General features: G+C 33.3%; 12 protein-coding genes and 1 long non-coding RNA gene across 36 annotated transcripts; 4 read left to right on the top strand and 9 right to left on the bottom strand.

Moving 5' to 3' along the window:
* Positions 1 to 382: 382 nt before the first annotated feature.
* Positions 383 to 3977, bottom strand: LOC111709740 (solute carrier family 22 member 1; the record flags this gene model as incomplete). Its single annotated transcript, XM_023483636.1, has 6 exons — positions 3800 to 3977; positions 3132 to 3225; positions 2320 to 2427; positions 2123 to 2168; positions 1097 to 1227; positions 383 to 475 (listed from the first exon to the last, which is right to left on the bottom strand). Coding segments are annotated over exons 1-6 (596 nt in total), but the record flags the coding sequence as incomplete, so codon positions are not given.
* Positions 3978 to 11351: 7374 nt separating this feature from the next.
* On the bottom strand, positions 11352 to 20334 carry LOC111709739 (structural maintenance of chromosomes protein 5-like). Its single transcript, XM_023483635.1, has 9 exons — positions 20235 to 20334; positions 19219 to 19616; positions 18334 to 18729; positions 17698 to 17818; positions 16145 to 17249; positions 15371 to 15467; positions 13913 to 14480; positions 12872 to 12993; positions 11352 to 11862 (listed from the first exon to the last, which is right to left on the bottom strand). Exons 1-9 carry the CDS (start codon positions 20323 to 20325, stop codon positions 11767 to 11769), a joined length of 2994 nt encoding a protein of 997 aa, XP_023339403.1. The 5' UTR covers positions 20326 to 20334; the 3' UTR covers positions 11352 to 11766.
* Positions 20330 to 26348, bottom strand: LOC111709757 (nuclear RNA export factor 1-like). 4 transcript variants are annotated; one of them, XR_002766933.1, is made up of 9 exons: positions 25560 to 26348; positions 24729 to 25134; positions 24506 to 24606; positions 23912 to 24007; positions 23473 to 23557; positions 22970 to 23273; positions 21983 to 22121; positions 20697 to 21284; positions 20330 to 20393 (listed from the first exon to the last, which is right to left on the bottom strand). XR_002766933.1 is itself a non-coding variant. In XM_023483655.1 (9 exons), the coding sequence occupies exons 1-8, from the start codon at positions 25803 to 25805 to the stop codon at positions 21090 to 21092; spliced, it is 1572 nt and encodes a 523-aa protein (XP_023339423.1). In that variant the 5' UTR covers positions 25806 to 26348; the 3' UTR covers positions 20330 to 20784; positions 21043 to 21089. The 4 variants fall into 4 exon arrangements, 2 of the variants coding, with proteins under 2 accessions (XP_023339423.1, XP_023339422.1); XM_023483655.1 differs by having other exon boundaries at positions 20330 to 20784; positions 21043 to 21284; XR_002766934.1 differs by having other exon boundaries at positions 20367 to 20377.
* A 339-nt stretch (positions 26349 to 26687) lies between these two features.
* LOC111709758 (uncharacterized) lies at positions 26688 to 26984 on the bottom strand. Its single transcript, XR_002766935.1, has 2 exons — positions 26873 to 26984; positions 26688 to 26791 (listed from the first exon to the last, which is right to left on the bottom strand). It is a non-coding gene; the product is annotated as an uncharacterized LOC111709758 (long non-coding RNA).
* Positions 26985 to 29609: 2625 nt separating this feature from the next.
* On the top strand, positions 29610 to 39474 carry LOC111709756 (transmembrane protein 268). Its single transcript, XM_023483653.1, has 9 exons — positions 29610 to 29741; positions 31398 to 31511; positions 32004 to 32159; positions 32227 to 32463; positions 34228 to 34332; positions 35626 to 35778; positions 37291 to 37373; positions 38527 to 38647; positions 39038 to 39474. Exons 1-9 carry the CDS (start codon positions 29625 to 29627, stop codon positions 39125 to 39127), a joined length of 1176 nt encoding a protein of 391 aa, XP_023339421.1. The 5' UTR covers positions 29610 to 29624; the 3' UTR covers positions 39128 to 39474.
* A 3413-nt stretch (positions 39475 to 42887) lies between these two features.
* On the bottom strand, positions 42888 to 44835 carry LOC111709759 (uncharacterized). The gene has a single exon (XM_023483656.1). The coding sequence runs from the start codon at positions 44559 to 44561 to the stop codon at positions 43074 to 43076; it is 1488 nt and encodes a 495-aa protein (XP_023339424.1). The 5' UTR covers positions 44562 to 44835; the 3' UTR covers positions 42888 to 43073.
* Positions 44836 to 49710: 4875 nt separating this feature from the next.
* On the bottom strand, positions 49711 to 60824 carry LOC111709730 (ceramide synthase 6). Of its 6 annotated transcripts, none has more exons than XR_002766927.1 (12): positions 60803 to 60824; positions 58852 to 58949; positions 57664 to 57767; positions 57364 to 57499; positions 56314 to 56380; positions 55948 to 56074; positions 55010 to 55198; positions 53204 to 53326; positions 52960 to 53007; positions 52553 to 52697; positions 50317 to 52208; positions 49711 to 50060 (listed from the first exon to the last, which is right to left on the bottom strand). XR_002766927.1 is itself a non-coding variant. In XM_023483620.1 (11 exons), exons 2-11 carry the CDS (start codon positions 58933 to 58935, stop codon positions 52002 to 52004), a joined length of 1230 nt encoding a protein of 409 aa, XP_023339388.1. In that variant the 5' UTR covers positions 58936 to 58949; positions 60803 to 60824; the 3' UTR covers positions 49711 to 52001. The 6 variants fall into 6 exon arrangements, 3 of the variants coding, with proteins under 3 accessions (XP_023339388.1, XP_023339391.1, XP_023339389.1); XR_002766928.1 differs by having other exon boundaries at positions 49711 to 50056; XR_002766926.1 differs by having other exon boundaries at positions 49711 to 50657; positions 50985 to 52208.
* LOC111709738 (glutamyl-tRNA(Gln) amidotransferase subunit C, mitochondrial) lies at positions 59047 to 59391 on the bottom strand. The gene has a single exon (XM_023483634.1). It carries the CDS (start codon positions 59389 to 59391, stop codon positions 59047 to 59049), a length of 345 nt encoding a protein of 114 aa, XP_023339402.1.
* A 3267-nt stretch (positions 60825 to 64091) lies between the features above and the next one.
* LOC111709729 (protein alan shepard) lies at positions 64092 to 78553 on the top strand. Of its 12 annotated transcripts, none has more exons than XR_002766924.1 (10): positions 64093 to 64188; positions 65956 to 66008; positions 67260 to 67480; positions 68132 to 68267; positions 71885 to 72057; positions 73909 to 74083; positions 74848 to 75112; positions 76164 to 77882; positions 78017 to 78035; positions 78408 to 78553. XR_002766924.1 is itself a non-coding variant. In XM_023483619.1 (8 exons), the coding sequence occupies exons 2-8, from the start codon at positions 66000 to 66002 to the stop codon at positions 76457 to 76459; spliced, it is 1269 nt and encodes a 422-aa protein (XP_023339387.1). In that variant the 5' UTR covers positions 64092 to 64188; positions 65956 to 65999; the 3' UTR covers positions 76460 to 78553. The 12 variants fall into 12 exon arrangements, 2 of the variants coding, with proteins under 2 accessions (XP_023339387.1, XP_023339386.1); XR_002766922.1 differs by having other exon boundaries at positions 77994 to 78035; XR_002766925.1 differs by having other exon boundaries at positions 76164 to 77887; positions 77994 to 78035; positions 78414 to 78553.
* Positions 78554 to 89407: 10854 nt separating this feature from the next.
* LOC111709741 (serine proteinase stubble) lies at positions 89408 to 101620 on the top strand. The gene is made up of 9 exons (XM_023483637.1): positions 89408 to 89643; positions 93317 to 93396; positions 94619 to 94855; positions 94986 to 95075; positions 96477 to 96576; positions 96790 to 96883; positions 97487 to 97597; positions 98479 to 98723; positions 99427 to 101620. The coding sequence occupies exons 1-9, from the start codon at positions 89546 to 89548 to the stop codon at positions 99479 to 99481; spliced, it is 1110 nt and encodes a 369-aa protein (XP_023339405.1). The 5' UTR covers positions 89408 to 89545; the 3' UTR covers positions 99482 to 101620.
* A 2036-nt stretch (positions 101621 to 103656) lies between these two features.
* Positions 103657 to 107966, bottom strand: LOC111709732 (lysM and putative peptidoglycan-binding domain-containing protein 3). Its single transcript, XM_023483625.1, has 4 exons — positions 107864 to 107966; positions 106436 to 106549; positions 105259 to 105834; positions 103657 to 104126 (listed from the first exon to the last, which is right to left on the bottom strand). The coding sequence occupies exons 2-4, from the start codon at positions 106524 to 106526 to the stop codon at positions 103966 to 103968; spliced, it is 828 nt and encodes a 275-aa protein (XP_023339393.1). The 5' UTR covers positions 106527 to 106549; positions 107864 to 107966; the 3' UTR covers positions 103657 to 103965.
* Positions 107967 to 112066: 4100 nt separating this feature from the next.
* Positions 112067 to 119260, top strand: LOC111709731 (glycoprotein-N-acetylgalactosamine 3-beta-galactosyltransferase 1). The gene is made up of 10 exons (XM_023483624.1): positions 112067 to 112224; positions 113627 to 113784; positions 114268 to 114331; positions 115007 to 115091; positions 115513 to 115580; positions 115746 to 115824; positions 116406 to 116629; positions 116708 to 116816; positions 118067 to 118299; positions 118732 to 119260. Exons 1-10 carry the CDS (start codon positions 112194 to 112196, stop codon positions 118779 to 118781), a joined length of 1101 nt encoding a protein of 366 aa, XP_023339392.1. The 5' UTR covers positions 112067 to 112193; the 3' UTR covers positions 118782 to 119260.
* Positions 119261 to 123123: 3863 nt separating this feature from the next.
* LOC111709743 (uncharacterized) lies at positions 123124 to 127714 on the bottom strand. 5 transcript variants are annotated; one of them, XR_002766929.1, is made up of 9 exons: positions 127616 to 127714; positions 126899 to 126947; positions 125985 to 126096; positions 125263 to 125374; positions 124467 to 125056; positions 124214 to 124391; positions 123867 to 123942; positions 123593 to 123807; positions 123124 to 123412 (listed from the first exon to the last, which is right to left on the bottom strand). XR_002766929.1 is itself a non-coding variant. In XM_023483638.1 (8 exons), exons 2-8 carry the CDS (start codon positions 126926 to 126928, stop codon positions 123724 to 123726), a joined length of 1182 nt encoding a protein of 393 aa, XP_023339406.1. In that variant the 5' UTR covers positions 126929 to 126947; positions 127616 to 127714; the 3' UTR covers positions 123124 to 123723. The 5 variants fall into 5 exon arrangements, 1 of the variants encoding a protein (XP_023339406.1); XR_002766930.1 differs by having other exon boundaries at positions 123124 to 123375; XR_002766931.1 differs by having other exon boundaries at positions 123124 to 123375; positions 123618 to 123807.
* Positions 127715 to 132471: the final 4757 nt, after the last annotated feature.

Below are 132471 nucleotides of genomic sequence, written 5' to 3'. Positions count from 1 at the left end.
TATTGTATACCTGGAGAAATATACCCTACTGTATTGTATACCTGGAGAAGTATACCCTACTCTAACGTATACCTGGAGAAGTATACCCTACTCTATTGTATACCTGGAGAAGTATACCCTACTGTATTGTATACCTGGAGAAGTATACCCTACTCTATTGTATACCTGGAGAAATATACCCTACTGTATTGTATACTTGGAGAAGTATATTATACTGTATTGTATACCTGGAGAAGTATAGCCTACTCTATTGTATACCTGGAGAAGTATACCCTACTCTATTGTATACCTGTAGAAGTATACCCTACTCTATTGTATACCTGGAGAAATATACCCTACTCTATTGTATACCTGGAGAAGTATACCCTAATTTATTGTATACCTGGAGAATAGATAAGAATAGTATTCCGGCATAAAAGCTCCGACCAGGGATCCGGAAGAAGAAATGATGATTGCAATCAGGAGAGCAATTTTCCTAAATCATTTATTCATTATTTATAATTTATACTATATACTATACACTTACAGATCGGAACTTTTTGTGTTTATAATATTGTTAATCTTGAACGCTCGACCTCGATATCCATTATAGACACTTTTAAATTTTAGGATCAATGCTGAATCTCTCAATCAAAGTTATCCCTGCAGGATATGACCATTACGGGATATTGAAGAGGAATTGGATTTATCCATAGATCTGTACATAGGATGGAGATCAATAAATGATCCCAAGATTCACAACATCAAGGAAACATTAATTCCTTGAAAATTGGTAAAAATATATGAAAAATATATGAAAAATATATGAAAAATCTATGAGAAATATATGAAAAATCTATGAAAAATATATGAAAAATATATGAAAAATATATGAAAAATATATGAAAAATATATGAAAAATATATGAAAAATATATGAAAAATATATGAAAATATATGAAAAATATATGAAAAATATATGAAAAATATATGAAAAATATATGAAAAATATATGAAAAATATATGTAAAATATATGAAAAATATATGAAAAATATATAAAAATATTATGAAAAATATATGCATTATTTAAAACTTGTTTTGCTTAGAACCAACCAACCTGCCAAATTTATCTGCTAAGAATCCACAAAGAAAGCTTCCAACCATTAAACCGAACATGTATGCACTACCAACCCAAGCAACCTTCCACCCCTCCCCACAGACAAGATTCAGCTCTGTCACCAGGGTATCCTAGGTATACAACTACATGGAGAATTAAGAAACCTTCCACCCCTCCCCATAGACAAGATTCAGCTCTGTCACCAGGGTATCCTAGGTATACAGAAATAAGAAACCTTCCACCCCTCCCCACAGACAAGATTCAGCTCTGTCACCAGGGTATCCTAGGTATACACAACTACATGGAGAAATAAGAAACCCTCCACCCCTCCCCAGACAAGATTCAGCTCTGTCACCAGGGTATCCTAGGTATACAACTACATGGAGAAATGAGAAACCCTCCACCCCTCCCCAGACAAGATTCAGCTCTGTCACCAGGGTATCCTAGGTATACAACTACATGGAGAAATAAGAAATGAAGAGTTAATGTACAGGGTTACTTTAGAGAAGATTGTGCGAAATTTTAGTTACTCTTTGCTGGCCTAAATGGTTCCATACATATGTCAACTTGTTTTTTTTATAAAATAGATAGAAAGATAGATAGATAGACATATCTCGGCTTAAATCATAAAAATATATTTGGGATTTTGACTGCCCCTCCAAAGTTTATACATACTTTAAATTAAAAATAACTAATAGATACATAATACACAGCACAAAATAATTTTAAAAGAAAAGAAAAAAGTTGGAAGTAAACAAAAAGAGATGAATTTTTAGGACAGGCAAAGTATGGTTGTATTTTCAGAGGGGATTAATTTATTTAACTTTTTTTTAGAAAGTGTCCTTTCCGGCAACACCATGATTGTTCTACTTTTCACAAAATTTTTAAAAATATTTTTACAATGAATTTACAAGAGAACGAGTAGAGGGGTTTCAAAGATAATGAATTTGTATGCCAAATAAGAATAAAAAAGATAAAAATATGTTCTAAACTCTGAAGAAAAAAAATTTTTGAAATTAAAAATACTTTAAACTCAAATTCTCCATAAGCAAACTTGGCTCCATCGGGACAACTGAAAATAAATAAATATAAATATTTGTTTTGGTTTCAATTAAAAAACCTTTTGGTTTTAGGGAATGTTTAACACCAGAGGTAACACAAAATCTTTATTTCAACACTTTTCTTTTAACAATTATTTAAAATATTCTTGGAGATTTCTTAACCTTATGAAAGGTATGAAAGGATCTTCATTATTGAAGGAGCAGGACCCATCAACAGGATTAATAGTTGGGGTTTTGTAAAAACAGTAATCATAATCTCCATCCTCATCTCTTCATACCAAACCTTATTTTAACCAATCTAGGACGAAAACGTAAATATTGACGTCAAAAAAAAGAAATTTTTGGACGATATTTTGTGACTTTGTGATTGATTGGTCCCTTTTATGGGATTACAGCAATAATATCACGGAGAGAACATTTTATTGTTAGCGAAGGCATCTTCATGAACTAATTTGTTACTTAAAATTTATTTACCCAATTGCGCGAAATTTGACAAGTTCTACATTTATAAAAAGCCCTTGACGCCGCGATTTCAAATATGCAAAAATATTTGCAAAATTTGCGAAACCTAAATGTCTATTCAAGAAAAGCTAAAATTGTGCAATTTCCCTTTAAAGGTCTAAATTTAGATTTAGTCTGGTAAAAGTAAAATTAGGCATTCAGGCAGTATGCTTGAGGACTCAGGCAGCGGGTATGAAAGCCCATCTTTTAACCTAAAGTATGGGACATGTAATAGTTAGAAAAACCCAAAAATTTGAACAGCCTCAGACCAATGATTTTTGAGTTATCGCAAAAAATCTATCCATCGCCAAAATCCAGATCTTTAATGTTTATGTTGAATAATATGTTTAATGTTTATGTTGAATATTATGTTTAATGTTTATGTTGAATAATATGTTTAATGTTTATGTTGAATAATATGTTTAATGTTTATGTTGAATAATATGTTTAATGTTTATGTTTAATATGGATTCCTAGGAAATATATCTGAAGGACTGTAATCTGTAAATGTAAAGTTGTCTAGGTCGCATTCTGGTATCTGGCAACGGAACTTCTCAGGGATAAAACCTTGAAAGAAAATATAAAATATTAAATTATCAAAATAATTGAAAAGCAGAAAAAAGAAGAGTGAAGAAAGATGAAAGAAGAAAAAAAAGAGAAAAATCGAAAGAAAAAAATTCCGGAGAAAAAAGAATAAAAAACAAAAAACAAGGAATTGAAGGAACTTGAGATATAAGACAGAGTAGAATTAATAGAAAGAAGTCGGCGAAAATGAAAAAATGCTGATATTGGTAAAAAAAACAATCTATGAAAAATTTGAAAAAAAAATTTGAAAATAACAATGACAAAGGTAGGAAGGGTGGATATTAGACCATTAGGTATTAATAAATCTGAACTGTTAGCACCAAGGTTTATATTATATATACACCCTTGGATAGCATACACTTGTTAAATCAACAATAGATTTAGGTAATATGGTTTTTGATAATTTGCCGATTTTGTGCGATTAATGTTCAGTGCTAAATAGAAAACATTGGAAAAACTGTTGTCTTTGTTCTTCATTTTAATTCAAGAAATTAAAGTGTTTAAATTGATATTCCACAGTTCTCTGGTTACCGGCCCTGGTATAAAAATTGTGAACCTGTAAACGAATACATGAGTACATGTATCCCCCCTACTATAGGAGGTACCCAGAGAATACCACACACTAAAACCTGCCATACACCAAACTCTCCAATTTCATCAAGAATTAAATCAAAACTCATATTCTCTTAATTACACATATATATTCAGAGGGGATTTGCCCGACGCACAGCTGTCCTGAAGCCTCAAGTAACAATAGGGTTTACCTAAAATACCAAAAAAAGCCAATTACCCCTAATTTATAGCAGTACTTATCCCTTGCAAATTGCAACTCAAACTACTTTTTGAGAATAAGATTTTTTTTAGTTTTTGAGTTAAAAATGGCGGGAATCTTGATGTTTTACAAAACTTATTATGAAAATTCATCATAAAACATTCCTCCTTGCTAGATATTAAAAATTCACAACTTTTTAAGCTAAGGAAGCACAAAGTTTGAAATTTTCTGTATCTTCATAAATTGTGTCTTTAGTCTTTTCCCAAAAATGTTTATTTTCTAATCCCCATATATCTTTGCAACCCAATGTATATAGATAAAGGAGATTGTATTTGGATGGAAGGAGAATGTTCAATGCACGTGGATGATGAAAGTATGTATATGTAAATGGGTCAGGGGGCTATGTATATTGTAAATACAATATACGTACAGAGTCTCCCAAAAAACCCATGGTTAAAATATTAAAATTTTAAAAATTTTTTTAATCTATGGAACATATCCGATCGATTTGAGGTATGCAGAACAAATTAGTAAGAAAAGTTTAAAATATGACATTTTGGCTTGGTTGAGTTTATGAAATTAAATTTGACCGTATTAGGGAATTTCATTAGGGCCTGAAAAAATGCAAATCTTCTAAACAAATATAAAAAATGCACAGTTATTCTTGAAGAATTGCAAGACCTAATGTTTACAATACAGAAAAGAAATTTACATATGGAAATTTATAATTAACATTATATCTAAATCATTTTGTGTACTGGTAAACCCTTACTATCAACTTTTGAAAGAAAATGTTAAGCAAGGATAGTTTTTTTCTTTACTGATCACAATGATAATTTTCAACCAAGCCAAAATGTTAAATTTCCAACTTGTTTTCTTCAATATTTTTTAAGAGAAACATACCTCTAATAGATATCAATTGATCGGAAATGTTCCATAGTTTTTAAAAATGTCAAAAATTTTGAAAGTTGAAACCTGGTGAACGCTTCAATATCTATAAGAGATTTTTTTCTGACACCTGTAGGTTAGAAGAGGGTGTATATGTATGAACAGGGTAATGACTAAGGAGATGATGAATGTAGGATATAAAATGTATATCGTTTATAGATGAGATAAGAATGGATAAGGAGTCAATGAAATAAGAATAGGGTACTTATGGATCTACTTTTTTTCTTAAATGAAAAATTTTGAAAACTTTTTCTTCATTTTTCGCTGATTTTTATGTTTATAATTAGTGAACCATTCAGAGACTTGGTTTTTTTTTAATTTCTTCTTAGTTTTTGTTGATAATTTGCCCATTGGATCCGGATCCGTGGAATCCCTATATTTTTGCGGATGATCTAAGAAGCCAAAAAGTTTCTGATCCAACGGATCCTGATCGGGATCCTAAGCACTGTCTAGGCCTTTTAAAAATATTGTTTTGATCCAAAACACTTCTTGTTTAACAAAACAAAATTGATGATTGGATATAAATTATTTGGGGTTAATTTTTAAAGATGTTAGAAACAAAAACCCCTGGTAAGGTACTGATATGTAGAAATAGTCTGAAGGTTTCAGTACCTGTAGGTACAGCATATTTACATGGTCACTTTCTTTCTCCTTCGTGTTAAATTGTTGACTAGAAAATGACTAAAACATTTGGAGTTAAAGAAAATTTAAGACTAAGTCCTTCTTCAAATAAAAAAGTCAATGTATTTTCAAAATCTAGCTCGGAGGAATGATTAATGACAAATTTTAATAATGGTGATTTTTAAAACTAAAATGGACCATTTTCCCAATTTTAGCTTTAAATGTTTGAGTTGCAATAAACTTGTAACCTTCATGTACTTAGATATTGGTAAAAGCCATTTTTGGAAATTGAGGTAAACCCTATATGGAAGCTTCAGAGGACAGCTGTAGACTAGAGAGTCAAATATCTAAAACACAAATTTAATTGAAATCTCGTTTTCGCGATTTTTCTTTTAAGAAAAAAGTTATTTTGTTCTCTGATTTTTAATTTAATCTTAATTATAATTATAAAGAAAGAAAATTCGCATAAATTCCAGAAAAAAAGTTTTTATACCATCAGAAGAAATTTCAAGAATCGTTAAATATAGATTTTTTGTTTTCTAGTAAACATTGAAAAAAATTAGTTTTCATAATTATTTGATAATTTGTTGGCTCGCATTCATTCATTTTTATCGTAATATTAAATATTAACAAATCAAACTAAGCTAAGGTATTTTTATCAAAAGAAGATCCGAATATAAAAGTTTAATTGTATAGTTAAGAGTGGTATACTCTATCGACCCGGACTGATAAAAGTTTTATTATTGACTTATCTATAAAGACAGATTCTCACTTTAATATCTTATCATAAAAACCTCATTAAATAAAAAATTATTGACATAAGCTTTAAAAGATAAGAATAAGTATTTTTTTTTGTACGCTCTATTACGGTTTAAGTACTTTTAACATTAGGACACCTACTCATGTTAACATTAGGACCCCTTCTCATGTTAACATTAGGACACCTTCTCATGTTAACATTAGGACACCTCCTCATGTTAACAGAAGGACCCCTCCTCATGTTAACATTAGGACACCTTTTCATGTTAACATTAGGACACCTTCTCATGTTAACAGTAGGACCCCTCCTCATGTTAACAATAGGACATCTCCTCATGTTAACATTAGAACACCTTCTCATGTTAACATTAGGACACCTCCTCATGTTAACATTAGGACACCTCCTCATGTTAACATTAGGACACCTCCTCATGTTAACATTAGGACCCCTCCTCATGTTAACATTAGGACACCTCCTCATGTTAACATTCGGACACCTTCTCATGTTAACATTAGGACACCTCCTCATGTTAACATTAGGACACCTCCTCATGTTAACAATGGGACCCCTCCTCATGTTGACATTAGAACAGCTCCTCATATTAACAGGAAGACCCCTCCTAATGTTCATATTAGGACACCTTCTCATGTTAAAATTAGGACACCTCCTAAAGTTAACAGTAGGACCCCTCCTCATGTTAACATTAGGACACCTCCTCATGTTAACATTAGGACACCTCCTCATGTTAACATTAGGACACCTCCTCATGTTAACATTAGGACACCTCCCCAAGTTATCAGGACTCCTCCTTATGTTAACATTAGGACACCTCCTCATGTTAACATTAGGACACCTCCTCAAGTGAACAGTAGGACCCCTCCTCATGTTAACATTAGGACCCCTCCTAATGTTCATATTAGGACACCTTCTCATGTTAACATTAAGACACCTCCTAAAGTTAACAGTAGGACCCCTCCTCATGTTAACATTAGGACACCTCCTCATGTTAACAATGGGACCCCTCCTCATGTTAACATAGGACACCTCCTCCTGTTAACATTAGGACACTTCCCCAAGTTAACAGGACCCCTCCTCATGTTAACATTATGGCACCTACTAATGGTTACAGTAGGACCCCTCCTCATGTTAACAGTAGGACACCTCATCATGTTAACATTAGGACACCTCCTCATGTTAACACTAGGACACTGCAAGGTAGTGAGATGATTCAACTTCTCTTCTTTTGAAATCTTTAATTTGATGTAAAGAATATAAATACTAGTTTTTTCTGAATCGTCAATCAAAAGATTTAAATCGTGATTTTAGAAACATTTTTTTGAAAAAAAAATTATTTGATGTTGAAAAATTATTTTGCATTTTTCCTAGAACATGGATTTGTATCTGCGCAAACCCGTACTAAGATCCTCAGTTTAAGTTTTGGAGTCGATGTCAGTTTTCGAGTGAGGTTGTCAAAATATGAATTTTTAATTGTAAATTTAAATATTATATGTGTTCGCTATTTATTTTAGTTGGGAATATAAAATTTCAATTGCTGATTTAAGTTTTCTTTTTCATATTAAACTAATACAAATGTTCCGAAGAGAAGGTTAATAATTCAAAAACCCCTGTTGTTTGCCATTGCATAGAAATAACAGGTTAAAGGTTTTTGGTTTAATAATTCTTTAAAAATGTCAGATTTTAAAATTCTGGAAAATTTTCCTTTTTTCAAGGTTTTTTCTTCGTTTTTGTGAAAAAATATCAAGAATATTCAAAATATAAATTAAATAAAGGAGGCCGACCTTGGGATCGTTTGCTCGAACAAAAGATTTAATTTATAAACATTTTCGGAGAGTTAATAGAAATTATGAAAGAAGGTGTTTAACGGTTTTCCGGAGAAAAAGGAGATTTTAAACTGGATATTATACAGGGTGTTCCAAAAAACATGGGAATTCAGTAACGAATTCTATATCGTCTTTATAAATAATTCTTTGATTTAGTATAGTGATACCTACTGAGAAAGCTGTAATTTGTAAGAGTTTCGTCTGCTATGTTTACATTTTGTTTGTTTATGTTTTAACTGCATACGGTTGTAATTATTAAAACAAGAAAATTACAGTACACAAACAGTAAACTTGTCCGTCTTCATTGTTCATCTTGCGGAGACATTATAAACGCACCTTTACAGCCATTTACCGTTTTCGTAAAATAAACTCTAGCAGACATAATAATATTATGGGTTTTGAAATTTGGTATTACACTGCTAATTCATGCAAAGACGATATCGAATTCGTCACTGAATTCCCATGTTTTTTGGGACACCCTGTAGATGAGCCAGCTGTAAGCCATGATGAGCCAGGAGTGTTGATTGGGATGTTTTGTTTATCCAGTCCTGTCCATTTTAGGATTTAGTCCTAGTTGGGTTAAAATATTAGTTATTTAAAAATTGTTCAGATCGCACAAAAATAATTACAAAAAAAAGCTTTCAATGAAAAATTCAGATTCAGAATTAGAATGCAAAAATGTTTAATGTAGCAAATTGACTGCTATTGCAAGGAATACAATCGCAACGAATATATAGGTTTCCAGAGATAAAGGGTGTCCCAATAAACATGGAAATTTAGTGACGACTTTTATATCATATTTGATCCATGCGGCATTTTTCATGAACACAACTATAAATTGCAGTATTTCAGCTTAAGCATATCTAACATCGAAAAGCCCTGGTCTTGAGATTTTTAAAATGTGGTATACCATTTTTGTATCTACAAAATTTACGAAATTTTTTTAATTTCAATTTATTTGATATACCAAAATTGTCCTAATATCTAATATCTTCGTCAATTTTTCAAATATTACCCTTTATGAAAAGCTCGTCAGACGCACAGTCTCGTTTTTTTATAATTTCTTTGCCATGTATTAAATATCAGGAATTCAAAACGACTTTCAAGTTGTCTCTCAATTCCCATGTTTATTGAGACGCCCTGTAGAAAAACTGTATTATTTGCATGATTTTCACAATTTTTGTTTAAATCCACAACGAACGTCGTCCTGTCTTTTTTATTTACTTTTTAATGCAAAGTTAACCTGTATACTGGACCAGAAAACCTTATAATAGGAAGACGACATTTAAGCAATACTGAAGTGCATTCGATGTTTTTACAAAACAAATAGTTTTAAGTTATTAAATCAATTATTATGTGAAATGGGTCTGTTTACACTGCACAACTGCTGTGCTTTATTTTCTTTGAACTATTTGAAGGGTAATGTTGCATCGACCTACTGCAATATCGGACCTACGCCAGCTGTTTAATTTAGTATTATTTGAGGGTTAGGTTAAGACAATTTCTGGGCCGAGCGCTGCGGCTAGGACAGGCTAGGGGGCCGGGCGCTGCGGCCACAAGTCCATATAGCAGCTGTAATACCACGTGCTAGTAGGTCGGATGTGTAGTATAGCGGATTTGGCGTAGGTCAGAAGTAGAGTATGGCGGATATGTGTAGGTCGAAAAATACACCACCATTTGAAGTCATAACTTGACTCTAAAAGACGACTTTCTATTCCAGAGTTTTCTGGTTGACTGTAACTTAAAATATGCCCTGAGATTGTTGATCTTGAACGTTTGAGTTCGATATGAAATGTGGGCATTTTTATTTTAGGATCAATGCTGGATCCCTTAATTGAAGTTATCCCTGGCGGATATGACCAATGACCATCCCGGGATACTGAAGAGGAACTAAATGAATCAGTAGATCTGCATAACATGGAGATCATTGAACATGAGTTAGGACTTCTGCACATTCTTCTAATCGGATTTAACAGATACAGCTTTAGCAACGTTTGTCTAATTAGAAATAGAATGCAATTTTCCCGGTTCTTATCTTTTGACATTGTAAACAATAACGAACTCGATAGAGTTTGTGAATATAGACAATATCTTCTCTTCAGTGTTTACTTCGCTTATTCAAGTATTTATTTAGTAATTAGGCAGAACCTCTAGTTATATCCAATATTCTTTTAGTTTAATTATAAACTAATTTAAACTTATCCCTTGTAAACACAATAATCCCTCATAGCTCTGCTATCAGAATACACATCTATATTTTCCGAGATGTAGATAAATATGAATAACCAGCTGAAATGCCCGGCGTTGCCCGTGGAATTAGAAAAAATTAAATTTAAAAAACATCAAATTTAAAGAAAAGAAGTTTCGAATTTTTTAGTCTATGTTACCTCAAGGGTACCCATGGGATCCCTCAATAAATTTCAGCCAATTTGGTTCAGCCGTTAAGCCAGCTATAGCTGACATAAAAATATATTTATGAGAAAAGATCTATATTATATAGATAAGTAAGCTAATTGACTATAGTTTCGCACTTTTTAGTTCATTTTTATAATCTACTAGCTGAAGTGCCCTGTAGAATTTCTTAAAATCGAATTTTGAAAAAAACCGATTTTTTAAAGAAAAAAATTTCCAAGTGAGAGAAAAGCTATTTTTCGTAGTCGACCCTAGAAATAACTTTCATCGTCGGCCTGTAGACGGGTGAATACTATACATATACAATACATATACGTCCTAGGAGTCCTAGCTCTAATTTGAGTTAAGAAACTATAAGTAAGTTTAGGATCAAAACAATTAGGCAGAAAAAATGTTCTTATACTCAGACTCCAGAGTGTAAAAATACCTAAAATGATAATCCTAGGCTTCAGGTACAGTATCATAATAGATATAGGATCATAAACCAAACTTGATTCATCTTGAGTATTAAAGGATCGTTGAGTTTTTCTAATCAATAGATGAGCTAAATGTATGTAATATGTATCCTGTACGACCGTCGCATTGCCTATGTCACCCCCGGGCAACCAATGGGTCCCCTCAAAAAATGTCAGCCCATTCGGTCCAGCCGTTTGGCCGGCTATAGGAAACATATATAAGAATGTCTTGCTTTATTTTATAGAATAGTTTAAACCGAACAGGACGACTTAAATTATTATTATCAAATAATCAAAAATCCGAATTTTTTATCTTTTTATTAATTTACAAATATTTATCAGGTTTATCACATTTCAAGAACAATAAACAAACAGGACACTTTGGATTTAGCGAAACAATTTAGCTCTGAGATAGTTCTTGATGTAGTTCCAGGTCTATACACGGCGAGATTTGGATCTAGTTTCGTCCAGCTCTAGGATACAAAGAGATAAGGATGAAATTAAATAAACAACCGCTGTAAAGAATTAAACAATATACGTAGGTTTGGTTCCAGCAGGTACAAGACGGATATGAATTCTAAATGTGGTTTGGCAGGTAGGGTTTCAACATCCTATCTCCGGAATAGGCAGTATATTGATGAGATCTGTAGGTTCAGAAAGATTATATTAAACACGTATAAATGCAATGTGGTTTAAATATTAACTTCTCTTGATTTATTCAGTTCTACTCCGCTTTAAAAAAGTCTCCGTGCAGAAATCTGTAGAAGATTTCTTTCTTGAACTTCCACTGTTGCAAAGTAGGATTGTCACCTGAAAAATCATAATGTCACGAGAGGNTCTAGTCAAAACACCCTAACTTTTTCTATGTATCATGTTTATATGCAGGCAACTGAAATATAATTTCAATTTTTAGAAAATTTGAGCAAATCAATTTTTAAGAAATTGTAGAAATCAAGAAATTCACAGGTCTTAAATTTAACAAAAATTTCGTTTCAAAACTTTTAATCTGCTTATTCTTGGTTTTTTGACGATATTTTTTTTACAGTATATGACATGGTCTCCAATTTTTTTTTTTTTTTTAACAGTCATGAAACTTTTTGTAGCAAAAAATCAAACACCTAACTCAACTGACCGACTGTCAAATTGCAGCCAGAAAAAGTTTTTTTTTGACGTAATTTTTACTGATTTTACTTCAAAAAGTCTTTTTCAGGCAGTAATTGGGCAATTATACAGTTCACTTAAGACTTTGATTTTTTTTGCTAAAACATATCTTATTGTTAAGGAAAATTCACAAAATTTGGAGACCCTGCCATCAATGGTTCTGAAAATATCACAAAATCACACAGAATAATCTTGATTAATCTTTGAGCCTACAGTTACGGTTTAATTTAGACCTAAAAATGCACTTGACTTACTATTTCTTTAAAATGGATTTAATTAAAATTCCCTAGGTGGCATTTTCTGAAAATTTAGATTTTAACTCAGAAGCCTGCAATCTGCATATTAATATATTCCGAAGAAAAAAATTAGGTGTTTCACTTGAAACCTGATGGTTCATTTTCATCAGAGTGGGGTAATCATGTTGTGTCAAAAATTTAAGAAACTTCAGTTGGATGGGGTTTAATTAATGAATTGCTAATATATCCCAGACAATACTGAAACTTTTTCTGTGCAAGATTTATCAATGAAACGTCGTTATTAGTTATCGTTATCTGAAGTGCCCGGCGTTGCTCGTGGAATTTTAAAAATTCTAAAGAAAAAATTTTTATCTTGAAAGAAAACGAATAATGAAAAAAGAAAATAATTTGTTTTAAATGACCTGATTATCAAATGGCAGGTTGTATGGAAACTTTGGAGCCATGTAGAAGTATTGAGCTTGATGCTCTCTACACACTTCAAGGAGCATATCCCAAACCTTCCTCTCATTCTTCTCATCCATACCTGTTGCACAAAATAGGATCATAACACAAATTTTATGTTTTTAGGGTCTCTTGTATGCCCCATACTAAACTAGTGACAAGTAATATGTATACAGGATTACCCCTAAAGGATGCGACTTCTATAACGGGTAGTTACTCTAAAATTCGGTGATGGTGATGGTGTTCATAACGGGGCCTCTTTTTCAGATTTCATTTCAAATTAGTACAAATTAGAGTAAAAAAAGTAGATGTTAGTTCCAAATTTATTGAAAATATATTTCGGTCTGGGTTGACCCTCGTCAGTACTTGAGATTGTTTCTGCCAGGATGATTAAAAACTCTTTAACTAAGAGTCTATCGTTTTTACGTATTTGAGCTTGGCAAAAGGCCTCTTTGTGAAATCTTCAAACACTTTGGGTTCAATGAACTTAAGAAAAATAGCACAATAAACTGATTTAAAAATGTACTGTTGACCTTTATCACTATTTTAAAACAAAATAAAGTTGGTTTTGGTATTTCCAACAACTTTACTTTTCAACATTACTTTGTCATAAGTACTGTTTTTACACAGGGGAAAAATATTTAGATTGCGAATACTTTTGAGTGGAACAGTCTAACTACATATGGGGAAGTTTAGTACTTCACCCAGTTTAAAAAAGATACATTAATGATTCACTAAAAAAAGAAACAAGTGTACAACTTAAGAGTTTCATTAACGAAAGAAAATAAGACTAAATAAATTCTGTACAGTCGTATCTGAAGTCTCATCCTTTCTGGGTAGCCATGTATTTTCAATAATTACACCTGTGAATTAAAAACTGTTTTCCTTTCTGTGATACTTTTCTCCGATCAAAATTAAATATTTTCCAACACAAGTAATATTTCAGAGAGATTTAAAGGTACGGAAAAGAGCAGAGTTCAGAATATACGCTAAATAATTACCTTGATTTATCTCGTCTACGCATCTAAACGGAACATGCGTAAGGCCCTGCAGTGCCATCATATAGACTGCAGTAGTGACTGATTTCTCCCCACCGGATTGTGTTCCCTTGGTTAGCTCCTGAAACTCCTCCTGGTCACGGAACTTAACCATAATCCTTACTCCGTAGTTCTTCAGATCAAGTTCATTATCCTTCCCTTCACATAGCTCGATCTGTCCGGAGTATCCCAACGTGGCCATCATCTCACTAAACTTATCTCCGACCTGAGAAACCATTTTCCGAACCCCTTGAATCCATCCTCTACGGAGCTGACCAAGTTCCTTCGTCTTGCTCTCCTTCTCCTTCTCCATGTTCTCCACCTCGGCTTTAGATTTCTGGACGCTTTCCCTGATCTCCTTAATCCTCTTCTCTGTATCCGGGGATACCTTGAGCTTCTTCAGCTCCCCTTCACAATCTTCTATATTGACTTGAAGATAGTTCTCGTCCAGGCTTCCAAGCGAAGCAAACTTTTCCTGCCATTCTAAAGGAGGTTTGTACTTGGTCTTTTCATCCTGACATCCACCTGTAGCCTAACAAACAGATAAACAAAAACCATATGTACAAGGTTACCCACACATGATTCGACTGTTCAGACGACATAAAATCCTTCAAATATGACGATCCTAAGGTCAAAATAAGTATTCTGCTCTCAGCTTAGCCTTTTAATGACTTATTAAATGAATTGGCATGGAAAGAAATAAGTTTGCAATTGCAGAGAATCACAAATATAAGAAACGAGAGTATAAATTCCGCACAATCGTCTTTTAAGTCTCATCCTTTGTGGGTAACCTGGTACATGCTCTGACCGCGTAAAATAACTTGAATTCTTACATGGGCTCATGCCCAATTTCTTATTCAATGTTACCATAGGTACAAGTATAAGTCGTATCTATCTATCTACACTGCTCTGGTAAAGCGTAACCATAGTGTGACTATAGTTCTACCTATGGTAGAACATCTAAGAAATAGGCCATCGCACTGAAAAATTAGCCAAAAAAAAAATACTAAACGTAAGGAAGCAAATTATACTGAAAATTCTTCCCCGATATCAAGTGTAACACAACTTTATCATGAGATTTACTATGTACCTAAATCAGCAATAATTCTTGATATTGTACAGCTAATCTATCTATCTTTCAATCTCGAGTATAATAATAATAACTAAGGAAGAAAGTGTAATAATTATCAAAATTATTGTTTTGAAATTGAAAGAAACATCGTGGAACAATTATGATTTTTTTCACCGAAAGGCTTCCCAACCTTGCTATCAATAGCTAACAATCTAGCTGTCAATAGCTTAAACATATACATATCGCATATTATACATATCTGCTCGGTTCCAAAAAACTCTCTAATTGAAGGGTAACGTTATCACCTGGACAGTCCCTGTAATGCAGATATTAAAAACAAGTTGACCTACCTCCAAGGCTTCGTTGTGATATGTTCTCAAATTAACTTTTTCTTCATTCATCGCGATTTGACAAGCAATAGACTCATCATTTAACCTCTTAAAATCCCTGAAGTAAAACTATTTTTAACAGTGACTGAATATTGTCTCCGGAGGTTTGCTGCTGTCAGCAAATGTACTTAATAACAGCTTTATATAGAATAACAGGCCCAAGGGTGAGAAAATTGATATTCCTAGATTTAACCAAGAAAACATTTCTAATTCATCCAGGAAATCTTATAAAATCCCCGTTCTTTTATGAGCTCTGTGTGATCAACATGAAAAGGAACATGGGTTTATACATGCTTGTGCGGTTCAACAAAATTTGTTACATGTGTTATTTTCTTAATTGGGGTTAGTGAAAAATAAATTAATTTTCGGGCAAAAAAATAAAAAAATACTGACACCGTGAAATTCTTTAATGCCCCCCCCCCCCCCCTCCGGGGGTGCAGGAGGATTTCTTCAAAATCTCCAGTTTTTTACCCAAGCTACAATTTTTTTCATATCAGTGAAATTTTCTCCTGCTAAGTGGATTAAACTGGATAGTAATGGCTAAACCGTATTCACCAGGTATTTTCCTTCATTAGAAAGACGGAAATACGAGATTTTTCCAAGAGACGGTTATATTTGTTTGAAGTTTTCTAGTAAACAACATAATGCAGTCGCCATTTTATTTTAAATTTTGTAAGATCAATTTCAACATTCAAACAATTTACTGTTAAATAAATATGTTAGTCAAATACTTACTTTTCTAGTTCCTTTAACTGGTCAGTCTGATCCTGGTTCTCAGTTTCGATATTTTGAAGTTGAAGTTGTTTACATCTTTTCTCCAGGTCCAGTCTAGCACATGCTCCTGCTTTCTCCTTCCCAGACTTCATTCTCTCACAGAGCTTTCGAACCAGGTCAATTTTTTTACGTTTTATCTTGGCTTTCTCCTCTTCGATATTACACTTAGGCTGGGCCAGACTCTTGAGGAAGACAACTTTCATATCTAGTTCTGCTTTAGCTTTGTTAAACTCCTTTTTCTTGGACTCCAGTCCCTGGATCTCTTTTGAAACCTCATTCAATTTCAATCTCATGTTGAGAATGGATTGATTCTTTTGATTCAACCTGTTGATGTTGTTCTCCAGCGCTTTCTTCTTATTCTCTATTTCAGTCTTAACATTTTTTAATGCATCCGTATCTATACAATCAGCCAACCTGATAACCCTCCAAGAACTAATATCGTCAATACCTGTACTAAGCTCTTTAGAGTATCTAGAGCGCTTAGCGGTAAACTTGAGACCCCCGATGTAGAATGTCTGGAACTTGTTTTTGAGTTCGTCCGTATACTCATTCTCTTCCTTGAAGAAAGGAACTTGGTGGAGACTCTTCTGCTGACAGAGGTACGCGTTCACGGCCAGAGGTGCTTCGTACATTTCACAAAGATACGCCACGAATCCATACTTTCTCAGCTCATGCTCTTTAAAGGGTGAAGAGAAGCGCTCCTTCGGAGTAGGATTACTGTGAACCGCGTTCACTTTACGTAACTGTTTTACTTCTCGCAGCTCTTTCAGTAGCAGGTTCATATCATCAGGGTCTTCACAGACAAACCCATCAAGGTCAGCTCTACCAACAATAGATTCAAGATATTTACTATAATCTGCATTTTTCACATCCATACAGAGCATTATAGGTTCGTGAACCTTGCTCTTAAACTTGTCAAGGTTCTCTCTGAGCCAGAGAACTCCGTTGTAAGTATCTGGGTTCTGTTGTTCCAACACCATCAGCTTTCTATTCTTCTTGCTGAGGAGATCTTCCTCATGTTTTCTCAACTTTTTTAAATCTCGATTTCCAATATTTATTGAATTCTCTAAACAATATATTTTTCAACTAACACAGTCAAGTTTAGCAGGGTCTTTATTTTAATAAAAAAAATCCCCCCCCCGCCCGAAGTTACGAATAATTTTGTTTAAAGGTTTTATAAATGGTTTTTAGGTGAAAATGAACAAATAATTTGGTAAAAAGTATGAAAAGGATTTTAAAAACCTACCTTTTTATATAAAATTTTTCATTCCCCCCCCCAAAAAAATTACTTCCCCAGGAAAGGATGGGTAAATTCTTAAAATACCTGAGGATAAAGAAAATACTTTAAAACCCACTGGTTGTCCGACGAGGTACTTACTAAGTAAAACTTGTGACATTCTATTGCATATTATGTCAACTCAATTTGATTTTTTCTCATGTTTCTGGCAAATAGAATATCTCTGTCATTTCTAAATATTACAAAATGTAAACTAAGCTTAGTTTGGAAAATATTCCTGTGTCTTGAACCGAAGGTTGCTGATTTGCAATAAATCCTTCAAATCTATCTCGTTTTTCTTTCAGGTCTTTTAATGTCCCCTCCAGGGTTGGGTCTAGCTGATGTGTGTTCAGATATTCCTAGGTAATTTATTAAGATATAAGAGAACAATTCTAGACATAGAATATTGAAAACCAATAAAGAGAAAAAAGATGTTTATAACATTTTTCTTCCTTATGTTATGAGCAAACATATCAGCAGCACTGGGTTCTGAAATATATTCTTGAAATCTACGATACAAGGTTTCATGGGATGAAATCATCCCAGTTCTATTCTTACTTTTCTTCCTCTCCCCAGCAAGGAGAAGGGGAGGAGGGGGTACAAGGTTTCATGAGATGATAAATATACTTATGTGTATATTTTGCTTGTCTGTTTGTATTTAATAAACGTCCAAACGACTAAACCAATCGGGTCTGAAAAAAATAACATTTTTTTTGAAAATGCACAAATTTCGACAGAAAAATCAACGAAATACGAAATATAAAGAAATTGGCAGCTTAAAGAGCAGCGGTAACAACTAAAATATTTACTAGAAATGAGCCTAGTGAGAAAAAAAACAAAAACAATGATAACCGTAAGAAAAATATTCAATTACCGTTTGCAGTTCCTTTTCTTTTTTATCTACGTCAGCTTTGATATCTGCAACCTTCTTGTCATAATCTTTGAGAAACTCCCGGGTAGGAATCAACTTCGCTTCAACATCTTTTGCTGCTTCATCTAGGCCTCGTTTCTTATTTCGGGCCTCCTTCACCTGGGCCCGCAGGGTTTTAAACTTCTGCCATTTCAGAGCTTTAACATATAGTTCTTGCGTTTCCTTAATTTTCTCTCTCTTGTCGATAATCCTCATATCTCCCTCCAGCTTCTTTTCTTTCTGCTCGTTCGAGGACAACGTGTTTTTCTTTGTTTTCAGATCGTTATCTATCTTCTCAATCTCATTTTGTATCTCTCCCCCTCGGTGTAGTTTAGAAAGCATCTCAATATCTCCAACAGCCTTTTAAAACAATCTGGTTACTCTTAAAACAGTATCTGATACACTAAGAAAAGATCCTCTTTTAAGAGTTTAAAAATAAAATCTAAATTCAGCGGTATAAAAGATATGATGATTTAACCAAGTTTCCATTTGTGATTGACAAGTTTTCAAAAGTTCAGAAAATTCCATCATATTTAGCGGTTCAAAAGAAAATAATATCTGCCAGCGGCTTAAAATAAAAAATTAAATGCTTATAGTAAAGAAAATTTAAAAAAGAATGTAAAGGTAAAAAATAGAAAGAGTAGTACAGGGCTCCATAGTTCTGGTTAATGTAAATATCTTACAGTATACATAACAATTTCACTCTCTTTACTTTACTTTTTAACCATAAATCATAAAAATTCTTATGAAAATTTTTTGTTTGATAATGGGGCGGGAGAGGTAAGGATTTTTCAAGAAAATATACCCCTAGATAAATTATTTAAAAATAAAATATTTAGGGTGTCTTACTTTAATGGTGTTTTCAAATATTTGTGGAGGTTTCATCTGAGGGAAATCTCTAACCACGTCCTGCGGGAGAAACTGGCAAAGATTTCCCGGTTGAATCTGTAATCTCTTGGTCAAGTCGGTCAATTTGTTGAGATTACTAGGTTTACCGTTGATCACCCACTTGAGTTCACTACTAGATTTAGAGATTATCACTTTTACTATTGTATTTTCTCCGTTCTTACTGAATAGTTCAATCTCAACCTCAGCAGGGTTCTTCCCTGCCTCATTATTTATCAGAGAATTAAGATCTTGCTGACGGTTTAAACTTTTCAGGTCTCCGCCCAGGCAGATACTCAGGGCAGTTACTATAGAGGATTTACCAGATCCGTTTGGTCCAACTGTAACGTTGAAATTAGGACCTGGAAAATAATTTTCATATTTAATTTTGTGACAATACATAATATTTTTATTTTACATTTACTTCTCACGCTCAGTTGTTTATTATTTACAACTACTTTACAGGGAAGTAAAATGTTTAATTTCACGAAAAAGTAATTGTACACAATTTAATCGTCTTAATATTTAGATGAAAATGCGAGAATTCAACTGAACCAAATTATAATCAGTATTCAGTTTTGAGCTCTTTGGCATAGACAATAACTGCTCAGAAATCTATCTACGAAAAATACAACTAAAGTCTTGTAGCTTTAGAATCAGATTGGTCTTTCTGGGCCTTAAAAACCTAGATCTGGACCTCAGAAACCCCTAGTTCTGGGCCACAAAAACCTCTAGTTTTGGACCTGAAAAATTTCTAATTCTTGACCTTAAAAACCTCTAGATCTGGACCTCAAAACCTCTAGATATGGACCTCAGAAACCTCTAGAATTAGATCTGGACCTAAGACACTTTTGAGTGATATGATAGACTCAGTATATTCTGAATCCCTTTAAGCATTAGGTTAGTTTCCCTTAAATAGGATTGAGAAGATATCCATAAAGTATAATTATCTTCCGCAAAAGATGATTTCCTTCTCTCACCTGGATAAATAGTTTCATGTTTGTAAGTCATAAAATTCTTCATAGAAATCCTGACTACAGATCCTTCCTGTGAAAACTCCAACCTCTCCATTTTATCTGAAATTTTTTATTTAAAGAAAAACCATCGTTTTAATCAAGACTCTCTCAGTTTCACAGAGGCTAGGTGACATATTTTAGAAATAAAATCGGAATTTCATGTTTGGATAAAACATTTATCCTGCAGGGTTTAGTCTTAGTTTTATATATGGATAGGTCCGCTCCTGCTTGGTGATTAATTGAACAAGGTTCAGGTTTAAAATTATCTCCGGAGGGAGATATTTCACCGGAGGATCAGGACTCTGAGAACTCTATAAGATCTACGCAGATACTGCGTACTCGGCACTCTTGCCTTGTGTTTCCACTAAACCCTTGAATATATTTCTATATTGTTAAACTCCGATATAAAGTTGATTTAAAGTTCACCTAGGCTTGTGAATCTGAGTGTGTTTTTGTATTTTAGATATATATAAATATATATGCACACACATAACAAATAAGTTTATTTACAAGGCTTGGACAACCCTATCATGCTTTATCTTATTAATCTTTGCTTCTAATATAAAGGTTCCCACCGGAAGCTTTATTTCAATTTTGTGATCAATTCATTTATTACTTATATTCTGTTATTATGGAAATGTTAAAAATGTTCAGTTAATAAATTCAATGTAAAGTTAATTAATTTAGCTCGTAAACTAATTTCTGCTGTTTGATTTATCTGAATGAAATTAAAATATTTTGGCTTTAATTAAGCAGTAAGCATGTATTGTACAAGTGTCCAAGAATTACGATAACATCTCTAAATGTCTTCTTTGCTTCTTAAATCTTGATAAACGCTTCAGGCGGAACCTTCCCGGCATTTTTGAGCTCGTTGAACACACTGCTGGCCTTGTCATAGTTCCAGAGGTTCTCCTCTAGTGCCCGGGCAGACCACTCCAGGTTCATCCCGGTCATCTCGGAGAAAGCGGTGGCCAAGGTCTGTTTTGATGCAGGATCCAGGGCTACCTCGGTGACCTAACCAACAAACAGTTATTTACAATCATTACTAGGAGTGTATACTTTCTTGAAAAATAATTCCTTCCCCTTTTGAAAAATTCCCCCCCCCCCAGACTTGGGGGAAATAAATGATTTTTGGAGAAAAATAAATAAATTTCGGATGAAAAGAGTTGCCTTTCGATGACCAATTTTTCAATTTTCAACCCCCCCCCCCCTCTCCTAGGAGGGGGACATAAATTATACATTATACATTATACACTCCTGAATATTTGAAGTGTAAACATATTGTTAGTTTTAACACAGGGTTATCGATCTACTACATTTCGATGAATTCAAGTGGCAAATATCTACAAAATTATCGGAAAACCAACTTTGCTTGTTAAAACAAATTTTTTAAGTTTCCACTACTGAGACATATTTAAAGTCTCCCCAATAATTGATTGATAAATCAAGTTTCTAGGTAAAAACAAAAAAAATGAAATGGATTAAGAAAATATTATCAAAAAAATATCCATGAGCTTGATACGGATCCGTTTATTGAAGAATTTGAGATATTTGGGGCAACTTGCCGACCGCTATTTTTTTTTTTAAACTTTAAAATGAAAAGTCAAAAAATATACCCGAATGCGTTGCAGAGTTATTTGTTACTTGATTCCCCCCCCCCTTCCTCCCTGGGCCAACCACCGTCCCCCCTCCATTCCTGGGCTAACTAGTACCTGTGGTTTATTTAAAGTCTGCATTGAACTCTCTGGTGATGTAAATGCTCGCTTTGCGTTTGCTGCAGTGGGGAAGGTAACGTGTAATATTTCATTGATGATACAGAATCCAGCCCCACGAGGTACAACGATAAAACACCTAAACAACAGATATTTAGTTCTTACATTGTCTTCAATTGATAAAAGAAAAGCAAAACAACTTTCATTATAGAGTTATATAACATCGATACTCTCACCGTTTACCTCCACTTGGTTGATTTTACCAGGAAACTAAATAAAAGTCGAACCCCTCAATTTAGAATATCTAAAACCATTCCCGTGCCTCTCCCGAGTTCCCCAATCAAAATTTGAGGCAATACAGTCAAGAGGTTCCTGAGTTATGATCGGGATAAACAAACAAACAAACAGAGATTACAACTTTATATTTATAGATATATGAAGCAGTAATTTCTGTTTGGATGTTTTGATGTCCAATCGTAACTCTGGAAGCCTTGGACCTATCTGCATCAAAGTTTGATTGTGGGATTGAAAATTCTAACTTGAGTGCGTTGACTTTAACATGAAAAACTCCAGACAAAGCTGGGTTCCCAAGCTAGTTTTTTAATAAGGACAAAATATCACTTCTGATTTTCTTTACCCAACATATTCCTTGAGGAAATTTATTATTATTTGCAATGAAGGAAAAAGTAATTTTAAGTCATCCATAATTGAGTTAGTTGTTCAACTCACATAGGTACCATTCAATCTTTTAATTTGTCTTGGCAAAAATGATGAAGATATTAATGGTTTTATATCTAAGTTAATAAGTCTTCGTTGGATTTTTTGCATTTATACAGCAAAGGATTGAAAGAAATTTAACAGCATTGATCTCTTTTTAAGGCAGAAAAACGACGATATCTTTATTTTTGTATCTCAGATTAAGCTTTAACTGTACCGTAGTAAGTCATGAATGTAACTCGTCGACTGTTTCCTTGAACTAAATTATACCTGTTAAAGTGTCGGATCGCTTTAAGTTTAGTTTCTCGTTCTCTGAACATTCCGGTGACGGTGAAGATCATCAAGGTCTCGCTGGTAAAGGGTAGGTCCAGGGTGAAGGTGGTCGGATCATGCTGGGTCTTGGGTAGTCCAGCCAGGAAGGAAACTATCGGAAGACGACCTTTCCTGAGGAGTTTATGTCTCCTTGATTCCTGGGATACACGCTTCAGGTTCCGGGAATCTTCAAGATAATTTTTAAACTGTTCGAAGGAACCAACACAAGACAGCGACATCATTGCGTTCTCGTCATACGCATCTAGATAAACAAAAAAAAATCAAAATTAAGACAAATTTTTCATTGTAAGAGATCTTCTTCGAAATCACGCCTGGTTTTTCATTTTCAAACAATCTTTTTAATTGCTTTGAACTTTCAGAAAAAAATATTATTAAAGTTTTTTATAAATCTGATTTTCTTTATATCCTTATGTTAATGTAAAACATAAAACATTATTTACCTAATAATGGTTGTCTGTTGTCTGTATCATAGAGTTTAAAATACTGCTCTAGAAACTGTAGAACCAATCCTCCAGCAGTCTCATTCTAGGTTAACATGATATTATAAAACCTAACCTCAGGCTTACATCATACTATCTCTGGGGTTGCTGACGGGCTAAACGAAAACTTATTAAGTTTAAGGTTTCTATAAAATTTACTCACTTGTCTTTTATTCGCAATAAAACCAATTCTCAATATAATTATGGACTACCCTCTCTGTTAAAATATTTTGTAGATTTGGTTGGTAGATAGATCAATTTAAATTGAATTCCACAATTTTGGAAACTTTTCGGATGTAGAGCTTTCTAGATTTTTGTTTAAACCCAGTTTTAGTTTATATGATTTTGTTCTACTCGGTTCAACTAGAGACTATAAAATTTAAAAAAGAACTGTCTTTACCTTCACAAGTTTGGGAAGAGATGCAGGGATTTCTGTTTTTTCCGCTACATCGTCATCAAACCCGATCTCCTTCGGGAGAACCTTCTCGTCCAAAACCTACATTTTTTTAGATAAATAGATAGCTGAAATAATAACTAGAGACAAGATACTAAACTAACCTAGAGACAAGATATTAAACTAACCTAGAGACAAGATATTAAACTAACCTCGAGTAGAGACAAGATATTAAACTAACCTCGAGATAAAATACTAAACAAACCTAGAGACAAGATATTAAACTAACCTAGAGACAAGATACTAAACTAACCTGGAGACAAGATACTAACCTAACCTGGAGACAAGATACTAACCTAACCCGGAGACAAGATACTAAACTAACCTGGAGACAAGATACTAAACTAACCTAGAGACGAGATAAAAACTAACCTGAAGACAAGATACTAACCTAACCCAGAGACAAGATACTAAACTAACCTGGAGACAGGATACTAACCTAACCCGGAGACGAGATACTAAACTAACCTAGAGACAAGATACTAAACTAACCTTGAGACAAGATATTAACCTAACCCGGAGACAAGATACTAAACTAACCTGGAGAGAAGGGAAAATCTTCCTGACGGAGTCTGTATAAGCTGACCCCAATCTATCCTTACAAGGATTTCCATCCAACTTCAACTCCGTTAAGTTTATTCCTGGAAAAAATATGTTTAATTAACTAATGAGGGTGGAGGCATTTAATTCAATTAATGAAAAAACGATGTTTTTTTGAAAATGTAAATATTAATGTTTAATATTTGAAATTGAAGTAAGTTACCTTTTAATTTCTCTAGTCCTCGGAGATCAGTTAATTTATTATCCTTGAGATACAGTATATTGAGCTCCTTGAGTTTGTTCTTAAACCCAACCAGGGCATCCAGGGTCATTATTCTATTGTTGGAGAGGTCTATAGCTTTCACCTCAGGGATATGATCTGCTATGATTTCCACAACCTTTGTTAATATATTGGTTCGGTTCAACGGAACGTAGAAATCTGTCCCGGAGAAGGAATTGTGGAACGCGTTGAGGTTTAGTGCTGAGGTTGAAACATTGTATCGCTCAGACATCACAACTTTTATCTTTTCAATCATCTCTTTGGAGACCGGCATGTTGGGGGGTATTGTTCTCTCCATAGAAATTACCAAATCAAATCCGTCCGGGAGCTCTATTTTCTTGTCCAGGTCCTACAAATTTGGAAGATATAAATGTAGTGTCCGTATGAGCTGGTTATTAGAGAAAGTTATTGAGCGGGAGTGTACAATTCTCAACACCCTCAAACACCATTATTAATTCGGGGAAAGTATTGGACTGAAAACAAACATAACACTTTTGGATGTCAATATTCAACACTTATTTATAAATGTGGAATGCGTTGTTTATTAATAAGTAATAGAAACCTTTATGGAAGACGACGTTTAGGCTCAAGTTTGACTTTAAATAGTCCAATAAGCATGGGAATGGGAAACTGCAATTGTACAGTTAAAACAGACCCATTTTACTTAATTAGTGATTTAATAAGTGTCCAGTGTAACTTTTTGCTATGTGACAACATTAAGTATACTTAAGTATTGCTATAAAGTCGTCTTTATATCACCGTATTTTAACTTACCTTGATAGCTCTTGCAGCTGCTGAATCTTCTATATAAAATGTTGAATTGTTGTTGTTGGCCTGATAGCAGATAGGAAGAAACTTAACAGCAGATTTCTGTAAAAGCTCTTTCAGTAAAAACATCTTGTCATATTTAGCTCCGTTCCTCAGTGTTATCTTGTGCCAGGTTAGCCCGCCTACTAGAGCAGGTTTCCCAGTTGTATTTCTACTGAACGATCCTCTTCTCATTCCTCTCCAGCTTCTCATCCCGTATACAGGTCGTCCTCTCCCGGCCTGGTCAGATCTAGTTTCTACATCTAGATCTAGATCATCGTCAGGAAGGAGTCCAAGGTGAGCAAAGTTAGCTCTAGGTGGACCTCCTCTACTCCGCTTTTGAATGGATCCACCACGAACTCCGTCAGCGAACCCAACTTGTTTTTGTCCGAGGCGATCACGTATTCTCGGCTGGTCAAACCCTCGGTCATCATGTCCATGGAACCCTCTTCTAAATCAAGATGAATGAAATAAGCAGTGCTTAGGTTCCATTTAATTTTGATGCTGATCCGGATCCTGAATCCGCACTGGGAAAAAAATGGATCCGGATCCAGCTAGTGAGCATTTCTTTTCCAGTTCAGATTTTGGTTCCGGATCCGGATCCAGGAAGCCAAAATCTTGCGGATCCAACAGATCCGGGACATGAGCACTGGAATCAGGAATGATCTTATGTCTTAATTGAGGGAAAACTTCATGAATATATTTTGGGGTAAATATTTAATTTATTATCTTCAGTTTTGTCCACTTTACATCCATTTAGTCGAGTCCTCCCCCCCTCCTCCCGGGAAAACTAGCGCCAAATCATCTATCGCCGATTTATTTTTAAGAAGCATACAGAATTTAATCAAAATAACATGTCTGGTCATAATTTAAACCCTTCAGAGCAGGAAAGTTTCAGCAAAGCATTATTCAAGATAGTCAATTTCATAAAGTATTTGCTTTAATCGCTTAGAAGAGAATAATTAACGTGAATATTGTCAACAAGATATAATGAGAGTACTTCTATAATCCACCAATGACTAAATACCAAATTATACGTCATAATCGTTTAAAATACACAACATGAATAAGAAAAAACTGAACAATAAATTCCTGGTTTAAAATGGATTAAATTGAATTTGACTCTAAAGGGCACTTTGTACTAATTTCTCGTCCTCTCCGTATTCTCCGTCAACTGCTTTCTGTTGATGAAGCAGATACTGAAAAGATTTCAGATTAGATCTTTCTAATTTCAAAACCAGAATATTTTCTGAATATCAGATAACTATCACTTTACGTACCGATTACTGTGTGCGTGAGCTAGGCGCTTAACTAATCCTTTTTTACTATGCTGCTTTGTTTCGCAACGCGTCGCAGCGTAATAAATAGTTTAAGTTTGTAAGCTGTTGCGGCATTATCCTTGAGAAGGGGCAACTTTAATATTTTACAAGGACAGGGGTAGATGCATTTTTCTAACAACATACAGAATTTTTATCATATCAAATATGATGTGGGAAAAGAAGGAAAAACAAAAAAATGAAAGAAAGAAGGACGGAAAAAAGGTAAATTATGGACATAAAATCTCATTTTTGTTACCAATATTATGTGCCAAGGATTATTTTTTCTTCAAATTAATAAATTAATATTGAGTAATTTCTGAAATAAACTATTTAGGAATTTTTATTTCATCCTGTCTTTGTGAAATGTGAAATGATAGAGTTTAAATGATTTTTTTGTGTTATATCCTTTTTCCTTTTTTATTAGATTAATGATTCTAATGAACCAGCGTACAGCAAAAAGTAACATGCAGGATTATAGACAAATTAAAAATTATAATAAAATATAACTAGGTTTAGGGGAGCTGTTTTTACTCATCCTCATGCTTGCAGGGGAGTTTTGTTTTCAAGTTTTATTCTTGGGAAAATTGTATACAATTATCCCTATAAAATAAGCCAACCATCGAATCGAATTTATCAATAGTAGTCTTGTCAATTTTTCAATGGGTTTTATACTATTTTTCGTAATCTCATTATTTGCGAAAATAAATAAACTATAGCCATGATTGAATATGCGGGAACAGTTTTAAAGAGCTTCATATAATCATTTAATTAAAAGACTAAATGTCTGCCACATTCCATTATTAGAAATTGTAAAGAATATGACATTCAATGAATTCTTTCGATTTATATTGGCTTATTTAGGTTTTAACTGTACCTTAATTCAGTTATTGTTTTTATTTTAATGCTTCTCAATAGCACTTAGGGAAAAAAACAAAACAGGCAAAGGTTGTCTAACTAAATAAGTTAAAAATTTAGTTTTGGGTCTTATAGTCATTAATTTGAACCCTTATTAAGTTTTTCAGAGCTGAAAACTTTAGAATGGTGGATATCAGGATTAAGGCTTAATCCACTCTTTTTCTTAATCTCGGAATTAAATATTGCTTGTTTACCTCATGACTTTAATCTTCAGATTAATTATCCGACGGGATATCTGGATATTTCATTCTAAAGTTTTCAGCTCAGGATTAAGGATATCCCATTCTAAAGTTTTCAGCTCAGGTCAAACAAAAATGTTCACTTGCGGGCACGCCCCTTTCATTACCTATATGACCTAAATCTGCGATTTTTAACATTTGTACCCCTACGTATTTTTAGGTTTGGAATACGTAAAAATACGTATTTTCCATACATATGAGTATGACATACGTAAATTTTCGTAACCATGTTCTTGGTAAAAATACGTATTTTATACCCGTAAAAATACGTATAGGAATAAATTAAAAATGCTTATGTAAAAAATCCTAAAAAATCCAATGAATCAAGAATTTTTAGTTTTATCCTATACGCAGTTTTAGGTTTGAAAAAACCCTAATATTTCTTAATTTTTGGAATTTATAGGTTTTACCTATACGTAAAAATACGTATTTTTACGGTCTAAAACCAAGATGACTATAATTTTGCATGTACATTGTTTCTTCATGTATATAGAACTAATTCCACAAATTTCTTTAATCAGAAAGATATCAATTATTTTCAATCTAATCCAATATTCTTCTATAATACAAATTCACACCATCATCCTTCCTTCATCTGTATCCATATAAATCTACATTCATATATGCAATTTGTCTTTATCTTTAACAATTACGTATTTATTATCTATTACACTTCATACAATTACCATACCTATAACAAGATTGTTAAAATAGAACTTCTATTTATCAAAAAACGAGAATTTGCTTATATTGATTGTAATGAAAACATCAATTTACTCCAAAATGATAGGAATTTTTAAACATCGTATTTACCAAAATGTTTGCATTAAATATCTTAGATAACAATTCTCTTGAAAAATCATAAATATTTTTAAATTTTAACTTAAAAATGCATTTTTGTGTAGTTGAGGTTTCGTGAATATATTGACACTTAAAAATTTAGTTGGCATCAAACTTTTCAACTTTTCAAGAAAAATACGAAAAATGCGTAAAATTTGTAAAATAAAAACTTAAAACTTACTTGGTATGAAATTTACGAAAATATACGTATTTTTAGGTTTGCCTCAAACTTTTAAACTCTAAAAAGTCACAATTATATACTAGGTTTTGAGGGCGCTTCGCGCACTTCTTCTATTTCAACTTTTAATTGTGGCTTTATTTGTGAGCATCTTCTCTTTGTACAGTATAAAACAAAAACAAAAAAGTTTGCGGATTTTATAATATTTTTTCGCGCATTTTCAAAATTTTACAAAAATAAAAAAACTTTTAACCACAAATACTTAAAATTTTGATCATTCATAGACCTTCCCTGGGGTCACGTGAGGTCCCACACAAAATTTTGGCCCGATCGGTTCAGCCGTTTTGACAAGCTAAATTTGTATATAGAAAAATATAATATGTATGCTTAATTTAATAACCCGTCTTTCTACAATTGTCCCTGTTTCTATCTACTTAGATAACTATCTTGATCTGTTACTCACTCTACCACTGCCTGAGAAAGTAGGCAGGTATACAAGTATATCTATTAACCAGTCCTGCAGGTTCAGTTTACTCCAGGTATGGAGGAAGTACAGAGTGTCCGAGGGAAGGGTTGGGTTAAGTTTGATGAGGAAGATGGAGCTCAAACTTCACAATCAGATTCTACGGATAATAATCAAACCCCTGGATCCCTCGAGGTAGGTTTATATATTCTCCACCTAGGTTACAGAGTACAGAGATACCTGTGAAAGATCATAAACCAGGTCTGACTGCTTGTGTTTAGTATATATATTCATGATTCATTTCACATATTTCATCCCCACCCAGTTTGTAAATTCAGGTTGATTCATTATTTAACATATATAATATATTCAAACTTTAGTTTAATACTCAATTGCTTAAGTGGCAAGATATTCAAATCTGTAGCGACATATCTCCTAGGCAAAATGATCTGCTAGAGATTATATATATATATATTCAGTGATAATAATAATCTTTAAATCTAAGAAATAGGTTTTCTTTTTCTTATTTCTTAATTCTTGGATTTAACATAAATGTTGATTATATTAAAAATTTATTCTTAGTTCTAAGCCAGTATTCAAGGAACACTTTATAATCGTGAGTACAAACCTGTATCCATGAAACAAGGAACCTATATAGTCTTGTTTATAAACCTGTATCCATGATACAAGGAACCTATATAATCTTGGTTATAAACCTGTATCCATGATACAAGGAACCTATATAATCTTGGTTATAAACCTGTATTCATGATACAAGGAACCTATATAATCTTAGTTATAAACCTGTATCCAAAATAACAAGAACACATATAATCTTGGTTCTAAACCTGTATCCATAATAACAAGAACCAATATAATCTTGGTTCTAAACCTGTATCCATAATAACAAGAACCCACTTAATCTTGGTTCTAAACCTGTTTCCATCATATTGAGAACCAATATAACGATTTTGGTTGGTTAAATTCCTAATCTCCTGATATTAACATAGTTGATTGTTTTAAGGTTTTTTTGCAAACCTTGGGCTTTGTTTCTTAATATATATCCAATACGTTTAAGCCAACATTCTTTAAAATGATTGTATCAATTTCCTCTCTTTAATAAAACCTGAACTAGTAAACATATCTATTTCTAACCCTATTTCTTGAGCTTAGCTAATAAAACTAAACCTGAAAAAAATCTATTTATAAATATATATACATATACAATATATATCTTTGTTAAAAATTCATCAACCGTTGAAGCTATAGGGAGAAATTAATTTTCAAGTTTAGTAACAAAAACTTCATGTTTCCGAATAATACGAAACTTTTTATCCGGAGAATTTACCCAAAAAATCTATTTTCTGATTGGATGTTGTAATGTTAACTGAAAGCAAGCAGGAAAAATCTAAATAAATTGTTTTTAAATTATTAGGAAATAAGTTTTAAAATCATAGATATCCTGATTGACAAGAACTTTCTAAACCCGAGGCAAAGAGTATCAATTGTTTAGTTCCGTGTTAGATTTGCGTATTCAAGGTTCGGTTGAGAAGGGTAGTAACAGAAACTTTTAAATCACGACATAATTAAAAATTAAAATCATCCTTCAGAAGTTCAGCTCTATAATGTTTTGCAATTTATATTATTGCGATAGAAGTATGGAGTTAAACTCACCTTAAAGGGAATGTTCTTTAAATTGTAAAATTAAGAAGGTACTAATTATTGAACAGCGAATTCTAAATTATGCATATATTCAAGGTGTTAGCAGGTATACTTCTTGGAAATAACAATATTTGTGGTTTTTACAGAAGTAAGCATTTAAAAACTGTTTTGAAAATTTACCTTTCTTAGGTTACAGACTCCCACAGTGTAGATGTCGAATCATTGCGGAAAAAGTCAATTGAAAGTCCGACCAAACCTACTCTCTCCTCCCAACCTGCTCCCATATCAGCTCCATTAACCCAGGTTTGAGATCATGCTCCCTGAAAAACTTGAACTCAAAAGTAATTTGATCTTCAATATTTTTTCTCAGATATTGCAATTTAAAATTATTAACACCTATATATAATCATTGTTATCTCAATTCCTTTAATCTACAATTTTTCATAAAGTCGAATATATTAAGAACATTTTTATCCTACATATTTTATGTCACACTTTTCATAAAGGAACTGATTTCTTATCACAAACTCAGATAATCTAATCCTATATCTTTGCTGCCCAATATCGTAGTCCTTTGATATTTCAAACTATGAATTCTATTTTACATAATCTATGTTTGAAATATGAAAGGTAGACACCATCAGGTTGAAAATATATAATGATTAGAAAATTTGAGTTCGGAGCAAAACTCAGTTTCTTTGGGTCGTTTGCATGAACTTTTTATGTATATCAGCAATAGTTTTTTTAAATTAATCTTAATGTTAGATTTTGAATAAGAAACCCGCTTTATTTTAGGTAAACCTTGGAACTCATCCTGAGCAACAGAGACAGTTTGATTCTGGTGAAGTTCTGGTGACTCTGCTGCCGGTCAATGATAGATTACCCTGGATAACACCTGCCAGGTTCAGACCAGAGCTAGTTCCAGAGGAGTTAATGGCTCCCTCATTAACAGTAAGTAATAAGTTTTAAAAAATCTTTTGATTATAAATTAGATATGAAAAGAACATTATTTTTCTAGTTGACGGTAGAGGACTATGTAAACAACCTGGAGAAGTTAACAACAGACATTAGGTTCACATTGTACAACATCTTCTACAAGAGGATCCTCGTTATCTGGATAGTCTCAGCCTTCCTCATCCTACTCGGAATCCTATTCGGGAATAAACAGCCCGGCCTCGTTCTTTTCGGTCTTGGAATTGCTTGGCTCGTACTCAATGCCGCGGCAATATTTCTATGTATGTGGGTTAAACTCAAGGTATGGTTAAGAGCTTGGTGTTAACTCGCCGTAAGATTTTAATTCTTAGATATGCCTCACAATTATAATTCTGTTTAAGAACTGCAAACACAGGGTGTCCCACGAAACATGACAGTTGCTGAATAGTTTTGAATGTCTTCTTCCGTATGCTATATTAGAAGTTAAAGACTTTTTGCAGTTTATTTAGTTTAAAAAATCTTTTACTCAAATATATTTTACTTTGGAATCAATTTTACTATGATTTTTTAATATGACTGCAATAAAATATTTTTTATCATTCTCCTAGATATCAAACAACTTAACAAACTATGGAAGAAGACATTTTAAACTGTTCACAAACTGTCATGTTTCGTGAAACACACACCCTGTACATGACGTAACTGAACATAACCCGTTTAAAGATCTAACAAATTCTGAAACCCCTTTTAGCTCAGAAACCTTAAGGTGTGTTTCATCTTTTATAGGTTGGTTTCGTTTGTTAGTAGAATTTCATAAGTGTGGAGGGGGAGAAGTATTTTAAGTAAGATTGATTTTAAATGAAATTTGAATATTAATTTATTTAATATCTAAATCATTTGTGAATTGCGGTAAAATCTGTTATCTCTATGATTTAAAGTAAATGTAACAAATTAAAAGCATACTGTGCCAAATATATCAGTCTAATGGATCTAAAATTGTGCAAGTATATAAATTATATCTGAAAAACTATATTAACCTAAATTGTTGTCCTCCAATGTCAAAGACATAATTCTGACTTACATTGGATGAACAAATTGAGCCAGTTTCAAAAAGACCAAAAAAATAGTCTTGTCCGAAAATGACTGCGATGATTTTGGATGAAAGTTGTCACTGAACTTTTTTCTTACTTTTTCACATCTGCATCCCTTCTTTTTTCAAAACTATTTATTACTTAGCGCCAGTGGTTTTCTTAGGTTTTGATAACACCCTTCCAGACCAGTTTCATTCATAATTTTATAATAATGAACTTATCCAATTTTCGCGGATTTCTGATGATTTCTTTGCGGATTTTTTGACTTTACTTTGGTACATTTCCTAAAAACCATTTTGTAATGAAGATGGTGAGAACGGATGTTTTGAGGACAGGGATATTTCAAGGAAAGAATGGGTAATTTGAGGGGTGGAATGAAGGAGTGATTAGGTGTTTTCAGGAAAGGGAATAAAAGAGAAAATGGTTGTATTTAGGAAGGATATGTAGGAGGGAATGAGCGTTTTGAGGGGGGGGGGGTGGAAATGAGAGAGAGAATGGTTTTTACCTCAGTCAGATCAAGTTTGGAACATAATTGACATTTATCTGGGAAGGAATTGAGTCTTTCACACAAACTGAAATTTTCTAATCTCTATATCTTTGCAACCCAATGTCTTAGACCTTAGATATTTCAAGCTATGGAATATGAATTATGTTGGAATAAATAATCTAAGTTTAAAATATAAAGTTCTTAATTATCAGGTTGCAAAAAGATATATTTATAAGAAAATTTTATTGTTTGTCTGATTGTTTTTTGTATGTCCGATCATAACTCATGAACCCCTTAACCGATTTGCCTCAAATTTTGATTGGAGATCTCGGTAGAACCACGGGATTGTTCTTAGCTTGATTTTGAGGTTCTTAGTTGAGTGAGTCCACTAATGGAGGGGAAAAAAGCTAAAATCGTAATTTACGACCAAGCACGGTGGGATAAACGATGAGTACTCTGTGTACAATGCTTTGTTCTGAAGGTAGTACTAAATAATGTTGTTGTATAGTTGAATAAGTCCCTGGAGAAGTGTATGGCGAGGGTGAACGGAGGACTAATCAAGCATAAACTACTCCTGGGTCTAGATGATCGGGGTAAACTCTCCTGTCACAAGGTTATCATCTTTTCCATTCATTTTACAGTGGGAATCATAAAATTGTGGAATATGGAAGACGATTGTGATTTTAAATAGTTAAATGTTGAGACTCAATTCACTTTTAAGATAATAAAACTTGTGGTAGCATTAAAACATCAAAAACATATAAGATTGCTTAAATATCGTCTTCATATTTCCAAAGTTTTCTGGGTCCCACTGTATCCAACAATTATTCAGGTTCACGTTCGGTAAACTCCGTCATTTAGATTCAGGTCATGTCACGTCATACATATATATTGTATATATGATTAAGTAATTAAGTATTAAGCCCTAATCTTAATAACATCTAATTTATTGATTTATGATTGGGGTAGGGGTGTAAAAAAAAATTTTCAGCGTAAGTTTTTATTTTTGATTTTCCAGACCTTATTTTCCTTAGGGTTAATTAAAGACCTGGACTAAGGATTTTAATTCTATATTAAGTATGAGAAATTTTAGAATGAATTCATGTAAAAAAGTTGTCAAATAGAAAATTGTGACAGAAATAAAATAGTTTTCAAGAGGGAAAAATCTTTATCTTTTTAATGTATACAAAATTTAATATTAAACTAAATATTGCGATTTTTAGATAATTTTTTACTTATGCAACAAAGAGCGTATGTCAAATTAACTAAAATGATTACCCAACTCATACTCCAATTTCCTAATCCTCGTATCTTTGCAACTTGATGTCTGCTAGAAAAAATAGTTTAAGATATCAATGGTTTAAACAATGAAATTTCAAAGATTGACATAATAAAATTAGAGTTTAAAGTAATCCCAGAATCTTTTCAATCCCGAAAAATAATAAGATTAACAAAGGAATTAAGTCTTTGCNAAAGGAAGTATAGTACAAAGTAGGAAAGTAGGAAAGGAAGTAAAGTACAAAGAAGAAAAGTAGGAAAGGAAGTATAGTACAAAGTAGGAAAGTAGGAAAGGAAGTAAAGTACAAAGAAGAAAAGTAGGAAAGGAAGTATAGTACAAAGTAGGAAAGTAGGAAAGGAAGTAAAGTACAAAGAAGAAAAGTAGGAAAGGAAGTATAGTACAAAGTAGGAAAGTAGGAAAGGAAGTAAAGTACAAAGAAGGAATGTAAGAATGGAAGTGAAGTATTAAGAAGGAATAACAGAATAAATTTATAGTTTTAAATATCCAAGGTCTACGACTTTGTATTGCAAAGAAATAGGGATTAGAAAATCATAGTTGAATATAAGAAGAATAATGACCCATTTCGACAAAAAACTTTAGTCTGACATTTTTATTAACTTTTTCCAGGTAAACCTGTGTTTCATGTACTTGGATGCATCCCCTTGTATCACATACCTGGAGAAGTTATTGGATAACAAACCCGACGACAGGGCAGAGAACGGAGTCGTTTTTGATAGAGAAGCTTATCTTCGAGATGTAGAGGGGTTCGATGATACAGAGGTTAGTATCATTAATATCCTTTCTTCATTTAAGTACAAAATTGGATACAGTTTTTAATTCCTAAAATCAAGCATTTTTTATACACGGATTGATTTTAATCTGGAATTAATTCTATATATACATCTACTCCAAAAGCCATCCTAGAGACTTCAAATCTAAATTGTGTCAGTGAACTCAAATTGATCTCAAATTCTAGACCGTATTCGATGTTTATATTCGGCCCTATTCTTGAATTTATCTTTATACTGAAATCCTAAAATCTAACTATCCTAGAATTCAGCCGTATCCTCCCATTTTAGACCATCTCTATCCTTATGTTCTTATTCTAGAACCCATCTTTTTACTTTAATCCTAAAATCTTTTACTGAACTTCTATCCCATTCATCTTTGACCTTCAATTCTAGACCATATCTATACTTAGATTCTTATCCTAGAATCCATAAAATCTATTACTCAACTTTAATCCTAGAATTTAGCCGTATCCTCCCATTCTAGACCATATCCATCCTTACATTCTTATCCTAGAATCCATAAAATCTATTACTCAACTTCTATCCTAGAATTTAGCCGTATCCTCCCATTCTAGACCGTATCCATACTTACATTCTTATCTTAGAAACCTTTCTTACATTCCTGGTACTTCTATCCTAGAATCCATCATTTATTTATCGCTGCAAAAGGGCCTCTCATTAAAAAACAACCAGTAATAGTTAGAGAGGTCCTGGCTAAATCAAAATGTAAATATTGAGTTCCTGTAGTTGTTATTTATTAAAATATTTAGTCAAATATATATATCTAACTATCTATCTATTTACTTCTATCCTAGAATCAAATTATCCTAATCCTGGTACTTCCACACTTAAAACCATATCCTGGAGTTTATCCTTTTAATTCTATGCTGGAGTTTATCCTTATAATCCTATCCTGGTATTTATTCTTAAAATCCTATCCTGGAGTTTATTCTTATAATCCTATCCTGGAGTTTATCCTTAAAATCCTATCCTGGAGTTTATCCTTATAATCCTATCCTGGAGTTTATTCTTATAATCATATCCTGGAGTTTATCCTTTTAATCCTTTGCTGGAGTTTATCCCTATAATCTATCATGGCGTTTATCTTTATAATCCTATACTGGAGTTTATCCCTATAATCTATCATGGCGTTTATCTTTATAATCCTATACTGGAGTTTATCCTTATAATCTATCATGGAGTTTATCTTTATAATCCTATACTGGAGTTTATCTTTATAATCCTATACTGGAGTTTATCTTTATAATCCTATCCTGGAGTTTATCTTTTAAATCTTATTCTTGAGTTTATCCTTATAATTCTATCTTAGAGTTTATCCTTATAATTCTTTTCTGTAGTTTTTTTTTATCCTATCCTAGACTTAATCTTCTCAGTCTTATCCTATAGATTTGTTTTATCATATACCTATAAGATTATATATGTTAGTGAATTTATACATACATCTTAGATACTAGAGTCCTAAAATCCTAGATTTTTGCAGATTGTTGTATCTGGACGGAACTCTGTTAGGGTCGGAGGAAAGACGGAGAGAGCGGAGAAACTCTTCCTTCATTACAGCCAAAGGTTTGATCCCTTTTTTAAATTTAGTTTTTTTCTAGATTTTTAAAAGCTTTTTTATTTGATTTATTGATTTATTGATTTACATTTGCCATAAATACATCTGCCATAATTACTCTTGCCATAATACTTTTGCCATATGTAACACTTGCCATAAGTTACAATTGCCATAAGTTACACTTGCCATAAATTACACTTGCCATAAGTTACACTTGCCATAAGTTACACTTGCCATAAGTTACACTTGCCATAAGTTACAAATGCCATAAGTTACAAATGCCATAATTACAATTAATCATAGCCATAATTACCATCCATACATTTTATTGTTGAACAACTACAATTAAAACTTTTGTGACTAAAATTAACAAATCTAAATGAGGGACAGCTCATGAGCAGTAAGGTTAAGTTACTGCTCTATTGGAAAAGTATTGAATTGGCATTGATTCATCAACAAGGTCTTTCTACCAGTAGCATAGTGTTCAAATATCCCCCTTTGAAGCATAGTTACAAAACTAAAGTTGGGGACTTTCATGAGAAAATTTAGCGCATTTATAGAAAAAAATAGATAGATTTATAGCCTTGTAAAAGCTCGGAAATTATGGCAAAAGTAATTCTGACAAGTGTTCTTATAGCAAGTGTTACTAATGGTAAAAGTATTATGGCAAACGAAACTGAGCTATCTCTGTATCTTTGCAAACCAATTTATAAACTTTGGTTATTTCAAACTATGAGTTCCGTTGGATCAAATAATTTAAATTTAAATAAAAGGTTTACATCTTCAGGTTTCGAAGATATGGGGATTCACAAATTTGAGTTTGTGGCATAGACGCAATGCCTTTTTGTGAATTTTTTACGATTCTATTCTATTACACTATTTTTAAAAATCCTTTACCTCTAATCTAAACTACTAGGCCTACAGGATGCTTCATCTTCTATTTTTTATTTATTTTTAATGTTGCTTTATCTGGATACATTTTCTCTTTGTATACCAAAAAATTCGTGGATTTAACAATATTTTTTGTGGATTTTTTAAATTTTATGAAAGTCGAAATTTTTTTATGGCAAATTTTCAAATTTTCATCTTCCATAAACCTTCTCTAAGGTCCCAAAAAAATATTTAAATATATGATTCACTCACTATATTCCAACCTACTAGGTGGGCAAAAGAGTATCTGCGGAGAAGGTTGGATTGGATGGTTGAAGATCTGTATGGTAGACAAGATTACTCAAGTAATAATAACCCTAGGCATATCAGAACTGCACTCTGTCCGTGTCAGGTTAGATTTACATTTTGGTGTCAGACATAACTTGGTTTGGTTTATTAAAACGTTTCAGAACTGTAAAAGTTTGCTTTTATTAAAATCATCTAAACTTTTTGTCCCAAGAGAAAAAAACGCAAACTTTTACTAATCCAGTTCTGAAATGTTGGAAAACATTACTTTTTAGTATGATTGGTGCCCTTTACAAATCCAAAAAACCCTAAAACCCTAAACGAACCAAAAATATAGTTTTTTGGTTTTTTTGGCAAATATTTTCTCATTAAAAAATAAAATTTAGCATCGAAAAAGAAAAGTTTGTGTTTTTATGTAATACAATAATATATGTCTATCATATTCAAGAATAATACATTTTTATGGGTATTAATAATATATTTGATATATTTTCAGTTTATTGAAGAACATCTGAAGAACAAGAGACATAGAGATTCCATGAATCCCTGCCATTGGAAGGGGAATCCGTGCCAGTGGTGTGATTAAATATAAAAAAGTGTCAAAAATATTTCAATTTGTTAAAAAATTGAAAAGACAGACTGTGAGTGAAGTGACCTGAGATTGAATAAAAATCATCTGCTCGTCAAAATTCGATGAATATTTTTTTTAAATAATACAAAAATTAAAAAATTGAAGCAAAAACTTATCAAAATCACAATTTTACCATAAATACGTTAGAGTTTATTTTTACATTATTAAATAAACGTTTTGCTTTATACTGTGCAAGAGAAATACTTACATCGATGCCAACTTATTGACTATTGTCTTTTTTTAAAATTTAATATTAAATTTTTTAAAAAAATTTTAAATTCCAGTTTTCTATAAATTAAAGCGTTACAAAAAAAATGTTACAGTATTCTTGTATCTGGTATCTGGTATGCTAAAATCAGTTTGTGGTATTTTAGTATTTTTGGCTAATTTCTGACATTTTGGGAGGTCCCGATACAGTGAAACTGTTTCTGGAGTTTTAAATTCCGCTAATATTTCACTTCTTAGAGTTCCAATTTTTTTCTATTTTTAATTTGTCCATAGTTTCTAGTTTTGGCCAATAATTCAGGCGTTCTTGAATTTCCTAGTTTTGCCAATTTATCAAGTGTTGTTGAATGCTGAAGACAGAATTGAATGAAATTAAGCAAGGTAGCTGAACTTCATACTGCCATGGAGTTTACATCTATAGGATATGGACAAATTCTGAATCACCAATTCAAAATGCGTGCTTTATTTTTCTCTACACCTAACTCAAATTCAATTATTACTTTTATCTGAAATATTATTTATCAGAAACAATGTAACAATTCCTTTTTTTTAAATTTTTTAATTAATTCTTTATCAAATCCTGTTTAATTATAATAGTTGCGAATCAAAACTCTTTATTATCTACTTAAATGAATTATTAATTATCAAATCGTTTAATTAATCCAGTTCTACTGGTTTGTTGACATCTACAATAAACCTTTGATATTGTGATAAAACAATATTAATATGTCCCCTTGTCATAAATATTGTTAAATAAACTACTAAATTTGATTTCCACATTTTTGGGAGTGTGATGTGGTCGTTGCTTAATCATATACAGTGTGTCCCAGGAAACATGACAGTAGCAAGACGACTTAATGTCGTATTTTTTATATAATTTGCTGCATTTATTTGTCAACCTTCTTTTAGAAGTAAACTTCCAGAGAATCTCAAAATTCCCCTAGTCCTGGCATTTCCAAAATGTGGTCTGCCTTTTTTGTGCTTTCAATATTTCAGGAGAATGCCGAGATGTGAAGAATTTCGTTCAGATTTCGACAATAATAGTCTTAATTAACAAAATTGAAATCTGAACAAAATTCTTAATATCTCCGGTAATATTGAAAGCACAAAAAAGGCATAACACTTTTTGGAAATGCCAGGGCTATGATTTACGACTAAATGTCACAAATAAATTCAAATATCAAAGACGACTTTCAAGTCGTCTTGCTACTGTCATGTTTTAAGGCTATTTTTGATAATCGTTCTTGTCATATTATTTTTAATAAGAGATTAGAAAATTTGAGTTTGCATGTGGCAAACACACGATTCCTTTGTAACTGATTTATGACGAATCATGAATCCTTAAATATTTTCGGATATCTATCATTCTTAGTGAGATCTTATTATTAGATAAAAAATAAAGAATATGGCAATCATTTCACAATTTTCTGGTTACTACTATCTATACAAAAAAGCATCGGCATATTATCTTATGTTTGGATGAACCAGCTGTCCTTATTTCTGGAAAACCATGAAGCCAGGATAACCATAGATTCATTGTCATGCTCACGAAGACGACATTTACTGCACAATACAAAGAACCAAGTATCCGAGAGACCCATGCATTCAGTAGAATAATGGATTCAGGAAAACCACGGATCCAGGAGAACCATGGATCAAAGATAACTATGGATCCAAGATAGCCATGGATCCAGGAGAACCGTGGATCCAAGATAGCCATAGATCCAGAGAACCATGGATCCAAGATAACCATGGATTCAAAAGAACCATGAACAAAGATAGCCCTGGATTCAGGAGAACCATAGATCCAGAATACCATGAATCTGGGAGAACCATAGATCCAGGAGAACGCTGTGTCCCTGACAACCATGCATCAAGTAGAACTAAAAGTCTATTTAAAATTCAGTGATGGTGATGGACCTAACCTTTGTAGAGTAAAAAAGTAGATGTTAGTTCCACTTCATGCTCAAGAAGACAACATTTCTAGCTGTACCAATATAAAGGAAAACTATGTTTCCAGGAGAACCATGCATTTAGTATAACCGTGCATTCACTAGAACCATGCATCCAGTAAAACCATGCTCCAATGAGAATCATAAATTACAAGAGAACCATGTATCCAATGAGAATCATAAATTACAAGAGAACCATGTATCCAGTAGAACCGTAAATCCTGGAGAACCATGTATCCAGTAGAACCGTAAATCCTGGAGAACCATGTATCCAGTAGAACCGTAAATCCTGGAGAACCATGTATCCAGTAGAACCGTAAATTCTGGAGAACTATGCATCCTGGAGAACCATGCATCCAGTAGAACCGTAAATCCTGGAGAACTATGCATCCTGGAGAACAATGCATCCAGTAGAACCGTAAATCCTGGAGAACCATGTATACAGAAAATCCAGGCATAAAGTAGAACCAACAAGGATGATTTAATCTTTGAGAACCATTCTCAAAGCCAAGAAGAACCAAAAATCCACTGGAACCAAGTATCCAGAAGAACCATGCCTCCTGTAGAACCATGCATCCAGTAGAACCATGCTCAAGAAAGAACCATATATCCAAGAGAGGAAACAAATAATTGATGGGAAAAACTGCTAAAAATATCTTATCATCTAATTATCTATTGTGTTTGACACGTGTTCAAAGTAAATAGAAGATGACTTGAACAATATCTAAATTCTGTAAATGATTCGTTCAGTAAACTCCTAAACCTTGAGAATGGATTATGATGAGATTGGAAAAATGTTGTAAAATCAAACCATCATCCTGTTAAATGCATCCTTCCGGATAGGACTGAACCTAAGTTTAAGAATCACAGACTCTCTTAAAGTACATCACACATCTCTATTTGTTGGTTTAGACAGTGGGACCTATACAACTATGGAATAAAGAAAAACTCAATTTATGACTTTGAAGAGTCTAAAGAACATTAAACACATGAATTATGCAGTATACAAAAACATATATCCCTTAATAAGATGATCATAAATACACTCTTTGATCATAAATACATCAAATTCGTAAAAGACGCTTATATGTCGTCATCCTTTAGCTGTCTTACTGTATGTATTTGTTTGTTATTACACAAAACAGAGATTAGTTAAACGAAAATAGATGATCAAGTACAATAGATGGCAACGGAGAATTTGCACACTCTGTACAGCTGTCATCTAACGTCACAAGTGTCAACAGTTGTATGTTTCCGACAAAATCATAAATAATAGTGATACTAAAGTGCGTTTCTTACATAGAAATAAGTGCAATTTTGTGTTCTTTATTGTCTGTTTTTTACACAATTTTGACGGCCTGCTTAGAAACAAATCATCAAATCATCATTTAATTTAGAATTAAGAATCTTGCTTGATATAATGTTTAGCTTAAATTGAAATTGACAATTCTAAAAATATAATTTTCTTTAACTATCCCCTTTCTGGTAGAATTCATTAACCAGCCCCCCCCCCTATTAAAACTGAAGAAAATAAAAAATACACGGTATGAAATTTATTTAATTACAATTGTATAGAGAATATCTAATTCAATTATTTTATATGTACATATGTAAGTAAAACTATCTAAAAAATGCCCGATTGACTAGAAAAATGTTAACTATAAGCAATAAGCATATTTCTGTTTAATTTCTCCTAAAACTTATTTTTTCCTTCTTTTTTAACATCAAGATACTCGTCTCCGCGTTTCTCTAATTCTTAACTTTGATTTAGTTTCTGAACTCCGTCTTCTTGGAACCAAGTTCTCCATCTTCCTCTTCTCCATGTACTCAGCAACATTACTCCAGAGGTTCTCAAACCTGTGTCCTGAAACCTGGATGAGTTGGGTAGATTTACACTTGTAATCCTCGGGAGAGAATTGAAACCCATCCTTACACTCACAGTAAACCTCCTCCGACTCTCCTCCAGGAACTAACCAGGAGTTATCAGGGCAGGGACCCTGGGTGAAGGTTCGGTAACACCCTTGGGTTTCATTCCAGAACACGAATCCGGAACTAGTATCACAGAAACACTCAGTACTTCGGGACTCACGATTATATTTAAAAAAGAATGAATCAAGACATGGGCCCTGACTGTACCACTCATAACACTTTCCGTCCTGGTTCCAGTAGTTCTGATTATACCCTGAGCTGCAACCACAGCTTCCGCGATAGCTCTTACCAGAGTAATCTTCAAACACAACCAGTTCTCCGCTTGGACATGGACCTCGGTTCCCAACCTTATGACACTCTCCCTGAGTGTTCTTGTCCTCGTCAGGGAAGAACAAGTCCGTAGCAGGACAAGGATTCTTAGAACAAACCCCGGTCCCGTCCTCGTCCCTGATTATAAACTGTGAACCCCTGCAGGGGCCTGTAGTATACTCACGGAAACATGAGTCACTTTTCTCCCAGTAAACATAGTTATCCTTGCACTCACAACGGGGTTTCTTCAGTTTAGAGTCGTACACGAATATCTGGCCCTTCCCACACGGACCTTTGCTCTCTAGCTCATAGCATTGTCCTAATTCTGGAGAATAGTTGGGTATATCTGAGGAGCAAGAACACTGTGTTGTATCTGAGGTGTGGTTGTAAGTGAACAATAATCCTTCCTCACAGGGCCCACGGCTTAACTGCTCGTAGCACAGTTTCAGGGGAGAATAATAATATTGGTTTAGAAGAACCGAATCACAGCCACAGTAGGGTTCAGTAGTTAATGGGTTGATGATGAGAAGATCTCCTTTATGACAGGGACCCTGGGTATACAGTTGAAAACATCTTTGCTCCGGAGGCCAGAACACTCGTCCTGGCTCACATCTCTCCGTGGTCCGACAAATCGGGTTGCCAGTATCCTGGTTCAGGTCCACATACTGATCTACCTGACAGGGACCTCGAGAGTACCTGGAGTAACATTTTCCCGTTGGTTCCCAAAGAAGAGGAAGGTTTTGAGGACATCTACAAACCGGAACCTTATCCTGTGAGCTGAAACCTAGCTCCTGGGTTTCAGGACATGGACCCTGACTAAATATCTTGTAACACTGTAGGTTTGGAGGCCAGAATACAAGCTGCCAGCTTGATGAACTACATGGATTTCTCACTGGATTTGCCCAGGGTGGAGCAATAACAAACCCAGAGCCGGGTTCAAGGAGAAGGATTAGAACATATTGGAGAAAAACCATGATTTATTAAATTGCATTTTTATCTACCGCGACCCCAAGATTACTAAACAATATCTAAGCTCAGAAACTCTTTGGAGCCTGCCAAACCCATCCTAGGGTTGGTTCAGCTTATCTCTAGCTCCGGGGTTTAGAATTGACTGAAAGATTGGTATGTGCAACACTGCGTTGCGAGCGCACTCTTTCTACCACGCTCCAGCTCCTCCAGCACACAGACAAGAAACCAATTAAAGAAACTGAAGTGTTGAGATTTATTATGAAAAAAGGAGATCTAGTTTATTGAAAGTATGCAAATACAAGGAAAGTTTTGTCTATAAAATAGAATTACAATTATACTATGATTACCTTAGACAAACATTAATTAATAGTTTTAAAAGGAATTTGATATTGTTCAACATAGCTTTCTTGTTAAAAGAAGAACAAGAATGGTTAAGATTTCTTCAAAAGTAATACCCATAAATAATGTTGTTATGATCATATTTTGATGAGATTAAATCCTAGAACTATACTGCAAGTGAACCTGAACCTGAACCCTGAGAATGAGAAATGAGGGTGTTGACCTTATATATATGCAGACTATAGGATGCAGGAAGTAAACTAATAGTTCGGAAGTGTTTGGTGTAATTGGTTCCAATATTATAATATCCACCTTACCCCCGCTCATGGCAACTAAACCGATTATTCAGCTCTAGCTCTTTATTTCAACCAATTCAATGCAATCCAGTAACCACCCTTTTCAGATTATTTACATATATGTATATACAGAGTTTTTACATATATTTACTCTATTTACTCCTTCTTCTCTCATTATATTTTTATCCAGTTGTCTTTCCTCAATACCTCACATCCTGCTACTCTTCCTCCCCCCTTCTCTACCTCCTTCCTCCTTCTTCTCCTACTCTTCCTGATCTTTCTCCTCTTCCTCCTCCTTCTTCACTTCTTCACCACCTGCTTTTTCTCTACCCCTTACTTCTATTCCGCCTCCTCCTCGACCTCCTCTACCTTCTTCACCTCCTCCAATTTAGTTGGCATTGAGAAATTAAAGTTTTAATTTTGACATTGAATTTTCGTGGTTTACAACACGGAAATAGACAACAGTGTGCGTCAAGCTAGTCAATTATTTAGCAGTAAAATCATCAACCATATTCTGTTAATTTAATTTTTATAAAATACAGAATTTTCTTTTCTTAAAGGGACAGTCAGCGTAATGTCAAGTGACCCTTCATGCAAAGATGGTAATGCCCGATTCACAACGGTACCCTTGAACTGATCTAAAATGTTGAAGATTGTTTTTCTAGGTTTAGAAGTATTTGTTTCTGATAATTCCTATGTGTTTTACTGCAGTAGAAATGCGCGAGTCACTTTTATAGAGAACCCACAGCTAAAAATTATCAGTTTTCAAAATTTAATACGTTGATATCTAATTCATACTCGGGCATTGCCATCCTTGAATGGAGGGAGACTTAAAATGACGCTTACAGTCCCTTTAAAATATCTTTTAGATAAAGTATTTACACTATACAGTTTACACTGCGATCAAAATTATTAAGCAAACACTTTTTTGACTAAATACCCGCTTAAAACCTTCCTAAGTTTTCATCATAAAAAGTCAACTTTAAAAATTTTCTTTCAGAGACGATTGCACCAACCCTTAAAAATCATGGTCACCACTTCTCTGAGAGGTACCATATTTCCATAGCCTCCTCCGATACGGCCAATTCTGTATTTAAACATTGTTTAACAACTGTATGTATGAGTAAAGGACCTGAAACTATAGCTGAACCAGGCCTTCTGCTGTTCTTCTTTGCAGTTATTCCTCGTTTGCTGCTGTTTATACGGTACCATCTTTTAGTGCCTTTTAAAGAAAAGCGAGTTTTATCAAAATCACTATCTCTGCGCCAAGATAAATCATTTTATTATTAGAACCAATTTCCCGGAGTTTGCGGCACAGACGGATAAACACGGAAACTAGGGATAAAGTCAAGGTTTGACAGTATTACAACTATTTAATCTCACATATGGAAGATGCTGAGGGATAGGATTTTAACAACCTTTAAAGGGATTGTGAACGTAATTTTAAGCGATCCTCAGTTCAAATAGGACATGCCTTATTCACAACAGTGCTCATTAACCCTTCTTTTGAAGATCCCCTTATTATCTGTCTTAAAGTTGAAGTATGTTCAAGCGTGGTTTCTCTGTTGAGATGACATGCAGAAATATGCAGTATACTCTTTAAGATAGAAATACGTTGATACGTTCAAATAAAGGTATTTAGAGACCCTTCGTGCGTACCACTAATTAAATAGTCACTTTAATATACGTCTATCCTCCCTTTAACCAATATTTAGAATTAGATAAAACACTCTCACGCTTCAATCAGCGGTTTAAACATCAATATTAATTGATTCCTGATTTTTTTGTAGTCAATATTCTTCTAAACCTCTAATCATTGTCAGTTTTTATCTCTAATTTTTGTCTCTAATCATTGTCAGTTTTTATCTCTTATTCTTGTCATTTAATATCTCTAATTTTTGTCAGTTAATACCTCTAATCATTGTCAGTTTTTATCTCTAATTCTTGTCAGTTAATATCTCTAATTTTTGTCGGTTTCAACCTCTTCTATTGTCAAATCTTATCTCTAATAATTAACAATTTTTTGTCTGTAACACATGATAGTTTTTATCTCTTAATTATTGTCTGTTTTTGTTTCTAATTATTGTCAGTCTTTTTTATGATTATTTAGTCCGTATTTGCTGTACACATCTATATTTATCTGTATCATCTGTATCTGTCTATCAGGATGCTGACCGTGAAACATCTAACCTTGTATTAAACCAACATGTGTGCAACAGATATAGATAACTAGTGAGGTGTGTACATGCAGGGTGTCCCACCAAACATGACAGTTGAGAGACGACCCATCTTTGAAATAATTTGCGGCATTGATTTTATAGACAATAATAACAAAAAAACCCCAGTCATGGTATTTCCAAAATGTGGTCTGCCTTAGGTAATTTAGACAACACAAAAACAATAATCCTATTCTCTCAATCACTATGTTTTGTGAGACACCTTGTACAATAAATTGATAGATAGATAGTTAGAAGGATTAAATATAAGATTTACTCAGCGGAACTTAATCATCTTATATGGCACACAAAATACACTGCACAGTGTTCATGGTGAGGGGTTGAAAATAAGTAGATTTTCTAAGACATAGATCTTTAAATGTCTCCTACGATGACAAGCTGTCAAAATAGATCAAACTCGAACTGCAGAACGCGTCAAAAAGCATAAAAATGTAGGTCTTTATGACGCGTCAACTTTGGAGAAATTCTCCTGACTCTTAAACGTCTTTATCATATACGTCTCAATAAATAAAAGTCTGAGCTATTGAGCTCTCCTCAAGTACAATAATTACCATATTAGATGTTATAGATATGTTATCGTTAAAATTGTTTTACTAATAATGTTTCTCCAGAAATATACAATTTGAATTTGAATTGAATCAAATTTTAAAATTGTCTTTGCAAATGATTTTTTAAGTGGGCTGATGCCTATACTAGGAATACTAGTAAAGCTGAAATCCGTAGAATGTTCGTATGCTAGGATTTAAAATTTGTTTATGCTTTGAGTGCATACTGGGAATGCTGTGTACTTATAGTAAAATGAGAAATTCCTGTTTACAAACATAAGCACAGAGCTGTCATCCTTCACTGTTCATCATTTAGAAATCAAACAACGGTTTAAAGAGTAAAAAACAGACTTTTATTCGTTTACACAAAATTTACTTTGAAAGATGTAATTTTATTGTGATCATTGAAAATTATTAACAAAGACGACTTCTAATTCTTCACTCAATGGTAATGTTAGTTCTGTCCTACAATACTTCGGGCCTACGACAGCTGTAGGCCGGATGTACATTCTATTTTGTTAATCCGACCTACGCAGGAACTTCATATTGACAGTATGTAGTTGACAGCGCTACAGAAGGATAGATGTTCCGGTTGCACACAAATTGAAGTAGAGGTCAGATGCACACTTTTTGTAGATCGAATGCACAGATTTTGAAGATCGGATGCACAGATTTTGTAGATCGGATGCACAGATTTTGTAGGTCGGATACAGAACTTTAGTAGGTCGGATGCACAACTTTTGTAGGTTGGATGCACAGATTTTTGTTAAGTTGTACATCCAACCTACGAAGAGTGTAACCAACTTAAGAAAGCTGTGCAACCGACCTACAGTAGGTCGGATACACTAATTGTTTTCAATGAAGTGTGTATCCGACCTACAGACATCCAACCAACAGCGTAAGTCAGTAGTATCGTAGGACGGATGTAACGTTGGGCGGATGTAATACAATTCTCTCAAAACCCATGGTGTTGTACCAAATACCCAATACCCATGTAAATTAATTTATGGTTAAAATAAAATTTAGATTATGAGATCTGAAGGTCCCTAAAATCCGAATAAAATTTTTATATCATGCATACGAGTTTAGGGTTCTATTCGTTCTTTACAATCTCTAATAGTAAAATAATAAACGTGATCCTTGTTACAAACACCGTCAACATACGGCGGTAACCAGAAAACAGTGGACAACTTCCCTATTTGTTTTTTCTTAACATTACGAAACGGATTTTTCTATTTGAAGCTTATTTATTTCACGTTGAACAAATTTCAAAATCGTTCGCATTTCTTAAATATAAGAAAATCGAGGACGTCATTCTACATCTTTCAGCCGTGGTTGTTTATTTTGTCATCTTAGATTTTAAATAAAAATTATGCTTTTAGCGCGCTTCGCCCCGCTTTATCTTTTCACAATTTTAACTTTTAACTGTTGCTCTATATTCTATACGTGGCTATTTTTATCTTTCTCATTTTTTGGTCGCATAAATAATAAATGTAGCCATTTTTATTCGGCGCAAAATTTTCATAAACCTTTCATGTGATTTGTCATAAAAAATGTGGATCAAATCGTTCTAGCAGTTTAAAAGTTTATCGGATACAAACAACTAACTAACAAACAGACAGACCTAGACAGCCTGACAGACAATGTATATAAGAATATGTTGTTTCTAGTTTACAGGTTTTTTTTTTAATGATACACCATGATCAAGGATTTACATATTAATACGTGAACCTGATAATCAGGGGTATATTCCAACATTGAGTGGACATTTATTGAAAAAACATTTAACATACGAACAATAAAATGCTGATTTTCGTAATTTAATCACATAACAAACTGGTTGGGTCAATGCTCTTCAGTTTTCCCATGGATCAACAAAAATAAAATCCTCCAAAATCTTTCGTTTAAAAAAGAACCAGCCCCACCTTTTTTATTCAAAAATTGAAGTTTAATAATTTTTTTAAAATTTAAAAATAACGGTTAAACAAAATATTTCGGAGGATGTTTATCTCCAATGCTTGGCCTCTACGATTACAATATTGGATAAAATGCGTAAATTGTAAATCCATATTCTAGTGTGTTCCTACCTCCAGAGATTAAAGAACTGTCTTATATATTACTAGATGATGTGCCCGGCGCTGACAGTGAAATACAAAAAAATAGATTTTAATTTTTGTTTTAATTTATCTAGCTTTGGTTACCTCCAGGGTGCCCATCGGCTTCCTAAAAAATTCAGCCAATTTGGGCTACCCGTTTGGCCGGCAATAGCTAACATACATATATATGAACGCAGAGCTTTATTTTCTATACTAAGATCTCTATAATCTCTGTTTGCAGTGCTACTGTTCTGTGCGCCTGAGCAATGTGCAAGTACATAAAAATATACATCTAGATATGATTACATTTGTGCATTTTAGTATACAGTTTGATTGGTTTTTGTTGGACATTATACACTGATTATTCATATCACTAAAGTCGAAGTGTCAAAAATATGTAAAATTGCGCAACTGTACAAAAATTCAAATACATGTCTCATATCTTTTGCAAAATAAAATAATCTTAAAGTAAGAAATGCATATTTCCAATAGTTATAAAAGATTGTCGAGAATAATTTAGGGTTAAAAAGTAGTAAAAATCCCCCGGTAGGGGATAACCAGAATTTCCCCAGTAGGTTTCCAACTTTTCTAGATCAATTTGGTTTCGTGAAGGCATTACGGAACCTTTATTAACCAAATTCAAATAAATCTACCCCCCTAGTTGCTACACAGAACAAGATGTAATAAACTGAGAAAAAAATTATGGAACAATGCTTCCCTATGGAATTGATCAAAAAAACCGTCAAACTTTTTTGTGTCTGTTGCAACAACTTTTGTGTAGTTTTTTTTTTTAGATTAGAATGGTTCATTGTTTAATTTAGGAAGTTTCTGTACTCAATTGCTTCAAGTTTCTAATGGTTTTGTGTTCAGAAAAGGTTCCGTAAGACATTTCCGTAATGGAACTGATCCGGAAACATTGGAAATCCTAGCTGATATAAAAAGCAGGAAATTAGTGTTTAAATCTAGATCATATTTTTATTTAAGTAAGGCCGTGATTAACGTGTAAAAGGAAGAAGTAGTTTTTATCTGACGTGTTGGAGACAGTTAAATAGAAAATACAAAGGAATGTATATATAAGGTACAAATTAACATAATACACAGTAACAAGAAGTTAAGTAGATAATATTGGTCAACAAATTGCAAGATAATTGTAAAACGTATTTGTAAAAATAAGTAAAACAAAGTATATAAAATTAAATTTCTTAAAAAGCAAAACATGTTTTTTTAAAAATGAATTTAATGTTTCTTTATAGAGATCCTTAAAAGGTTTGTGCGATATTTCATTAACTGGACGGAATAGTTGCAAATATCAAAATTGTTAAATAGAAATTAGATAACCTTTGCTTGATGCATTTCATAAAATAAAACCTTTTCAGCAAGCAATTTTTTTCAACATTTGGAAGACGAGTGCAAAAATATGGACTTGGCGTGTTTCGTTGAAGCAGTGAGATTTAACAAAATGGAGGTCTAAAACTTACAAAACTAATTTTTTAGTGCAGTTTTATTAAATACCCGTTGTGACTTTAAAATGAATTTTCTAAGACATCTTAAAAATAGATAGAAAAGTTTTTTAGAATATAAGAATTAAAAAAAATTTAAGTTGTTGTCAGGAAAATTGTGAAGATCAAAACATCTTATGTTAAGATCAGTATGAGGATTGATAAATCAGAACTGTTTTGCTTGAAGAAGGGCACATGTAGAAAAAAAGTTTTGTTGCAAAGTTAATAGAAAATATCTTTTGTTTCAGATTGATTGGAATGTATGCATTTAATCGTGGAATGGTTGTATCAAAATAAAGGTTGTAAACTGGTATCAATCATATTACTAATACTGTTGTAAAATTCAACAAAATTCCTCTTAATTTTCAAAAAATCTGGGTTAAGAAAGATGTTCTTTTCGAGTATCATATAATTTTCCTCCATCGAAATGGACTTATTTAACCTCAACACTAGAGGCTTTGTAGTTGCCATTTTGTTTTATGGCTCCATTTGGTTGAGGATTTACGCCGCCATTGTTATCGGCATAAGCGCCGCCATTTTGAATTCTTTTCTTATTGTCGTCTTTCTTTCTAGCCTCGTCATCAGTGGTGGAGCAGGTTTCTCCGCTAGAATCAGATCTAGAGTCTGCAACGCCCTTCTCCTAATAATATCGCAACATTAGGAAACACCGCCAAATAATTTTGAATATAAAATGTCAGATCAAAAAACACTTCAGCTAAAAAACCTTTTTTTGAGTTTGAAGGAGTGCAACCAAAAATAGTTCGCCATTTAGCGTCATATTTACAGTTAAAGATTTGTTTTATATTTTAGAAGCACATTAATTGCTTCTATATGGAAAAAAGGGAGAAAGAGGAGTAGTTTTCTCTGGTTTCAAAATCCTGATCTTGCGGATTTTTTATTACCGTTTCGGAGATTTTCATCCGCTAAAATATCTGATTAATTCAAAACCACGAAAGCATCAGCATTCATTTTTAGTATTATTACCTTTTTGGCATAGAGAGCATTATATGCAATCTTGAGAATAAAATACGTCCAGATAACATGAAGGACGAGGAGAATGGTGAGAAGGACGTTAAAGATGTAGTACGCAGGGAACATCTCGAGCATCTGGGGCGCCTCCACGGTTGTGCTAAATAATTTATTAATTGCGTGAAATTAAAAAAATATTCGATTGATAAATATGGTTAAAATTCCAATTCATATCGAGAAACATTTAAAATGAATTAAACAAAGGAACAATAAAACAATGGGAACAATTCTTATGAAACTTATCTTTTTGTAAAAAGATTTTTCATGTATCATCGTTTATCATGATAACAGAGTAATATGTTTAAGATTTTAATTCTAAAAAAATACATTTCAGGTGAATAATAAAAAGTTTAACATCTAACCTGTAAAGAATCCATATAGGAAATATGCCGAGTCTTGTAATAATCCAACTTAAATAAGAAAAATTAACAAAAAGTCAGTTAAGACTGAAATATCCCCCCCCCCACACTTTTCACCAACCAGGGATGTTTTAGAGATAAATTCAGGATCAATTACTATTTCGTAATAACTACGTTAATTGGATTTCTACACAACCTAGACGGACCCCAGTTCCCATACAAAACGATAATTTTAAACTTGGCTTACCAGACGGCAAATACAGCAAAGATGATATCACAGACCGTATTAAGCTTAGCGTAGTGACAGAGTTTGGCAGATTCCAGGAATATATCCGCGAAATCAAGAATAATCAGGACTAGTGTTCCACACCTAGATATATATATATATAAATATATATGATTCCAGGAATATATCCGCGAAATCAAGAATAATCAGGACTAGTGTTCCACACCTAGATAAGCTTTTTTTCTTCAATAGTTCTGATTTGGGGTTTGAGAGTAAATCAGTATTTTTGCAGTTTTTGGTTGATATTTTTGCCCCTTGGATCCGATTAGGTGGATCAGCATATTTTTGCGGATCCGGATCCAGGAAGCCAGAATCTTGTGGATCCAACAGATCCGGATTTGGATCATAAGCACTGATATATACATTAGTTTAAAGGAATATATTTGCAAAATTATGGATAATCAGGACACACCTAGATATATATTATATATCAACAATCCTTTAGTATTGCAATTATTATATGACATGTAATTATACATAAATAAAGNGAGATAATTATTACTTGAAATTTTCAGCTTACCATGTTTGATCATAATTAGCGTTTTAGACGTAAAATCCAGATTCTAAATTTTAAACAATGGCCCAAAAGGGTGTAAGTCATTAACTCCCCTCAACGCATAAATTCCAAACACATAAAAAATATTTTTAAAGAGGTGCAGGAAGGGGGGGGTCGATTTTTAACAAAATATATACCCTTGCAACGGCCAAAAAAACTCTTCTCTGTATTTTCATTTACATATTTAATTCAACAACCTTTTATACAAGTTTTCAACAATGGAATATTTTTTATATCTTACATCATTAATATCGAATATCAATATATCAGGATATCTAGGTTGCATGTTTAATAAAGCTGACACAAATGGTGCTGAGTGTGGGAATGATTATACAACTTATTAAACCTAGTCCTAAACAATATAAGTCTTATTCATTAAAGGAGATATTCTTCAAATTGCTCAAAACCGTCGAAGAAATCATAATGTTTTAGAAACTTTTCTAATTATTTTCCTAAATTTTTATAAAGAACAAAATATTAAATCGTTTTGAAAAAGTGAATTCAAGATTCAACACCTTAAACTGTTCAAGTAAACCCTCCATGCAAAGATGGCAATACCCTATGCACAACGGTACCCTTAAAAGCGTTGTCTGATCAAATATGAATTATTTGTCAATGTTTATACTTTTGAAACCTGATTATTTCATTTGTGGGTTCTCTGGAAAAGTGACTTCCGTATTCCTACTATAGGAAAACTATAGGAAAACTATAGGAAAACTATAGGAAAACTATAGGAAAACTATAGGAAAACTAAAGGAAAACTAAAGGAAAACTAAAGGAAAACTATAGGCAAACTATAGGAAAATTATAGGCAAACTATAGGAAAACTATAGGAAAACTATAGGAAAACTATAGGAAAACTATAGGAAAACTATAGGAAAACTATAGGAAAACTATAGAAAAACTATAGGAAAACTATAGGAAAACTATAGGAAAACACTTATAAACCTAGAAAAACAACATCTTCCACTCTGTTGATTCGAAAAAGGTTTTAAGGGTACCGTTGTGAATCAGACGATGGCCTCTCTGCATGGATCACTTAAAATTACGCTTCAGACCCTTTAAGTACAAGAAAACCAGTTTTCTGACAAAGCCCCTCGGATTATTCTAAGAACGTGTTTGTGTGGTAATCCTAATCTAAAAATTAGGGTTTTATGTCTATTTTAAAATAGGTGAACAATCCCTTTAAGGTTGCCAAGGTTGAGATATACCTGAAAAGATTGCATGTCCAAGAGAAGCAGAGAAGCGCTATTGTGGTCACGTGATGGATAAACATCTCGACAAAATCCTTCCTCTTCACGTCGAAGAACTGTGAGAAGGAGAGAGACCAGTAGAAGGAGAGCTCCACCATGTAATACCACCAGACTTCCTGGGGAACATCATGGTGTGGATAGTTGTACCTAGACAATATACAATATACAATATACAATATACAGTATACAGTATACAGTATACAGTATACAATATAGAATATATAGAATATAGAATATAGAATATAGAATATAGAATATAGAATTATACAATATACAATATACAATATACAATATACAATATACAATATAAAATATACAATATACAATATACAATATACAATATACAATATAGAATCTACCAGCAGTATCTGATCCTAGAACCTACCAGCAGTATCTGATCCTAGAACCAATCAGCAGTATCATAGAACTTACGAGGAGTATCAGATCCTAGAACCTACCAGTAGTATCTGATCCTAGAACCTACCAGCAGTATCCTAGAACCTACCAGTAGCATCGGATCCTAGAACCTACCAGCAGTATCTGATCCTAGAACCTACCAGCAGTATCTGATCCTAGAACCTACCAGTAGTATCCTAAAACCTACCAGTAGTATCCTAGAACCTACCAGTAGTATCCTAGAACCTACCAGTAGTATCCTAGAACATACCAGTAGTATCTGATCCTAGAACCTACCAGTAGTATCCTAGAACCTACCAGCAGTATCAGATCCTAGAACCTACCAGCAGTATCTGATCCTAAAACCTACCAGTAGTATCTGATCCTAGAACCTACCAGTAGTATCTGATCCTAGAACCTACCAGTAGTATCTGATCCTAGAACCTATCAGCAGTATCTGATCCTAGAACCTACCAGCAGTATCTGATCCTAGAACCTACCAGCAGTATCTGATATTCCAAAGCCAGGGTTTGTCCCAGAGACAGATAACTCCGTATGTAAAAACACAAGAGTAGTAGAACCATCTCCAACCAGTCTCACAGAATTTCTGCATGGTAGTCGGCTTCCCTGGAGAAAGAAAAATGTGTGCGTACTAGTCTACTGGGAAGAAAACATGTTTGTGTAATGTAAAGGGTTATCAAAGATACAGAGAGGTATATTTCTATTTCCAAAATCATTTCAGGATAAAGTCAGCATTTTACAAAAGCAATGAAGCCAAGAAAATAACCAGGGGGTCGTGTAGTTTTCATTGGAATGTTTTATAATTTACAATTTTTGCGTAAGATAATATAAGGATATTTTTTTACCGTACAATCTTCTTCTTTTTAACCAGTATTCTATCTGTCTCTCTCTCATGTTTAAATCAGCAGCCAGCTAAACATTATTAAATGTTTTTATTTGGTTTTCTTTCAAGTTCATGTTTAAACTAACAGCCAACTAAACATTATTTAATGTTTATATTTGGTTTTCTTTCAAGTTTATTTTTAAACTAAAACCCAACTAAACAATATTTAATGTTTATATTTGGTTTTCTTTCAAGTTTATTTTTAAACTGACAGCCAACTAAACATTATTTAATGTTTATATTTGGTTTTCTTTCAAGTTTATTTTTAAACTAAAACCCAACTAAACATTATTTAATGTTTATATTTGGTTTTCTTTCAAGTTTATTTTTAAACTAAAACCCAACTAAACATTATTTAATGTTTATATTTGGTTTTCTTTCAAGTTTATTTTTAAACTAAAACCCAACTAAACATTATTTAATGTTTATATTTGGTTTTCTTTCAAGTTCTTGTCAAATCGACCGACAACAAATAATAATAGATTGCGTATTGAACCAGGAGTAGACAGCAAAATACATGGTGCGGGACCATATTTTCCAAAATGAGGAAAACTTCTCAACTAAAGAAGGCAAAATTCTCAATTTTAGAAGGTACAAAACAGGCCGACAACATTAAGAAATTCCGGAATATTGTGTTCATAGTGTTGAGAATGTGTCTAAGATGAAAAGATTTACGAATTAACGTCAGCGTGGATAGAAGATGATTTTAAAGTATTCACTTAATTCCAATGTTTATTGAGACGTAAATGATAACGTTCTAACTAAAATACGGTCTAATCTAACCTCTGATGCTGACATATCCTTACTACTGAAAGGAGCTCAATAAAGGTTAAGATACCACTATATTCGTAAATGTCAAGAATTCTTTGTATCAAATATAAGTTTGGATTACTACTAACCGTCTCAAAATTCTTGATATTTAATTGTTCAAATTTTAGAGAACCTCCCAAAAAATAAAAAGTCATTGTAGCTCGATTAGGAAAGTTTCTTTTTTAAATATTAGAACTATTACCTTGGGTATGTTTATTTGGTATGATTTGTTTTTCTTGGTTAAGCTGAATTCTTTCTCCAGAACTGAGTTTGTAGATGGTTTTATATGCTTGGAATCTTTTATACCAAACGAGAGTCCCAGAGGTTTGAATATGTATCTGAATATGAACAAAAATTATTTTCCTCTTTTTTATTTTAATTTTTTTTGTATCTCTATCTTTAAAACTGGAAACACGACTGTCGGTGTTTTAAAATGAGGTCCTCGACAGAATTATTTCTTCGTAAAAATTATAAAAAAAAATAAAAAAGACTAATTTCTGACCTTTCAAAAATAGTCCTTAGGAGAAGGATAAAAAACGCAACCGGGATCGGATACCAAAGATCCGTGAACTCCGTGTATACTCCGTCCTGAGTTGGTTGCACATCCTAGAGAAATCAGATTTTAAACCATGATAGTTTTTACACGTTTTATTCAGTTAGAGATAATTGTATCCCCCCCCCCAAAAAAAAAAAAAAAAATTAATNGGGGGGGGGGGTGGTCTATTGTTTCGACTTTCGATAAAGACTCCAGATTAAAGCAATTAAAATCACTCAGACAAGAAAGATATCCAATTTTTAATTTTTACACAATTTGAGAATTAATGCTTCTATTTTATTCTTTTTTATTGGTGCAGTTTCCTCACCACTTTCCGCTGAAGGATGTAATATTTTTGAGCTGTGAACATTGAACATGTAAAAATATCAGCTATTTATTTTTAAAGTTCATATATAAGCCGAAAATCTATAAAAAAAAAAATAAGTTTCCTTTAAGTCGCAGTTTTCCAAGATAATATTATAGGAGATATCGAATATTGATATTATTGAAAAAAAAAACAATTAACTAATATTTGGAAATAGTTTCTGAGATTAAGAAATGCACAAAATGCACAGAATGGCATAAAATATAAGAAACAAATGGACAAAAAGCCATAGTAAATAATGCGTTGGTTTTACAGAATCATAAAAGTATTCGTGATCGCAGTTCTTGCATAATACAGAAGTTTTATCCAAAATGATGAAAACCGAGAAATATATACCCAACCCCTTTTCATCAATAAAGTTTTAAACCTGCCATTATAATCCCACTGGATTAAATCTATCAAACAACACCAAGTTACTTGTTTATAACTACTTTATAGAGTGTGTGTGTGTGTGGGGGGGGGGGGATAAAACAGAGTTTTAAACTAATGAGGCTTATGGGGGGAGGGGGGACTTAAAAAACCAACACACATCCACCCCCCAAAGCTGCTTAAGGTTGACATAAAATTGACCAAATTCGCTGTAAAAAATTCTAGGGGGGAATTTGTTTCGGCGCAATAATTCAATTACTTCCCCCCCCCCCCTGGCAAATATCATTAGCCGCCCCTAGTTATAGTCTCGTTAAAATAGTAATATTACAGATTATACCTATCCAATATTTTTAAAACACTGACCCTTTTAATGTATTTATCCATCTCCATCTATACTTCACCTTCCAAGTTGTATTTGGTGGAAGCCAGATACTATCCTCCCAGAATACGTGAAATATATATTCTGTCCCCAACTCCATTCTCATAGCATCTCAGTCTGAAATATTGAAACTATTTCAAAACCAATTTAATGTCAAGAAAAGAGTTCAAACCAAAAGAATAAAAGGAAAGAAATCAAACAAACTTTATATATTTTGTCAAGAACTTGGATCAGATTCTCTGGAATATCCAGGTGTAGGCTCTAGTGATATATTTCCTTGGGGGGCTGAATAATAATCTTCCTCCGTCCGAACTGCAAGAGACATTAATGTTTCTCTGTTTGCAGGTTTCACAGCCACATCTTCTCTCAGATACAAGGATTCGTCCTCAAGAATGGAGTAAAGAGGTTCAACCCCATCTGTATTCACATTTCGAATCCTATCCGCGAGATTAATTGCGGATTCGAGCCTGTCGATACCTGTTACATTAGCAAAATCCACCAAAGATAATCTTTCGAGTTGTCGAATTGTTTCCAAATCAATCTTCGTCTCCGGTATTTTCATTTCGATGGTTTCTTTAACTAACATCGACTGTACTGCATGGTGGAGTTTAGCGCAGGTAAATCTTGAAGAAGATAAATTGCGTCTCAGGACAAAGATTAACATGGTCTCTCACCAACGACACACCCTGGGGCTACTAGCAGACGGCCTGTTTATCAACCAAGAAAGGTATGCTGATACTGACTGCAGTGTGACTGGATACAGGCCGGCCTGCAGCTGCAACCCGTACTCATCTTTATCAGGGTTATTAGTCACATGACATTCATTAATTTTTTATCAGACTCATGTAGAACCTTTTTTAGAATAAAAATGTTTTGTCTAAAACCAATTTTAAGCATGACATCTTGTATTATCTGTAAAAATTTCATAATTGGTCTGTTATATTCTAGTTTGACAGATAGAGTAGGCCAAGTTTCTGTATTTGTTGCTATGCTAGACTGATAGAGATTAGTGAAACGTACTTGTCATCCTCCGACCTTGTAAGAATGTAGCTATAAACTGCCTATAGTTCTTCTCATCCCATTGAATGATTGAAAAGAACCAGAATTCCCAAAATAGAATTCTATGTCATAATTCGGGTTTAGCAGTAATTCCAATGAAATTCACCATTCAGAATGCATATCTAATCCTTGACGCGTTAAAATGACTGAATTTTAATTTCATCACGTAAATTATATACGTGAATCATTCGATTCAATTCACAGATTGGGTTTCACAATGTCTCTCTGTAATTATACGTTAACAGGAAGTTACTGTTGAAACTAAAAAGTTTCATGTTTCTTGAAACCGATTCCGGAGAATTTCTTGTGACAAGCGGAGGAAGGCAGGCGGCCATGAACCACCACTATTTCCCCTTCCGTGCCACATGTTAGCTTTTTCCTTTTCCGGCAGCCATGAGCCACCACTATTTCTTAAGTGCATAAAAGCAAAAATGTGTATATAAATTATTTCTAGCAAAATCTAAAATTTTTAAGAATTGAATCAAAGAATCACTGTTTTTTTTTATTTTTCTCTACTTTATCCCAGAAAGAAGGTTTTAGAAGAGAATCAAAAGTTGGATACTCAGCTTAAGAAATCGAGTTTAAGGATATTTAAGTTTATTTCTCTTCCGGCAGCCATGAGCCACCACTATTTCTTAAGTGCATAAAAGCAAAAATGTGTATATAAATTATTTCTAGGAAAATCTAAAATTTTTAAAAATTGAATCAAAGAATCACAGAATTTTCAAAATTGTAATAAGAAAATTCACAATTTTTAGTTCTCACCTGAAAGCTTTTGAATGGCGGATATTGAGATCAATGCTTGATAAATTTAAAATTTTGCGTGCCATTTAAGATTATATACAGAAACATGAGGGACTCTTTAAATTAAAAACTGTTTTTTTATTTTTCTCTACTTTATCCAAGAAAGAAGGTTTTAGAAGAGAATCAAAAGTTGGATACTCAGATTAAGAAATCGAGTTTAAGGATATTTAAGTTTATTTCACAAGATGAACATGGGATTTTTACATGAGAAAATTATTTTTCTCCCATCTACTTAATTTAAATTTTTAAAAAAACCCCAGGAATGATTGATTTATATTTGATATATTATAAAAACACTGTGTAAAAGTATATAATCACTACAAAATGTTTAGAAACTAAATATTTTAGTTTATATCTTTTACATTAACCATCTTGAACATTAAGCTTTAAACTATTATTATCTCAAAGTGATATTTCAAGTCTTAATAATGTTCAGCTATGTTAATATGTTCATAATCATATGAATGTTCCTTCCTTTATATATCTAAAAGAACGATATTCCAAAAAGGGTTTGTTGAAAAATACAATGCTTGTTATCTGAAAAATTTATGTCGGTTTAAATATTTCACTTTACTACAATAAACTTTTAGTTTCTAAAAGATGAGGAGAGACACCAAGTGTATTGATTTTGCAACTCTATTAAAAATGAAACATGATATCTCATATATTTTACATGTGATATTTACAAGAATTATTATCTAGATATTCTGGCGTACATTACTCATGATTAACACAATAGTAATATGCAAGATCTTGCACAGGTTTCTTTTGCTATGTGTACAACTTAACATGTGAAAAAACAATACAAATTTTCAAAGAATATTTCCACGCTTTTTACCTGGAGGAATCTTCAAGATTGTGAAAAGTAGATATACCACGAGTATAGCATTAGGAGCAACTGTTAATTAATCATGTGAATTATCCTGATTGGCTCTTCACGAGACACTGTCAAGTCAGGGTAGGGTTTACACAGGTTTCTCTATAAAAATATCTTTTTTATTGGGGGTAAACACTGTTTACGCCCGGACTTGACAGTGTCTTGTGAAGAACCAGTCAGGACGTCTCAAGACGTCCTAAATAAGCTTTTTGAGATGCCCTCAGGACATCCTGTAAAGAGAATTTTTTTTGGAGCTCAGGAATGTGTTGTCCTCCACTCTAGAGGACACAAGCACCCAAGAGCCCCTTGTAGATCCCAACGTCAATGCATGGGACACAAGGAAGGCCTGGGAGCGGGAGTTTAGCCTTTATGCCGAAGCAAGCAGGGAGGAGGTTTGCTCCAGGATTTAGGTCCAGGTTGGAAAGCTGCTCCACAGATTACAGGAGCAGGTTAACCAGCATACCTGGAATAGAGATGATAAATATATGATGGATGGATTGGGGAATATAGTAGTTCTGCACTTCAGATTGGATAAACTAACTGAGAGAGCTACTAAGGGACCTAAGTTGTAAAGGAACCATGGCTGATCATTAAACCATCTAGTTATCTCCATATTATAGTATGTATGTATTTATGAATATGTAAATAAATGTAACAGCATTAATGAAAGTATGTTTATTACTTTGGGTGTTAATTATTGCACGAGCAAGTAATTATATAAAGGTTTACTCCGTGTGATGGAGATAACCCGATGTGCAATGTTATCAGGCTGCAAAGATAAGTAATTGTATAAGGGTTAGCTCCAAGTGATTGAGATAACCCAATGTGCAATGTTATCAGGTTGCAAAGATAGTAATTGTATAAGGGTTAGCTCCGAGTGACGGAGATAACCCGATGTGCAATGTTATCAGGCTGCAAAGATAAGTAATTGTATAAGGGTTAGCTCCAAGTGATTGAGATAACCCAATGTGCAATGTTATCAGGTTGCAAAGATATTGATCCCATACAAGTTATATAACTTGAAGTGTGATCTTATCAGAGTTTGCTAATTTAAGTTGCCAATTTATTGCACATTTTTAGTAGTAAGAGAATACTACAGTTGGAAAGTTAGTAGGTCAGAAGTTCAGAAGGGGGGATGTTGCATATAGACAATGTAACATTACCCCCTTGAAGACATCCTATTTCCTGACTTAAGCTCAAATCCAAGACGTCTAAAACCGATTCAGATTCTGGTAGGGTTAACTCCTTGAGATATTTGAAATTTTGTACAGCTTTCAATCCCTTGAACTTGTAATTTTTTTTCTAGAAACTATTAATAATAAGGCACCAGCCATTCCAAGATTGTTGAGAAAATAAATCTACAAAGTTTTAGTTTTTCCAGTCCGATCTTTGATTGTTTAAAAAAAGAAAATATTTTGCAAATGTTAAGGATACTATCTAGATTGACTACTGTGCTGAAATGATTGAATTAGTCCTGTTTTAAGTCGAAATTGACAATTATAAATGGAATATCATTCCCGGAAGACTGTTTGGGGAGGTTTGGATGGTCTACTGTGACGCACATTGCCGCAAATAGGTAAACTGAGGTTTAGAAGCTGTGGGGTGGGGAAGGTTGCCTTCCCACCCTCATGCCATAGGATATGCTATAAGAAATTGATGTAAAATAAGCACAGAGCTTAAACAGCGCTTTTTTCAACAAATTTTTTTTCGCCCCCTCACAAAAGTGTTATTTGCGCCCCTGTATAAATACAGAAATTTTTCTAGGGGAGGAGGCTCACAAAATTTCTTCCCAGAGAGGGGGCTCAGCACCCGNGGTTTACTCCGCGTGATGGAGATAGCCTGAAGTATAATGTTGCCAGGTTGCAAAGATAAGTAATTGTATAAGGGTTAGCTCCAAGTGATGGAGATAACCCGATGTGCAATGTTATCAGGCTGCAAAGATAAGTAATTGTATAAGGGTTAGCTCCGAGTGATGGAGCCCCACTTGTTTATGTTTTTGGTTTGCCATAGGCGGTCCCAGGTATGGGGTGGCAGTCCATTACACATACCCCCCCCTTAGTGAAATTAGGGCGTTCAATTGCACTAATATTTACAGAAAAAAAATTGTGCGGTTGAACAAATATTTTTTGTATTCCAGATTACTTGCAGCTATAAATGATCATGGTTCTAAAATATTCCTGGCGCGAAAATAACATATTCCTGGCAGGAAAATAAAAATTTAAATTAGTCCAATTGAACAAGTAAAGCTCGAATTTGTCCATTTGCACTACAAACTTGTTACTGATCAGCCGACCTCAGTGTGCAAATGTACGTTAGTAGTTTAATCGGACATTAGTGCAAACTATATAGCATCAATTACAAGGGGGGTAAATCTTGAATCCTGAATCCGCCCTTATAATAATTATGGCTGCGTTTCTAGCATCTGATGCTACTTCATATGAATTTAAAACTCTTTCTTTAATACATATTCATTACATCCTTTTTTCATTAAAAAAAGACGACATTAAAGTGACTCGAACCTAGCTAAAGTTATCGAAACCAATTCTTGTATCGACACCTTAAGCGCAGATTCTGGGCTGCTTGCAATATGGCTGACATCTGGAATCTGGGGAGTCTAAGGTTCTTATTTTGTTTTGACGTTTACTACTTATCAGTTAATTTATGTTGTAATTTGGAACGTCGGAAGGGATCAGCAAGATATTTTAAAATGTGAGATTAAAAGATCCTGGATTGTCGGATGACATGACAATTCTTGAGTTCTTTTTCGTGGCCATTTTATGTAAACAATTACCATGAACTTTCAAAATTAGAATTATTGACCTGGTATCTTGTGTCTTGTTAACGATAGATAAGTAAAGCTCTATTCGAAAATGTATTTTCAAAGAAAATTTGTTTGGTTGGGTAAAGGTGTAAGATCTATTTTCCAGATTTTGCGAACAGTTAGTAAAAGTGACATTCAATATTAAATTTTTAAACGACCTTATAAATATCAACAAAAGGAAGGATCTTGATGAACTGACACGGTTATGGCCTAGATCGTCATGTTGAGTTAGTGATGAAAGTGTCGACATGCATAAGTTTCTAGAATTTTTAGCACATTAAAGAATTTTCATAGATTTTCTTCTTATTTACGGCCATATATCTCAAATTTTTCTGCTAGGCTTTCTGAATTTTTTTTAATTGATAACGCGAGAATTTTAAATACTGACGATACAAATCATTTCTGATTTCAAACAATTTTTCACGGATTGTATTGAAAAATCTGCTAACAATTTTTTCTGTTGCATTTCATGTGAAATTATCTTTGTCTACTTACTACACTTTCTCTGAAATGTCCAAATATATGCAATGTCTTCAACCATGAAATGTCCTATCTGTGACAGTATAACATATGAAATTTCTAACTTAAAACATTTCGTTATCCTTAAAATGTCTTGTCTGTTAAATGTTCTGTCTATGAAAGTATTTTTCATAGAATTAAATGTTGCTATGAAACGTCCAATCTATGCAATGTCAAATCTATGCAATGTCATATCTTTGAAATGTTCTGTCTATTATGATTTATGAAATTTAAATGTCTCCATGAAATGTATAATTTACGAAATATCATATTCTAAGAGGTGTTCTGTCTTAAATAATAATATTAAGAAAAATTTAAATGCCTCAATGAAATATCCAGTCTTTGCAATGTCATATCTGTGGAATGTCCTGTCTCTGAAAGTATTATTAATAGAACTTTATGTCTCTTTGAAATGTCCAATCTATGCAATCTAATATCTGTGACATGTACTTTCTATGAAGTGTCTGATATATGAAAGTATTATTTATGAAATGGAAATGTCACTTTATAAAATGGCCCAGCACCAGCTGCGTGCTCAAAGAAAGAAAGAAAAAAGTTTCTGTTCCTTAGCTCTGCTGTATCACCTTATAACTGTATCTTTAATGTCAAGTTAGGGATCAATTATTTCTTGAAAAATCGTTCTCTTCCCTTGCACATTTTTTAAAATAAGATCATGTTGTTCAAAACTTTTTAAATTATTGAAGCCTTTGAATTTCTGCAAGGAATGACATTTATATTTGTGGGGTTGGGAGTATTTACTAAAGATGTACAAATTCTAATTTAAACCCCAAGGGGGTCGGGTCCTGTGGCAAACTTCTCAAATCTTTCATTTTTGAAAGAATTTTACGATTAATTCTTTTCTTTTCTGTTGAGATTCATGATTAGAGGGCAAAAGAGTTTTTTAGCATGTTTTGGTTGGTTTTTTAATCCTTGGATCTGCATCGTTTTGCGGATCCGGATCCAGGAAGCCAAAATGTTGCTGATTCATTGTATCCGGATCCGGATTGTGAACACTTATTAGAACCTAATCGAATTTCCTTTTTCAGGTTCTAACTACAGTTCCCTATTCGCTACAGACATTCAGAACATAATGGCAATGGTAAGATTTTTCCTTTATTTCAAACACCAAATTTGCAGTTCTAGTTGTTAGAAATAACTACACAAATTGGGGGGGGGGGGGTCATAAGGAAAAAGTGTAATTATCAGGACCAGATCTAAATCTGTATATTTAACTAAGTTCTAAATCATAACACTTGAAATAGTTGTTTTCATAGGCTGGCTTAGAAAAAGGATTTTAAAGTTCTTTTCAGTATATTGACTTCCTATTAATTTCTCAAGTAATTAGCAACCAACACCTAACTTATCCATTCTTCAATAATCAATTATGAGATTTCAATCCGGAAACTACATTTGCCATAATTCAACTTTTTAACAGTCATTACTTGTCAAATAGCTCGATCCCTAAACTTTCCTATCCACAGAGATCGGCCCCCTCACCTGCCCTATCTAAAGAGCTCGGCCCAATAACCTGCCCCATTCACAGAGTTCGGCCCCATAATCTGCCCTATCTTAAGAGCTCGGCCCACTAACCTGCCCTATCCACAGAGCTCGACCCCATAATCTGCCCTATCTAAAGAGCTCGGCCCACCAACCTGCCCTATCCATAGAGTTCGGCCCACTAATCTTCCCTATCCACAGAGTTCGGCCCACTAATCTTCCCTATCCACAGAGTTCGGCCCACTAATCTTCCCTATCCACAGTTCAGGTTTGTATATCTTGAGTCGCGGAATTTTTTTCTTCACTCGGTGTAACATTTATAGGACATTAAAAAACAAATATGCAAAATAATGGATTTTTGAAATTTAGAGCTAAGAAATTCAATTCAAGAGCTAAGCTTTGTAGGGTTGATTGATTGTTTTTTAAACAGAGTTTGGCCCACTAATCTTCCCTATCCACAGAGTTCGGCCCGCTAACCTGCCCTATCTACAGAGTTCGGCCCACTAACCTGCCCTATCCACAGAGTTCGGCCCACTAACCTGCCCCATCCACAGAGGGCCCCTGACCTGCCCTATTCAAAGAGCTCGGCTTCCTGACCTGTCCTTTCCACAGAGCTCGGCCCATTATCTGTTGCTCGGTCCCCATTGTAATATGGCAAGGTGATTGTAGCAAATGAAACTGAGCCCAAAAATACGATCAATATATCAGAAGTGCAGTTTACCGATGTCGTTAGTGTCAAACTGCTTTCAAAATTTCATATTAGACAGCCTAGTCTTTGTTCCTTCTAACTCCACAAATATTGTTTAGCCCCCTAGGCCTAGGCAAATATGTATATTAACCCTATCTTGTTTAGCCCCCTGGGCAGGGGGGTGGGGGCCCAGCTATGGGGATGATGAGTAAACCAATGGTTCCTGGAGGCTCCTGGTGGAGGTATCCTGTTCCTCCAATGATGCATCAGGTTACATCTCCTCCTCCTCACTCTAGACCTGGAGACACGTTGTCCAGAACCAACCTGTATATCCGGGGACTAGCTCCGCATACTACAGACAAGGATCTTGTTATGCTCTGCCAAAAGTAAGAATTTTCATTTGTTTTTTATTTGTATACACATTTGGCTTATTTTTTTGTAGCCAATAAACGTCAAATTTGTGGTATCTAACATGATCAAAGGGAAGATTTCTCGATTTGAATTTTTTTTTGAGAATCTATATTTGCTTTTAGAAAAATCCGCAAAATTTTGAGTTAAGAATTTCGAAGTTAAATCAAATATGGCGGATTGAAAAGAAACATTTATAAACTAAAATTGTTACAAGAAATGGGCCTAGTTTCATACCTTTTCCCCCAATGTGAGAAAATGGTTTTCGATAGTTCGACTTATTCATTGTCATCAGGAAACCAAACTTTACAGAAAGAAGACTTGTTAGAAGTATTTTTGTAAAGAAGTGAAAAATATCCTTGGAATCAAATGACTATTGACTGCGTACAAGGGCGGACATTTAATTGCCATTACAACATCTTGAAAAATTAATTTTATATATAGAGAAAATTGCGTCGAAATATTTACATATGTATGTGTGTTATAGCCGACCTAACCGTAACATTGAAACTAAAACAATAAGTTTTACAATTGCCCCGTAGGTACCATAGGCTGGGTAGAGCAGAGGGCACATTACTAAATATAAACAAAATTTGACAATGTTAATAATTGTTTTTTTCTTATTTTAGATTTGGACCGATAAGTTCGACCAAGGCTATCCTTGACAAAGCGACTAACCGATGCAAAGGATATGGATTTGTCGACTTTGAGTCTCCCAACAGCGCCAATGCAGCCGTGAATGAACTTCAGCACCAGGGTTATCAGGTATAATACTACAGTGGGACCCATAATACTGTGGAATAGGACGACAACTTGTCAGACTCAAATTATGGATATAAATATTAAAATGAACATTTTTATGGACACCACTATTATCTTACTTAAACTTTAAAGTTATATTGAACATTTCGACATCATGTAAGATAATTTATTTTGCAACTAAAAATAAATACATGAAAGTAGTTGGTTTTATGTAGTTTATCGGTCTGCATGAACTCATCAAGATGAATATTCAGACAGCTTAAGGGTAAATCATATAGAATAGTGTAAAGTGCGTTATCTGGTTATATTTAAGAAATTCTTTAATTTGGTTATACCTATCTCTCAACCCTAATATCATTGCAAGCAGGGATGTTAACCTAACCAAAATTACTTCTTGCTAAAAAATTGTTATCAGGTTTGTATATCTTGAGTCGCGGAATTTTTTTCTTCACTCGGTGTAACATTTATAGGACATTAAAAAACAAATATGCAAAATAATGGATTTTCGAAATTTAGAACTAAGAAATGCAATTCAAGAGCTAAGCTTTGTAGGGTTGATTGATTGTTTTTTAAATCTTTTTTTCCTCCAGTAGTTGCTCCATAGAGATCTTTAGTAGCTTCTAAAGTGGCAATGTTGTAATTATTTCATATTAAAAGTTATGCATTCCCTAAAACTATTAAAATATTTTCGTAAGTTGAGGTAGTTGGTTATACAAAATTCCGTTATTTGGTTACAATTTTACATTAATATGAAACAGCACAATGGTTGAATTAAAACTTTTGCTCGAGCCGTAATTCCTTCAACCCGACTTTAAGAGCCGATCTTCGACCCAACTCTGACGACAGCTTGTGTCACGTGATTAACAGCTGCAATATCTTCTGCTCGAGTAAAGGAGTTAGGCCCAATTAAAATAAATGGTTTTGGTGGAGAATAAGGCTTAATGTTAAGTCTTGCTCTCATAAAAACCCGGAATGCACCAATTCCTACCGTGAAAATCCACCAAATAGAATATTAAACCGGGTTTTTGAACTCCACTCTGTAGAAAATGCTGCTTGAATTAGAAAGCTCAAGTCGTAAATAAGTATCAACGATAGCTTAGACCCGAGCCGTATTTTCCCGAGTTTTTTTTTTTAAATCGCGGGCTCAAATTATGGGTTTTTTTAACTAAAAATGCCTGGTCCAGTATGCCCAAATATTATGTTGTGAGCAAGGTATAGGTAGTCACTAAAAAGTTCTCAGGGATGACAATATATGTGCAAAGTGCTTTGCAAGAACTGGATTGTTTCCTTGAAAACAAGCTCCCAACAAACTCAAGCTAATGTCAGGAACTGTTCTCAAGAGGACTGAACATCCTGAGCAGCTTGATGATCCTCTTCTCGCTGAGCAGTTTGATGATCCTTTCCTCGCTGAACACCTTGATGATCTTTTCCTTGCTGAACATCTTGAGGATCGTCTCTTCGCTGAACAGCTTGATGATCCTTCCCTCGCTGATCAGCTTGATGATCTTTTCCTTGCTGAACATCTTGAGGATCGTCTCTTCGCTGAAAGCTAGATGATCCTCAATAATAAGAGCATGAAAGATTTATGTTGGAGGAAAGGTTTTTTACTTTTATTGGTGCTGAGGGTGAAAAATATTAAAATCAAATATTTTAAATTTTTCATTCTTGTCGGATTTGGGTGTTTATTTTTGTTCGTGTTTTTTTTAAGTATAAAATAATTTTAACATTTTTTGTTAGGAATAGACTCATGAAAAATAGTGTTTTATAAACATTTTGACTGTACCAGCTTAAACGATATTTGAACACTATAACCAAATAACGCAAATTACAACCAACCTAAGTGAAATATATGATCGACCAAATACAGAAATTTTGATATGCTTTAAAGCAACCTGTGTATCTGAAGCAATGATGAATCATTTCCATTTTTTCTTCGGTTTATTACTCAAATATCTTCAAACTTTAGATATTTTTTTTCAACCAATTTGTGTTTAACTATTCTGAGTTATTGGTGTTTATCCTTAACATTAGAAAAATTAAGCTGAACTGTAATCAAATAACGCACTTTACTCTACCTATTTAAGACTGTATTGAAGACCTAAGATAGATTTTCAAATTTAAAGAGTATCAGTGTTTTCGGAACTTACATTTATAAAATAGACTTTGTACATGCAAGGAAGGGGACAGGAGACTATATATCTTGCAGAAACAAACCTTAGATTGTTAACACCAAACTCAGATGATCGGTTCAAAGGTTTAAAAGCGGGTTATGAATAAAAAGTTCATGAATTTTATTAGAGAATAATTATTTTATTGACTATTTGTAATTTACAACAATTTCCTCTTATCAAGTACAATAAAATACAAATTTATTCATTACTTTAAATTGCATTAGTTTGCTAAATCAAAAATTAAGGATTTATTAAATTTGTTATTTTTTTAAAATAAATAACGTACGAGTTTTGCAACAACCCCGGTGGTAGGGAGGAGTGGGCTTTTTACCCATGTTGTTGTACATTAATATTACCAATGATTATTCGAGGAGTTTTTATAAAAAAAAATGATAAAGGACGATTTTACTAATTTACAATGATCGGAGAGTAATTAAAGTGCACAGTCGCTTCAAGAAAATAAGATAATAAAGAATGTCGATGTAACAAGAGGATATATATATATATATTATATATTTGTTTTGTCTGTCAATCCATTACACATCAAATGTGGGGCCGAGGGTTTGGTGCCGGTCAAAACAAAACATTTGCCTCAGTAGAATTCGGTTAAAAACAAATTTTGAAAATCCATTCCAACAATAAAGAAAGCAGAAAAAATTTACGACTTTTTTAATTTAATGTGCACTTAAAGCACCCTTAAACCTAGAACTGAAAGAAAAAGATTCATTCTGAACATTTTTGAAATAACAGAGAAATGTTGAAATGGGGTGGAAGGAGTGATCTGAAAAACATTAAACCTAGCTGGTATTTGAAACAGACTTTTGGTGAAAAAGCTTTAAAAACATAGCAAAGTGTGGAAAAAAAAAAACATTTTTTTCCCCAATTTTTATTATTTTATTTAAAAGAAACACAAATGATAGAAAAAATGTTCATCCTGATTCCTAAAAAAATTAAGACAGGACTCCCAGATGTATTCAAATTGGTCAAACTCACACTCCCCTTTGGTTTAGTCTATGTGTATTGTATGATATTAATTATGTATAAAGTAGACATGAGCAGAAACGTACTTAATCAACTCAACCTTATTTAACCTTTGTAGCTTCTCCAGTATGAGACAAAATAAGTGAATCATCGAGTATTAATCTGGATAGAATGATTTGATAATAAATGATGAAACTGAAATAAAACTAGTACAGGGTTACCCAGAGAAAGTGAGACTATAATGACGACCTAAAACTCTTAAAATACGATGCGCTAAAGGTTGCAGTTATCTCAATGTGAGGAACATGTTGTAAAATGGTACTGTTTATGATTTGTCAAAGAAAAAAATAAGTTTACAGTTGCACAGAATCATTAATATAAGAAAACAGACGTGCAAATTCCGTACAGTCGTCTCTGATGTACCCTTCTTAGTGAGTAGTCCTGTATATTTAATATTTATATATTCAGGCCCAGATGGCCAGACAAGCCGAGCAGGATCCTACGAACCTGTACATAGCCAACCTACCCCAGAATATCAAGGAGAATGACCTCGAGTCCTTGTTCAATCCTTATGGACAGGTTATATCTACTCGGATACTCAGGGACGCAAGCCAACAGAGCAGAGGAGTAGGTTTTGCCAGGTTAGGTTTTAGATTTAAAAAATCCATAAATTGGAATGTAAATTACATGTTTTACAAACAAATAGTAAAAGTACATGAAGCTAAATAACTTAAATAATTTTTATTTTATAAATGAACATGTATATATATTCTTCTAGTGAAAAATTTTTGCATTCTCATTTGTAAACTAAATGTTTGTTACAATGTGAACTAAACATCTCAGTGAATTGTTAAAACTCGCAAATATTCTTCTAACAAATTTAATACGTTACGTCACAACCCACCCAACTTCTGCTATCATTAGATATTAAGGTTTAAATAACATTGTACTGTGTACATTGTGTAACAAGTGTATTCAAGGTGCAATTACATCTTTGGACTAGACTTACATTTTATATTTAATTATTTAAATCTCGTAAAGGAAACAGGGGTTTATAAAATACAATTAAATTTTCTTCGAATCTTGGAAGATCTACATCTAATTTTGGAATGCGTTATGTCTTAATTTAAGATTCTGTCTGTCTGTATCTATTAAACGTCAAAACGGCTGAACCGATTATGCCCAATTTTTTTGTGGAAATTCATGACCCCTGGAAATGTTTGTGGGTAGTTAAAGATGAAAAGTTTTGACCTGAAAATATAATTACGACATTCATTGTTTTCGAAAATGGTCTAATTTAAACAGAATTATCCGCGAAATAAAATTTTCAAAGAAAAATGGCGGCTTGAAGCGCAAGTCTAATGAAAGAATATTATTCGACACTTTCCTGATATATGGTTTTAGCACAACAACTCACATCAATTATTAATTAGTTTTTGAACCAATTTTATTATCTCCTAGAGGAAAGTAAAAGAAGCTAAGATTGATTGCCTCATAGGGTTTTCAGCATTTTTCGCATTTTTCGCGAAAATAAATGTTTTCGCGACCATTTCGCTTCATTTTCGCATTTCGTTTGCTCGCGAAATATTGATTTTCTAAAAATAAAAGCAAAATTTTAGCAAAAAAGTTGCAAAAAATCATATAAAAAAGACTAAAATTGAGAATACAAGACTCATTTTCAAAGAGGGATTTATCCGCGAGCCCAATTGATGGATTAACACAATATATAAATATAGATTTAAGAACGACATCAGACAATTCATAGATTTGCTTGAAAATGCTTTCTCGACCGCTAAGATCTTTCTTCTTAAAGCACAAAATAAAATCTACTATGGGAAGAACCAAAATAATAAAAAGTTCTTTAAAGCAATTAATTTTTGCAGCTATAAAACTCATGGTTTTCACAACATTTTCGCATTTTCGCGAAATTTTGCTTAGTTTTGGCTTCATTCATTTTCGCAAAAAATTTGCAAATGCAACCTAAAATTTTCGCATTTTTTCACGAAACGTTTCGTTTCGCTGGAAACCCTAATCAGAAGCAATGCACCAGCAAGTGAACAATTGAAATTGAATTCAGAAAATAAAAAGAATAGCTTACATAATAGTAAAAACATAAAAAGCAAGCAGATTTTAAAATTGTATTATTTTATTTTATCGTGATTTTTTTTCATCCGGCTTTATTATCTTAATCATCTGTTCACTGCACAGAGCAGTCATTTTTGTTTCAAATAAATTTTAAATCAATGTAAGGTCAGCCTTTGCTCACATACCAACACAAAGGAAGATGAATGATTATAGAAATGAGAAATGTTTTTTATTTTTTTATTTTTTTGTATGGATTTACGGAATTTTTTTCTGAAATGTACGGATTGTTCGGATTTTTGTTTACGGATTTTACGGATTTTATTTTTCAAATGTACGGGTTTTTGTACGGATTTTTCTCAACGTTTTGGCTACCCTGAAAGTTTTATATAATTTGAGACAATATTTAGGATGGAGAGTAGAGAGAAGTGTGAACAGATAATATCTCTGTTCAACGGTCGACCCCTGGCCAACTCTAATCAGGCCCTCGTGGTAAAGTTTGCTGATGGAGGAGGGAGCAGGAGGAAGACCAATGTATCAAGTCCTGATCCAACCTGGAGCGGACACGGGAGCACGGACGGAAGCGTGAGTAATTCTTATTCAAGACGGAGATATTTCTCATCAATCATTCAGTTTATTAATTGATTTAGTTTTTAATAATTTGACATACGGACTAGTTTAATTACTAACCTTGATGCATTCCAATTTAATTCTTTTAATTCTTAATATAGCAGTTTGTTCTTCATTTTGACGTTCTTTATTTATTAATATTATTGGTTACAATATAAAGGATACATTTTTTAACGGGGGGGGGTTACTTGTAAAAAAAATATTAAACAAATCGCCTAATACGGTTTTAATTAAAATGGTTTCTAGGCGAGGTTGAATAGTTTTGATTGTATTCCTACGTGGTTTCTTAATATCAATACACAAACGCTTTTCTTTCCGACAGTGAAATTTTTGTCCATTTTAAGAAATGATACACCCATCACCTAAAATAAACATTTCCCCCATTGTGTTGGAAAGTGTTGCCTTTTTTCATTCTTGAAGAAAAGAAAAACCAAATTTACAGGGGTGAATTTTATTGTAAAGAAAGTATCAAAGGATTTTTTACATTCAATTTATTTCCAATTTTCATATTTTTCGTAATTCTTTCTTCTCTAGCCGCTCGAATCTCAAGTCTAAAGTTTGGAAAGTAGGGATTAATTTTGAATTTGTTCACAATAAATCCCGGCGTAGAAAATGTATTGCATGTGTAGACTGTGTTAAATATTACATGAAAATATTTCAATATTTCACATATTTTATTATTTGAAAGATATTTAATTTAATTTATTTTATTCAATTAGGATAACGCGTTGAGTCCTGAATCCCGGCACAGCAATGGCTCCGCTGTAGGATTAGGTGGAAACCAGGGAATGCAAACCATCACTTATGCTCATCCTCGTCCTTATCCTTTCCTCGTCCAGGGCGGAGCTGCAGCAGCTACTGGAGCTCCTTTAGTGGCTGGAGGTCAACCTACTGCCTGGGTTCCAACCAGTGGAGGTGGATTTATTATACAATCTCCTACTGCCAATCCTATGGAGATGTATCCAATATCTTCTCCAGGTGGAGGTAATAGCTTAAGGCGGTTCAGAATTTTGAGTATCGGAAAGTAAAAAATATTCATCTATTTTTCTGATTTATCAAATAATATGAGAAGTTCTGAATATTGCTAAACATTGAAAATTTTGGATTTTATCCGGATCATAATTAAAGGGACTGTGCTCGTTATCTCAAGTGACTCTCAATTAAAAGAGTGGCGGCACCGATTCACAACGTTACCCTTAAAAGCTTTCTCTGATACAGAATGTAGGAGATATTCCTGCTTTTTAATCGTTTCCCCTTAGTGACCTGCGCATTTCTTCTGCAGAAAAAAATGAAAAGATTATCAGATTTGATCACTTTTCAAGTTAGAAAAACGAAAATATATTTCAAACTGTTGATCAAACCGTTTTGAATTGGGGCATGCCCCTCATTAAATGGAAGGTCCCTTGAAATTAGACTGACAGTCTCCTTACTTGAGTCTGGATTATGTTCAGGATTTCTAGGAGTGAAAGTGCTACTGATGAATTATAATGATTATTCTGAATACCAGTATTTACATTTTAAAAGGGTAATGTCAGATTCTTGGAAGTTTCATGCTGATGCATAAAATATTTAACAACGCCGGCCAACCGACAATTTAAACATTTTTAGCTCTTTAATTCAAGATTCGTAACAAACTATTTACTTCGTTTTATTTGTTTTGAAAAGAAAGTTTTTTTTTGCGAAACATGAATTAAAGTAGATTTTTTTACCTTTAATATGATTAATATAAAAAAGAAGATTTGGATGCTTACGACGTCAATATAGAAGTGGTCATAGGAACTTGTATAATGTATTTACCAATTTTAAAGTAAAAGCATGTACATTTTATGTGTAATTCCGCAAATCCATTCTCTAGACTAATTTACAGGACTGAATACCGACCTTTTACAAAATATTAAATTATAATATGTCTCAAAACTTCTCAATTAATTTTTTATCGATATAAGATTTTACAAAATCATAATTTTTCAAGATTTAAGTTAACAATTAGTACTAATTAAAATTATCTAGGGTTTAAAACGCCTTTTTATTCTAGTTGATCCGTATACATGCTTGGTGTCTGGGATGCAAGGATTAGTTCTAGGAAACCATGGAGCATATCCCGGAGCTCCTCCAAATCTCGCTCAGGGAACACAGATGTTTCAGAACCCGTTCGGCTACCAGATATTCGGGATTCCATCCTTCCAGGGAGGAACGGGTTCCGCTTCTCTTACACCCCTGGAACAGAACGGAGGGGGACCACCCTCCCTTCTCCCTCCTGAGGACCCAACCTGTTCCCAGCCCCCGCCCCAACCTCTTCAGGTTCAGGAAAAAGTACAGGGTGGAGAGTAGGAGGAGTGTAGATCCAACCTGAACCAGATGACTAGGAAGGAGACACCCAACTCTATCTGTGAATACATCCAGAGCCAAAACTGTGGATTGTGGAACCATTGTCCAGGGTTTGGTTTATCTAAGCCCTGTCTTAACAACAGTTTATCCCTGAAATCATCCAGGATTAAAGGATCAACTCATGTACTCCTCCCAACAGGATGGAGTGGAGTAGAAAACCGTCAACTATTTAGGGAAAATTAAAGTTTCTGATTTTGATCAATATGCTTGAGATGTAGAAAAATTCTAGTTCACCACTGCACCCCATTCCTCCATTATCATCCATTCAATTTTAATACCAGATTCTATCCTCTATAATATCTATACACAAGTGTCCACTACAGTGTGCACCATGAACTCTTAGACTAGATTAACGGTACAGTGAAGAACTTGAACATTCACCTGAACAGATTCCTGAGTTGAATCTGATCAAGATTTGGTTCTAGGAACCTTGTTAACTCAGACAACTCTCATCATGCATCCTACTCTTTCATATTGTTCTATCCTCCATCTTGCACCATCTTGTCCTTTTCCAACCTCATTCCGTTCATCTCCATCTCCTTCTTGCTTGAAAATTTTATTGATTTGTTGTTGTAAAGTAATGCCTTAGATTTTCCGTGCATGGCGGACAGTGTTTATGTATCTGTGCTTCTGTCAGAAGCTGAAGCATCTCATCCTACGATGTTAAAAATTTACAGTGAAATGTTTATATGACGGAACCTACAAAATTATCTCGGGAAATCCGTTCTCCGGAGAATCCCAGGATAAATATTTCCACCCGTCCTCACTTTCCAGAACTAGAAAAATGTAAAATTTAAAGTATATTTTATTATTAATAGTTTTATTGAAATTCTAATATATAAAATGGCCGGGGGGAGGTTCAGTTATAAATTTCCTAGAAGTCTTGAAAAAGAAAGTCTGCACAAGCGCGGGAATAGAAACCGAACCCGGCGTAATTTGTTAAAATGAAATTTAATGTTTATTGATTTAGTTTTTCGTAGAAGGGTTTCTGTCAAGTTTTAGTAGCAGGGTTGCTGCAAAAAATGTTTTTTCTCTCCGACCTTAAGATATGTTCTTAGCTTGGGGAATACGGTTGTGGTTTTGGTTCTTGGCTTTCAAGAGATGGTTCGGTAGATCATATTTCATGGTTTTCCTCTTCTCTTGCTCTTCTCCGTTATTCCCTCTAGGAACAGGTTTTCTGTCGATTTAAAAATATTTGTGTGGATGGTTTTTAGATTGAACGCGCTCAAATCCTCCAAACCAGCGTCATTGTTTAGCACTCCCACACTTTGTTCTATGTTGATTTAAATAGTTATATTTGTGATGAAGAGATTTCATGTATAATTAATTAGTGCTGATATGTCATGATTTTACGGAGATTCAATCTGTTGAGTAGAGAAGGAAAATATAAATTTTATCTGATCCTGAGGGAAATAGTTTTTTTTTCTAGAGATTCAAAACCGGGTGCTTTCTAACTTCGATCCTTCTCACTCAACAGATTCAACCTTCTTCTCTTTTTAGTGTGATAAAACCGTCCTAGGTCTAGTCCAATATGTCCTCTGAAGATTAATCAGGTCCAAGTACTCCATCCTATCTAAAACCAAAGGGTTGAAACCTGGATTTTTCAAGTGTTGTCACGTGATATATTCGACCGTTTTCTCCCTTGTTTATCCTGCAGTAGTTGGTATAAGACCTTTTTTCCTTGTTCTTTTGTATATGTAAATAAGGAGGACTTAAAATGTCGGGTTGGACAATGGCGAACGAAAAGATAATTTCTAAGAGACAGGGTTCCATGGTCCAAACCTACTCCGGGTTAATCTCTGAATTGTAAATACATGGTGATGGGAATCCCAGACCAGGGATGGAGTACACGGACCCACTGTGATATAAATATATATAGGTATTGGACTAGCTCTAGGTGGTGGAATGAGTACAGTCAGAAAGATGTTTATTTTTACTACAGAGGATTCTATCAATATTATTTGTTATGAAAGAAATGAAAGTATACACCAGTGAATATATAGTTTATTAGAATAAAGCAATGTTATTTTCATAAAATCTGTTTATAATTATTTATTCTTTCACAGGTTTATGTACGCATTGTTGGCCCATCCCTTATTATTTTTTTTTATCATTTTGATATGTATTGAACTTTGGCTATCTATTTGAAGTTTGATTTTATTATCCTTTATTTGTAAAGCTTTGTTTATTTCTTTTTTCTTTACTTAATTTATAGAAACTGCGACTTAATATTAGGTTAACATACTTTAAAAGAGGGCATGCCTAATACACAACGGTACCATTAAAACCTTTTGTCTGTTCTTCTTTCTACAAAATAATTACTTTTAGTCGCGGTTTCACTTAAAAATTTATTTGCGAAATTTTTGCTTTACAAACAATAACGAGGAATTTGTGAGAAATGAACACTTGAAGCTAGAAGAATGATAACTTCTGCATAACCTAGAAGTCTCTTTAGAAAAAAAGAAAATTGGGTAATTTCCTAGAGAACGATTTCTTGACCTTCTCGGACAAAATAGTATTTTGTTATCATGAACTTTCCTTCTTTATTAATTACATTCTTGCACCAAATTTTTACGCAATTCGCTATTTTGCGCGTAATTCTCCGATGCTAAACTGTAAAACTTGTGGTCTAGGTCTTGCGACACTTTAATCAACCCTGTCTTAATAATGTGCATTGTAGAAATGCTTCCCTTTATTATGATGAAACCTCATAATTTTCTTTTAATATTTGAATTAATTAGTAATTACTTATGAAAAGTACAGTACAGTATTAAATGGATAGATCGACCTTAGAATTATTCTTCGTCATCAGTGATACTACTTTACATACACTCCCAGTTTCTTAATTTGAATAAAGAAGCTGGCAAATTACGTTTCAAAGAATTGATAAGAAATTGCCTCGTTTTAAACTAACTATTAAAAATTACCTAGAAATGATCATCCTTAAGTCTGAATGCTGTGTCTAATGACTAAAAAGAAAAAACAGACTTTTTCCCCTATTTTGCCCGATTAAAATCCCTCGTTATATTGCTAGAGATGAACAACTGTTTCCTCATTAATATATAAATATTTAAATTTTGTAATCTGAAAGAATCGAGATTTAGTGTTCTGCAAAGCTAGATTTTTTATATTTTTTTTATAGATTTCACTGCAGTACAGGGGGTTCTTTTTACTTTGGGAAGGATGGAGATGACTATAATGAAATGAAGGAATTATTACTAACAGGGTGAAGAAAAAACGAAGGTCTTCTGAGCTTTCCAAATTGCGGCCAACCTTCTTTCTAAACCTTATACTGATTCCGATTCAGGAAATTTTGTTTTATTAAATATATTGAATTTGGAAATTGTATTTTTTTTTTAAATAGAAATTGGAAATTGAGCTTAATACCTTGGGCAATTTAGAAATTGCAAGAAAATTATGACAAGAAGTTCACAATCGATAAACACAGTCCTCCCAAATCATAATTTACTTCATAGAAATGATCAGGGGTCAAGACATAGCAGTTTGGAATTAAGACTAGTGCTTTAATAGAGACTAGGTGTTGCAAATCCAAAAAACCGTCCCTGCTAAACATTTTCAAAATGACTACATGAAAAGACTATTTTTATTCTTTCCTGACCAAACCTCTATTCTAAAGCCATCGTTAGTATAAAAATTTGAATTTTAAGAGGGGTCGCCGAATTTAGATTTTTCAATTTGAGGCTTCCTTTTTGTTTAAGATTGTTGATCTCTTTTTAAAGAACCATGTCGTAATTCCGATTGATCTACGTTCAACAAAGAAACAAAACAAAATAAAAATTCTTTATTTTCTAATGAACTAAATAAAAATATACATTTTCTTTCTCCGTTTTTCTAACTAACTCATGTTATGTTTTTTTCTGAAGTATATATATATAATATGAAATGAAACTATGCCAGAGGCAGGGTGGAATTTTGATACTGAGAAGAAAACCAAGAATTTTTTTTCTTCTAAGTTTTGACCCAAAGATTGTTATGTTTCTAAAAGAAAAAAAAATATTTTTTTTGTCCTAAGAAAGCATTTTTGTATAATTTATAGCCATACCATGCTTAAAATAATAGAAGTCAAAGTATATATCATGTTTGAACAGCCATTAAGGTCAAAATAAAAGCACCTAAAAAGCGTCGCGAAATATGAGACAATTTTTTAAAGACATTTAGAAGATCATAGAAAAACAGCCTTTTTGTCGTTTTTACCTAGTTCTGAGCCACTGAGCACGCATCGCTTCTCAGTTTCTCCTATCATTCATCCTTGCTTACTGATAAGTTCAACCCCCTGAGGCCGTTCCTTCCATAAACTACATTGGTCGACAACTTGACGTCTCCTATATTGGTCGTCAAATGTACGGAGAAATATCTATCTATCAGATAAGAATTTAGCACGAGACATCTAGCGGCCAACATATCGTCCCCCAAAGTACGTAAAATACATCACTTTCTATGGAGAGAATGGGCTCTGGGGAACGCAGGACACTCCAGCTAGTGTTAAATATTTTAAAGACATCTAAATACATAATCTGCGCCTGCTTGTCTGTTAGTTAGTCGAGCCTATAATTTATGAGGCAACTCACATGACCTCGGGGAAGTTTTATGGCTGGTAGAAGTTGACAGATTTAGCCCGGAAAAATGTCGTAATTTATTATTTTTGGAAATGCACTAATATGAATAAACAGAAAAATCCTAGTACTAGTAATTTCCACACAAAAAATATTCGTATGTCAAATAGGATTTAAAAGTCGTCCCAAATAATTCCCATGTTTATTGGGATACTCTTTATACTGTAATAGTATAAATATATAAAGTTAAATTTACTCAACCATAATTATTCATGCATTGACGAATATTCACATTTACTAAAAGTAGATTTACATTTTATAATGTCAAAATATTTTACTTAATACAAACATATTTTAATCAAACTTTTGCTCAGTTCCTTGCATTCCTTGCATTTATTACTAATACTTAGAGGTACATGTACTTGAGTACATGTCAGATACGGTGTTTATTTAATTGGATTCATACATGGTACACCTTTGAAATGATATAAAATTTGTCTATCTTTATATAAAGCTGCAATAGTTCTGCACAAGTTTAATTTTTGAAATTTAGACAAACAAAAAAAAGAAGTTTTAATCTCAATTCAAGTTAACTTTTTAAGACAAATTGTTTATGTATTATTAAAAACATTTTTGTCATGTTGAGATTTTTCGAACCAGAGATAAGAGAGTTACAGAGATCGATTATCAGCTAAAATATACGATATTTTCCACAGCATGTTCTATTGTGTACAATTGTGTACAGACACGTCCAATCAGCAAACATCTGTATTCAGGGATATTTGAGGATACTTTGGATACAAAACACAAAATCTTCAAAAAAAGACTGAATTTATAAATTTTATGTTTTATGTTTAAAATTGGCGTATTTCTTTAAAAGTTGTAGAACTTAACCCCTGAATGCAACAAGTGGCCGTGAGATGACGTCAGTCAAAAAACATTACAAGGAACCGTAGCATGGCGTGCTGGGACACTGTAGGCCTGCTCGGCCTATCCAGGTAGAGTGTATGAGCAGTCTGAGTAGTCTGTGTTTTGAACAAACGTCTTTTGGTGTATGTAAAAGCCAATTATTTGTTATTTGAGGTAAGAATGCTTGGAAGTGGATTAATAGTAGCGGAGGCAGACGTAGTGTGAGTCACAAAGATAATTTTGATTTTGCGGGTCATTCTGTGAATCAGGAGGCTCCGGAGGTCAGTTCGCGGGGCTCATGGTTGCGCTGCACTCCATCCCTAATCTCTCTCCACTGCTTTAGCTGTGTAAAGTACACATGTGGGGAGGGTAAAAGAGGGGGTTACAGCAAATGGGGGGGGGAGTGTTGGGGATGTATAATCTAGTATTAACTCTTTTTTTGTTGGATACATCTTTTAGAAGATTACTTGATTGCTTGTATTTAATATGACATTAATTTTCAAGGTACTAATGAAAGGAAAGTTATTTCAGAGTTGTACGCATTTTTGTACTGTAGTGTACTGTCTTTGGGCGGAAAGGTAAACACAAGACGGATGTCACAGCCTGACATCGAATCCATTTTCACAAAAATAATCTATGAAATATTCTAGTCATTATGTGAATTTTCAAAATTATCCAAATTAAATGCTATTAAATCTTCCTGGATACAAGACGAACACTGTTGCATCTATTCTTGTTTACAAATTCCACCCAGAGAGAACTGCTTTCAATATGTACGCAGAGTATACGCGACTGCAATTAATTTTCCTTGCATTAGTACCTTGTTAATTCTTAGGTTTTTACACCCATCGTTTTATCCTGGTCAATGATCATAGTCATATCAAATAACAAATCTAAGAATTTGCTATTCAAGTTTTACGAACATGTTTAAATTCAAAAAATTTTCCCTTTGATTAAGATATTTGTTTTGGTTGATAACAAATTTCTTTAAAGTTCTATTTCAATGGGTCAAGTTGTCAAAAGAATATTTTGCTAAGATATGCGGGAACGTATTTTTGATAACTATAAAAAATGGAGTTGTTAATGTTTTAAGTAATTTTAAATGCAAAATGTATCTTTTCCTTTTTTAATGTTGATATTTACATATAAAAAATGCGTATCTTATTACACATATTACACGTATTTCCTTTAACTTCTTGCTATATAATATGAAGATATGTTGAAGAAGGAGGGAATCAGGATATGATATGATTCGTCACGGTTGGGTGTACATGGGGAGGGGAGGGGGGATTGTTGCTTCTGAATAGATGCATATTGCATATTCTTATTTATGCCAACGGAACTTCATTTCAAAAGTTTTATTGTATAAACTATATTTCAAGAATTATTTGCAGAATTTAAAAATAAAAATATTTTTATATACACATAAAGTATATATTGGGGGAAATATTGAACATTTCCTTATCCTAAGAAATGTGGAGTGTAGAGAGTGTGGAACAGTATTTTAATTGTAAATCCATCTTATGTTTTAAAATTATAATGAAAAAGTAGACTGTTTGAAAATTATAATGTTTCTTAGAGGTCGGAATTAAGAAATAGCTAGAAGTAGTTCAACTTTCCGTACCTAGTTCAACAACTTATTGCTATTCAATAAATTATTATTAATCACATTTGGGTCTTTATATCCTCACAAAATGGAATATTCCTCACTAGTTGTTATTTATATTTTGTTACTTATCATATTTATATATCTATCAATGATATATAACTTTGAACTAGCAAGGGCTAGGTGCGTTCCGTTTCTTCAATTTGAATTCAATCGCATTTTGTTCTATAATTTAACCAACTTCAAATCTATAGTTGTCTTTTCTTACTTTTTTATATAAAACGCATTCGCCGACGAAAAAAAGTAAAAACTTATGTTTAATTGGTAAAATTGTGACCAAATTGGGATAAGGCCCGAACTTTTAATTTTTCTTTAAAATCTTTTACTTAACGTAAAAGTACTCAGAATTCAATCCCGTAAAAAGGACAGAGTTTGGTCGATATGTTCCTATCTGTATCAATATCTATAAATTAATATATTAACACTAGAGAGTTGAACGCCCGGGACTAGCGGCTTGTCTTAGACTGCTGGGTTGACCTTGAAGAATTTATCAAGGACAGTTTACAGCAACCTAGGGGTATCTAGGTTTATCTAGATATGCGGGGAAAACACCCTGGAAGTAAACACGTCAGCCCTCTCCTACAAAAAGATGGTGTGCACTGCAGTTTGCTTTATTTTTTTTAATCATTTAATTTTTCATAGATTTAGAGTATTATTTAATTTGAATTTTCTCTTCAAACTTTCAAACCTATTTTTAAACTGTTTTCTAATAAGTTTTCAATACCAATTCTGTTTTTATTGTGTATTAGGTTTTATTAAACATAGTCATCTAAATAGTCAGTGCAATTTTTGTAACAAAAAAAAGTCTCTACTCTTGTCATTGCAAAATTACTTCTCATTATATTACGATGGATGACTGACTCACATATTATATATATTAGTTGGAGATACATCTTCCCTTGTATATATATAGTTGGAGATCTTCCCTTGTATAGATTTAGTTGGAGATACATCTTCCCTTGTATGTATATAGTTGGAGATACATCTTCCCTTGTATATATATAGTTGGAGATACATCTTCCCTTGTATAGATACTAGTTGGAGATACATCTTCCCTTGTTTACATATAATTGGAGATATATCTCCTGATATAGATGCTTGTCGGAGTATACATGCTTCCTTGTAAAGGGCTACCAGGGGGGTCCTGAGTGCAAGGGCCCCCCTTTACGATTGCCCCCCCTGGGAGGGGGGGGCTCATTTAATATTACATCTGGAGATTTGTTGAAAAACAAACCTGGAAATTCTGGATTTTGGAGTCAGTTATACTTTTAAGCTTTTCATCATCTTTTTTCAAAAATCATTTTGTAAATTTCTTTTTTAATTTCTTCTAAGTTCACAAACCTACAAAGCAGTTTAATCAACATAGAATCAATTGAGAGGTTTAAAGTGACTGAGACATTCATAACAATACCCTTCAAAGCTTTGTCTGATTAAGTATTGCATTATCTATCCATGTATCCCATTTTGAAAACGATGGAGAAATGAAGGTTTTAAAGGTACATCGGACATGCTCGTCTATGAATGAAGGGTCACTTAAAATTACGCATGTATTCCATCTAAGTATAATTACATCGTATTAAAAAAATACTTTAAAATCTCACTTTTGCCCTCAACTAAAAAAGTTTCATTAAAAAGGCTTTAATCAATACTGCCTTCAGTGTAAATATTGATTTGATTTCATTATTGGTAAGAGCTTTCCAATGATGTATCGTTTGTCATATTTGGACATCAAGCATGAAATTTAGAGGGAGGGAGGGGGGGTAACATTGCCCCCCCCCAGCGTATCCTGGTTTTTAAGTACCCCGGCAGTGATAGGGTTAAGATAGCCCATACACTTTTGTTATTTAAGCTACAGATCTAAAAATTTCATTTTTGAAAAGCCCTTGAAAAATGATTTAAAAATAAGGGTTAATAAAGTGTTTAAAACTGAACTTTGAACATTGACGGCTAGGGGGGTGAACCCCAAAAAAATCGCGCCAAAAGTTCACCCCCTAGGCTTAACCTCCACTACGCCCCTGAACACAAGCTCCGACGCGAAATATAGACATTTTGAAGCAAAATATTCACACACCGACGAGAAATAGTCACATTCCGATGCGAAAAACCATCTTTTTGTCAATTTCTCCTTAAAGACTGATTCTAGAAGTAAGTGCTTTAGAGCTTTGAAAACATCCTATGTAGGGCTATACAAAAGTATAAGTTTGGTGGCATAGGAAAAACCAAGGCCAAAGATCCAGCAAAACTTAAATAGTTTATGCACAATTTTGATGATTTTTTCGATGACTGCAGCACTTCCTTTAAAGTGTAAAACTAATTTACCAAGTTGGAAAACGAAGGAAATGTTAATTTGCTTTAATACTGAATACAATTATACTTGAAGGTACAAACCATTTTTCAGTGGTAGAAAATAATTTATGAGAGAATTATGAATTACTTATAGTTTTCAATGGTAACTAATTTTAAAATCTTTTTCATTTATATTTTTGAAACCCCATAGACCTAAGAAAAAACCTACATATGCTAGAAGTTAAACATGCGCCTCTCCCTCTATAATAGGAGGAGTTATGATTTTAAACATACATATCTGCATCTTACTTTATTTTGATGTGAGGAACATGATTTTTCCTTCAAACCTCATTCTTTTTGGGTTATATTAGGTCAAAATTTAAAAAATCTACTTCATATATTTTTATTGGGTTTTTGGAATTTCTAACATTTCAAAAGGTTAAAATAGTTTTTATTTTATTTTGAAAGATTTATAAATTGTTGACTATTATCCGGATCTACGGGAAAAGACTGCATGATGAAATAAACTTCTAAACATGTGAATCCCAAATTCCCTACAAACCCCCACCACCACCAAGTTGAAAATAGAATTGTTATTGTAAATAATATTTGTGATGATAAAATTGTTATTGTAAATAATATTTGTAATAGTAGAATTGATATCGTAAACATGATTTGTAATAATAATAGACATGATTTTTCGATTAAAATAATTGTTATTATGAACATGATTTTTGGTAATAGAATTGTTTATTTTTACAAGATTTATATGTCCTTATCTTTGCTCAATCTTTGCAAAGTATTTAGTGCACATACCGTTTAAGTTCTGAAATCAAGCTTTTACCCGGCTATATCATTTTTTCCTAATCAATTTCAAGCATTCGTCAATTCTATTTTTTATTTATGTTATATTTTAAACACTTAATTTTTTAACTTTAATAATTTATTTTTATTAAATTTTTAAATATTTATATGATATCAGATGAAAATATTTTGAGATTTCTATAATTCTAGTTTTTCATTTTCTTCTTGTTCATACATCTTTCAATCATATTTAAGCTAATTTTGAAAAAAAAAAAATTTTTTTTTGGATATCCTTGTTGTTCACCACTTTACAAGAAAGAACAATTTTTAGAGGTGCTTTTCTTCTGAACTCTGTATTTAATTGAACTAGCTAAGAGGGTCTTGCTTTCTTTTTTCGGAACTCTATATGGAATTGTTTACTCATGAGTTGCCAGTTGCCTGACTTTCTCCAAAGAGATCTTTTTTGGTCCCAAAATTCCAGTCTGGGGAAGCTCTGTATTTAGATGCATTTATCCTACAGGGAAGCATTGAATGTACATATATTAAAACAAGACTTCATCTTCAACCTGGTTAACTGAAAGAAGGAGTTTAACCCCTGATGAGTATACAAGCCATGCACAACGATACCGTTTTTTTTACTCGACCAGCAGTGAGGACTGGACTGCTATGGAAGATTCCTCTCAAGGGGGCTTCAGGGCTTACAACTCCCCATTTTGCATAAGGGGTGCTGTTATGGGTTTTCCTTAAAATTCCTCTTAACTCAGAAAGAGTATAATAGAAGGAACACAGCTCAGGGAGCAATCCCTTATACCCTTGCTCCTACAAACCTCCTTATCTCTCTCCTACCTAATCCTCAACACAAGAACAAGAAAAAAGAAAATCAGAAATATGTGTCAAAACGCATTTTTCTCTTGTCTACAAGAGATTATTATGAGTAGATCTAAAAGAGAAGAATAGAAAACATATGTATGATCAGATAAAAAAAGATTCAATCCAGAGTTAAGAAAAAATTCAGAAGCAAGAGTATATAAAGTTCAGAAAAAAGAAATCAAGATACTCAGCAATTTCAATTAAATGTAGGGCTCAAAAAAAAGCAAGATCTGTTAAAAATAGTTCTTACTTGTAACATGGCGAACTACAAGGACATCCAACAAAATTCTTTTCTTATTATTTTAAAAATTAGCTGAAGTATGATTGAAGGATGGACCAAAAGAAAAAAATGAAGAACAAGAAATATAGAAATCTCAAAATATTTCCATCTGATATCATGCAAATATTTAAAAATATTATAAAATTAAAATAAAATAAACTATTAAAGTTAAAAACTTGCATCTGACTAAGAAAAACACACAAATCCTGATACTTTCTTGGAGGCAGGGGGGGGGACATCTTCCAATATCTAATATCAAGATATTTCCCTTCCAATTTTCCCTGTTCAATTTTCTTTTTTCTTCTTGCTTCTTGTTTCTAGGCTTTGAGGCCTCTCCAAATAGTTCTTGTGACATTGAGTTGTGGAGCAGGTAGGAGAGAGATAAGGAGGGAACTAGGGATTGCTTCCTGTTATCCTTCATGTTATAGTCTTTCCAACTAAGGGGAATTTTAAGGAAAACCCATAGCTGCACCCCTTAGGCAAAATGGGGAGTTTTAAGCCTTAAAGCCCCATTGAAAGGAATCTTCCACAGCAGTCCAGTCCTCACTACTGGTCAAGTAAAAAACCAGTATTGTTGTGCATGGCTTGTATACCCATCAGGGGTTAACCTCTGTTCTTTCAGCTTGTCAGGAATCAGCAGCTCCAGGCTGAAGATGGAGTCTTATTGTATTCTATATTACATTCCTTACTCCCTGTAGGATAAGACATGTGTGCAACTAAACACAGCGCTCCCCAAAACTGGAAGGCTGGGACTTCTATGAGAGAGGTCTATTCTCATCTGAGGGCGGTAAGCAACTGATTTTTAACACTAAATATATATAGCTAAACCGAGTTTTTGCCGCAAATTCAAATTATCTATTCCCTTTCTTTGAAACCTGTTAGTGTAAACCTTTGACATTTCAACCTTAGACTATTTGAAATTTTAAAGATCTACAACTTCGGGTTGTAAAGATAGAGGGATTAAAACATTAGAGTTTGTGGCAAAAATTCACTTCCTTTAATCTCGATATTTTTGCACTGCAGTTTTTAAATTGTATTTCTGCGTTTACTTTGAGCCAAAGTTCTTACTTAAAATAAAGTATATTAATCACTCTCTTTTTTTACTAATGAATGTCTCTGCCACCATGCTGCACTAATTTTCTCCTTAGTTATTTTTGTGCGTTTTTAAATTTTTCTTTATAAATCAATTAAAAATTTAGGTTAACAGGAGGCCTGCTGCGGAAAATATTATTTTATCTACTGTGATTTGTAAAAATTAAATTCATAAATATGGTTTTTCTGCAGAAATAAATTTGATTTGATTTGATCTTTTTATTCTGGTCACATCATGCGCATCATGCTTTCGAATAATTACAGTCAAACTTCCTTGTTTAAGTACTGAAATAGTTAAGTTATAATTTGTTGAATAATTTATATTTTAAGAATTCTCATTATATCATAGTTCACGTAAAGTTTATTTCACCATAAATTCTCAGTTGAACGCAGAAGTGCAAAAGCATTCAAATCTAACGCACTTCATGTGAAAAATTGGTTTAGAATTCCTTACGCATTGCGTCAAGTATGGACAGCGCGGAAACGTACGCAGTAGTAGAGCTTGCGTCAAGAGCTCCGGATCCCTGAATTAGGATTAATGGGAAGAGATGTTGGATCTAAAATATATATTGGTGATTCTTCTAGTGACGAAAGGTTCTTCTACGTTTTTCCAAGATCCAATCAAACGATCAACATGCATCATTAGATGAGTATTTAATAATAGATAAAATTTCTCATGAATTCCAGATTGCTTTCTCTTATTTTATCAATTAAAATGAATGAGACAAGAGTTAAAATTAAAATCCGGGAAATGTTTGAATTTTACAAACCAAATGTTTAATTACATAAAAGATAGTGAATGAATATTGAACATGCAAAATGTGGTTAAAAGTGTGAAGCAGTGTTTAAATGAAACGCCCTAAACGTTTGAAACTTGAAATTCTTAAAATTGTGGCAACACCGGGTTTATTACCTATGTCAAAGAAAACATAGATTTGGTCTGATGAGAGGTTTAATTATATCTTTGTTGTATTCAATCTTAATTATAATCGTCTTAAAAGATTTAAAAGTACAGGTTTAGCATTAATCTTTGTTTTATCTTTTTTTATGCATTCCTTTGTATCTTTATATCTCCCACTTCCCATCTTCTGATCCTAGTCCTTCCTACCTACCCTTTTCCTGATCCTACTCTTTTCTACCTACCTTTCTCCTTATCCTACTTCCCCATACTCTCTTTCTCCTGATCCTAATCCTTCCTAAACACCCTCCTCCTGATCTGAATACTTCCTAAACACCATTCTCCTGACCTTACTCTTTCCTACCTACCCTTCTCCTAATCCTACTTCCCCATACTCTCTTTCTCCTGATCCTAATCCTTCCTAAACACCCTCCTCCTGATCTGACTCCTTCCTTAACACCATTCTCCTTACCCGACTCCTTCTTAAACACCCTCCTCCTGATCTGACTCCTTCCTAAACACCATTCTCCTGACCCGACTCCTTTCTAAACACCCTCCTCCTGATCCGACTCCTTCCTAAACACCATTCTCTTGATTATACTCCTTTCTAAACACCCTTCTCCTATTTCTACTCCTTCATCCCACCTTTCTGCTAATCATTCTTCTTACCATACTTGCTCCTCTCCTAATCATTCCCCTTCCTACCCCCTCCCCCTTCTCTTAATCCCTCTCCTGCTCCCCCACAATTGTTCTCCTGATTTTATTATTCTCAACCCTTCTTTCCTAATCCTACTTTACCTTTATCAATCATTAACTTTTTCTCTACCTTTCTTAAACTCTCTGTATTTCCCAACACTTACACATCTGACTTCTCCAGCAGAGATATATGAATAAACTTTAATCTAGGTTCATATCCAACCTTTCTTCTCCGTCTCTTCCTTATCTGTCTCTTCTATCTATAAATTTAGCTTTTCTGTTTGTTTGTTTTTATTCAGTAAACGTCAAAACGGCTGAACCGATCGGGCCCAAATTTTTTGTGGGACATTACGTGACCACAGGGAAGGTTTATGAATGATAAAATTTTTAAAAAATGTGTTTAAAGGTTTTTAATTTTGTAAAAAATGTATATTCTTGAAAATCCGCGATTTTTTTTTTAAAATACGCAACATTTTTTCTTCTTTGTGTTTACAATTTAAATAGAAGATGGGCGCGAAGCGCCCTAAAAGCCTAGTAGCCCAAATATGTGAAGTACACCTGCAGTATGGAAACAGTACAACAAAATGGCCGTTTTACACTTTTTTCTAGTACATATAAATCCATCCTACTCTTCTCTCTCCCATCCATCCATCCATGCTAGCTGAGCCCAAACACAAAGTTTCTGCTTCTTCCTGTTGAGTTTATTTCTTGAATTGTTAGGTTGTCTGACAATGTTTGAACCAGAACCAGTTTCCGTTCTTCCGCTTTATACTTCTATCTCTAGACTAAACTAGGATACTAGGCTTAGGAGAAAAAGTGACATGGATCCACGGTGCTCCAGGATTGATAAGATTTATCTTAAAAACTATGGGGGAGGGGGGATTTTCCATGACCTAAGAATCTCATTAAATCTAAAAGTGAAAACCTCGGTAAAATTCAGCTTTTACGAAATATTTATTGGTTTAACCCTCTGGTTGCGTCTATAAAATGTCAATCGTTTCCGGCGCTTCTAGGTTTTAAGATGATATCGTGATTTAAGTACTGAACATGACGAGATGTTTTGGTTTAAACGTCCAGTATGTTCCTGGTTTCAATACATAACATTTTTACACATTCCGTTAAACCATATTGTAACCCTCCCCCCCCCCCTTCGACTGCTAGACCGTTAGTAGTATCATTATATAATGTCCGGAACTGTATTTCTGTATTTATGAATAGCTGCTGGATCAATTAAAGTGTGAGAACCATGAAACTATTTTTATTTTTTAAGTTAACAAAATGCATTCACAAACAGCAGAGCTAAAGTATTCACAATTGCGATGGTAACAGATAGAACTTGACAAGTTGGCTGCACTTATTCTTTACTAAAGAAGCCTCCGTTTTTGGCCATACAAACTTAAAACTTATATAAAGAGATTTCCAAAAGTGAATATGAAATAAGCTAATTGTTAGTGTGATGGGTTTAAAATAATGAAAATAAACTAATTGTTAGTGTGATGGGTTTAAAATAATGAAAATAAACTAATTGTTAGTGTGATGGGTTTAAAATAATGAAGAAAAAAAACTTATCGTTGGTGTGATGGGTTTTAAATAATTTAAAAAAGGCAATTGTTAGTGTGATGGGTTTAAAATAATGAAGAAAAAAAAGCTAATTGTTAGTGTGATGGGTTTAAAATAATGAAGAAAAACAGCTAATTGTTAGTGTAATGGGTTTAAAATGATGAAAAAAAAACTAATTGTTAGTGTGATGGGTTTAAAATAATGAAAAAAGCTAATTGTTAGTGTGATGGGTTTAAAATAATGAAGGAAAAAAAACTTATTGTTAGTGTGATGGGTTTAAAATAATTTAAAAAAACTAATTGTAAGTGTGATGGGTTTAAAATAATGAAAAAAGCTCATTTCTAGTGTGATGGGTTTAAAATAATGAAAAAAAAACTAATTGTTAGTGTGATGGGTTTAAAATAATGAAGGATAAAAACTAATTGTTAGTGTGATGGGTCTAAAATAATGAAAAAAAAGCTAATTGTTAGTGTGATGGGTTTAAAATGATGAAAAAAAAACTAATTGTTATTGTGATGGGGTTAAAATAATGAGAAAAAGCTAATTTTTAGTGTGATGGGTTTAAAATAATGAAAAAAGCTAATTGTTAGTGTGATGGGTTTAAAATAATGAAGGAAAAAAACTTATTGTTAGTGTGATGGGTTTAAAATAATGTAAAAAAAAACTAATTGTAAGTGTGATGTGTTTAAAATAATGAAAAAAGCTAATTTTTAGTGTGATGGGTTTAAAATAAAGGTTCTGAATACTAATTTGTTTTTTTTCTTCTAAGGACTAGAAAACGTGTTTGATTAGAAACTAAAATTTAAAAAAGTTTTTAATAGAACCAGCTTGGGAACCCAGCTTTACCTGGACACTAAGTTTCCCTTATAAAAGTCAACCTGCTCAGCTTGGAACTTTTAAACAAAGCTGAGAGCGTTTCCGTGGTTCTATCTAGTTCCCAAATTAAAATTTGAGGCAAATCGGTCAAGAAGTTCCTGAGTTATGATCGGACATACAAAAAAACAGAGATTACTACTTTTTTAAATGTGACTTCAGAGACGACTGCCAGGAATCATGTTTCCAGTTCACTATACGGTTAAATTTAAAAACTAAATCTTTTTGAGATATCGATAAAGTCTTCTTATTCATTAAAATATCCTAGATCCTAATTTAATTATTATTGCAGTGGGGGCAGCTGTGAGCCTCTAATCAACTGCATGATGTCTATGGGAATTGCTGCTTCAACTTGCGGAGGATTTCTTTCAGGCAGATCAAACATCTAGAGTTTTACGATATATTAATTTTCTCAAAATATTCAAACAAAGTCCATAAACTTTTGTTTTATTCTATTTTAGTCCTCCTTCCATTAATTTTCTTTAAATTACTTAATCACATTCTTATACTTTGCGATTATGAATTTTCCTATTCCTAACTTTTGTTATGATATAAATTATTAATCTCCTATTATCAATCTCCTATTATTAATCTCCTATTTCTAATTGTTTCCTTATTTTCCTACTCCTATTCCTAATTCTTGTCTTATTGTAGATATTAATATGTTTTTGAACCATATTCTTGTTTGGTTCATTACTTAAGTTTTTCTGTACATATGTATAATAGTATACGTATAACTAGCAAAAGTGCCCGGCGTTGCCCGTGGAATAAAAAAATAATAGTTTTGAATTTTATTTAGCCTTTGTTACCCCTGGTCTCCCTTGAAAAATGTCAGCCCATTCTGTCCAGGCGTTTGGCCGGCTAGAGGGAACAAATATACGAATGTCTTGTTTTATTATATAATTATTGTTATAGATTTATTTCGTACACAAAGGTAAAATGGTACAATATGATAAGACAAAAACAAGAATAAAGTATAATATATAAATATAGTTTCTAGTCGGAACATAAAAAGTTGATCATGGTTGCGATCTCATTATCATCAAAGTTGTTTAGAACAAAATTATCTTCTTTAACTTTAAGTNTTTAGATTTATAATCTTTACATATATAATCTTTACATATATAATCTTTACATATATAATCCTTACATGTATAATCTTGAAATTAAATCCATTTAAGTTCCTTTAAAAACAACTATTACTTTTTTGACCCAGATAAAATCAAAGCATATTTCAATACTATAAAAAAAGTAGATGCAGTAAGTTTATAAAGCTCTGGGCTTGAAATTGTTTAATGTATTGCATAATATATATGGCATAATTTCTTTTTTCTTAAATATTACACGTGTTTATTTTTTGGGGAGATATTCTGAAGTTAAAGAAACGAGAATTTTCCACTTCATTAATTGGAATATGTTGTGTTCAATAAAAATGGAAATTAATTTAATATTAAAGAGCACTTTTTTACAATTTGTAATTATTAAAAATGTATTTCTAAGGTATGCTTTAGAAACTTTGTAAAATTTAGAGTTTTTAAATAATGAAAACTATTTGGAAGAATTGTTTAAACTAAAATGATGTTTTTTCCTAAAGTTTGCTGTGTAAGACCGTCAACGGTGAATCGTTGGTTGAATGATTACCGGGAAAACGACATCATTAACAACAACTATCATGAAGTAAAGTCGAAAAGTACCGTGATTAACGACCCCAAATGCGGGAACCGTCCTACCGCCAACCGGCGGGTGATTGACGGATCAGATGCTGGGTTTGGAACCTTCCCCTGGCAGGCCCTGGTGCGGATAGGGAAAGCTAAATGCGGCGGAGTTTTAGGGAATTATATTGATTCTAACTTCAACATGACATTTTTCTAGTAAATTTTGTTTATCTCCTAGATTATATATCTACATGGAACATAATATTGTTTAAAAGAAGTCGTTAAAATCTCAATAATATTCAATAGTGAACCGTCAACATGTGATAACAGCGGGACATTGTGTCAAGAATAAGGATAAGGAGACCATTAACGTTACCCTTGGGGAGTACCATATAGGTTAGTAGAGAGTATTTAACCCTTGGGGAGTATCATATAGGTCAGTATAGGGAGTATTTAACCCTTGGGGAGTACCATATAGGTTAGTAGGGAGTATTTAACCCTTGGGGAGTACCATATAGGTTAGTAGGGAGTATTTAACCCTTGGGGAGTACCATGTAGGTTAGTAGGGAGTATTTAACCCTTGGGGAGTATCATATAGGTTAGCGGGAGTATTTAACCTGTGGGAATACCACATAGGTTAGTAAGGCGTATTTAACAATGGGAGAGTATCATATAGGTTAGTAGGCAGTATTTAACCACATAAGTTAGTAAGGAGAATTTAATTCGTGGGAGTATCATACAGGTTAGTAGGCAGTATTTAACCCTTGAGGAGTACCATATATGTTAGTAGGGAGTATTTAACCATTGGGGAGTACCATATAGGTTAGTAGGGAGTATTTAACCCTTGGGGAGTACCATATAGGTTAGTAGGGAGTATTTAACCCTTGGGGAGTAGCATGTAGGTTAGTAGGGAGTACTTAACACTTGGGGAGTACCATGTAGGTTAGTAGGGAGTATTTAACCCTTGGGGAGTACCATATAGGTTAGTAGGGAGTATTTAACCCTTGGGGAGTACCAGCATGTAGGTTAGTAGGGAGTACTTAACACTTGGGGAGTACCATATAGGTTAGTAGGGAGTATTTAACCCTTGGGGAGTACCATATAGGCTAGTAGGGAGTACTTAACCCTTCGGGAGTACCATATAGGATAGTAAGGAGTATTTGTGGGAGTACCATATAGGTTAGTAGGGAGTATTTAACCCTTGGGGAGTACCATAAAGGTTAGTAGGGAGTATTTAGTACCATATAGGTTAGTATAGGGAGTATTTAGCACTCGGGGAGTCCCATATAGGTTAGTACTAATCTTGTTTTATCATCTTTAGGAGTTCTACTAATATTCTGTATCTTGTATCATATTTAGTAGATAGCTACTAATCCTTTTTATACAGGAGATCGGCAATCCTGCATCCTTTTTATGAGATCTTCTTATCCTGTATCCTTTTTATGAGATCTACTAGTTATTTACTGTTTAGGATATCTACTAATTATGTACTGTTTAGGAGATCTACTAATTATGTACTGTTTAGGAGATCTACTAATTACGTACTGTTTAGGAGATCTACTAATTATATCCTGTTTAGGAGATCGACTAATAATGTACTGTTAAGGAGATCTTCTAATAATGTACTGTTCAGGAGATCTTCTAATTATGTACTGTTTAGGAAATCTACTAATTATGTACTGTTTAGGAGATCTACTTTAATGTACTGTTTAGGAGATATACTTTAATGTACATACTGTATATGAGATCTACTAATTTTTTACCGTTAAGGAGATCTACCAATTATGTACTGTTTAGGAGATCTCCTGGCTGATGATGAATATCTACCAAGTGTAACCTTCAAGGTGTACAGTGTAGCAGTACATCCACAGTTCCAGTTCAGCCCTGCAGCAGACAGGTGGGCAAATATGTACTGGCAAGTAACATAAGTGACATGTACACCTTGAGTACCGTGCACACAGATAATTCTAGATAACAAGATTGAATAGAAAAATGTTACATTAAAATCAGAAATGTTTCAGTCTGATCAGTCTAGTCCAGTAAACAAATCTCGGATTCTTTAAATTTAGTTTCATCTTCATTTTTCTCTCAAATCCATATTTTTGTTAAGGTATGATGTTGCTGTGCTACGGTTGTCCAGTCCTGTACACTATGCTCCACATATAGCACCAATATGCTTACCTAGAGCAGGACTTGATCCAGAGGTAATTTTTAAAATATTTCATAATTTGAAAATTATATTTTCAAGAATAACCTCCCATTATGCGGAAAAATTAAATATTAAAATGATCTTACCTATAAGCTGTTCTTTCCTCCTACAAATATAAAATAATGGCCCTACTGTAATACATGATTAATGATATGACCCAAAAATTAACAATAAATAATTAAATATTAGTTTTCTGATGATTTTTCATTTATACAATACATATTACATACTATTACTTACATAATTACTTATCATACTACAATATGTAATATTTAATTTACATTTATTTTTATAAAATCTATTGTTAATGTTGATCCTATCCTAAATTATGAAAATAAATAAGATGTCTGTTCGACATTGGGTTGGCCTGCTTCAGTTAAAGATATTATAGCCATCAAAATCAACAACAATAAATTAAAAAATTAAAGAAAAAAAGGTTGTTAAATGAAAAAAAAGAGAACTCAAATTAAATATATAAAAAAGATAACTAGCCATCACTTCCTATACAATGTTTAAATATAATTCTAATTCCTTGAGATTTGCTTCTTCCATAGAGATTCAAAACAAACTGTTTCAATGTTTATTAAAATATGTTCAGCCCGGAACAGTAGCTTATGCAGCGGGCTGGGGAGCTATTATTACAGATGAAAAACTTGGCCCACTAGGATTCCTGGTCCCTAAGGAACAGAAACGACCTAAAGTTCTCCAGGTAAAACAAGAGAAACGAATTAAATAATTATATTCCTTTGAGAAAATACAGTAAGTCTCATAAAACTATGGAATATGAAAGGAGACTGTTATGCTTCAAACAGTTCATGCACTGCATGCAACACCACAATTTTGCAATATATTCGGATCTCTTTCAGCTCATAAGGAAAGTTTTAAAACTAATTGCTTTATAACAACAAAGAAACGTCAGAAGATTGCTTAAAGGGACTGTTCAGGTAAAATGTAAGGGGGTATATGCTAGAAATTTTAGGCGTTGATCACGACAAATATTAGTTCTATCTGATGAACATCAGATAGAACTAATATTGATCCCTTTCAACTCATATTTTTTAAGACTTTACAGTAGTTAAAATGCTCACGCAAATGTACAGAATCATTCATAACAAGTACAGGGGTTCCAACAAAGAATAAGACTTTGAAAGCGACTTTAATTATATTTTTCTACAGTGATAACCAGAAAACTATGGAATTGAAAGCAGACTTTTAGACTCAAGTTAAGACTATAAAAAATCCAATGAACATGAGGCAAATCAGTTGTGCAGTGTATAAAGTATGAGTTTGGTCTTCTTCCTTGAATACAAGTTTTTAATGATTTGCCAGCAATAGCAACAAATTGAAAGTTGCAGCTGGAACCTTGAGAACAATTATTTATTTTATCCATTTAATTTTCTCTCAAGTCTCCACTCTCTCCTCCTTTATGGATAACCCTTTGGATTGTAAAGGAGGGTTTATGGTAAAGGAGGTGTTCTGATATTTTGTCTGAAATTAATTGTCATAAATCCCTTTATGTTATATTCTTAATATGTTAACTAAATACATATTAGAGATGATTTTTCCCAACCACGAATTTGATAATCCTAGGTGGTGGATGTTCCACTGATCGCCAATGATCAGTGTGAGAGCTGGCACAGTAGGAAGGGTATATCCGTCCACCTGTACCCGGAGATGCTGTGTGCCGGATACAGGTTCGGAGGAAAGGACTCCTGCAAGGGAGACAGCGGCGGTCCACTCATGGTTCGACAGAAGGACGGACGATGGGTCCTCGTGGGATTAGTCTCAGCCGGCTTCTCCTGCGGTCAACCTGGACAACCAGGAATATATCACAGGTTAGTAAATGAAGTGTCATCAACTAATCAATCCGTTTAAAAAAATTCTTTCAAAAATCATTTTCAGATGTTTTGGTATTTTGTCTAATTACATAACATACGTCAAATATATTTAATAAATCATAAAATAATATGAATTCCGAACTGAAGCATTTCGAAAGAATGAAGAGCCAATATCAAATAACAACGTATATCTAAAGCGATAGCGTTAGTGTTAATAAAAAAAATAAAGTAGGTGCTATTCCCACATTTTTTGAAAATATATTTAGGTCTGGGTTGACCCTCTTTGTTTCTCTTATGAAAAATCAAAACAAATCTACTTAAAGGGACTGTACGCGTATTTTTTTAACTGACCCTCTATGTAAAGATAGCCATGTCCAATTTACAACAGTAACTTTAAAACTTTGATCAAGTAATATTAGATATCCATTTTTAACTGTTTATTTTAAGTTGTGGTTTCTTTGAAAAAAGTTACATGTGCATTTCTTGTTCATTTAGAAACAACAGAGAAATTACCAGGACTGAACACAATTGAGTCAGAAAACGACGTAATCTTCCACATTTATCATTAGATTAACCTTTCAAGGATACCGTTCAAAATCTTACATTGACATCTTTGCAGTAAGGGTCACTTGAAATTACGCTTACAGTCCCTTTAAATGTACTTTATATATATATTTATATTAGTTAATTTTGTTTCTAGGATCTCCCAGACAGCTGCCTGGATCTCGTATATAGTCAACGGTGGACTAAGTTAAATTTCTGTCAGCGCACAGTGAACATATTAAACATTTATAATTATAAACAAGAAACAAATATGATAGAGGTTAGTTTATTTAAAACCAATTTTGGTAATAAATTTGCTACCAACACTGCTCAAGCCAGATTCGAGCTACCAGTGCTGTGTTTCTTCAGATTCCAGCAAAAAAATACTTGTTTTTGTTCCGTTTCCAGATCCAGAAGTGGTTCTAGTCAGTTTCCAGCTACCCAAACTGGTTCTAGTCAGTTTTGAGCTACCCAAACTGGTTTTTGTCAGTTTCCAGCTACCCAAACTGGTTCTAGTCAGTTTCCAGCTACCCAAACTGGTTCTAGTCAGTTTCCAGCTACCCAAACTGGTTCTAGTCAGTTTTCAGCTAACGGAACTGGTTCTAGTCAGTTTCCAGTCACGAGAACTGGTTCCTATCAGTTTCCAGTTACCAGAACGGATTCTGTGAATTGTATACTATCAGGTCTGGATTCAAACAGTATCTAGCTACCAGAGCAGTTCTTATCAGTATTTGGCACCATAACTGGTCTGGTCAGATCTAGTTTTAGTCTGTATCTAGCTACCAGAACTGGTAAGAACTGGTTTTAATCAGTATCTAGCAACCAGAACTGGTTTTAATCTGTATCTAGCTACTAGAACTGATATAAATAAGTATCTAGCTACCAGAACTGACTTTAATCAGCATCTAGCTACTAGAACTGGGTTTAATCTGTATCTAGGGACCAGAACTGGTTTTAATCAGTATCTAGCTGCCAGAACTAGTTTTAATCTGTATTTAGTTACAGAACTGGTTTTAATCTGTATCTAGGGACCAGAACTGGTTTTAATCTGTATCTAGCTACCAGAACTGGTTTTAATCAGTATCTAGCTACCAGAACTAGTTTTAATCTGTATTTAGTTACAGAACTGGTTTTAATCTGTATCTAGGGACCAGAACTGGTTTTAATCTGTATCTAGCTACCAGAACTGGTTTTAATCAGTATCTAGCTACCAGAACTAGTTTTAATCTGTATTTAGTTACAGAACTGGTTTTAATCTGTATCTAGGGACCAGAACTGGTTTTAATCTGTATCTAGCTACCAGAACTGGTTTTAATCAGTATCTAGCTACCAGAACTAGTTTTAATCTGTATTTAGTTACAGAACTGGTTTTAATCTGTATCTAGGGACCAGAACTGGTTTTAATCTGTATCTAGCTACCAGAACTGGTTTTAATCTGTATCTAGGGACCAGAACTGATTTTAATCAGTATCTAGCTACCAGAACTGATTTTAATCAGTATCTAGCTACCAGAACTGGTTTTAATCTGTATCTAGGGACCAGAACAGGTTTTAATCTGTATCTAGCACCAGATTGCTTTTAATCAGTATCTAGGGACCAGAACTGGTTTTAATCTGTATCTAGGAACCAGAACTTGTTTTAATCCGTATCTAGGGACCAGCACTGGTTTTGATCTGTATCTAGGGACCAGAATTGCTTTTAATCTGTATCTAGCTACCAGAACTGGTTTAGCTCCGAGCTTTTTTACCCTGTTTCAAATCAGATTAATTGTATTACTGGGTTAAAGTCAAAAGAAAAACAGGTCCAATACTTGAAGATCAAGGTTGGGAAAGTGATTGTTTATAAATGTTTACATTGATTATTGTTTTCTTTAGTTGCAAAAATATTTATTTTTGAAATATTCTTGCAATTTTAGAAACTTTAATATATAAATTCGACATTATTCATCTTGAGATTATAATCTGTAGTTAAATATTTGTTGTCGGTTAGATTCATACAGTTACTGTTATGTTATTTTTTTCAAACATTTTATTTTTAAAGCAACCAAAGAATTTTTAATTAATAGTTTTGATTATGAGATTTAATTTCCATATCAGAAATCTATCTTTTGGTTATTAACAACCGCGAATGTACAACTTAAAATCCTGGGCATTAAAAATTAGTTTTTATAACTATTTATTATGTAATAAATTTGTTTATTTAAGTTTTAAGTTAATTATCCAGTATAGTCGACTAGTAGATTCAGGCCCGTAGCTAGGTATTTTTCCAAGGGTGTAGCACAAAGTTTAAAATTGAAGATGGGAATAGATAAATTATAAAATTGAAGATGGGAATAGATAAATCATAAAATTGAAGATGGGAATAGATAAATCATAAAATTGAAGATGGGAATAGATTAATTATAAAATTGAAGAGCAAAGTAATTTCTTTGGTTTAATTTATGTTAGGTGAGCTGAGCCAGGTTGCATACAACCAGCATACATTCAGCCAAGGTTGCAGGCGCTATGTCATTAATGTCCTACAGAGCGGGGGAAACATCATTTGTCCTACACATCATAAAATATAAACATAAATATCTGTTTCACTCTATTTATATTGAACAATTGAACATATTTACTGAGGTTAAAACGACATAGGGTCAAATTTATTTTGAGAGACAGCTCATTATCTAACATTTAAAAGGCCGCAGCGGTCGGCTTCATATCCCATCCTAGCCGCAGAGCTCGGCCCAGAAATTGTTTAACCCAAAATAAGGTTAGATGACAACATATTTAAGGGACAGACCGTCTATGAAGGTAGTTGAACTGAGTGCAGTGTTGTGGAAAGCTTCTTTAGGAATCATTTGAGACAAATAAAAAACTTTTTAAAGATTTGTAAATCCTGAGTTTGAGCGCAAATTTGAAGTTCAAAACTCCTACTTTGGGGGTGGATACGTTTTCAGAATCGGTTTTTTATATTACTAAATAAAGACGACGAAAAATAAAGTAAAAATCATACAGTAATCTAATTGGATGGTTTGGAACATATTTCTCAAAAGAAATTTGTCAATAAATCAATGCTTGAAACAATTATTTCGTTTTCATCATTATATTGAATTTCTTATTTCTTTGAATTTATTCGAAGATTTCTTCAAATTCTTTAAATGTCGTCTTTTCAATAATTCCAGAAAATCTGCAGAAAATCTTTGTGAATGAGAAACTAGAATAATTAGAAAATAGAAACTAATAATTGAATAAGATTACTTATTTTCGATGATGAGATTAATTTTTATTTTCTCAACCGGTTCCTAAACAGCTAATTAGTTTACTGTAGAGTTTTGTTACATTTTTTGTCGTTATTTAATAATTTAAAAAAACCGATTCTAAAAACCTACCTTACATAGCCGGTCTGTCCCTTTAAAGGAAATTAAATTCAACTTTTAAACATTACTAAACAACAAATTTTATCCCCTCTCTGTAGGACAAACAATGTTGAGTGCAAATGGAGTGTAGGACAATTGATGTGTTTTCCTCTATGTAGCACAAGTGATGTGTAGGACAATTGATGAGTAGGAAAAATGTAGTTTTCTCCGCCCTGTAGGACAAATGGCATAGCGCCAAGATTCCATATTAATCAATTTGCCGAGAAATTTGAAAAAAAAAATACAGTTTACCAACGAGAAGACTTTGCAGACTGAACAAATTTCATAAAAATTTTGTCAAATTCATTATTCCTTAAAGCTGTACCATTTTTCAATTCCTCATAACTTAACCCTTCGCTTTTAGAAAACTTGCACAATAAAAGATACCAAATTTGATTTTCAAATTATTTCACTAAACTACAGTCATTCGCATATAAAACCAAAATAAAGTAGATTAAAAAAAATCAAAAATAAACAAAAAAATAAATTTCTAAGTAATAAATATATTAAATTTACATCGGCATATAAGAATACATAAAATAAATATATGTTCCTTCTATTTCCATCATCTTATAATATAAAAGTTATCACATTTAAGGTTCACAATATAGTTACACAGAGGTTTATATGCCATAGCAGTAAATAATGTTTAACCACAGATACTACAGTGAATCCAAGATATATGAATACATACTACATAGACCGTCATACGTTTTTTGATAATTCTAAAGAAACTTTTTATTTCTAATTCGAGGTAAATTAATAGCCCTGAAATATGAATGCAATTTATATATTAAAATTAACCTCATTTTTCCGCGGCATTTGATCTTAAATATGTAATACGACATTATAAAAACTCTTGCTATGAATTTATATATCTGGGAATCACTGAAGCTTGGTAAAGTTCAATATACAATATAAAAATCGGCTTAACAAATGCAAACGTTAAATAAACTTACTGAAGGAAGATTTTCATGAGTTATTTTCTTTTTTACATCCTTCACCCGATAATCAATACAAATTTTAATCTTTTAGTGAAGGGCAGGAAGAGATTCGCACTGACACTGATAACTGATTTAACATCAAATATGGAGGGGGGGGGGGGGTTACCCAAGTATTGAGCAATGGTTCTGAAGTGCTTGAAGAGAGGGGGGTACAATGTCAGCTCAGAATTGGATTATACATTTACAACCTATTCTCCAGGTCTAGCTTAAAATACTAGAGTTGACAGTAAACATGGCACCATGTTCTCCAGGTTCGGAGTTCAGAGATAATAAGTCTTGGTTACATTATTCTTCACGAGTTCTTACTCTTGGTAGAGTTAACTCTCTCCTCTGGAAGTATCCAGGATATAGAATGGTGGTCAACTGATATCAACGCCATTAGTATGACGAGCAGAGCGAGAACTAGCAGCACTACAAGGAAACACCAGCATAACAGAGATCCGTTCGATATACCTAGATAAAAAATACTGAATTTTGACAGGTTTAAAACAGTTAACTCAGACCAAAAAGTTCAATTTTTTGTAATTTTGTTAAACATTGAAATTGAACAGACCAAAAGCTTTCATTTCTTTAAGCGACGAACCGACCTCCAAAAATTAATGTTAAAATTAATATTGTTGTGTATAATGTGTATTAACAATAGGATAGAAAATTTATTATTTACAGATCTGTTGGAAAATCATTAAATATCTATGTAACGCAACAATATCAGAAAATTGGGCTTTCTGAGACATTGATTGATTGATATACAAGATGTATACTTTGAAAAATAAGTAAAATATTAAAAAACATTTAAAATTCATGAATTTTCAGATGTAGGAGAATTTCCAGAATCCACAGCTGTTTACAAACTCTTATTTATTATTTTGTAAGTAATTAACTTCAGATTTAACTATAAAAATACTCTCTATATCATAGCAATTTTTAAACAAGCAAAGCATAATGTTACAGTAAAATTAACAAAAACAATAATGATCGGAAGCAATCCACCACCCCAGCAAGGGTCCTTTATATTTTTTTTCAAGGGTATGGACCGGCTTTACTTTTTAACATAAAAAGGGGGGGGGTTGCAGAATTCATCTGAAAACCCTATCGGACAGAGAGAAATCGTGTCTTATATTCAAACAGGAATAAAAATGTTTATGGAAAGCATGTACAGTGTACAGTGTACACTATTTTCCATCTTAAATCTATTTTGCATCCTTAAAAATGCAATGCTTTCTACAAAATTTGCAGGGGTATTTAATTTAAGAATTAACACCCCCCCCACCTTCGAGATTGAATATCATAGCTTAAAATAAAGATTATATACAAGTCATAACCAGAAAGTCCCGGAAATAATTGACTGTTAATCAGACGACTTTACGTATACATCTCTGTTAATTGTTAACGCACAAAAAAGGCAGACCACATTTTGGAATTGACAGGACTAGGGCTATTTTGTTATTAGCGTATCATTAATTATATTTGTAATATTATAGATTTTAAAATCGTCTGATTAATTTCAAATTAATTTTGGGTCTTCCTGATTAGAACTGTAGGTCAATGATAATGTTAATAATAATGATAATATGATAACCTGTACCTGAATGCTGAGAAGAATCTGGAATATTAGTAAATATAATCTCCTCCCGGGATGTATCTAGCTCCGGGACGGATTGTAAATCCTCGACCATCTCCTGCTGAATTAACTGTTTCTCTTTGATCCTCTCCAGGTCCCTGTCAAACTCCTTCAGAAACTTTCGAACCTTCTTCTTATCCTTACTCTCATGGAAGACTCTATCCGAGGGTTCAGTCTCCGAGCAGGGACTGGAGTATCCTGTGGATATTGCACTAGACATATTACTCGAGAATGAGTTCGGAGTATCCTTGGTATCCACAAACCATCCATTCTCACGCCGACTATCTTCAGAGTGTACACCAGGAATTAAGTCTTTGAGAAATGACGCAGGTTTTACGGGGATTTTAATACGCTTTAATGCGTAGAACTCAGATTCTTGTAGGATATTATTAACTCTCTTTAACTCTGCGAGTGGAATATTATACTTGAGTGTGAGTGAGAGAAGTGTATCTGATGGTTGAATATCACACTCTATGGTTTGATCTCTAGGACTCCTACTAGCAGGTGAATGGTCCTCTCTCTTCTTAGGATGCAGATTGCCTAAATGTGTTTAATGATTTTCAACATAATTTGTAAGTGTAATTTTAATTGACCCTCCTTAGAAAGATGGAAATGCATGCTTGTTCGACATCAGTATCCTTAAAACTTTATCTGATGTGGAAAATATTGTCGTTTTTCAAGGTTTAATTCTAATTATTCCAATATATTCTCCTGTAGTAGAAATAATCAAGTTACTTTAGTAGTGAAACCACAGTTGAAAATAATTTTCAAGATATTCAATATTGACTTTATCAATCAAAGCTTTTAAAGGTACCGTTGTAAATCGTGCATTCCCATCATTGCATGTAGGGTACCTTACTATTCCTTTAATCTAAGAAAGTTTTCAATAAAAATCACAGTTGAATATTTTCCTATTAATAGATATTCTTTCCAAAATTATCAATGAACATCGAAAATCTGTTATTTTAGAAAGAAACCAACTTTTGTAACTCAATGAGAAATGAAACAATAAAATTTAAAAAGTGAGATCCCTTATTTATATTTACTAAAATATTTAATAAAAATATCCCGAACACTGAAACAGGTCCATTTCGGTTAATTATCAGGAATTGATTTTCGCAAAAGTATAATATTAAATTACCCATTTGCATGTAGTCATCATTGTTAGAGGTGAGTAAGGATTGAGATTCCTCCGTCCTATCCAGATAAACCTTCCTCCTGTATTTTTCCATCTCGTCCCCAAACCTTAATCCATCTGAAACAAAACATGTTGAAAACATTAAAATTAATCATATCAATTATTTTATAAATAGACCTGTCCAAGCGGCGGCAAACGGTCAAAAAATTGTCTCAACCGAATATATTTAAAAATGCATGCATATTATTCAATAGGAGTGGGGGCTGTTCTTGGACTATTTTAGCCTAATAGCATTTCCCATCCTTACTGCACGACGAGGCCCCAAGGCCTGTCCCTGTCACAATGCTAAAATATTGGCTGGCGAATTTCTAATTTTTTGAAGAACAACTTATGGTAATTTCCTAGTATACGATTTTTGGCCCCCCCCCCGCCCCCCCCCCTCCTATCAATTTTGTACATGGGTCTGACAGGAAGTGTCTTAACTTAACCTAACCCGTGGCCGCAGCGCCGGCCCAGAAAGTGTCTTAACTAACCTAACCCGTGGCCGCAGCGCTCGGCCCCCTAGCCCATCCTAGCCGCAGCGCTCGGCCCAGAAAGTGTGGCCGCAGCGCTCGGCCTTCTCTTAACCTAACCTAACCCTAAATAACAAAAAAATAAATAATAATAACCTAACCCGTGGCCGCAGCGCTCGGCCCCCTAGCCCATCCTAGCCGCAGCGCTCGGCCCAGAAAGTGTGGCCGCAGCGCTCGGCCTTCTCTTAACCTAACCTAACCCTAAATAACAAAAAAATAAATAATAATAAATTTGCTGAAAAATAAATGGTCATGTACAAAATTGATAGGAGGGGGGGGGCGGGGGGGGGGGCCAAAAATCTTTTACTAGGACAGACCCCAACTTATTAATACTTTGTTCAAGCAAAAAATAAATGAGTTTAGTTTAAACTAAGATGGTATACGATGAATACGATGCAATAATCTGATTAATTAATTTAATTACACTCCAATTACTCTTGGAACATACAGTTAACATTTTCACACATAATATAATTAGAATATTGAATTTTCTCTTTAAATAAAGCACTTTTACAAGATTTTTTATCTTTTCTTGGTGATATAAGATTGTATTAAGTTACACGTAACATCTATTGTAGTAAAGTTAGAGAGTACAGACGACAAAAACATATGTTTTTATTTGAAAGTAAAATCACAAAACCTCTCAAACTGCTTTTATTAATAATATCATTCTAAAACAGGACTGCATTTATGAAATCCATTAGAATTAAATTTTCAAATTGTATAAAATTATGGATATTTCAATTATCAATAATGTAACATAACTTTTTATAATTAAGCTATCTAAAATTAATTTCTGCTTTCTTCTGAGAAAGCTTTATCATTTGCAGGTTGGGTTTGGTTTGAGACAATTCTCTACCTGCTCCTGCAGCTCTAAGTCCAGTCCCTACTCTAAACCCTACTCGGAGCAAAACCGGTCCCGGGTGCAATATAAATATTATCGATATTTTAGGTTCGTGAAGTTAGAAGTTAGAGCTCTGAAATTACATATTTAAAAAGAGTCATGAATGTTAGAGAGGATACAATCAAAACTGTTTTTTAATTAAAAAATAGGAAAATTGATTCAAATAATTTTATTTGGAGCCTTGAGGGGCTGGGGGGGGGGTGCAGAGGGGCTAGCCCCCTGTCGAAAAGTAGTTATAAAAAACGCTGCAATTACAGGATTTGAAGTAAAAAACTGCATTTTTTAATTGTTGAAGTATTGGCTCTGTGCTCAATAGTATACCAAATTCTTATCAATGGCTTGCAGGTTCATGTTTAAAAAAAGTTTTCAACCAGTTTATAATTAACGACATAATTAAATTAATTAAACATGTGCGCAAAATGGTAAAATTTTGTTCGTTCTTCTAGTGTTTTTTTCATGTATTTCTTAGTGTTTTTTAGTGGCTCAGTCAAATTCACTATGTATATAAAGTTCCCATACAGCAGTTTTTTTTGTAATTCATCCACTCTTCACATTTGTCTATATAGTCCATTAATCGTAGGTCTGTGCAGTATTAGGTAGTAAATAGTTCCTGGCAGTACCTGACTATATTTCGTCTGTTCATAATCCATAATAGTCTTTCTGATCGAAGTCCCTCTGTCCTTGTTTGCCAGTAAGGGGCTTATCCCTGTTTTCCTCTTTTAGTCTGCAAAAGTCCTAATAGTCCGATATAATCCTTATTATATTTCTTGTCATTCTTCTTAGGTTGTTAGGTTTTGTGTAAAAATAAGTATTTATATTAAAGAACCACCAATGGATAATTGAATTATGTAAAACGGAAACAGTTACATTATAGAATAGTATTAATTTAAGTAGGATAAATCATTCGGAAGGAGAACTGATCTCCTGAAGGAGGACAGATTATACAGAAGTAGGAAAGATTATGCTTAAGGAGGACGGATTATGCTGAAGTAGGACGGATTATACTGAAGTATGACAGATTATACTGGAGTAGGACGGATTTTACTGAAGTAGGACGGATTATGCTGGAGTAGGACGGATTATACTAAAGGAGGACGGATTATGCTGAAGTAGGACGGATTATACTGAAGTAGGACGGATTATACTGAAGTAGGAAAGATTATACTGGAGTAGGACGGATTATACTGAAGGGGGACGGATTATACTGAAGGGGGACGGATTATGCTGGAGTAGGACGGATTATACTGAAGTAGGACGGATTATACTGAAGTAGGACGGATTATGCTGAAGGAGGAAGATTATACTGAAGGAGGACTGATTATACTGAAGTAAGACGGATTATAATGAACGAGGACGGATTATACTGAAGTAGGACGGATTATAATAAAGGAAGACGGATTATACTGAAGTAGGACGGATTTTAATAAAGGAAGACGGATTATACTGAAGTAGGATGGATTATGCTGAAGTACGACTGATTATACTGAAGTAGGACGGATTATACTGAAGTAGGACGGATTATACTGAAGTAGGATGTATTATATTGAAGAAAGACGGATTATAATGAAATAAGACGGATTATACTGAAGTAAGACGGATTATACTGAAGTAGGACGGATTATACCAAAGGTATATTTGAAAAGGGCGTATTTGAAGAGGAGGATGAAATGGGAAAGAGAATTGTATGATAAGGAGAAAAGAAAGAGAATGGTTCATGACACAGAAATGATTCTTAAATGGATTGAACGAATTAAACACAACATTTTAATCACAGAAACTGTCTTCAGAGGAAAAATTGAATTGTCAACATAAACTTGGCTTTATTAAAGGATTTAGCGTGCTGTAATTCGTTCTCTTGCCTTTAGCTGTACAAACATTATAATTATACAAACAAGGATTCCTGTTATACCATATTACTCTTTTTTAGTATTTATTTGAGAATATATATAAAAACTGTTTGCAACCTGATTCTAATTGAAAAAAAGTATTTTAAAAATGGAAAAGTGAAATACTTTATTTGTACTCACACTAATATATCATGCAGTCAGTTTTTTAGTTTCACGGAGACAGGATTAGTATTAACAATTTCTGTTTAGTTTCATGTTTCAATATTTACAACATATAAGGATATAGTCCATATACAACCTCAACTCTCGACAATACTTATTTATGTATACTAAATACTCATTGCTCAACGTACATCATATACAGGGTGTCCCAGGAAACATGACAGTTGGTGAATAGTTTAAAATGTCTTCTTCCATAATTTGTTGATACTAAAGAGACTAATAACATTTATTATATGACAGTTATATTATAGTAAAATTTATTTCACAGTAAAATATATATGAGTTAAACATTTTTTTAAAGAAATAAACTGCAAAAAGTCTTTAATATCTAATACAGTATGTTAAAGAAGACATTCAAAACTATTCACCAACTGTCATGTTTCGTGGGACACGCTGTATATACTCATAGCTCATACTGGATAATACAGTTACTCAAATCTTATTCATAACTATCAATACTAATAAATATCTACACTCCACACGAATATATAATATATTTACATCCATACTTTCAACCATATATAATATATTTACATCCATACTTTCAACCATATATAACATATTTACATCCATACTTTCAACCATATATAATATATTTACATCCATACTTTCAACCATATATAATATATATACATCCATACTTTCAACCATATATAACATATTTACATCCTTACTTTCAACCATATATAATATATATTCATCCATACTTTCAACCATATATAATATATTTACATCCATACTTTCAACCATATATAATATATTTACATCCATACTTTCAACCATATATAATAGCATATTTACTTTCATTCTTTTCTCATGTACATTTAACCATATCCATTAAGCCTCATCCTACTTAATTAAACTCATCCGTACTTTACCATACTCAGTAATCATCCAAACTAATCTATTTTATCTATGCTCATCCATGCGTATTTTATGTCATCTTTTTAAGTTTATTTTATGATGTTACAGGGCAAATAGTGTTACCAGTAACTTTTAAATAATTTATCTATTAAGGTCTGTTTTCACTGCACAATTACCGTGGCTAATGTTCATTAGACTATATAAAATCATATCTTGGGTCTAACAGTCTTATTCCTATTCCAGAGTTTTCTGGTTCTCACTGTATGCTTTGTATCTGTCATTGAGATTTTCATAGCGATAAATATTCTAACCAATTTCTCCAATTATCCAGTTGTTATCAATACAGTGCATTCGTCCTCAATCCTCAAACACCACACATTCATATTCATAGAACTCAGTTCATCACTACACCCGGAGTAATTGTTTTCACGGGGTTGGATTCTAGTTCTGCTGTAAAACTCCCAGTTGACCTGAGTAATCGTAATAAAAAAGAGTACTCCCATTGCAAGATTACTCCCAGTACACGAGTACTCCTAGTAAAAGAGTACTCCTAGTAAAAGAGTACTCCTAATAAAAGAGTACTCCCTAATAAAGAGTACTATACTAATAAAAGAGCACTCCTAATAAAAGAGTACTTCTAGAACAAGAGTACGCCCTGTACAAGAGTTCTCACAGTACAAGAGTACTCCCAGACTCTGAGTTCAAGAGCACTCCCAGTATAAGAGTACTCCCAGTACATTAGTACTCATGCACAGTAAATGAGTACTCCCAGTAAAAGAGTACTCCCTGTAAATGAGTACTCCCAGTATAAGTAAAAATGTTCTTTAAAAGTCCCATGAGCCATAAACATTGCAATTGTGTAGTGCACACAGACCCATGTCAATTAATGGGTTGATTGTCGAGATACTAGTAAAACTTTTTCCTTCACAACGACATCCCATACAAAAAAAATTGTCAAAATATCGTTGTCATCTTGCACAGTTTCACTGTTCATAATGAAAATTTTAAACTGTTGTTGTTATTTTTTAAAAAAATTCATTATTTTATTTTAAAAAACATTTGAAAATGTTTACTGAATTTTATGTTTTAATCCTAGTTCTCTAAATATATTTCAATAAGAAATTTAAAGCTAATGAAGTTTTAATGACATTTTGAACCTTTTACATTCCTTGGTCGCTTAAAAAAATGTCTGCCCTAGTTTCCTACTGACTCCCAATGTCTCAAACTAATAATCTATTTCAGGATTAAAAATGATTAAACTGTAAAATATCGGAGAAGGTTCAAGAATGGGAGATTGGGTCGAGATATTTGAGAGAAGGGAAGAATGAGGAGTGAGGACTTAGTCCTGAAGTATGTCCTACTCTGCACTTCATGGGGCACAAAGTAAGAATATTTTTTATTGATTTGATACACACAATATACCCATATATCAAATGTTGGAAAATTATGGATATTTATTGAAACTATGTTTTCTAGGCGGAAACTATGTTTTCAAGGCGGAAACTATGTTTTCTAGGCGGAAAGTTGGAAATTCTTTAATTTAAAGGGGACAAAAAAGAAGGGGGTGTCCTACAGTTTCTCCCCCCCCCTTCTCAAGTTTCCCCGTGCAGTACACACCATTTTCTAAATTTATTCCTTTGACAGGTGTTTTTGCATATGGCATATTGTATACATATACATATGTACGAATATCCCTACATTGTTTACTCTGGCTTTCTATTTGTTTTTCTATTTATTTTATTTTTTATCAAAACTTCCTCATTTCCGATTCTTCATATACAATACATTAAAGAAAACATAAACTGGGGGGGGGGATTTTTTATCGACAAGCATCTTTTTTTAATAAACTATTTTCAAGTTCTAAACTCAGCGTCTTCTTCTCTCCCAAATGTATCATTTAGGTTATAGTGTACAGCGTGATAATGTACGCTAATCCTTTACTAATTGTATAGGCCAAGAACTATACCGAGAGCGTACTGCATATTTGATTATTATAAGGAGATTCTGCCTAAACTATAGTATATCAATATTAGTAAACAGTTGTAAGTGTACAGCACAGCTAACTGAGCACACAGGTAGAGAACTATCATCCCACCTGGCTACAATGTACTGGTATACAATGTACTGGTATACCGGCTTCAACGTAGCATAAAAAACACAAAACTGTCAAATTTCCCAGATCCGGGCTGAAAACCCTAAATGCAGGACAAATTAAAGCCCCGTCTTGGAATCCCTAAAACTAATGATTTGAATTGAATTGATGAAAATTTCACGTTTTAACATGCTTGTCATTAGAAAAAGAATTCATATAGCAAATGCCATTTACAAGCTGTCATGAGGTTGAATTGAAACTATTGTGTGATGATATCACTAATCTGTATCTACTTAATCTTGAAATCCAGAGTGGCAAAGGAATTGAGTCTTAAATTTCTATCTCTATGTCTTTGCAACCTGATGGCGTAAAGCTTTGATTTCAAACTTAGATTATTCGTTCGTACAGAATTCACAGTTTGAAATATTTTAGGTTTACGACATTATGTTGCAAAGATTAAGGGATCAGCAAATCAGAGTTTGTGGCAAAGGGTCAATTCCTGTTTAATCCGTTATAAAAGCTGTTTCATATTTTCGCGATGTTTCTTTAACCATTAGACAAATTCAGAAGGAATAAGTCCAATCCATGTAAGTTCCGCCGTCTGGTGAAGTTGTATCTTGATAATCTAGTATCTTATCTTATCACAGTAAAACTTTGCACTTGATAAATATCTTTAATTACCTTCATGCTTAGGTTGGTTTCCCCGACAGATATGTCTAACCCTGACTGTTGGTATCCTGGCCGGGTTCTCCTTCTCCCTTCTCATCCTCAATGCCTCCAGCATCTCCAGGAGTGAGATGTTCCTTGGTCCTCCTCCAGCTAAATACTCTCAGGATATACACGATCACAAGGTATACATGGAGAACAATGGTATCAGTTCGTAAACTTAAATTATTTCCAGATATCACTTTGCGCCAATAGGTTTGATTAGATTATGTTGAGATAAAACCGGGGTTTCTGCTTCTCTGCTATCTCTGCAGTCAAATTGAACTAAAGTTAATTTCCCTTTAGGCCTGACCTAGATTCTTGAACCTGGTTAGGTTGCAGTGTTTTTTTTTAAGATCAGGACGAGAATTATTTATCTGTTTCTTATTCTTACTATTGCGCTTTCCTATATATTCTAGGTTCGTTTTGAAGAGTTTTAGATTTTCATTTTTGTCGGATATTTTTGTCCTGAATCAAGCCCTATCTTGATCCTAGTTCTAATGAGAGAGACTGAAGGATATTAAGTTAATTTCCAGGTGTATCAGTATAACAAGTGTTTAACACAAACTGTACTTTTTCTTGGAAAATACAACAAAACTAATTCTTCGATTCTTAAAATCAATTTTCAGGAGATACAGAGTTTACCTGAGTTAACTAAAGAAATCATTCTTCAATCACATTCCTCTGAAAAAGGTGACTAGAATTTTATATTTTCTTGACGGACATTTTTTATGATATTTCATATTGATCCTATCTTTGTTTTATTTTGAATGTTTTACATTTTGATTTTTGAGAATGGCGAACGAACAAAAGCTTTGCTCTGAGCTCTACTGAATGTGAAGTTTCCTTTTTTCATCCAAAGTTTTAAGAAACTAGTTACTCGCATCTAGCTCTAATTTTCTTTTCCCTATATCCCTGCAACCGTATGGTTTAACCCTTCGATATTTCAAACTTGTAACTTCGATCTATCATGTAACTCATAGTTTAGAATGTCAGAGGCCTTCGAAATCAGGTTGCAAAGATTTACAGATTGGAAAATTACAGTTTGTGGCGAGTTATCTGAGCTAGAAACTCATGTGTTTGATACCCTTATCCTTATTATTATTATTATTATTCTTGATATCCACTGTGGACACTTTATTTCTGCTTAATCCTCTCTTTTTGATATCCTTGATGAGAGTTCTCTCATTGATTGCGAGCAAAATATTCGGTTTCTGATTAACTGTTCGGTAGTTTTAGACACTTTACTGGACATCAAATAAAGATTAAATTAATCCGCAGATTAACAAAAAGAGGAGATCAAGCACTGATCTCGGTATCCACAAAACAAGAGTTTTCAGCTCAAGTCATCTTATCTTTTATTTCTAGATAATGAATCCCTGGCTGCAGATTTAACCCGAAGGGTTCGTGTTCTCTGCTGGGTTCTAACAGGACCTCAGAACCATGTCACAAGGAATATTTTTATTCAAACTAGATTTAATCAGAATTAGGCATCACGTATCACGTATGTATTAAACTCTAAATTTCTAATTTCTATTTATTATTTGCTTCATTTGCAAGCGGATGTCGTAGAGCTTTGATATTTCAAAATTTTATTTAACAGAATTCATATTTGAGTAAAAATAAAATGGTGAAGTTTTACAAAAACAGGTTTCAAAGATATAATGATAATAAAATTAGAGTTTCAAACGAATCGTCAGTTTCTTTAATTGTTTTATAAAAAGCAGAGTTTTTAAAAGTTGCATTTGTCACAGTTATAGGTTCTACAATTTTAATGGTATTTTGCCAAAAAAAAATTACAATTGGCGACCAAAATTTTCATAATATTGATTTTTCTGAATTAAACTAGAGAATAATAAAAACTGATTGGTTAGAGCTAAGCATGTTAAAGCAACCTGGGGAAGACGATGCAACAAACTTATATTTATGAGTTCTCAAGCAGGTAAATAATCTACTGATTTTGGGTCACATGAATAACGTGTAAGGGACCTTTAAAGCATTAAAAGATGCTGCAATAGCTAATAAATAACAGTCTTCAAAATATTTAGAAATAAGGAAATTTTACAATGATATCTAATAATAATAATAATATTGTTGAATATTATAGATAGTTCTCTGCCTGCCATAGCTCTCAAGGTTCAGGAGGGGAGGGATAGTCTTTGGGCAAAAACAAAACAGGCATTCAAGTAAGTAATTAAATATTTTGTCGTAAATCCTTCTATTTGATTGACTATTTGATTAACTAGGTATATCTATGATTAAATATTTGATTATCTAGGTATATCTATGATTGACTATTTGATTATCTAGGTTTATCTATGATTGAATATTTGATTATCTAGGTATATCTATGATTAAATATTTGATTATCTAGGTATATCTATGGTTCAATATTTGATTATCAAGGTATATCTATGATTGAATATTTGATTATCTAGGTATATCTATGATTGCATATTTGATTAACTAGGTTTATCTATGATTGAATATTTGATTATCTAAAAATATCTCTGATTGAATATTTGATTATCTAAAAATATCTCTGATTAAGTATTTGATTATCTAGGTATATCTATGGTTGAATATTTGATTAACTAGGTTTATCTATTTTATCTATGATTGAATATTTGATTATCTAGGTATATCTATGGTAGAATATTTGATTATCTAGGTATATCTATGATTAAATATTTGATTATCTAGGTATATCTATGGTTGAATATTTGATTATCTAGGTATATCTATGGTTGAATATTTGATTATCTAGGTATATCTATGATCACCATCTGAACGAGGCGGACTGGTTTCTCAAGGCCGACGATGATACCTACGTAGTAATGGAAAACCTGAGATTCATGCTCGAACCTTACAATTCTAGTCAACCCATGTACTTCGGTTGCAAGTTCAAACCGTACGTGAAGCAGGGTTATATGAGCGGTGGAGCGGGATACGTTCTCTCAAAGGAAGCGATTAAGCGGTTTGCAACAAGAGGTATAAAGTTTGATTAGTTTTTAACTTTGAACTTTGGTACTTTTTACATTTCCATGATTGCTTAATCTCTGTATCTAGGGTTGTCTGATGACTCTGGTGTGATCTGTAGAACGGACGGAGGAGGAGCTGAGGATGTAGAAATGGGGAAATGTATGGAGAATCTCGGAGTTCTTGCTGGAGACTCCAGGTAATGTCTAGACTTTGAACCTCAGAGTTATAGCCTTAGACTCCAGGGACTCCATGTTATACCAAACCTTTAAACCTATGAGATCTCTCCGGAGACTACAGGTTATACCAAATCTTTAAACCTCGGAGATTTTACCGGAGACTCCAGGGACTCCAGGTTATACCAAACCTTTAAACCTAGGAGATCTCTCCGGAGACTACAGGTTATACCAAATCTTTGAACCTCGGACATTTTACCGGAGACTCCATGTTATACCAAACCTTTGAACCTCGGAGATTTTATCGGAGACTCCAGGGATTCCAGGTTATACCAAACCTTTTTAAACCTCGGAGATCTCACCGGAGACTCCATGTTATACCAAATCTTTGAACCTCGGACATTTTACCGGAGACTCCAGGGACTCCATGTTATACCAAATCTTTAAACCTCGGAAATTTTACCGGAGACTCCAGGTTATACCAAACCTTTTTAAACCTCGGAGATCTCACCGGAGACTCCATGTTATACCAAATCTTTGAACCTCGGACATTTTACCGTAGACTACAGGTTATACCAAACCTTTGAACCTCGGAGATTTTACCGGAGACTCCAGGGACTCCAGGTTATACCAAACCTTTAAACCTAGGAGATCTCTCCGGAGACTACAGGTTATACCAAATCTTTAAACCTCGGACATTTTACCGGAGACTCCAGGGACTACAGGTTATACCAAACCTTTGAACCTCAGGGATCTTACATGAGACTCCATGTTATATAAAATCTTTGAACCTCGGAGATTTTACCGAAGACTCCAGGTACTCCAGGTTATACCAAACCTTTGATCCTGGGAAATCTTTCCGGAGACTCCAGGAACTCCAGGTTATACCAAACCTTTGAACTTCGGAGACCTTACAGGAGACTCCAGGTTATATCAAATCTTCGAACTTTGGAGATTTTAACGGAGACTCCAGGGTCTCCAGGTTATACCAAACCTTTGAACTTCGGAGATCTTACAGGAGACTCCAGGTCATATCAAACCTTTGAACTTCGGAGATTTTACCGAAGACTCCAGGTTATATCAAATCTTCGAACTTTGGAGATTTTAACGGAGACTCCAGGGTCTCCAGGTTATACTAAATCTCTGAACCTCGGAGATCCCACCAGAGACTTCTCCTCTGAATCTTCGAGTTTTTGCCGATTTTATCATATTAGCGTAAATGGTCTGGTTTCCATGTTATTAGCAATGTGGTATCAATAAACTTGTTATTTAGGGATTCCTTGGGCCGCGGACGATTCTTTCCGTTTGTCCCGGAGCACCATCTCATTCCTGGACATATGCCCGATGATTTTTGGTACAAGAAGTATATTTACTACCCTGTAGCAGAAGGTATGGGGTGCTGTAGTGATAGTGCTGTTTCCTTCCATTATGTGTCTGCGAACCAGATGTATGTTATGGAATACCTCCTTTACCATCTTAGACCGTATGGCATTGATAGGAAAATAGGTAAGTGTACAGTGTAGACATGCAAACAAATTTACATTTGTTCCGAATAATTTCTTTTTTGATTTATCTCAAACTTTACAGAAAATGCGTCTTTGCCACAATTATGATTTTCTAATCCCTATATCTTTTCAACCCAATGTCGTAGACCATTCTATTTATAACTATTTTGGATCAAATAAACAAAATTTGAAATGTCAAAGGTTTACACCATCATGTTGCAAACATAAAAGGATTAAAAATTTGAGCCTATAATCAGTTCTTCTCTTTCTGATTTCATCTCTCATGACTACGTAATGTTTAAAAAATCTTCCATTTTCTGTTTACCGTTAAGCAAAATTTATAATTGTGAATCCGGAAGAAATTTCTTAACAAAAAAAAATGCGGGAAAAATGTCAAACCCTAACACGCATTTAATTGATTTTTGTATTTCAGAAAGAATAGAAACCCCAGTGAATGCTCCTCCAAACAAGTCAAAATCTTAGCCCGGCAAATTCTTCAGTTGAAAGGTTCTTACTGTCAGATAAACATTAAAGTTTTACAAACTTAAAAAATGTTAATTCTAAAACGAAATTTTATCCAGAGGCAAAAACGAACCAACCTTATATGGTCTCTTTTTTAAGTCGATCAAAAAACAAAAAAAATGGCTTTAAGTTCAATCTTGATCGTGTTTTTTTTTATTTTAATCTGAAAATGTTGGTTCATGTCAACCTTAAAGCAGTACAGTACAGTACAGTTCTCACAATGAAATGTACTTTGCGTACATAACCCAACAGTACAGTACACCAACTAGATGAAAGACGACATGTCCTGCAAGATCTAAATATTGATTAAATAATCATAACTCATGAACGGATTATTTTAAACAAACCATTTTTATAAACGCACACATTCCTATCTTGCCTCAAATAGATGTTAATAATAATAAATACTAAAACATAAACTTAAATACTCTAAATGTTATTTCATATGGTTAATTAGACATTAAACAAATTTCACATTTTATATCTTTATCGCCATGATTAAAATTTAAGATTTATTTTTACCATTTTACCATATTTATGGTCATTTATCTATTACTCTAGTCTTTATAATTCGACATGTTATAAAATTATGTTTTTATTTTTTGTTACGTTTCTTTCAAAAGGCCTAAGCTAGGGTGTAACTTTTACTTTTAAATTTGATTTATTTGTTTATTTTCATTCTATAAAAAAATATTATTATCAACATTAAAAATATATACCCTATTATGTACTATATGGTTTGTAAAGATGTTTTTTTTTATGGCCTTATGTCGAGCATAGGGGGTTTCTGAATAAGTGAAAAAAGAATTAAAATTATTAAAAAAGCTATTTTAATTAAGATGAAAATATTTATTCTCCTATGCTCATAAAATCTACCCGTTTATACCCCCCCCCCCCCGATTTACCACAAAAAAGTAGGAAATATTGGATAAAGGCTTTGTTATTAAAATCCTACTATCCTTTTAAGAAACCGTTTGCTAATCCCGTCAATTCAGACAGGAGTGGAACTCGTATCCTGAACTGCGTAGTGCGTAGAGTATCCATCCACTTTTTATTCTCATTCCATATTCTTCCTTCCCCCTTTTAATTTTCTAGAATTTTTGGAAAATTTTAAGGGTGATTTTAAAACTCTTCATACATGTATTAGTACCCTTAAAACATATCTCTGTTATTGTTCCTTTATGTTTTAATATTATTTATATGCTTCCAACATATACAAGTGTATACATGTAATTATGTACAGTTACACTTGTATAAAAACATTCCTGATCTCAATAAAAACTAAAATCTTATTTTTTATTTTTTTATTTTTAGTTGAAACGGCATTAATTAGTTGTTATTCATGATATATATAAAATATATCTTGTTGAAGGGACTTAAGTCTAATTTCAAGAAAACTTCAATGCAAAGATGGCAATGATCGATTCACAACGATACCCTTAAAAAAATTGTCTGATCGACATGTATGAATCAGATATCAATCTTCACAATTTTGAGAATTTGATATAAATTTTTATAATTTTGAAACCTTGTTATTTTAGATTGTGGTTTCTCTACAAAAGGGACTTGTACATTTCTAGGATGGGAATTATCTAAATGTATCACTTGTAACCCTGGAAAACTTACAATATATTTCACATTATTGACCAGATAAAGGTTTCAATCTGGAGATTCCATCTTTGCCTAGAGGGTCACTTGAAATTACGCTTACAGTCTCTTTAGGAAAGCAATTTCTTCATTCTGCTAAAAGATCTGCTAACAGGGTATCTCTAAAAAGATCTGCTAACAGGATATCTCTAAAAAGATCTGCTAACAGGATTATCTCTTAAAAGATCTGCTAAGAAGATCTTAAAAGATCTGCTAACAGGTTATCTCTAAAAAGATCTGCTAACAGGTTATCTCTAAAAAGATCTGCTAACAGGATATCTCTAAAAAGATCTGCTAACGCGGTATCTAAAAAGATCTGCTAACAGGGTAACTCTAAAAAGATCTACTAACGGGGTATCTCTAAAAAGATCTGCTAACAGGTTATCTCTAAAAAGATCTGCTAACAGGGTATCTCTAAAAAGATCTGCTAACAGATTATCTCTTAAAAGATCTGCTAAGAAGATCTTAAAAGATCTGCTAACAGGTTATCTCTAAAAAGATCTGCTAACAGATTATCTCTAAAAAGATCTGCTGAGAAGATCTAAAAATATCTGCTAACAGGTTATCTCTAAAAACATCTGCTAACAGGTTATCTCTAAAAAGATCTGATAACAGGGTATCTCTAAAAAGATCTGATAACAGGGTATCTCTAAAAAGATCTGCTAACAGGGTATCTCTAAAAAGATCTGCAAATATGGTATCTCTAAAAAATCAGCTAACATGGTATCTCTAAAAAGATCTGCTAACAGCATATCTCTAAAAAAAATCTGATAACAGCATATCTCTAAAAAGATCTGCTAACAGGGTATCTCTAAAAAGATCTGCTAACAGGTTATCTCTAAAAAGATCTGATAACAGGGTATCTCTAAAAAGATCTGATAACAGGGTATCTAAAAAGATCTGCTAACAGGTTATCTCTAAAAATATCTGATAACAAGGTATCTCTAAAAAGATCTGATAACAGGGTATCTCTAAAAAGATCTGCTAACAGGGTATCTCTAAAAAGATCTGATAACAGCATATCTCTAAAAAGATCTGCTAACAGGGTATCTCTAAAAAGATCTGCAAATATGGTATCTCTAAAAAATCAGCTAACATGGTATCTCTAAAAAGATCTGCTAACAGCATATCTCTAAAAAAAATCTGCTAATAGCATATCTCTAAAAAGATCTGCTAAAAAGAAACAGAGTAGTTCATAACAGAGTAAATTTTATATACGGTTTAAGAAAGGGAAAATATTTGCTGCATGAAGAGGCGAATACAGGATTAGAGGATATTACCCCCCTCCCCCCCCCAGGGCGGTTTCAGGATTTTAAAAAAGGGGGGGTTAAAAAATCTTTATCCCCTGTTATCTTATAAAAAAAATGTTGCTAAAAAGTTCAATATTTACCCAACTAAAATTACAGTTTCTTCTTCTTAAATCATGTTTAATTTATCTTGTAGAAGACATCAGTAAGAATTTTTCATGTTTATTTTTATAGTTAAAAATAAAAGTTTACCATAAGAAGGCTGAAAGTAAAAAAAGAACCTTTTGTTTAAATTAGAAAAAAATTTTAAAATTATTCCAGTACAGTGACAAATAAAGCGATAAATAAAGCAAATCTATCTAATAAGAAAAATAACAATAAATACAAGATTTGATAACACTTCAGTTCATATTTTAAATCATTGCTCAAAGTTACCCCCATTCCATGCCATGCGAATAATTGACGCTATTTAATATGACTTTTCTCCTGTGCAGTAAAATTTCTTTTCTTCATGTAAAACTGTGGAGACAGGATGACTTAGACCTTCCAGCTCTAGTGTATTTCAAGTAACCAGAGCTGGGAACTTTAGAATAGTGGATATCAAGATTAATGCTTAATCCTCTCTTTTTGCGAATCTCGAGGCTAAAATAATCTCGAGATTATGTTAGTCTCGAGATTAAATATTTAGATCAACAAATTTGATCCTAGTAACGCCATGGAAGGGCATTCATTTAATGTCTCATCCATTTATTTAGTTTAAAAAAAATATCAAACATATTATTTCATATTTTTCTTCACCGATTAATTTACAAAATGGCCGACAAAAATTCGTTATTTGTTAGCAATTGCGGAGGTCTCTCATTGCCGAGGCTTTGGTCAATACAATTTACGAACTATATTCCTTCACTCTCATTGGAGAAAACAATGTACGGATATCCAAAGAGAGAGAAAAAAGAGTGGATTAAGGACTAAAATTAAAAGTCTCCACGGTGGATATTCGGATTAAGTAGTTGGGATTAAAGGTTATCCATTCTAAAGTTCCCAGCTCAGTACGAATATTTTCGAAATTTTTTATAGCTGAAGCAACAGTCCTTCAGTGTTACGCCAAACAGAAGCATTATCGGACGACAAAAATTTTCGGACAACCCCTCACAAAGTTAAAAACTATACTGGAGCACATTTTTCAGTCTTTTTTAAGCATTGGAAGGGTTTAAAAATCCTAATACCTGTTTTCTAGATTATCTGGTATTATTTGTATAAAAATTGAAAACAAAGATTTGCTAAAAAATAACTTCTAACCATACCATAGTGAAAAGGTAATTTTTACAATTAACAAATTTTATAACTTGGAAATTCTCAAATTAGGAAACTATTTCTTGTGAACAATATTTTATTGATATTTTGTACAATTGTTTATTATATATTTTATATTCTGTAGAATATTGACAAGGGAGAAATATTTTACATTCTGCGAGAATAAAGATGTTGCATGTATAATAAATGAACTTATTTAAAACAAATATTTGATTTGACCAAAGTTTTGACTTAATAAGGCGATATAAATGGTGTCTGATGATCTGTAATTGTAGATTTAAAAGTTGATAAAAGTTAGGTTTTACACAACATTACAGTAATTGTTGATGTTATTTAATGTTACCCAGCTTATTCAGAGAGTTACAATTCGATTCACAACAATCACTTTTAAACCTTAATCTGAACACAGGTAACAAAGATATCGTCAGTTTTTTCATCTTGAAATACATAAATTATGTCGACCTTCTTTCTTGTCATTAGTGTATAAATCACGATGGAACATTATCACTTTTCAACAAGAACAACAATGATATCTCGCATCATGCTTGATCAGACAAAGGTTACTATTGTGAATCGAAATGGAATTAACGTTGACAGAACTTCGAACACCAAACCAAACCAGAACTAGGGCCTGGCACTGTTAAACAAACTACTTATGTACAATTGTATAATTGTACAGTAAACGCTGTACAGTACTACTCTGAGAGTACATCTGAAACGTGGGAGATATTCTTCAGATTACCAGGGGACAGGCTGCCTTGTACCAACCTTAGAGCATCCTGAAAACAAAGAAATTAATTACTAATCAATTAATCATTCACTGAGTAAAAATGAGTACCTGGAGAACAGTCGAGTTTACTGAGAGTTTATTGAACGAAGTTCCAACATCAGATATTCCAGATACTCTCCGGCTTCTGGAAGTAAAACAAATCTTAGAATTTTTTGCGTATTTTTGCAAGACATTCCTTTAGCAAGATTAATTTTTGACAGACTGACGGACACGACAACGACGATATCTTCCCTGTTGTTACTAAATAAGAGGCACAGTACAAAACAAATGGCGGTTTTTTTAATAAATACATTATGTACATAATATCGACCCAGTGATCAAGGGTACCACAAACCAATATCAAAGTAATAGAGTCCTCTTTAATCTTACATAACCATTAACCTGATGTTTGTTACCTTGGAGATGATCTCCCTGATAAACTATCCGTGGAGTTGGGACGGGACGGAGGACGGGAAGACGAGGATGAGGATGATGACAGATCTAGAGGAGCACTCTGAGTCAGGTTAAACATCCCGCTATCGTTGGGTTTGGACAGGATAGGAGATACACTCTTATGTCCGTGAATCCACTTCTCTACATTTGAAATTAAGTTGTAAGTATATTTTTAACTACGAAGATCATAATCAAGAGTTCCCGTAAAATGTATACCTGTTAATGACGGATAAAGTTGCTGCTCCCAGAAATTCTGAATATATTCTGTTTGATAAACTGGCGTAGGTTGAACCGGGTACTTTTGCGGATAATTAAACTCGGAATTAGAGTAACTGTTCAATTCCTGGTAGGATGCATTCTCCGGAGAAAACGATCCAAATCTGTCCTGATGAACTGGTAAATGAGTTCTAAACCCCTCGTTTGATTGACTCATCATGGACGGAGTAGGATGGTAGAAAGGATGACAGTGATCAACATACTGTTGAGAAATAGTATACGATCTAAACCCACGATCCTGCTCTTCACAAGATGAATATGTTCCGAATCCTTGTTGTAGAGGATAGTTTTCGTACATTTTCTCATTTCCGGTCTGTTCCAGTGTACTGTAAGAGATCCAGGATTCATCCGGTTTCTCCTCCTTTATGCAAGGTTCCATTTTAACCAGAGAAAACGCGTCCTCATTCTTCTTACTTGACTTGGTTCGGGGTGATTTCTCAACTTTCTTCTGTTTGTCTCCGATCCTGATCATCTTGAGATTAATCCCAACCATCAGGGAGGATTTTAGTCTACAGTACTGGCACCAACCTCTACAAATAAATGCGGATTGTGAAGTCTCAAAAAAAACATGTAAAGAAAAATTTTTTTTTTCTTGCATTAAAAACATAAAAATCCATTTTAATTCAGTACGAAACCAATATTTAATGGGGCTCCTTGTAGAAACCAATATTTAATGGGGCTCCTTGTAGAAACCAATAAACAAGTTTGCGAAGACGACATTCAGATTTTAGTTTACCTGAGCCTAGGTGGGCAGCCTAGTGTACAAATCTTGTAAACAAACTTATCATGAAAGGTTCGTTTTAGAAACTGTTTATCCGCTTCACAGGTGTAGATTCCGTAGTGTAAACCTAAGGAAATAACAGGTTTATTCGAGGAAACAAGTTTAGAGGATTTATATAATTTGAAAATACATTGGAACGAAACGGAAGATTTTTTTGGAAAGCGGAAAGAACTTTTTCCATGCTCCAGATATGATTTATCAAATTTTAGATAAATAAAAGATAATTGTGAACACAAGTATTGATAAACTTGTTAAATACGACATGCATTTAACTCTGAAGAAAAGAAAGGACTTATTCCATGATTTATCAAATTTAAAATAAAAGTTATTGGAAACATAAATATTTATCAACTTGTTGAATACTTCATTTTACTCTGAGAAAACTGGTTCACGTCAAACTAAAGAAATCTTATATGTTTTCGATCAAAAGAGCTATTAGGTAAAACAAAAATGTTTTGAATTTATAATATGTAACCGGATAAATTGGCTTTTCTCTTACTTCAAATTAAAGACCAAGGTGTTACGACAAATCAAAGCAACTTCAAAGTCAACCCAGTTTTGAAAATTGGTGCATATTTTCATAGCTGGCAATAGATCTCTGTGGATTCTAGAATGGCTCTAGTCTTAAAAAACTTTGTATTGAAAGAGACTGTTAACCTTTAGAAGACAGTATATACCTGTATTTGGACGAAGCTGGCAGATTCTACACTCAGGATTAGATACTTTCTCCTGCCTCACAGGTTTCAAATATGCTTCTCTCCAGTCTTGAAACAGCTCAGGATAAGTCCTCTCAACATTTATCCCAGTTTTCAATTAAAAAGGTTTTTTTTAAAGTTTCAGCTAAAAAGAAGTAAAAAAGATATTGCCCCCCCAAACCCCCCTCTCCTCCTCAAAATTCTATGGGAGGGGACGAATCTATTCAATATGTAAAATTCATCATGAAACAATATATTTTAACATGTTTTAGGGCTTTTCAGGTTCAAAAGGTAAATCAAATTTCGGGGGAAAGGGGGGGGGCGTATTTCTCCCTCTCTCTCTAGGGTGGGCAATTCCTAGGGGGCAAAAACGTCATGTGTGTGTGTCTGTACCAAAAGAGTGTGTGTTAGTTTAAAGTACCAAAGGTGTGTACTGTAGGTATATAGAGTACATACGAATCTCGGTATTTGTACAGTCTAGGAGAGTACATTTGTTTATTGTTAATTGTTTACTTAGAAATAAGTTTAATATACATTAATATAGTATATTATTTATATATTTAAGTCAACACTATAAGCCAAATTTTCACGCAAAGAATATAACTTGATTGAAGTTTACAACAAATATAGTCGTTATTCAAGTTTAATTATAATTGACAACATTGTTCTGCAATTTGCTTGACTGTAGTCATGTTGTGTTTCTGTACCAAAAGAGTGTGTGTTAGTTTAAAGTACTGGTCTGCAAAGCAGTGCGACTGGCTTTCTCATGCCAGACCAGCGCCATTTCCTTTCCTTTATTCCTATTTCTTGGCAATTCCTCCTTGCCCCTAAAAACCAAACACATGTTTATAAAATGCTTAAAAAAGTTTTTAAAAATATTTGTAGGGAAATGTTTCCTGGAGCCAATTTTCAGCATCTGTACCCATTTCTTCCCATGCAATCAACCTGGAGCAAAATATTTTTTTTCCAGTTTTAAGAATTTAAGTTATAATCGTAGGTTATTCAATAAGTCACACACATTTAACACTAGAATTTGACACAGAAAGTTTGTAATTAATAAGCCAGATTCATTCATTCAATGCCGGAATTTTGCCAAAATGTGACACGAAAGCTGTTTTGAAGGTAGTAATATGTACTAATCATGAAAATGATTTTATAATAGGAGCAAACCTAAGATTCTCAGGCTCCTGTGGGATATAATCGTTTTCAGATTGGTTGCGTATTTGCTGAATATGATCTGTTTAATACTACAACTTTTATACAAAATTGTATTCACATGAATTTTTGTATAATTTTGACACAGTTTTATTTCTCAATACAGGAACATCAGATAGATGTCTGATATCGTTCAACGCCTGAGATTCTCAGGTTTCATCCTATACCCCCTTTCATTTTTCCTTTACAGTCCCTTTCAGACGATTTTTGCTAAACCTATCCTTAAACAATTTGTCTGAGAACATGCATAATGCACATCTTTGGATTATTCTAGAGGGGGGGAAGGGGCACGGAATGACTGTCCCAGGCTATGCTTAGGGTTAAACTACGGCTTTGATAAACCAAAATGTAGAAAAAACCTTATGTTTGACATTTTGTAAAGAAATTATCAATCAGACCTGCAGTTTATCTGATTTCAGTGCTCACTCTTTCAATATAATTCTCAAACTAACGTTAAAGTTAATGTTTATTGGTATGCTGTACTTATGGGACAAGCGTACACTGTACAATATCCTATCCATGGAGATGTGAATATATAGAGGAGGCAACAGCATAATATAACATATCAGGGTCCTACCTACAGCCAGGACGTTTACAAGAAATATTATTTCAGATCTCTCTCTTTAGTTCAAGGCAGAACTCTGTATGCAAGTTTTTTTCCTGTATTATTATTTTGTCAAATCTAACACTAGTGCTATTGTCTGTGTTAACTCTATGACATTAATATCTATGGTTTGACCGGAGATAATCCTGTCGACCCAAACAACCTGAACCAGTAATATACAGAACTGGTTTGGAGCAAGGAGTGATTTTTCTGAAGTATTAATATTATCATCATTATTTTTTTAACAAATTTATATTTGAGACTTTTTAGCTTGTAACATTTATAAAATTATAAACATCTTGTAACATTCTTTTCTGAATACAAAAGGAAAAGAATGATTTAACCAGTCTTAAACAACTGAATATTTAAATCTAAAAAAAATCATTATTTAGTTTTTATATGATTATTGATTATCATGAACGATTGATAAAGTGTTAATTTATACAATAGCTTGGAAACCCAGCTTTGCGGAAAATTTAATTTTCCAATAAAAGTCAATCAATTTCTAATCGAAATCTGAGGTCCAGGGGTTCATGAGCTACGATCGGACTCATCGCGCGGACATACATCCATGAACAACAAACAGACGGACAGACCAACAAAGATTACTTCTTTCTATATTCAGAGCGTCCCATATCATATTAGATTATCTCTAATCTTTAACACCTAAATACGAACATAATACTCGAAAAATCTAGCATTTTCTGCAAAAAATAAATTCTATTAGCCTTATTAAATTTTTCAAAATGATTCATTCTATTTTAAATTTTCTGATTTGTTCCCCAAATCGTAATTTTACCCATTGACGCGGTCTAATTTGATGTGGGACACCCTGTATATAGATGTCCAAAAAAAGACGACGTTATCCAATTTATTTTTTTTATTTTTGAGTCTTGATAGAAAACACATATAAAAGGGTGTAGCTCACTAAACATGACAACTGAGAGAGGACTGAAAAATATATCGTTGATAACAAAATTGTACTTATGTAAGGTAGTTGAACTGAGTATGCAGTATTGTGGACAAAATTTGAAGAATTTGTAGAAATCAGCGAATAAATTAATATAAAATAAGAAATTTAATATAATGATGAAAACGAAATAATTGATTCTTGCATTGATTTATTGACAAATTTCAAAGTTAGTAATTATACACGTGGAAAAGTTTTATATGTCTCAAATGAATCCTAAAAACAACACTGCATTCTCAGTTTAACTACTTTACATAGCCGGTCTGTCCCTTGTTTAGCACTTAGTCATTTTAGACTGCTATCTTTAGGTTGTCTAGTGAGACACACAAATATTCCTCTTTCCTTCCTGCATATTACGATTTTGTTTTCGTTTTATTATTTTGTATTTACAGAAATTATGAAAATACAAACATGATCTAGAACATTAAACACATTCATCATTTTTATTATGTTTAGGGACAATACAAACAGGCGGTTTTTTTATATATCAAACATAACACTTTTTTAGAATTTATACAATGAGAAGCAGAAAGCTATGCGATTTAGAAGACGACATTAATTCGATACTTATGGGTATAATTGATGTTAGAAAGCAAATAGTTTTACTAGAAACTTATTAAATCACTAGCTAAGTGAAATGAGCCTGTTTACACTGCACAATTGTTGTATTTCATGTTCACAGAACTATTTAAAGTCATATCTTTTGTCTAACAGTCGTCTTCTCATCCCAGAGTTTTCTGGTTCTCACTGTATGCTTTAAAAATTCTTTAGGTGCCAGGAAAGTTTTTTGTTTTACATTTTTCTATATTTAGAATGGAAAAGTAAAGCATCTCTGTTTATTTTAATGTTATATGCAATTTTAAAGCAAATAGTCATTAAAGAACATCTAACCAATTTTTGAAATAATACTAATTTTAACAATTTTGATAAATAAGGAGATTCGTTGCAAAGGGGGAAAGATTCTGTAAAAATAATCATATCGGATTTGAAATCGAGAAAAGATAAAACAAATGCTTAGATGAAAAACATATTCTGTATATGCCATAGATTCAACAAAATTATTAAGAGTAATCAGTAATCACACAGAATAAAACAAATAAATTATAGATACATACATTTGTTTAAAAATAAAAATTCCTCACTATAAATTAAATGTTCAATATTAGAGGGTGCCCCACGAAACATGACAGTTGATAGACGACGTGAAGGTCGTCTTTGATCTTTGAAATAGTTTGCGGCATTTAATCGTCCACACAAACTCTTAGATGTATGATTCTTGAATTAATAATCGCAAAATTCACCTAGTCCTGGCATTTACACAATGTGGTCTGTCTTTTATTGTGCTTTCAATTTTACCGTAAATTTTAAGAATTTCTTTCAGACTGACTATTTCTAAATAAAACCAAAATGATCTCAATCTCGACGAAATTCGCTTATCTTCGATAAGTTCAAAAGCACAAAAAAGACAGACCACATTTTGGAAGTGCCAGGTCAGGGGTATTTTGTGACGAGTGAATGCTGCAAATTGTTTCAAAGACGAACTTCAAGTCATCTTTTAACTCAGTTGAGTCTACTGCCATATTTCTTGAGACATCCTGTTATAGATAAAAGCATAAACATTTTTTGAATTTTTTTTAACTCGAACATTATTTTGGTTACAGTGCCGTACAAGACTGTATGTACTAAACACACTGTACAGTGTCCTCAAAGATGGTACGGTACAATTTCAAACCAACGTGTTAGAAACTCCAACTTTCTGTCACCAAAAACTGGTCTTCTAGGACGATGTCAGAGCAAACAGTAAAATTATAATGAAATGTTTTAATATTTCAGTTAATTTCAACATTTAGCCAAGCAGTAGATTTAAGTATATGTTTACAGAAATTAAATAGATAGGAAAAAAACATTTTGAAAATTCCGTAACAAACACAAAACATTCAAACTTTTTTTAAAACTGGATAGTTTTTATTAACATAATTGTACATTGTTAAAATAGATATTAAACATGAGATTATAGAGATAAAGTTTTAAACATTTCCCATGTACATTGAGGTCTTTTACAGATTATAAGACTCTTATACTTTTTTGATTAATTTATGGACTTCTATGAAAATATTTGAATATTTCTGCCATTTTCATTTTGTGGCAGTTACAAACCATGCAAAAACATTGGCGTTGGTCAAATTTTTTTTTTTTTACCGGTGTCAAGGTCAAGTCAGGTCAGGTTGGATCTTGGAAATCCGTGAACTCATTTATTTGCTATTCTCACAAGGAGCTTGAGGTAGATTTACCGGGTTTACCAGGTTTACCAGGTTTACCAAGTTTACCAGGTTTACTAGGTATACCAGGTTTACCAGGTTTAACAGGTTTTCCAGATTTTCCAGGTTTACCAGGTTTACCAGGTTTACCAGGCTTAACAGGCTTAACAGGTTTTCCAGATTTACCAGGTTTACCAGGTTTACCAGGTTTACCAGGTTTACTAGGTTTACCAGGTTTACCAGGTTTACCAGGTTTACCAGGCTTAACAGGCTTAACAGGCTTACCAGGTTTACCAGGTTTACCAGGTTTGGAAGAGGTATGTAAAGTAAATACTTGGAATAATTAAGAAGAAAAATCACCAGAAAATTCACCAGGACATTTCATTGAGAAAAATACAAAATAAAATTGAATTTTTAAATTTTTTTTTTTTTTTGGAATGCCAAGCAAATGGTAAAAAATTCTAAACCCGTAAAAAATTGCACATAATGTTGACCTTCTAGTTTTCAGTGTGTGAGTGGATTATAACACACTCACATTACTTTTCTTAATATTTAGAGATGGAAGGCGACATTTGTGGTTGGAGTTGAAATCTTGAACTCAGGAGCACCCACATTTTTCTACCTTCATACCTGGCAGGGTTCCCATCACAACATTATTTTCCTGAATAAGAATATTCATTATTATTATTATTATTATTATTATTATTATTTTTATGATTATTATTATTATTATTAATATCATTATTATCAAAAATACCTGATCTAGATAAAGCATAGAAATCTGCGACATTCTTCTGGCTGAACAGCAAGGTCCTGCTGCACTGTGAAGGTTCATCTGTAGAAGATGAGTGTGTGGAGACTCAGGAACCTCTCCTGCACATTCAACAAAAAGTTCATTAAACATTTTATTTTGACTAATCAGGAACAAGAAAAATATATTCTTAATGCAGGGAAATCTCAAGATATGAGCTCAACATTTTTTCAATTATTTTTGAACTGTTATAAAATTTGATATAAATGGTTATGGATTTGAACCAAAACTTGATAAGTAAGTATGTAAATATTGGAAAACAACAGAGATTAGATTCATATTCATCTAAAACCAAAAATTTTTAATATGGAAGTCTAAACCCATAGAGAATAGAATATATATTAGAGGGGAATTTACTAGAATAAAGTGTAAAACGGCCATTTTGTTGTACTGTTTCCATACTGCAGGTGTACTTCACATATTTATGCTATAAAACCTTTTGGGCCCTGGAATATCATTTTATAGAAAATCTAAAATTATTGTTAAAAGAAAACCAAATTATGAAATAGGCTGGTTTCATAATTGACCATTTCACATAGACTCTATGCTTTCCACTTTACAAACGATGATTTTCCGTTATAACTATAAATCAAATGATGTTTTTATTCACC

The sequence above is a fragment of the Eurytemora carolleeae genome, unplaced genomic scaffold (genome assembly GCF_000591075.1).
Source record: "Eurytemora carolleeae unplaced genomic scaffold, Eaff_2.0 scaffold995, whole genome shotgun sequence".
NCBI lineage: Eukaryota > Metazoa > Arthropoda > Copepoda > Calanoida > Temoridae > Eurytemora > Eurytemora carolleeae.
This window is presented reverse-complemented; position numbering and strand designations above follow the sequence as displayed.

Bases quoted from the DNA above. Each gene is read 5' to 3' on its own strand.
- LOC111709739 (XM_023483635.1), bottom strand. From the start codon at position 20,325: ATGGAGAGGTTGGAGTTTTCACAGGAAGGATCTGTAGTCAGGATTTCT. The intron at 19,617-20,234 runs GTGAGAGAAGGA...ATTATTTTCCAG, and splicing joins ACATGAAACTATTTATCCAG to GTCCTAATTTCAACGTTACA. The intron at 12,994-13,912 runs GTAATTATTTAG...TTTGTGCAACAG, and splicing joins CGTAGACGAGATAAATCAAG to GTATGGATGAGAAGAATGAG.
- LOC111709757 (XM_023483654.1), bottom strand. From the start codon at position 25,805: ATGAGAAGCTGGAGAGGAATGAGAAGAGGATCGTTCAGTAGAAATACA. The intron at 24,008-24,505 runs GTTAGTTTAGTA...AAAAAAATGTAG, and splicing joins AGATTTTCCCTTCTCTCCAG to GTTTTGGACGAGAAGGTTCT. The intron at 23,274-23,472 runs GTAAATAATGTT...TTGTTTATCTAG, and splicing joins CAACAGACAACCATTATTAG to ATGCGTATGACGAGAACGCA.
- LOC111709756 (XM_023483653.1), top strand. From the start codon at position 29,625: ATGGAGGAAGTACAGAGTGTCCGAGGGAAGGGTTGGGTTAAGTTTGAT. The intron at 32,464-34,227 runs GTATGGTTAAGA...GTTGTTGTATAG, and splicing joins GTATGTGGGTTAAACTCAAG to TTGAATAAGTCCCTGGAGAA. The intron at 35,779-37,290 runs GTTAGTATCATT...AGATTTTTGCAG, and splicing joins AGGGGTTCGATGATACAGAG to ATTGTTGTATCTGGACGGAA.
- LOC111709759 (XM_023483656.1), bottom strand. From the start codon at position 44,561: ATGGTTTTTCTCCAATATGTTCTAATCCTTCTCCTTGAACCCGGCTCT.
- LOC111709730 (XM_023483620.1), bottom strand. From the start codon at position 58,935: ATGAGAATGGAGTTGGGGACAGAATATATATTTCACGTATTCTGGGAG. The intron at 55,199-55,947 runs GTAGGTTCTAGG...TATATTGTCTAG, and splicing joins TGGAATATCAGATACTGCTG to GTACAACTATCCACACCATG. The intron at 52,698-52,959 runs GTTAGATGTTAA...TAAATTATTTAG, and splicing joins CCTATATGGATTCTTTACAG to CACAACCGTGGAGGCGCCCC.
- LOC111709738 (XM_023483634.1), bottom strand. From the start codon at position 59,391: ATGAAAATACCGGAGACGAAGATTGATTTGGAAACAATTCGACAACTC.
- LOC111709729 (XM_023483618.1), top strand. The intron at 74,084-74,847 runs GTGAGTAATTCT...TTATTCAATTAG, and splicing joins ACGGGAGCACGGACGGAAGC to GATAACGCGTTGAGTCCTGA. The intron at 75,113-76,163 runs GTAATAGCTTAA...TTTTTATTCTAG, and splicing joins AATATCTTCTCCAGGTGGAG to TTGATCCGTATACATGCTTG.
- LOC111709741 (XM_023483637.1), top strand. From the start codon at position 89,546: ATGTTGGATCTAAAATATATATTGGTGATTCTTCTAGTGACGAAAGGT. The intron at 94,856-94,985 runs GGAATTATATTG...AATATTCAATAG, and splicing joins TAAATGCGGCGGAGTTTTAG to TGAACCGTCAACATGTGATA. The intron at 98,724-99,426 runs GTTAGTAAATGA...TTTTGTTTCTAG, and splicing joins CAACCAGGAATATATCACAG to GATCTCCCAGACAGCTGCCT.
- LOC111709732 (XM_023483625.1), bottom strand. From the start codon at position 106,526: ATGGAAAAATACAGGAGGAAGGTTTATCTGGATAGGACGGAGGAATCT. The intron at 105,835-106,435 runs GTAATTTAATAT...AAACACATTTAG, and splicing joins TGATGACTACATGCAAATGG to GCAATCTGCATCCTAAGAAG. The intron at 104,127-105,258 runs GTACAGGTTATC...TTTTTTATCTAG, and splicing joins AGATTCTTCTCAGCATTCAG to GTATATCGAACGGATCTCTG.
- LOC111709731 (XM_023483624.1), top strand. From the start codon at position 112,194: ATGTCCTACTCTGCACTTCATGGGGCACAAA. The intron at 115,092-115,512 runs GAATATTTTTAT...CTGATTGGTTAG, and splicing joins CCTCAGAACCATGTCACAAG to AGCTAAGCATGTTAAAGCAA. The intron at 118,300-118,731 runs GTAAGTGTACAG...TTTGTATTTCAG, and splicing joins TGGCATTGATAGGAAAATAG to AAAGAATAGAAACCCCAGTG.
- LOC111709743 (XM_023483638.1), bottom strand. From the start codon at position 126,928: ATGGGTACAGATGCTGAAAATTGGCTCCAG. The intron at 125,375-125,984 runs GTATATACTGTC...TTATTTCCTTAG, and splicing joins CCAGCTTCGTCCAAATACAG to GTTTACACTACGGAATCTAC. The intron at 125,057-125,262 runs GTAAACTAAAAT...ATTTATTTGTAG, and splicing joins GGCTGCCCACCTAGGCTCAG to AGGTTGGTGCCAGTACTGTA.